Raw genomic sequence first — 144,179 nt, 5'->3', positions numbered from 1 at the left:
ATGGTTAATATGGATGCACTACCCTGACATCCTAGCGAGGGCTGAACCTATTCCACATTGGGCCTGGGAGGTGCAGGACATGATAGGCTGGAGCAACACGGATGCGCAAGCCGATAAATAGTATATACTGTAGTATATAAAATATAATATAATAACATATGATATATAAAATATAAGAAATAACAAATAATTTTATAAAAGTGTATAAATGTATAAAAATATATAAAAATATACAAGAAATACATACTCACATGTATATAAATATGTAAATATGTAAATGTATGCACACATGATAGAAGGGCCCAGTGCTCACCCCACACGTATCATATGTGCAGGGGTGCTCATAGAACATCATTATTATGGGCGTGTATATATATATGTATAAAAGGAATAGCACCTAATAGGACCAACTATTGATGGTGATTGGAACAGAGGTGGATTATAAGATAAAATATAAACACGTATAAAACCATGCATATATTCACACATGTACGTACAGACATACATGTATGGGAAAAACTCTGTACACCAATCCTCCAACCTGTTATGGTATATAGTCACAAACAAAATGAAATCCAACCAAATAGACTATGGTAGATGCCACAAACTGCATCACTCAAAAAGAACAGAGATGCTGCAGTCGGCTGATAGTCGGCTGACAGTTGGCTAAAATCTTACTGAAAGGGGCTATTTTAACTGATTCTATGAATTTCTGGGTCTTCGTTGAGCCCTCCAGGGGTGAGGCTCCCAAGGGTGAAAATCCAATAGGCCTCTGGTGTCTCCTACCCCTGTCTAGATGTCCTCCAATGTCCTCTCATGCCAGATGGATCTCCTTGGTGTGCTTCTTGAAAATGCCTGGGAACCGGATATTTAACTCTAGTTTTAATGATATCACATTTGTGTTCACCAATACGCACCAATACGCACTCTCATGGGACAAGATGTGCGTCCCACAATTGATGAATTGCTTACACAGATGAACCGTACCATCGGTGCCAACTACTGACTTCTTCTTGTGCCACATGAAAAAACACGTGCCACAGTTCTACTAGAGTTGAGCGGACACCTGGATGTTCGGGTTCGATGGGTTCGGCCGAACTTTGGAAAAAAGTCCGGGTTCGGGACCCGAACTTGACCCCGAACCCCATTGAAGTCAATGAGGACCCGAACTTTTGAGTACTAAAATGTCTCTAAAAAAGTAATGGAAAGGGCTAGAGGGCTGCTGCAAATGGCAGCAAAATGTTGGTAAGAGCATGGCACGTACTCTGCAAACAAATGTGGATAGGGAAATAACTTAAAATAACATAAAATACATAAAAAAATAAATAAAAAAATCTTGACCTAGGAGGACGAGGTCCATATGGAGTAGGAGGTTGAGGTGGCAGTGGATGTGGCGGTGTAGGTGGAAGCGGTGGTGGAGGAGGACGAGGTAGCCAACACAGGTTTTTTTGTTGTCACACGTACATATATGGAGGAAACACTGCAAACACTGGAGGAAACACTGCAAAATATATTTTTTTGCCCTAAATGGGTGTTTTTTGAATAGCACAATAGAAGAACAGTAGCTAAAGTGTTTATCTCACACATACAGATATTGGGGAAACACTGCAAACACTGGAGGAAACACTGCAAAATATAGATGTTTGCACTAAATGGGTGTTTTTTTAATAGAACAATAGAAGAACACTAGTTAAAGTGTTTATCTCACACGTACAGATATGCAGGAAACGCACCAAAAAAAAAAATGATTTGCCCAAATATTTATTTTTTGAATAGCACACTAAAAAAACAGTATCTAAAGTGTGTATCTCACACGTACAGATATGCAGGAAACACTGCAAACACTGGAGGAAAAACTGCAAAATATTTTTTTTTGCCCTAAATGGGTCTTTTTTAAAATAGCACAATAGACCCGGATTCACGTAGAGCGGTGCATCTTTAGACCGACGTAGCGCATCTCATATGCGCTATGCCGACGTAAATCAGTGAGACAAGAACAGTATTCACAAACCACTCGCTCCCAACGTTGCGCCGGCGTAACTTAAATTGGCCAGTGTAATGTCGCCTAATTCAAAGTAGGAAGGAAGTGGGCGTGATCCATTTAAATGAAGCTTGACCCCATGCAAATGATGGGCCGAATGGCGCATTCGCGCGTATGCTCGCGCATGCTCAGAATCACGTCGAATTTACTCCCTAAGATATGACGGCTCAATGCCTATGACGTGAACGTAACCTACGCCCAGCCCCATTCACATACGACTTACGTAAACAACGTAAAATACGACGGCTGTTCCGACGTCCATACCTTTGCATGGAATGCGCCTCCTTATATGTGTTGTAGTATATGTTGTAATATTGATATATAGGTGTAGATATTATATATATATATATATATATATATATATATATATATATATATATATATATATATATATATAGTGTCATATTATTGTGTTATAGGTCTAAATTGATCAGGCCGGATTTCAAACCTGTAATTCAAAGAGACAGGACAAAGTCTAGTTTACACATCAGACCCGTAATTAGATTTTACACATCAAAGGAGGTTTGTCAATTGTCAGTGTTCAGGGGTCCAGGAGGAATCTAGTTTACACATCAAACCATTACTTAGGCCACAGGTAATCTAATTACTTATTGGAGGTTATTGGTATGCAAGGATGTATTCTAGTTAGCTCCCTAATACTAATTAGTGACTCCTGCTGGGAGTGACAATTACTTGGCACTCTAGAAGACAGGACGTAGATCCTGTCCTTCAGATCAAAAATGACCAATCGGGTTGCTCAGCTATTCAGTGAACAAGCAATAAAAATCTTGGAAGTTCAGTCTTGTCACAGAGAGAATGTATTCACGGCATTCTCTCTGCATGGGTATGGAGACATAGGTCTCTGAAGAGATTTGAATTATATTCTGTTGGACTTTTGTATCATCTGTGGACTTTGGACTTTGTATGTTAGTGGAAGATCCATTAAATGCCTTCTTTGGATCTAGATTACTACATTGGTGCCGTTCAAGTGACCAGAAGCGCATTTTCAGGACTTAGTAACAGAAGTCGATGGTAACAACAATCCTGTGAGGTGGAAAAGTCTGATGGAGACCCAAGAGATGTGCTGTGACTCTAATGTCTGGTTGTGACATAAGAGAGTCTGATATACAAGACTAAACAAGTTTGGAACCCCAGAATTATTCTCTGGAGACTGGAAACTGAAGAAAGAAAAGACTGCCGTGTACTAGAAGACCAGAACTGGCAAGGTGGAGCTTCAAATGCAGTGAGTAAAACATTTCCTTTATTTTAAATTATTAGTACTATAGTCAAAATGCTTACTCAGTGTGAAGCTAGTGTCAGTTCTGATAAAGTTAACAGATGGGTATTAAAATGTATTAAGCGTCATGGAGGTCCTTATGAAATTCCAGAAAAATGTAAGCAGACGTGGACTATGATGAAGGAATTTTTAGAGGAAAGTGTTTTTGATAGCAACATTTCAGAAAGTAAAAGAAAAGGTTGTATTGTCCAGGGCTTGTTATCTTATTGTTTAAAAATGAAAAGTTCTTTGAATGATAAAGTTGAGGAAATTGCACAGTTACAGAGTGCAGTTGATAATAGCCATAAGGTTTGTCAGAGGTTACAAAACCAATCAGAAACTGAGACAGTAAATTTAAAATTGCATGCAGTTACCATTGGTGGAGCTTTGCTTGAGAAATCTAAACGTTGTGATGAATTATCAGAGGAAAATGAGAGATTAAAATTAAGAATTATGGAATTCGAGAAGAGATCTCAGGAATGCAGATGTGCATCAAACCTTGGATTAAGCAATCTGCAGCAAAATACAAGGGGCCAAATTCCCAAAAACGTAACCTAACTTAACTTTCAGCAGTTAACCACTTAAAGACCTCAGGTGTTTTTCAGATTTGGTGTTTGCAAGACTAAAACAGTTTTTTCTGCTAGAAAATTACTTAAAACCCCCAAACATTATATATTTTTTTTTCTAACACCCTAGAGAATAAAATGGCGGTCATCGCAATACTTTTTGTCACACCGTATTTGCGCAGCAGTCTTACAAGCGCACTTTTTTGGGAAAAAATTCACTTTTTTGAATTAAAAAATAAGACAACAATAAATTTGGCCCAATTTTTTTATATATTGTGAAAGATAATGTTACGCCGAGTAAAATGATACCCAACATGTCACACTTTAAAATTGCGCCCGCTCGTGGCATGGCGTCAAACTTTTACCCTTAAAAATCTAGATAGGCGACGTTTAAAAAATTCTATAAGTTGCATTTTTTGAGCTACAGAGTAGCTCTAGGGCTATAATTATTGCTCTCGCTCTAACGATCGCGGCGATACCTCACTTGTGTGATTTGAACACCGTTTTCATATGCGGGCGCTACTCGCGTATGCGTTCGCTTCTGCGCGCGAGCTCGTCAGGACGGGGCGCTTTAAAAACATTTTTTTTTTGTTTTCTTATTTAATTTTATTGATTTTATTATTTTTACACTAAAATATAAAAAAAAAAAATGATCACTTTTATTCCTATTACAAGGAATGTAAACATCCTTCCTTCTTGCCCCACCCATTCTTTTTATTCCACATTTCATTCCTGATCACACCCCCTTCTCTCTTTTTTTTATCCTACCCTTTTTACCCCCCTTTCCCCCCCCCCCACCTTTCTTTTCCCCTTTTTTTTCTCTCTTATTCCCCACTTTCTCTCCCTTTCTTTTCTTTCTGTTTCTTCGTTTTCCCTCAACCTTACCCTCCCACCACCTTTTTCTTCTTCTTGCACAACCGTCCCTCAATACATCTATTATTAGGAATAATCTATTAACCCTTTCTATCAGAGCCCGTTCTTATTATCCCCCACGTGCGCCCTAGGGGGCCACCGCCCGAGCCGATCCACGATCACTCTGGCAAATTAAGGTGAGTAGTCTTTTGACTCTCCTACAAGACGCAACACTGAGTTTATGAAATTTCTTTATTAAATTATTGTACACAATTGCTTGTTATTATTCTTTCATTTTATTATATCTTACCTATATACCCTATAGACATTCTCCTGAAGAAGCAGTTTCACACTGCGAAACCGGTCGAGACCACGACTCCACCGATTAGACAAATGGTCCTGTGATCAATCTGATTTGTGGGGTTTGTCCCCATTGTCTTGTATAATTTTTTGTACAATTTGTATTAATATAATCTGTCAAAATAAATATTTATATATATTTTTTTTATATTGTTGTATACTAGTGCCTTTAAAGTCCCAAACAACCTCCCCTCTTTTTCTCTCTCGATCTATGGTCAATCAATCAGGCCCCAAGCAGCCTTGGTTTGAGCTCACTGATCAAGACATACCTATTACGAATGTAAACATCCCTTGTAATAGAAAAAAGCATGACAGGTCCTCTTATATATGAGATCTGGGGTCAAAAAGACCTCAGATCTCATATTTAGGCTTAAATGCAAAAAAAAAAAAAAAAAGGAAAATTTGTCATTTAAAAAAATGACAGAAAAAAAATTGTCTCTTTAAGAGGCTGGGCGGGACTGACGTTTTGACGTCACTTCCGCCCAGCAGAGCTGTGAGGACGGGTGGGGGCCATCTTGCCCTCACTCAAGTCCTCACACACAAGGCGGCAGCATCGGATCTCCTCCGCCGCTACCGACGGCTCCGGTAAGCGGCGGAGGGCGCGGAAAAGCGGCGGGAGGGGGGGGGGCCCTCTCCCGCCACCGATAACGGCGATCTCGCGGTGAATCCGCCACGGAGACCGCCGTTATCGTTTACACGGCCGCCCACTGAAAACATGGATATCTCAGTTGTGGCAGCAGCTGCTGCCGTTACTGAGATATCCATGTTTAAAAAGAGGACGTATATATACAGTGGGGGGTCCGTAAGTGGTTAAGTTACACAGGCGTTAAATTTCTACCTAAGTGCCCGATCTTCAAAGCACTTACCTAGAAATTACACGCCGTGTAACTTAAGTGCCTTAAGTGCCTCCGTCGCAAGGCGGTCCTCCGCGCCGGCCGTACTGCGCATGCGTGTGACGTAATTTTCCCGACGTGCAGCGTGCGAACGTAATTTACGCCGGGCTTTGTGGATTGCGACGGGACAATAAAGTTGCGACGGGTGAAAAAAAAATACGCGCCGGGAAAAAAAATTCAAATTTAAAAAAAAAACGCGGCGATCGAAAAAAAGGTCTGGTTTTACATGGTGTACTAACTTTACACATTGTAAAACCAGCCCTAGTTTTGCGCAAGCAAATCGGAACTTACGCAGAAAACACAATGCTTAAAAGCTTTGTGGATCTGCTTAAGTCCTCATTTGCATACGCAAAGCGGCATTTCAATGAGAAATGCCCCCAGCGGCGGATGCGGTACTGCATCCTAAGATCTGACAGTGTAAGTGTCTTACAGATGTCAGATCTTCTGCCTAACTTTGGAAAAATCCTTTTGAGGATCGTTTCCAAAGTTAGGCACAGAGATACGCAGGCTGAACAGCAGTTCCGCCTCGTATCTCCTTTGAAGATTTGGCCCCTGGATACCATTTCCTCAGTTAAAACAGAAATATTACACCTAAAGATTGAGTATGATAAGATGAATATAGAATATTACACACTATTAGAACAGTTGAATGGTACAGATCTGTTTTTGAATGAAAATGACACTTCTAAAGCAGTGGGGGTGAATTAGCTTTAAAGTGTAAACATGTAAATAGTTCTTTGTTTAAGGTCCTTGCTAATGAGTTTTTGTCTGAGAGTTTTTGTCTTTCAGGTACAGTACATGGCTGGAGATATGCGTTTGCATGTGAATAGCCGAAGTAATTGCTGGCTAGTGGGGGAGAAACTCTGAAAGGACAATATCACTATTCAAGATATTATAAAGAATTCATGGACACTCTCTCAATATTCATCAAGCAATGGACTTTTTTTTTGAACATTCAAATTTTTTATGGATATGGATATTTAGGGGGAACCGCACGTCATTTTTGTTTTTAAATTGACGGCGGGGTTCCCCTGAATATCCATACCAGACCTAAAGGGTCTGGTTATTGAATTTGCGGGGACCTCCACACATTTTTTTCCCCTAAAAGTCCGTGTCCCATTGACTACAATGGGGTTCGGAGTTCGGGTTCGGGTTCGGGTTCCCAAACCCGAACTTTTTTTTTAAAGTTCGGGTTCGGACCCGAACCCGAACATCCAGGTGTCCGCTCAACTCTAGTCATGATCTAAAGTTATATTATCTAATAACTGTTTCATTGGGGATATTTTAGAGATTGGTGAAGAGAGATGTAACCAGTCTCAACTTAATATTTCATATGAGCCATTGTAAAGCATACAGTACCTCAAACCATAATGACGTTTAATGTTTGAATCATGAGTCAGCTCTAGTAGTTAGAACCGAGGAACCGGGAATTTGTTGTAGTATATGTTGTAATATTGATATATAGGTGTAGATATTTTATATATATATATATATATATATATATATATATATATATATATATATAGTGTCATATTATTGTGTTATAGGTCTAAATTGATCAGGCCGGATTTCGAACCTGTAATTCAAAGAGGCAGGACGAAGTCTAGTTTACACCTCAGACCTGTAATCAGATTATACACATCAAAGGAGGTTTGTCAATTGTCAGTGTGCAGGGGTCCAGGAGGAATCTAGTTTACACATCAAACCATTACTTAGGCCAAAGGTAATTTAATTACTTATTGGAGGTTATTGGTATGCAATGATGTATTCTAGTTAGCTTCCTAATACTGATTAGTGACTCCTGCTGGGAGTGACAATTACTTGGCACACTAGAAGACAGGACGTGATCCTGTCCTTCAGATCAAAGATGACCAATTGGGTTGCTCAGCTATTCAGTGAACAAGCAATAAAAATCTTGGAAGTTCAGTCTTGTCACAGAGAGAATATATTCACTGTATTCTCTCTGTATGGGTATGGAGACATAGGTCTCTGAAGAGATTTGAATTATATTCTGTTGGACTTTTGTATCATCTGTGGACTTTGTATGTTATTGGAAGTTAATTAAATTTGCGTTCTCTGGAGAACCTGTGTTTCTGCGAAACAACTTAATTTATGGTCATCATACTAACATCTAAGATATCAATTATCTAACCGGAGTACTGGACACTATTCATATCTAGATCACTACATTTATTGGAGGAACATATCTAGATCACTACAATATGTGGAATAACTTTACGTTGGACGTACACCTTACGTAAACGGCGTAGATTGCTGCGACGGGCGCAAGTACATTCGTGAATCAGCGTATCTAGGTCATTTACATATTCAACACGTAAATCAATGGAAGCGCCCCTTGCGGCCAACGTAAATATGCGCCCAAGATACGACGGCGTAGGAAACTTACGTCGGTCGTATGAAGCCAAAATTCAGGCATATCTTACTTGCTGAATAAGGCGCATAGATACGACGGCGCATCCGTGCACTTACGTGGCGTATCAGTAGATACGTCGGCGTAAGTCTTTCTGAATCCGGGCCAAAGTGTTTATCTCACACCTACAGTACAGATATGGAGGAAACACTGCAAACACTGGAGGAAATATTGCAAAATATATATTTTTGCCCTAAATGGGTGTTTTTTGAATAGAACAATAGAAGAACACTAGCTAAAGTGTTTATCTCACACGTACAGATATGGAGGAAACACTGGAGGAAACACTGCAAAAAAAAGTTTTTTCCCTAAATGGATGTTTTTTGAATAGCACAATAGAAGAAAAGTATCTAAAGGGTGTATCTCACAGTAACATATGCAGTAATGGTGTAATTTGATTTCTGAAGCAGGACAGTCTGACTCCTATCTAATTCTCTCCCTCAGAGCAGCAGCAGCAGCAGCCTTTCCCTATCCTATCTAAAGCAGAGTGACGAGCTGTGCCTCTAGCTTATATAGAGGCTGGGTCACATGCTGGGTCACATGCTGCATTGGCCAATCACAGCCATGCCATGAGTAGGCATGGCTGTGATGGCTTCTAGGTCACACGCAGCGCGCCATTACATTGCCGAACACCGAACCCGAACCCGAACTTACAGCAAATTGATCGGGTTCGGGTCCGGGTACCAAAAACCCAAAAGTCCGGTACGAACCCAAACTTTACAGTTCGGGTTTGCTCAACCCTATTCTTTACGCTGCATTTGTAACTACCCTTCTGGTCAAATAGAGTAGACCAAGCATTAGTAATTTTATTAATGTTTTTTTTACCCTGCTTGGAGCAATCATGCTTCTTAAATCGCGTGGCCTTCTGAAAACAACATCAGGTTTTTCTGAGAGGAACCCGTTAAGAACAGAATCCTGTTTCAGGATCCCCCAATTTTTCTTTAAAAAAAATTGTATCTCGAAAGCCTTGTTGATAGGCCGTCTCTATAAGTGTAGAGTCATAATCTTTCTCTTGGAATTTCTTAATGAGGAGCTCACTCTGTGCCAGATAGTCTTCCTTTCTAGTTCATGTACGCTTTAGCTGACAGAATTGTCCATAGGGGATGTTCCTGATCCATCTGGGATGATGGTTGCTTTTGGCGTGTAGAAAGGAATTACCCCCACTAGGTTTAAAATGGGTCCTAGAAATTATGTTCCCGTCAAGATCACACCTCAGTTCTAAATCAAGGAAGACTAGTGTATCCTTATTGATGACATGGGTGAACTCAATTCCAAAGGGATTGGATTTACAGTATTCAAGAAAGTTGGTTAACTCAAAATCTGTACCGTTCCAGATGATTTGAATATTGTCAATGTACCGGGCGAAGAGAACCAGGTTGGCCTTGAAAGGATTGTCATTCCAAATTGAGACCCTTTCCCAATATCCCATAAAAAGTTTGTGCATAGCTTGGGGAAAACCTGGCTCCCATCGCCGTGCCCCTAATCTGTAAAAAGTGCTCACCCAGAAAGGAGAAGTGGTTATGTGTAAGTGCAAATTCAAGAGAGTCTGATATAAACTTGGCCTGCAAGGGATTCAAGTCACTAGCTTCCCACAAATAGTAATTGAGTGCCCTACATGGATGTGTATAAAGAGGCCACATTAAGTTAGAGCCATCTAAAATTAGGCTGCCAGGTGTATTGTGACAGAATGTCTAGCATGTGACTAGAGTCTCTGACAAAAGATGGAAGATCAATTACTAGATCTTGCAAAAAAAATGGTCTATGTAGCATCGCAAATTGCTGGAGATGCTATCAATGCCAGAGATGATGTGCCTACCTGGAGGATTCACCATGCACTTGTGCACTTTAGGGATGTGATAGAAGTGGGGAGCAGCTGCATGTCTGTTATACAAGAAGAAATACTATTTTTTTTTTAAGTTGCATAGGCAATCTGGTTAAAAAAAGACACAAATCCATCCAGTTCAACCAACATACACAAAAAAAACAAAAAAAACATAAATAGAGAACCTTCTTATATACATTGCTATATCCACAGTTGATCAAGAGGAAGGCAAAAACACTCAATAAAGCATGATCCAATTTTCTCCAGCAGGGGAAAATAATTCCTTCCTGATCCCCCAAGGCAGTCGGATATTCCCTGGATCAACTTTAACTATAAATATTAGTATCCAGTTACAGTATTGATAAAGATACCCCCTGGCACAACTCCAGGGCATAACACATTCTGCCTCTGAGCTAAATTTCATTCTTTCTACATCCTCCACCATCCCAACAGCAAGAAAGGCGGAACCTTTATTGTCATCGTAGCTTTATAGACAGAGTAACATAGCAATCATTATTCACATGGGTACATCTGATTGATTCATCAACATATAGTCTTCTCTTGTTACATGTCCCTCTTGCCACAAGGTCTTTCACTCAGATGCCATATTTGCTTCTTCGGTGGAGGGGGTAGGAAAGAGGGTGTTGATTATGAGTATGGAGTACAAAGACATCTCTTTTCAGTTTTACTTCTCGGGCCAAGATTTAACTCTATAATGACTTTTTAACCACTTAAGACCCGGACCAAAATGCAGGTAAAAGACCAGGCCCCTTTTTGCGATTCGGCACTGCGTCGCTTTAACTGACAATTGCGTGGTCGTGCGACGTGGCTCCCAAACAAAATTGGCGTCCTTTTTTTCCCACAAATAGAGCTTTCTTTTGGTGGTATTTGATCACCTCTGTGGTTTTTATTTTTTGCGCTATAAACAAAAATAGAGCGACAATTTTGAAAAAAAATCAATATTTTTTACTTTTTGCTATAATAAATATCCCCCAAAAATATATATATACATTTTTTTTCCTCAGTTTAGGCCAATATGTATTCTTCTACCTATTTTTGGTAAAAAAAAGCACAATAAGCGTATATCGATTGGTTTGCCCAAAATGTATAGCGTTTACAAAATAGGGGATAGTTTTATTGCATTTTTATTATTTTTTTTACTACTAATGGCGGCGATCAGCGATTTTTTTCATGACTGCAACATTATGGCGGACACTTTGGACAATTTTGACACATTTTTGGGACCATTGTCATTTTCACAGCAAAAAATGCATTTAAAATGCATTGCTTATTGTGAAAATGACAGTTGCAGTTTGGGAGTTAACCACAAGAGGGCGCTGAATGGGTTATGTGTTCCCTGAAGTGTGTTTACAACTGTAGGGGTGTGTGGCTGTAGGTCTGACGTCATTAATTGTGCGTCCCTATATTAGGGAACACACAATCGATGACAGCGCCACAGTGAAGAACGGGTGAAGCCGTGTTTACACACAGCTCTCCCCGTTCTTCATCTCTGATCTCTAGCAGCGATCGGGTCCACAAGTCCCGCGGCCAAGGTCACTGAGCTTCGGACCGGGTCGCGGGAGCGCGCAGCGGGCGCGCGCCCGCGACCCACCGATGGGCTTTATACAATGACATACAGGTACGTGATTGTGCCCAGCGGTGCCATTCTGCCGACGTATATCGTCGTTAGGCGGTCCTTAAGTGGTTAAGGAAAATAATAGTGTCTTTGTCACAGAATATTGGAACACACATACACACACATATACTGTATATATATCAAGAAATAAAACAATATTATAATATTTGAGAAAAATAACATAAACACAAAATAATCATTTTATTAACTCCATCACAGTCCCCCCTTAAAATTACTATGTTATCAGTACTGTCCCTATGCTTTTTGTCCCTGTGTTTGCCTCCCTATCAGGATCTTTTTTGTATTTCGCATAGCGACCAGACAGGGCTTATCCGTAGTCCTTACCAATGAAACTTTAGGAGGAGGTCAAACACTATTCTTTCCCTCATCATTTGAGAATGTTGTATGTGTTTTTAACAGGTAAGGACTGTAATGGAGGATATGGCCCCTCTTCTTTCTCCTTCATTGGACCTCCAATATCACCCAAATTCAAAAAAGTAGGAGTTACCACTTCAGCTGCTTTTCCTAACAGCTTCTTTATGCAGGGCAGAATACAAGAAATCATTATTGTAACCAATATAAGCAGAAACAACATTGCTATACCTATCTGAGTACAAATGCGTTGTCACCCAAAATACTGTCCCCAAGTAACATTTTACATACACCCCCCTTATCAGCTAAAATCATGTCTAGGGCCATACGATTTTACAAAGTCATTTGTGAAGTGGCCTCTAGTTATTCAGCTAAACCTTAGAGTGCATCCCTGTTTATAGTTAACAAACCTCTGTTGGTTATAGTATATATAATTAATCCAATCTACATTCTTATTTAAACCCTCTTTATCCCATGACTAAATACAATTTTGTAAAAGTAACAATCTTACCAGATTACTATATTTTTTCCTTTTACTATACTTTCTATCATAACCGTTTTAATTTTCAAAAGAACATTCATTTATATTGGGATTTCCTAAATATTTTATTTCTGAAAGAAACTTATTCATGTTGAATTACACTATTTTTCAGAACCAATCATACAGTATGATTGAATGAACCACATATGCTCTTTCACACTATGACTGTTAAACAAACACATGGCAGTCTTAGTTCATCCTTCAGTGTAGACAAACATACAGAAAGTTCCACTGTGCTAATATATGGATCCATTTATAAAAGCACAATATTTCTCCCCAATAAATACATTTGTCAACTAAAAGCTTGAAAAGGTGACTTTTGAATTCACAACTGTGGTTCTATCACACTGCATCATTTATTCATAATGTATTTATATCCCACTTCAACTGACCTTTCTTTTTAACATCCAGTTGTGACAAAGTTCAGTCAAAGCTGCGTATATTGACACCTCCCATTCTCCTTGAAATAACTCCTTTAGAGTAAGATGTTCTTCAAAATAAATGGTGCAAAACCCACATTTTTAAAATACCAATCATCATCCACATACACTTGTACAATGTAAATGTATGAGAGAGAGAGATCTCTATATTAATCAAAAACATTAAATTAATAAGGGCTTTCTTCAGATCTTCAAATGATTGTATACAAGTAGGGTTGAGCGAACCCGAACTATAAAGTTCGGGTTCGTACCGGACTTTTGGATTTTTGGTACCCGGACCCGAACAATTTACTGTAAGTTCAGGTTCGGATTCGGTGTTCGGCAATGTAATGGCGTTCTGCAGGGCAGCCAATCGCCATTTGTTTTACTTGTGTGACCTAGAAGCCATCACAGCCATGCCTACTAATGGCATGGCTGTGATTGGCCAGTGTAGCATGTGACCCAGCCTCTATAAAAGCTAGAGGCACATAGCACAGCACATCACTCTGCTTTAGATAGGGTAGGGAAAGGCTGGCGCTGCTGCTGCTCTGAGGGAGAGAAATAGATAGGAGTCAGACTGTCCTGCTTCAGAAATCAAATTACTCAGCGATCTACATAGCACAGCAAGTCACTCTGCTTTAGATACTTTAGGGAAAGGTTCCTGCCTGGTTTTGCTTTTAGGGAGAGAAATATATAGGAGTCAGTCCTGCTTCAGAAATAAAATTACACCAGCACTGCATATGTTACTGTGAGATACACCCTTTAGATACTTTTCTTCTATTGTGCTATTCAAAAAACATCCATTTAGGGAAAAAACATTTTTTGCAGTGTTTCCTCCAGTGTTTGCAGTGTTTCCTCCAGTGTTTGCAGTGTTTCCTCCATATCTGTACGTGTGAGATAAACACTTTAGCTACTGTTCTTCTATATTGCTATTTAAAAAACACCAATTTAGGGCAAACAAATATATTTTGCAGTGTTTCCTCCAGTGTTTGCAGTGTTTCCTCCATATCTGTACATGTGAGATAAACACTTTAGCTACTGTTCTTCCATTTTGCTATTCAAAAAACACCCATTTAGGGCAAGAAAAAATATTTTGCAGTGTTTCTTCCATATCTGTACGTGTGAGATAAACACTTTAGCTACTGTTCTTCTATTTTGCTATTCAAAAAACACCCATTTAGGGCAAATATTTTTTTTGGTGCGTTTCCTGCATATCTGTACATGTGCGATACACCCTACTGCTGGTGGAGCTCCTGTTGCAGGGAGAGGACGTGGTCGATCTGTGCCAGCACAAGTGAAACACCTTCCTCAGGTGCAAGTAGGCGACAGAGCCTGCAGCGGTATTTGGTCGGGCCTAATCCGGCTCTACGAATGTTGAGGCCAGGAGCAGAACAGGCGATAGTAGATTAGGTTGCTGACAGTGCCTCCAGTTCCTTCACATTGTCTCCCAACCAGTCTTGTGCTGAAAGATCAGAGTTGGCACCTGCAGCCGATGAATAGGAATTAGTTAGTAGGTTTGGCGCCTGCCTAACAACTATAATGTACTCATGCTGGTGTGTATTAAATTGGAATATAAATTATATGAATGCAAATAATAAAAATAAAATAAAGTGATAAATTGCTATGCAAACATGCAGTGAATATATTGATTAAATTCAGGTGATGCGTGAAGTTATATTGAATACGTGACAAATTAATAAATAATTAATAAATAAATATAAATAGCAAATTTAAATCAGTCCATGATAATTGAAGAAAAAAGGAGAAGAAAGTGCTTCGTGCTGAATCCAGAAAATCCTGGAGATTGCTAGAAAATCTTTCACAGTGTATGCCCTGTGCTGCACTCTGGCGTTTTCTCGTTCCCTGTGTTCCACTTTCAGTGTCCAACGCTCCAGACGATGTTTTATAACGAAACCGGTCGGGCGATCACCGCTGTCACCATACACTTCCGAGATTTTGAATAACACTGCCTGTTTTAACCAGCTGTATTGTGAGTACCCATTTTTAAAACTAAATAAAGTACAAAATATAAAACGGTATCACACTATTGGGATCCCTTCTCTCCACATATATTTAATGTTGGACACAAAAAGTGGAACACAGAGAACGAGAAAACGCCAGAGTGCAGCACAGGGCATACACTGTGAAAGATTTTCTAGCAATCTCCAGGATTTTCTGGATTCAGCACGAAGCACTTTGTTCTCCTTTTTTCTTCAATTATCATGCACTGATTTAAATTTACTATTAATATGTATTTATTAATTATTTATTAATTTGTCACGTATTTAATATAACTTCACGCATCACCTGAATTTAATCAATATATTCACTGCATGTTTGCATAGCAATTTATCACTTTATTTTATTTTTATTATTTGTATTCATATAATTTATACTCCAATTTAATACACAACAGCATGAGTACATTATAGTTGTTAGGCAGGCACCAAACCTACTAACTAATTCCTATTCATTCATTAACCCATCCAGGTGGGATAATTAAAGTAGAGGCAGCCACCTAATTAACTGTTTTTCCCTTTCACTATCTGCCTTATATTTTTAATCACATTTCTAAATCGCATTTAATCACATTCAATCGCATTTTCAAATCTTATACTTTCCCCGCCACATTTTAACATATATTTTTAATTCTGTAGCGCGGGTTCATTTTTTCTTTTCTTTCACCTGCAGCCGATTTCCATCAGTCTTTCACCTCACCCCCTTGCAAATCAGCCAAGCAGTCTGAGCCCCAAATCATGCAGCAGTCTCTTCTTCTTTTTGATGACTCTGTTAGCATGGTTTTCCAGGGCCATCCACCTAGCCCTGCCCCAGAAGTGGAAGAAATTGAGTGCACCAATGCCCAACCACTTATGTTTCAAGATGAGTACATGGGGGGACCATCACAGCACGTCTCGGATGATGAAGATTGCTTTCGCAATTGTGCAAGGAGGGCAGTGGTGAAGACTGGGAGGGCAGTGGTGAAGACTGGGTGGAAGATGATGTGGAGGACGATGAGGTCCTCGACCCCACATGGAATCAACGTCATGCAGGTGACCTGTGTAATTCGGAGGAAGAGGCGGTGGTCGCACAGAGCCACCAGCACAGCAGAAGAGGGAGCAGGGTGCAAAAGCGGAGCGTCCGTCCCCTAGACAGTACGCCTGCTACTGCCCAACGCAGCAAGGGACCGAGCAAACCAAAGCCAGGTCCAAGGAGTTCCCTAGCGTGGCAGTTCTTCACACAATGTGCTGATGACAAGACATGAGTGGTTTGCATGCTGTGCAATCAGAGCCTGAAGCGAGGCATAAACGTTCTCAACCTGAGCACAACCTGCATGCCCAGGCATCTAAGTGCAAAGCATGAGCTGCAGTGGATTTGACACCTCAAAAACCAAGAAAGGTCTCTGGCTCCTCCTGCTTCCTCTTCTGCTTCAGTCTCGGCCTCTTCATCCACCTCTGTAGTGACAGTGGCACCTGCCCCCCTGCAAACAGAGGATCTGCAAGCAACACTACCACCTGGGTCACCAAACATCTCCACAATGTCCCATGGAAGCGTTCAGCTCTCTATCTCCCAAACACTGGAGCGGAAGAGGAAGTACCCCCCCTGCCCACACGCGATCCCTGGCCCTGAATGCCAGCATTTCAAAATTCCTGGCCTTTGAAATGCTGTCATTCCCTCTGGTGGAGACGCAGATTTTTAAAAGCCTGATGGCATTGGCTGTCCCACAGTACATTGTGCCCAGCCACCACTACTTTTCCAGACAAGCCATCCCTTTCCTGCACAACCAAGTGGGGGACAAAATCAGGTGTGCACTACGCAACGCCATCTGTGGCAAGGTCCACCTAACTACGGATACGTAGACCAGTAAGCATGAAGAGGATGTGGCACAGGAGGAGGAGGAATCCGGATCATTTCCAAGGCTTTCAGGGCAGTCATTCACAAGTGGCTCTGAGGGTGAGGTCCTGCACCAACAAACGCCAGGTACACAATTGTCCAGCAAGGGCACAGTTCTGGAGGATGATGAGGTGGAGGAAGAGGAGGAGGAGATGGAGGAGGAGGAACCATGTTCACAGCAGGGTGGCACCCAGACCAGCTTATGGCCATCACTGGTGCATGGCTGGGGGGATACAGAGGACACAGACGATACACCTCCCACAGAGGACAGCTTTTCGTTGCCTCTGGGCAGCCTGGCACACATGAGCGATTACATGCTGCAGTGTCTCCGCAACGACCGCTGTGTTGCCCACATTTTAACCGCTGCTGATTACTGGGTAGCCACGCTGCTGGATCCCCGTTACATGGACAATGTACCATCCGTAATTCCCTCCCTGGAGCGTGATTGCAAGATGCGCGAGTACAAGCGCACGCTGGTAGACATGCTGCTGGTGGAATTGCCACCTGACAACGGGGGCACAGTGGAAGCACAAGGCGAAGGCAGAGGAGGAGTAAGAGGTCGCCAACGCAGCCGGGGCACAGCCAGCACCTCAGAAGGCAGGGTTAACATGGCCGAAATGTGGAAAAGCTTTGTCAGCACGCCACAACAACCAGCACCACCAGCTGATATGAGTGAGTGAGACTGAATCGCCTCTGGGTGCTTAGGATATGGAACGTCTTAGCAGGAGGCAGCATTTCGACAGCATGGTGGAGCAGTATCTGTGCACACGTACTGAATGACGGGTCTGCCCCCTTAAACTTCTGGGTCTCCAAATTGGGCACATGGCCTGAGCTTGCCCATTACGCCTTGGAGGTGCTGGCCTGCCCTGCAGCCAGTGTATTATCTGAATGTGTATTTAGCATGGCAGGGGGCGTTATCACAGACAAGCGCAGCCGCCTATCCAGAGCCAATGTGGACAAGCTCACGTTCATTAAAATGAACCAGGCATGGATCCCACAGGACTTGTCCGTACCTTGTGCAGAATAGACACGTATACCGGCCTTACCCAGCCATTTTTGTATTTCTGATCTTTCTCACTCTTTTGGGCTGTACTCTAATTTAAAAAATAAATAAATTTAAAACAAAAACCTGTGTTGTCTACCTCATCCTCCTCCACCGCCGCTTCCACCTACACCGCCACATCCACCACCACCTCAACCTCCTACTCCATATGGACCTCGTCCTCCTAGGGCAAGATTTTTTTTATGTATTTTATGTTATTTTAAGTTATTTCCCTATCCACATTTGTTTGCAGAGTACTTGCCATGCTCTTACCAAAACGTTGCTGCCATTTGTAGCCCTCTAGCCCTTTCCATTACTTTTTTAGAGACATTTGAGTACTCAAAAGTTCAGGTCCCCATTGACTTCAACGGGGTTCGGGTCAAGTTGGGGTTAAGTTCGGGTCCCGAACCCGGAATTTTTTCTGAAGTTCGGCCAAAACCTTCGAACCCGAACATCCAGGTGTCCGCACAACTCTATATACAAGTTATCTTTTAATATTAAAGAAAAGATTTGCCCTATAGTAAGCCTTTATAGTTCATTAACATTTATTCAGATACTTTGTCTTCAAAAATTTCAATGAACTCCCAAGAAAAGTTATTTAGGCTCAAAAATGTTTTAAAACTATTACTTTAGTAAGCCACATCTTTTAAATATATTTTTCCTCATTTGTGAACTCCATCCCAGGTCTCTGGTTTCAACACTAATATTCTGCTCTCAGATTTACAGAAGGAAAATTGTCATAGTGTCTAGGCTGTGTAACCTGATCTGCATCTCTCTGCTGGGAACACATTCCTTTCATGTAATGATCTCCAAAGAAACAACTGTTACTGCTAGACCCAATCTTCCAACGCTTTGTATCCCATGCATTGTACAATTCGATAACAACCAAATTTATTGTTTTTCTAATTTGTAACCTTTTTTACAATTTTTTTAACATATTTGGTTTGTACATCTGCCAAAAATCGTGTACATTACATCATAATATGACGTTTCTTGATTATAGTAGTGACAAAAAATTGTTTAGAAGAAAATCTTGTGAAATTCACAGATTAGTTCCAGCCTAATGAACTGTGAATTGGCCATTTTCCCAAGAAACTCCTCCTCCAACCAAAGTCTTCACTCCCATCAGAAACATCAAATTACAAAAACTTTTAACACTTGTTTATTTGTTTTTTTTTACATTTTTTTTAGATTGAACAAGACTTTCATATTTTAATATTTTTCCTGGGTAACCTTAAGTAAATTAGAACAATCTACTACCTTTAATTTAATAACCAAATCCTATTGTAAAAAAAATGCTCAATCCTTAACTTATTATTTCCTGCAACCAAATCTGTAGGATTTTCTGTTAAACACTAAATACCATGTTGTTTTCCATTATCTGAATTTTAAAAAGTTCTTTACACAATCTTAATCAATAATTTTCTCGTAAAACTGTGTTCTGATCCTGTCCTTGCTTGTGCTTTGAATGACCACATGTAATAACACATTTTCAGTTTCAGGTTAAAATATTCATAAGCATTTACATGCAGCATTAAACTTAGTTTCCTCATTAAAGAACTTCTTTACATTCTGACATTAATTAATTAATTACCCTATGGAATATATCACAGTGATTATGGGACTCAGGGACTCAAAACCTGCTGCTACTTGGTCTCTTGCTTTAAACTTATCCGGGACCCCCCTTGGTACCCATATGGCATCTATATATACATATGGGGGTCAAAACTACCAGCTGGGGCACTTCTATGCTTTCCGTTGGATTCAGATGCTAAGTAATGACTATCCATATTTATCTTTCTTGTTCAGAGCACTCTATGGCCTATATCCCCAGTCATCAACTGTATTCCAGCCCACAGATTCCCAGAGGTCACAATCATCACCTATATCACATGTTTATATGGTTCCTGAACATATTACCCTGCCAGTCTAATGGAGGGAAGGAGACTATTGTACAGGGTGGGGCATTTATATGGATACACCTTAATAAAATGGGAATGGTTGGTGATATTAACTTCCTGTTTGTGGCACATTAGTATATGTGAGGGGGGAAACTTTTCAAGATGGGTGGTGACCATGGCGGCCATTTTGAAGTTGGCCATTTTGAATCCAACTTTTGTTTTTTTCAATAGGAAGAGGGTCATGTGACACATCAAACTTTTTGGGAATTTCACAAGAAAAACAATGGTGTGCTTGGTTTTAACGTAACTTTATTCTTTCATGAGTTATTTACAAGTTTCTCTTTGTTTACAGTCATTGACATGTCGCCGAGGTTAACACACGCGGAGCGGATATAAATTGTGTTGATGTCTGGTGAACACAGTAACTGGGTCATTGCAGCAGATTTCAATGCAAGACAGCCTACTAGACCACCCATCTCCCATGCTACAGTTAGAAAACTGCTTGCTAAGTTTCATCAAACTGGTTCAGTGTTGGATTTGCCAAAATGTGGACGCATGAAATCTGTCACTAATGAAGAAACATCAGTGGCAGTCCTAGCTTCATTCAGCTAGAGCCAACAGCGTAGCACTCGCCGCATGTCACTGGAGAGCACATTGAACACATTTTATAAGTGGTCAGATACTTGTAAATAACTCATGAAAGAATAAAGTTAGGTTAAAACCAAGCACACCATTGTTTTTCTTGTAAAATTCCCAATAAGTTTGATGTGTCACGTGACCCTCTTCCTATTGAAAAAACAAAAGTTGGATTCAAAATGGCCAACTTCAAAATGGCCACCATGGTCACCACCCATCTTGAAAAGTTTCCCCCCTCACATATACTAATGTGCCACAAACAGGAAGTTAATATCACCAACCATTCCCATTTTATTAAGGTGTATCCATATAAATGGCCCACCCTGTACAGTAATCAAATATAAGAAAAAAATATATAGTTTCATTCTGATGCGGGTGGCACGGTCCATTATATCTCATCTCCAGAGAACGTTTTCGAAAGAACTTCTTAACCATAACCCAATCACCAGGGAGTATGCAGTGAATACTTGTATCTAAATCAGGATCTGGAATGGAAGAAAATACTCGTACATGGATATTAGTTAATTATTTTTCATGAGCGGTCACATAATTTCTCAAAGTATCAGACTGTAATTGCAACTTTTGTGGGTAATTCTAATCTGTTCCAAACAAGATTTCAAAAGGGGATAACGAATGCTTCCCCCTTGGGGCCACTTTCCTACTACTCTGAGGGTGGTAAAGTGTGTGAAACGCTAATGTGGTACCTAGGACCTTGATCACTCTCTATCACCTCAGTTACCCCATATTTGAATCTGGAGAAAGGCATTCGGGTCGGGGCACACAGGACAGAGGGTAGATGAGCAGTTTCCACCTTCATGAGTTCAAAGCAATCATGTTCATCCAGGGTAGGAGCAGGTAGGTCTGCGCCATTCTCTTCTTCCTGTTTTGTCCAGAGGCATGGCATGATACCCCCTTGGACAAAACGAAGGATAGTAGCAGGGTTGGTGGGTTACAGAACACAGAATCTGGTATGGGCAATGGGCGGTGGGCAGTATAGGATTCCATCTGCATACACAGGGGGTATAGGGGGTAGTTCAATACTGGGCACATGGGGTTGGGGTGGGATGGGTCAGGCTGGAGCAAGGCCTGTTTGCAAGGGGAGGGACCTCCAGCATAGAACAGCATTCGGGCGGATCCAATGCTTCCGCAATAGCAGTGGCATTGCTCATCATACACTCAGCAGTTTAAACCTTGGCCAGATCACCACCCGGTACAACAGTCGGTGTTCAATAGGTAATACCAACAGTGAAAGCAGTAGGCTTGGCTTGATGCTGGCAATAGCCGCATTAACATCCGTGGGCACCACATCATCACAGTATAACAGGCAACAAGCCATATATTTATCATGTCGTGGGTCACATTTCACCATCAGGGTAGGTAGCTCATGTGAGGCTTTCTCAGCTGAGATGGCTGGACATAAGGGAAGTGGCATACAAAAGAAGGGCATACAAAAGGAAGGTCACCAAGTTGGGCGCAAACTCAGTGAGAACTACAGGCAGGGCTCCATAGATCACACAATCTGACTGAAAAAACGATAAAAATCAGTGTAGGGTGGTCATTCAATATCTAAATTAAGCTCAGCTTAAAAAAAATAAGCTTCAAAGATAAGCATTGTGAGTTACTAAAAAGTCCATTCTTATGCATCAATATTATCAGTTGCCGTGGTGGGGAATAGTTAAACACACACATATATATATAACAAAGAAACAGTTGCAATTCATCTGTCCTAGTTTTAAAAAACATTTCCCTTTTTTTCCCCCCTCAAAAGCCTCAAGCAGCCAGCAAACACAGGGTTAATCTGCCATCTTGGAATCTAGAGGCAGACGAAACCTGAGACTCTCCCAATCTTGTCAACAGGAACTTAAAGTCTCCTGTTCAAGAAAAAAAGGTGGGAGGGAGAGGGGGGAGAGGCCAGGCTACGCAAGCTAGGTTCTATCCCAGAACGAACAAACATGAAACAACACATACAGTGAGAATATGACACACTATTTTAGCAATCATTTTCCCCCTTTGTCTGTATGGAGGTAATTATTATATACACAAAAATGCGTAACACCATCTGTAAACCAAAATCGGCAAGGCATCTGTGTCTCTATATTACAAATTTGTATTTATAATTTGTTGTACACCATCTGTAAATCTGCTTTTTTTCCTTTTTTTTTGTTTTTTTTTTTGTATTTATTGTTTCAAACACAGAGATGGCAAGGCATCTGTGACTCTTACGGTTCACCCTCTTTAAGCCACTCTGTGCAAAAAGCCAGACAAGGCAACTGTGCCACCCCCTTCTCATACAGACATCCGCTAAAATCGCCACATTCAAGTCAACATAGAACACAACATAACATAAAATATCAGCCGGCAGAATAGGGCGACAGGTTCTCTTTAAAGCGACTTTGGACAAGAAATTACCCGTCTTTGTATGGCCTAGAAGCAGCAGACGAACCGTGAGTGAAGGGAGAGCATGTATGCGGAAGAATATGGGCAAAGAGTAAAAATAAACTTCTCTTACCGTATTCTTAAAAGGGTGATCAATCTCTTTGTCCACACAGGCGCACCCCATCCACATCTCGGTCTGCTGCGTCTGGTCAAGAAACCAAAGTCCACGTTGGGCGTCAATTGATAAAGATACCCCCTGGAACAACTCCAGGGCATAACCCATTCTGCCTCTGAGCCAAATTTCATAATAGTAAAGCACGCAGACAAGAGGGAAATTCAGTCTACATCCTCCACCGTCCCAACAGCAAGACAGGCGGAACCTTTATTGGCATCGTAGCTTTATAGACAGAGTGAAATAGCAATCATCATTCACATGGGTACATCTGATTGGTTCATCAACATATAGTCTTCTCTTTTTATATGTCCCTCTTGCCACGAGGTCTTTCACTCAAAAGCCATATTTGCTTCTTCGGTGGAGGGGGCAGGAAAGAGGGGGTTGATTATGAGTAGGGAGTACAAAGACATCTGTTTTCAGTTTTACTTCCCGGGCCGAGATTTAACTCTATAATGACTTTTTTAAGGAAAAGAATAGTGTCTTTGTCACAGAATACTGGAACACGCATACACACACACATATATATATATATATATATATATATATATATATTTATATATATATATATATATATATATATATATATATTGTAAGGGGTTAGCGCGGTAGCGGGGTGTGTGACCCCCTGGATAGGTTCACTACACACTGAATTTATACAGACAGGCAGTCAAAGACGGTTGAAAACAAAGATTTTGGTTTATTCTTCCATCTTGCTGGAAACAAGTGCAAGCATCCAAACGGCATAAACAAAATCAAACATAAAATAAACCCTGGCCACTTGGGGCGTCTACCTACACCACACAGGAACCTATCTATGGAGTCTGGCACAGCCTAGTGCTGGGCAGACACTGCTGGTCATACAGCAGAAAAACATTAGTCTCTTTTTGATTTTTGTCACACAGAAAAATCAATCATCACCTCACCTCCTCAGAAGACTTTCAGCTACTGCTCTCCTTACTCACAAAGCCTCAGGATGCAGCAAATTAGTGGTAATCCTCTGGATTACTTATAGAGGCCTTAATTGCCTCATTCTGAACAGCTGGAGTTTTCCAACGCCCTTAAACCCTTTCTGGCTACTTCTGCAACCGACGCCTAATAACAATTGGTGTATTGTCTAAACAAGGCAGAAATGTATCTCCCGTCTGTGACAACACCCACAGATTTACCTGACTTCCTGTCAATATATATATATATATATATATCAAGAAATAAAATAAATAAAACAATATAAGAAAGGAAAGCAATATTTGAGTGGCTAGGAGAAAAATAACATACACACAAAATAATCATTTTATTACCTCCATCACAGTATATTATGTGCATTTAGGGAAACATCCAGGCCTATTTTAGAACAATCTACTGAGCTGTACAGAACCATTACTTGAGGAAGTCTGTTTCACATTTTCATAGCTCTTACTATGAAGAAGCCATTCTGCCCTTGGGGATTAAATCTCTTTTCCTCCAGGCATAAAGAGTGCCCCTTGTCCTCTGTAATGACCTTAATGTGAATAATTATACACTGAGTCCATTATAGGAACCCTTATGTATTTATACATGTTGATCATATCCCCCCTTATTCTCCTCTTCTCCAGAGAGAATAAATTCAGCTCCTCTAATCTTCCCTCAAGCTCTTCTCAGCACTTTCTCCAGTTCCCCGACTTTCTTTTTGTGAACTGGTGCCCAAACCTGAACTACATATTCCATATGAGGTCTCACTAATGATTCGTACAGGGGTGACATTATCTCTCTTTCTCTCTGGAGTCTATTAGCTTGATTCAGGTAAGGCAGCGCATTTTTGCGGCGGCGTAGCGTATCGTATTTACACTACGCCGCCGTACGTTTGCAAGGCAAGTGCTGTATTCACAAAGTACTTGCCTGCTAAGTTACGGCGGCGTAGCGTAAATGGGGCCGGCGTAAGCGCGCCTAATTCAAATGAGGATGTGGGGGGGCGTGTTTTATGTATATGAAGTGTGACCTGACGTGATTGATGTTTTTTAAAAACGGCGCATGCGCCGTCCGTGTACATATCCCAGTGTGCATTGCGGCTAAGTACGGACGTATTGGTTTCGACGTGGACGTAAATTATGTCCAGCCCTATTCACGGACGACTTACGCAAACAACGTAACATTTTCAAATTTCGACGCGGGAACGACGGCCATACTTAACATTACTTGTCCAGCTATTTGATGGAATAACTGTACGCCTGAAAATGCTTTACGTAAACGGCGTATCTGTACTGCGTAGGTCGGGCGTACGTTCATGAATCGGCGTATCTAGTGATTTACATATTGTACGCCGACCGCAATGGAAGCGCCACCTAGCAGCCAGCCTAAAAATTACACTTTAAGATACGATGGTGTAAGACACTTACGCCGCTCGTATCTTAGCCTAATTTAAGCGTATCTGGTTACCAGAATACGCTTAAATTTGCGTCGGCGCAGATTCAGACTTAGGCTGGCGTATCTACTGATACGCCAGCCTAAGTCTTTCTGAATCTGCCTATATACCTCCTAATACATGAAAGGATTTTGCTCGCTTTGGAAACCACTGCTTGGCATTGCATGCTATTATTAAAGTGGTTGTAAACCTCCCTGAGCTATTTTTACATATAGGTAAGCCTATAATAAGGCTTACCTATATGTACTGATAATATCTCCTAAACGTGCGCTGTTTAGAAGATTTGTACTGCACTGCACTGCCATCGGGGTTTACTTCCTCTTTAAAGTGGATGTAAATCCGATTCATGAAATTTGAGCTGGGCACATATACAGTGGGTGACCGCGATATTGTGTCAATCTCGCTCTCCTTCTCGGCAAGATTGACCACCTGCGAGCCCCATCGTGGGAGCCAGCGCCGAGCTGGCTTGCCGCGATAGAGACAAAGCCGTCATAGAAGCGACGGGGATCCGACTTGGATTCCCGCCAATGCAAGCCGCGCACCCGTCATTGCAGCGAGAAGAGCCGGCGTGTCAACATCGGGAGAAGGCTGAAGAAGAGAAGTGAAGAAGATGACGTCACAGAAGAGCGGGCTGGCCACCTGCTAGTATAGCGGCGGCCAGCCCTGAAGGAGAAGGCACCGGACAGCGGGAGGAAGAACCGGGGTGCGCCGAGTCAAGAGCGGAGAGTGGCGAACATAGAAGAAGACCCCCCCAGAGCGGAGAAGACCCCCGGAAAGCAGAAGAAGACCCCCCAGAGCGGAGAAGACCCCCGGAAAGCAGAAGAAGACCCCCCAGAGCGGAGAAGACCCCCGGAAAGCAGGAGAAGACCCCCGGAAAGCGGAGAAGACCCCCGGAAAGCAGGAGAAGACCCCCGGAGAGCAGAAGACCCCCCGGAGAGCGGAAGAAGAAGCCTCCCCTGCTAAAAGAGCTAAAGAAGACAGGGGGGCCTCCGGAGCAGACTAATAAAATATTTTAATACCCTGTGTTGTTTATTTGTGTTTATACCACTTTGCTTGCAGGTGAATGGGTAGGGGTACGACGTACCCCATACTCATTCACTTAGGGTGGGGGGCCGGTATCTGGGGGCCCCCTTATTAAAGGGGCTCCCAGTTTCTGATAAGCCTCCCACCCGCATACCCCGACAACCAACTGCCAGGGTTGTTGGGAAGGGGCCCTGTCCTCATCAACATGGGGACAGGGTGCTTTGGGGTGGGGGGGCCCCACAGTGCGCCCCCCTGCCCCAGAGCACCTGACCCCCCCATGTTGAGGGCATGCAGCCTGGGACGGCTCAGGAGGGGGGGGGGCGCTCGCTCGTCCCCACTCCCTTCCAGGCCGGCCGGGTAGCGTGCTTTGGATACGGGTCTGGTATGGATTGTAGGGGGACCCCCTACGTCAGTTTTTCGGCGTAGGGGGGGTCTCCCTACAACTCATACCAGACCCAAGGGCCTGGTATGCTCCTGTGGGGGGGAACCCATGCCGGATTTTTATTTAAAATTTGGCGTGGAGTTCTCCCTCTCAGGAATGCATACCAAATGCCAACGCTAGAATTGGTGGGAATCCAAGTTGGATCCCCGTCGCTTCTATGACGCGCACGTTGGAATGTGCTTTGTCTATTCCAGCGAGTGCGAGATGTCGGCGAGATATCGGCACCATGTCGCCGAGAATCAGCGCGATGCTGTCGTGCTAAAAACACAATATCACAGTCACCCACTGTATCTGCAGTATTTTGTTATCTCTTTTCAATGAGCTAAGTCTTACGGCTCTCTTCTGAACTGTTCTCTGTTATCAGCCTGAGAACTCCTGACATATTTTTTTACTTCTTAGACAAAAGCAGCCTGAATCTTTTGTCAAAGGAGGTTGCTAAATTAAAGTAGCAGAGGGCAGCTCCTATTACAAAACACCTCTGAGAGTCCCTGCCTACGATGAGAGGCGGTGTGCGCCTTTCCTGCAATCAGCAATGTTAGCTATCTTGGCTGTATGCCCAGACATCACACTCTGTGTTAACCAGGAAGAGAAAATCTCCTAACAAAATCTGAACTTTCTAAACAGTATGTAGCGCCTGGTTACTTTAGGTACTCGTGATATCTAAATTTAGAGGTAGATCAGAGTATAGTTAAACTCTGATCTAAATTATGTGCACAATAGGGTCTCTGCTTCGGCTTGGCTGTGCTGTGGGCTCATTCTGTTGTGCTGGGGTGTTCTTCCCACCCCTGTGCAGATGGTGGCAGCAGTGGAGTCAAGGCTTGGGTGCTCTTCCCCAGCAGCCAATCAGGAGGTTTTTTAGCCTCACTGTGCATGCTGGTGGAGTGTATTATGGGGCAGACGCTGTTGGTTCTGGGTTCTCCTTCGTCCAGTGTGGCACCCACCTTTAGGGTGGCCACATCACGGCGCCCCGGCGTTATGGCCCACCTGGCCGGGGCGTGCGTGCCACACGGTATTCCTGGTTCTGGGGCCATGTTGGCCTGGAACATCTGAGCAGCGATGGGTACCTAGTGAGCGACTGGGTTCCCACCTTTGAGGATCCCAAGCTGTATTGCTGTTCAGTGGGGAGTCCGTCTGAGGAGCTCCATTGAGAGGCTGATGATCCAAAAGGGCCTCGACAAACCACCGGGGATCAAGGTAGCCCGGACACTGAAGGATTGATCACCTGTCAGTCGGTACCTGGGCAACATTAAGAAGGAAATCCAGGCGTAATTAATTTAAGGAGGATATCCTCCTTAACTATAATCAGAGAGGGCCTGTGGCAGAGGTGTCTCCCTGACGTTCACCAATGAGGGTCTGTGGCAGAGACTTTTCCTCAAGCTCAAGTTCACTAAGGAGGGTCTGTGGCAGGGACTTTATCCTACAAAGGTTAGAGTGATAGTCCGGCTGCCAGGTCAGTGAGAGAGGCCTGTCCCGGTACGCTAATTCCACTCAAGCAGGAGTGGCACAGAGAAGTGTTACACTTGGGAGCAGGACTGTTTCCCTATTGCTACGCTTGAATTTGCTATTCTCCTTCAACTTTACTTTCCTCACCACAAGTTTCACTGTTTTTACCTGGCTGGGTAATAAAGAGCACAGCAAAGAGCACCTGTTGCAGACATTCCTTTACTTCTACTAAATGCACTATGCACCCCTAGGAATTTGGAAGAGCCAGAGCTAAATGTGCCACCCAAAACAACGAGCAGCTCCTATGGGGGTAGTGCTACAAGTATATAAATGTGAAGACAGCAGATATACATATAAAACCTATGTAGGGAGATCTGGTTAATCTCTGTGTACCATCTGAGGCTGTTCACTTCACTGGGTGTATGGAGGGTTTACATCCACTTTAAGCTTATGCTCTACTATAACACCCACATAATTCTCCACCATTGATTCCCCCAGTTGTACTCCCTCTAGTATGTATGATACATGGATATTTTTAGCCCCCAAGTGCATAACTTTACATTTTTCATCATTAACGACGCATTTGCCACACAGTTGCACAAATAAACAGTGCATTGAGCACAACTTGTAAGTTGGAGACATCCTGTAAGGATGTTTCTGACTCCAGTCTTGGTTACCCCTTCCAGACTGTTATGCCGCGTACACATGATCATTTTTCGGCTTGTAAAAAATTACGTTTTTCAGCCTCTAGAAAAAACAAAGTTTTTTTCAAATCATTAAAACGATGTTGCCTACACACAACAGTGAAAAAAAATGCAAAGCACGGTGACGTACAACACGTACGACGGAACTATAAAGGGGAAGTTCCATTCGGATGACGCCACCCTTGGGGCTGCTTTTGCTGGTTTTGTGTTTGTAAAAGACGATTCGCGCTTTTCTGTCTGTTACAGCGTGATGAATGTGCTTACTCCATTACGAATGGTAGTTTTACCAGAACGAGCCCTCCCGTCTCATAACTTGCTTCTGAGCATGTGCAGGTTTTTCACGTTGTTAAAGCCCACACACGATCATTTTTTACAACCCGAAAAACGAAATTGTTTAAAACGTTGTTAAAAAATAGAGCATATTCAATTTTTTTTTTGTCGTTTTTCAGAACCCGAAAAATGCTGTGAAGCCCACACACGATCATTTTAAATGATCATGTGTACGCGGCATAACTTGCACTTTCTGTGTTCCCCATTTTCTATATACTGTGTACAGGTGCATCTCAAAAAATTAGATTACCATCAAAAAGGTAATTCAATTCAAAAAGGGAAACTCATATATTGTATATAGATGCATTACACACAGAGTAATATATTTCAAGCATTTCTTTCTTTTTTTTTTTTCATCTTACTTAGAAAATGTGAATATTACACAAGACCAATAAAAAATGATTTTTAATACAGAAATGTTGCCTCACTGAAAAGTAAGTCTATGTACGGTATAGTATGCACTATAATACTACCGAGGACAGGGCTCCTTTGCATTAATTACTGCATAAATGGGAGGAAGCATGGAGGTGATCAGCCTGTAGCACTGCTGAGGTATTATGGAAGCCCAGGTTATTTGGATAGTGGCTTTCAGCTCATCTACATTGTTGGGTCTGGTGTCTCTCATCTTCCACTTGACAATACCCCACAAATTGTCTATGGGGTTTAGGTCAGGCAAATTTGCTGACCAATCATGCACAGTTATACCATGATCATTAAACCAGGTATTGGTGCTTTTGGCAGTGTGGGCAAGTGCTAAGTCCTGCTGGGAAATAAAATCAGCATCTCCATAGATGGGAAGCATGAAGTGCTCTAGAATTTCCTGGTAGAGGGCTACGCTGACTTTGAACTTGATAAAACATAGTGAAGCAACACCAGCAGATGACATGGCTCTCAAAATCATCACTGACTGTGATAAGTTTTGCATTTCATTTGGAAATCAAGGTCCCAGAGTCTGGAGGAAGAGGAGAGGCACAGAATCTAAGTTGCATGAGGTTCAGTGTGAAGTTTCCACAGTCCGTAATGATTTGGGGAAGCATATCAACTGCTGGTGCTGGTCCACTGTGTTTTTTTTAAGTCCAAAGTCAGCGCAGCCCTCTACCAGGAAATTCTAGAACTCTTCATGCTTCCCTCTGCTGACTGGCTTTATGGAGGTGCTGATTTCATTTTCCAGCAGGACTTGGCACCTGCCCACATTGCCAAAAGGACCAATACCTGGTTTAATGATCATGGTATCACTGTGCTTGATTGGCCTACAAACTCACCTAACCTAAACCCCATAGAGAATCTGTGGGGTATTGTCAAGAGGAAGATGACAGACACCAGAACCAACAATGCAGACGAGCTGAAGGCAACCTTCTATAATACCTCAGCAGTGTCACAGGCTGATCGCCTCCATGCCACGCTGCATTGATTCAGTAAATCATGCAAAAGGAGCCCTGACCAAGAATTGGTATAGTGCATACCATACTGTACATAAACAGAACAAAAAGTTTCCCCTAAGCAGACTTTTAAGGCACTATTAGTATTAATATATAAGTATTCAAAAGTACAGTAGAAAAAAATATTTTTATTAATATTTAAACATCATTAAAATACTATGAAAAGTGAAATACTGATTAGTCTGAGCCAAGTCAGCAAATATCACCATGCTGAAGGGTATACTTTTGAAGTAGTACAGTTTATTCAGGTGTCTGATGGAACATTACTATATCCAGATAACTTTTTCTCAGGCTTGCGTTTCAATCAATGTTTGTTATAGAACATAACTGTGTTGGATCTGCCCCCTAGCCTTATTTCCTGTCACAATAGACAGTTTGGGTTTTTTGTTCCCTTTGTGTGAAGGTAATTTCCCCTTTGTTGATCTTCTTGACTGTGTGATCCTATCCACCAGAACAGATCTTGGCTTAACACAAAACAGACTGCACCTATTGGTGTTCTCTCACCTGATTGAATAGCCCTCACCAGTAAGAAGAGGTCAATATCGCTTTGCAGTAGTATAGTGGCACTGCTCCACTGGCTATCGGGGATATGCAATTAGCGGACCTCCAGCTGTTGCAGAACTACAAATCCCATGAGGCATAGCAAGGCTCTGACAGCCACGAGCATGACACCCAGAGGCAGAGGCATGATGGGATTTGTAGTTTTGCAACATCTGGAGGTCCGCTAATTGCATATCCCTGGCCGATACTCAAAGTCCAACCTATACTGTACCTTTGAGAAAGCCCATTGGGTGCAACCTGTGAGGTTGGCAGTAATGCGATCACGCTCAGAGGAGTCGGGCGGAGCTTGTGAATGCAGGAAGTTATCTGAGATATCCTGTTTTTTGACCTCTGAAATGTGAGTGTATTCTTCTTTGGAATAAGTTATTATATAAGCGATCTACACTATGGGTTTTTCCTCTTATGTTTAATATGATTGACATCTCACTTAGAGCTGTGGACATATTGTGGCAAATTAAAACAACAATAATTTTTTATCACAAAAAGGTAATATTTCAATTACAAAAGTATGCTTTATTGGATAATGAACATATATACAACTTTATACTATAAAGAGGATATTTTAATTTCCAATATGAACATTACAACAAAGATGAGCAAAGCAATTTCTACCTAAAAGTGGACCTTTGATGAAAATACTGTCAGCACCACCCCAACCATCTCCTTAAAGCGAGGGTTCACCAAAAAATACATTTTTAACATTACATTCAGCCGAGTTGTCCTAATGACAATCGGCTGTTTTTTTCCCCGTACATACCTTATTTCAACGCCGCTTCCGGTTATGTCTTCTCCGGGACTGGGCATTCCTATCTGATTGACAGGCTTCCGACCGTCGCATACTACGCGTCACGAGTTGCCGAAAGAAGCCGAACGTGGGTGCGGCTCTATACGGCGCCTGCGCACCGATGTTCGGCTTCTTTCGGCAACTAGTGACGCGTAGTATGCGACGGTCGGAAGCCTGTCAATCAGGTAGGAACGCCGAGTCCTGCAGAAGACATACCCCGAAAAGGCGGTGAAAATAAGGTATGTACGGAAAAAAAACAGCCAATTGTCATTAGGACAACTCGGCTGAATGTAATGTTAAAAATTTATTTTTTGGGTGAACCTCCACTTTAATGTGGGATTAGTGTATTCTCAATACGATCAATCATTTGGAAACATATGGGAAGCTGCATTCATAGACTTGTATTTGTTTTTCTGTCTTTTTCATGACACCTTGTTTTTTTCTATTTATTTTTGTGAATATATTATATTGTAAAACATTGTTTTCATATTTCATGCATATTATTCACGAGATTGACATATCTGTCTTTAGAATTTAAACACACATGCTGTGGGCAGTTTTTAGGGACCCACTTGTTTTGGTTTTCTTTACACTTTTTGTTTCATTTATTGTTCCAAAGTAATTTTGATAACTTTATAGTTTTAATAGTTACACCTATATACAATTTTTTAGTTTTTGTGACAATGAATTTACATCGCATCATATGTTTCAATTAAGAAAGGAATAGAACTCCTTTCAAGTTTTTCTGCGTTTTTGTCTGTGTCCTTACAAGGTGATTTCAACAAAAAGTGATGCAATATCCTAAATTTTAATGTGAGGTGAGGGTAAATCTTGCAATGGGGGGAACCTGTTTAAGCGAGACCTGTCTAAAATGTATTCTCTTCACTTTGTAAAGATTTTCTCCTCCATAACATCAAGTGAAATGAAATCTCCTCAATAGGACACAGGCAGCAAAGAATAAAATGTTTAAAATTAAGAAAAACATTTTGGTTATACATACATATTAAAGTGCCCATGGATATGCTACATATTACAGATAGCAAACTAATTTGCTTACTTGCTTCTATCTTGATTCCTCCAGATTGTAAATTCATAAAAGTGTAACTTTCTCTATTCCTGTTAAATCTAGTCATTGTTCCTATTATTGCACTGCGTGCATGCAGCATTTGAAGTTGAAATTAACTTTTTGAAAGTTGTACTGTATGTATTTTTCATGTTATGTATTTGATTTATTCAACCTTTTAATGCTTACTGTGCATAGCACCATTAAACATTTCCCCCAGCTACACAAATCAATAAACAAAGAGAACTTCTGCAAACATTTACCAACCCAAGGCATCTCGTGACCCAGTTACTGTTGTTATTCTCAGAATATTTATAAGCACCTTTAGCATTGACTTACATGGGTCTGGTAACATTAAAAGTAGGACAACAAAAAGTCTTAATAGCACATGACAAACCCAGTATCAGCAATACCAGAAGTTCCAGACATAACGCACTCAAGGCAACCTCAATCTGCACAGATGGCTTATGCCTCATCCTCAACACTAGGGATGAGCCGAACACACCCCGGTTTGGTTCGCACCAGAACCTGCGAACGGACCGAAAGTTCTATGGGACTCGAACGTTTGAAATCAAAAGTGCTAATTTTAATGGCTAACATGCAAGTTATTGTCCCAAAAAGGGTCTGGGGACCCGGGTCCTGCCCCAGAGGACATGTATCAATGCAAAAAAAGTTGTTTCGGGAGCAGTGATTTTAATGATGCTTAAAGTGAAAAATAAAAGTGAAATATTCCTTTAAATATCATACCTGCAGGGTGTCTATAGTATGCTTGTGAAGTGGCACGTGTTTCCAGTGTTTAGAACTGTCCCTGCACAAAATGACATTTCTATAGGAAAAAAGGTCATTTAAAACTGCTTGAGGCTTTAATGTAATGTCTGGTCCTGTGCAAAGGACACTAAATCAAAATACTGCAGGTCCCTGCCTGTATTTGTATGAGAACACCAGCAATTGTATTCAGTAAGCTTTAGGTGCATACTGTGCAAAGGACACAGTACATTAAGTGAAAATACTGCAGCTAGCACAATCACCTGCCTGCCTGTCAGTATATTATGAAGAGAATAACAGGAACGGATCTAGCTGAACTGAATACAGTGTATAAATATGTATACAACACCTGGGATGCATATATATCCTCTACACACTGTAACTGAAGCTAACTGACTTGCGCTAACTGACTCGCCTGCCTGCTCTATCTAACTCAAAATAAATCACACTGTCTCTCTCTCTCTGCCTGTCTTTAACTACCGCTGCAACACACTACACAAGGCCGCCACACAGGTGGCCTTATATAGTGTGGGGTGTGCACTAAACCCCCTGAGACATAATTGGCCAAAGCCACCCTGGCTTTGGCCAATTATGGCTCTCCGTTTTTTCTGTGCTGTGGTTGGCCAAAGAATGCGGGTCTCAGTGCATGCTTGGCCAATCATCAGTCAGCAATGCACTACGATGCCGCAGTGAATTATGGGAAGTGACGCACCCCTCGAATTTGGCGTGAACAGCCCATAATGTTCGAATATCGGCAAATGGTCGAACAGCTGAAACTCGAAGCTTATCCCTACTCAACACATCCACCCAAGTACCTGATCTGGTTTGTTCACAATAGAGTCACATACAAAACTTGAAGAATGGCTGTGCTGTGGTATTCTGAAACTCTTTTATTAGTAAAGCAGCATAAACACAAGAATGCATAAGAGATTGATCTTTCCCTTCTTTATGCTGATTTTATATTAAAAGAAGATTTTCACCATACCACACTGAGGTCATCCTTCGAGATTCATATTGAATTTACAGTGTGCTGAAAGACAAACTGACCGTGACTTCTATTGCACTGTTTCTTTGAAAGATGCATGCATTGTATGGAGTTTAATAATACAGCAACCGACTAAAAAGACATTCTGAGATCACATATCCATATAAATATATATGTCTGCTTGTATTGTAATTATGTACATCTATTATATGGTATTTTTATGCTAAATAATATTGCTGTTTGAATCTTGACACTCTTGACTGTCCATCAAACTGCCGACTATCTCAATTTCTGTGATAGGGACAGGTTGTTCATTGTGCACTGCGATACATCTCTAGAAAATAAAAAAAGACAACAAAAAAACAAACAAATGCATCAGATAAACATAAATTACATCCAGAATCATATTGTATATACAGTTGTGCTCATAAGTTTGCATACCCTGGAAGAAATTGTGAAATTTTAGCACTAATATTGAAAATATGATTGATCATGCCAAAAAACTGTCCTTTATTTAAGAATAGCAATCACATGAAGCCATTTATTATCACATAGTTTTTTGTATCCTTTTAAAATCATAATGATAATAGAAATCACCCAAATGGCCCTGATAAAAAGTTCACATACCCTGGAATGTTTGGCCTTGGTACAAACACAGAAGGTGGCATGCACAGGTTAAAATGGAAATTAAAGGATAGTTTTTCACATTTGTGGCTTTTTAAATCACAATTAATGTCTGTGTATATATAACCAATGAGTTTGTTAACTCTCACATGAATGCACTAAGCAGGCTGGACACTGAGCCATAAGGAGGAAGAAGAAAACAATCAAAAGACCTGCGTAACAAGGTAATGAAACTTAACAAAGATGGAAAAGGATATACAAAGATATCCAAAGCCTTAAATATGCCAGTCAGTACTGATTAATCACTTAATAAAGGGGTTGTAAAGGTTTGTTTTTTAATTTCTAAATAGTTTCCTTTAAGCTAGTGCATTGTTGGTTCACTTACCTTTTCCTTCGATTTCCCTTCTGAATGTTTTTTTTCTTTGTTTTCATTCTCTGAATTTCTCACTTCCTGTTCCTCCTCAGTAAGCTGTTCAGTAAGCTGTTCTGGCTGACAAACCACCGCTCGGATGATGGTGTCAAGTTTACTGAGGAGAAACAGGAAGTGAGAAATTCAGACAAAGAAAAAAAACATTTAGAAGGGAAATCGAAAGAAAAGGAAAGTGAACCAACAATGCACTAGCTTAAAAGAACCTATTTAGAAAATAAAAAACAAACTTTACAACCCCTTTAATGCAAAAATGTCAAAATTTCTGCCAGGGTATGCAAACTTTTGAGCACAACTGTATAAAAACAACATTATTCCTACATGAACAATGTTAACAATGTGATAACCTTGCATAACAACTGTTAATACATTTTACTATCTATTATATATATGTGATAGCTTGAGTAGGACATTTCTCTGTGACAGATATTCAGGTAACAATATCTGTCAGTGTCCTCTAGTCTACAAAGCAGCTGATTTATTTATTCCATTCTCTGTGTTTGCTTTGTTGAGGTATATTACAATGCCCACACATACCAATCTATATGTAGGTTACTTCATCATTGTGTTTATACCGTATGTCTTTTGTAGAAAAGCAGAAAGGTACACGGTGCGTGCATTCATCTTTTAAAATATTGCATATACAGTGCCTTGAAAAAGTATTCATACCCCCTTGACATTTTCCACATTTTGTCATGTTACAACCCCTTGGTTGTATTTTATTGGGATTTTATGTGATTTCTTTAGAGCCTCTTTCATCCTCTGGAACTCCCTGACCTGGTATGTCTGATCAGCTCCTAACCTGTCCACCTTTAGAAGATCCCTGAAAACGAATTTATTCAGGGAAGCCTATCCCCCACCTAACAACTGTCCCTGAGCCACCCCCATCAAATCCTCCCTGCAGCTTTTAACTTTTGTACCACAACCCCCTCCCTTTAGAATGTAAGTTCTACGAGCAGGGCCCTCCTATCCCTTCTGTATTAAACTGTACCGTAATTGTACTGTCCCCGCCCCTACATTGTAAAGCACTACGTAAACTGTTGGCACTACATAAATTGTGGATAATAATAATAATAATAAGTCACGTTACAGTACTAACATCTAGCGAGGGCTTGCTTTAAAGCTCTTTTGCTGCTTATTTTGAATATGCAAACCATTAATAAATATAGTATGGTACAGGTGCATTGTAAATATGATGTGTTGCACAAATGGAAATGTATGGTACAGGTGCATTGTAAATATGATGTGTTGCACAAATGGAAATGGAACAGAGCACCTATTACACCAAGAATGATTGGAAGGCTAAGCAGAGTTTAGTTTAGTCGATTCTGGAGTGTTGTATCAATGATTACAGCACGTAACATCCCAAGTTCCTCTATCTGCCATTAATGTTACGACAAATTCTCACTCTCTCTGTTGTCCTTTTTTTTGTTTGTTTTTTGTTTTAAACACTAGAACAGTGATAAAAACTGTGGCAGAGATTTTGCAGCTGTTGCTTCCAAGATGTGTAGAAGGGCTAATGCATAGTTTTTATTACTAGCATCTATTTATGTAATGTATCTAATCACCTAATAAGCAATCTTTCATTTTATTTGTTTACATCATGTTTGGAGTGTTGTCTTAATATTATAAATATTTGTGTAACTAACATAAATGTACCTGCGCATTTATATTGCTTGATGATGCCAATGAAAGTTTTAATTTTTCAGAAGGATCCGGAATTGCAACAAGAATCAGTATCTTCACATATCTGTAAATATTACCAACATTGCAATAGTAAACAAAAGATTACTACATAATAAAGTACTACTGAGAATTTAAAGTATTACTAAAAACAGGACCCAGCATTCACTATATCTGGTCTCCTACAGTACGCAGAACATGAATGTAAAAAACAATAAAAGCCTTTAATCCAGTAAAAAAACACTGCACAAACAGAGAAACAGCAAACGGTGGGATAATATAGCTGACACGTTTCACATTGTTATACAATGCTTAGTCATAGTGCTATGACTAAGCATTGTATAACAATGTGAAACGTGTCAGCTATATTATCCCACCGTTTGCTGTTTCTCTGTTTGTGCAGTGTTTTTTTTACTGGATTAAAGGCTTTTATTGTTTTTTACATTCATCGGAGTGCGGCTGTCCATACCTTTTTGCTTCCATTTATCCTAAACTGTGGAGGTTTAGGAGATATTTCCAGCACCTACAGGTAAGATTTAATAAAAGCTTACCTGTAGGTAAAAGTAGTTGTACAGGCTGTACAACCACTTTAAAAACACCCAGTTAAAAACGAATGCCACTTTCAAACTTACATAAAGGGCCGTCAAACCCGTAGAGAATGGCGGCACAACCTCTAGCCCTTCACAGTGTAGCTCTATGTGTGTTTCATGCAAATACGTGTCATCAGGAGCTGTCTGGATAAGTCTTAATAAACAAAATCTAGACCCAATCATCACTTCAGTGTACAACTTAGACATACCTTCCTTGCATATCAACCTTGTATGTAAACTTTGCTTTTTGGCCAGAATTACCTAAATTGTGGCCCTGAAATGTATCTACCTATGGCATGTGTGGAGATACCTACTATGCATGTATGTGTGACCAAATGTATAGCAATTTGATGACTGTCCTACAAACCAAACGCAGGCAAATTTGCTTCATCACTACCAATTACAGAAGCCCAGGTTTAGAGCAGCAATGCTGTCTCTGCAGTATTCTCATAGTATTGAGAGGTGTACCTTAATGATTCATAATGGAAATGCATACTAAGAAAAAATCTTTTGGCATCATTTTCATTGACACATTGATAGACAGCAGGCCACATGTTTTTACCCATAGTCCATGGTGTAGATTAACTGCAAAAGCACACAGAGACATCCAGATATTTGTTCACTTCTTAACACCACTAAGATACTAAGGCTGGCCATACATGGTTGAATTTCGAAAGAATTTTCCTTTCAAAATCAGAAATTCTGTGCGTTTTGTGATCCAATGGTTCCACCATTGATGTTGAACTTCGACCAACCAAGCCTTCAATTTCACCTCATGTTGCAACAGAAAATAGTTTTTGTGGCTCCAAATCTTCTTTTCTTTCCGGGAATTTTCCTTTCTTGCACTAATGCGCCTATTCCTATTTGATTACATTTCTCGCACGATTCTCCCATTATTAATTAGAAAATCATTTGTTTTTCAAAAAAATTTCAACATGGCCGATTACGTAAATTCAATTGCCGCACAAAAATCGGCTTTTGCTGCAGCCAACTAATGGTGCAAAATTCCAATGAAAATTCTTAGATAAGCTTTTCGAAAATTCGACCCATGTACGGCCTGCCTAAGGCTCGGTTCACACTGATGCGACATAGGATCCGACTTTTGAAACCCCAAATCGGATGACATGTAAAATTCAATATTTCCTTATGAGAGCCGTCTTAACCGATAACTTTCAAGTCCGATTTTGGTATGACTTCAAAGAGAAAAACTCTGAAAAGTCTCTTGTTATGACTTTGTGGTAGAATACACATTTAGCCAGCTATTCCCCTTTAAGCACATGTTAAAAGCTTAGGGCCAGATTCACCAAAGAGATATGACGGCGTATCTCCTGATACGTCGTCGTATCTCTGTTTCTATCTATGCGACTGATTCATAGAATCAGTTACGCATAGATATCCATAAGATCCGACAGGTGTAATTGTTTTACACTGTCGGATCTTAGGATGCAGTATCGCGACCGCCGCTGGGGGGAGTTTGCGTCGTAAACCAGCATCGGGTATGCAAATTAGGAGTTACGGCGATTCCCGATGGATTTTCGTGTTTGCTACGTCGCTGCTAGTCTAGTTTCCCGTCACAAAGTTAGTCGTCGTTTGACCTTCCCTAACTTTACTCAGCAATCGTATTGCTGTTTAAAGTATGGCCGTCGTTCCCGCGTCGAAATTTAAAAATTAATGTCGTTTGCTTAACACGTCCGGGAATACGGAAGTACGCTACGCGCGTCGCCGTTTGAAAAAATTACGTCACAGCGCGCAAAGCACAACGGGAATTGCGAAACTGAGCATGCGCGGGAGCGCGCCTAATTTAAATGGCACACGCCCATTTGAATTGGCCCGCCTTGCGCCGGAGGCTGCCAGCGTAGTTTTCATCGCAAGTGCTTTGTGAATCAGGCACTTGCGATGAAAACTTGCGGCGGTGTAACGTATCTACGATACGTTACGCCGCCGCAGTTCTATGTGAATCTGGCTTTTACTTTCTAGTGGAGTTACTATACTTTTTTACATTTTCATTTCATTTACCAAAAAGTCCATCCAATGTCCACATAGCAAATTTCCATCTAAAATCAGATATCTCACTTCCTGTTTAGGCTATGGAACAGTAAATAAAGGTAAATCTGCCCAATGGGACATAGAGGGAAAGAAAAACAAAAAATAAAACTTATTATAACTCTCCCTTACTCTATTTTACACTTACACAATATTTTACACTTACACTTTACACTTACACAATTTCAGTTACCAAAAGGTACATCCAATGTATAAAGTCCACATAGCAATATCCCATCTAAAATCAACTATCAAATGAATTTAGGAAGACAATGAGAAAATACAAACCTTCTAAACAGGTAAATCAAAAGAAAAACGATTACCACTGATGTTCCGGCAATAATTAAGATTATGATCCATGTTGGAAAGATTACTTTGTCTAAAAGGCAAGAATGTTTTTTTTTATAAAATATGTATTAATACAGAGAATATAACACAACCATCTGTCTGTATATGATATATGTATACTGTTATCTGTCCCATAATTTCATTTCAATTTGATTCTGATTTTATTTGTGAGCTAAGTTATATGGCATGCCTTAGAAAATAAAGATGCATTAATGGTGATTGCATTTGTATCTGTAATTAACTTGGTGTCCTTCAACATGCAAAGAAACCACAGAGCACTGACTTCTGATTTAAACAATTTGACTGTAAATTGATGGAAACTAAAGTAGTCACAAGAGAAGGTCATGGTGTGATTAGAGATGGGCCGGACAGCCCCCTGTTCGGTTCACGCCAGAACTCTTGAACATCACCAAAGTTCAGACCTGCACCCTATTAAAGTCTAATGAAACCAAACTTGAAAAATCTAAAGTCCCCATTCGGAAGGATTATAAGCAAGTTATTGACCATAAAAAGGGTGGGGGAGCCCGGGTTCTGCTCTGGGGGAAATGCATCAATGCAAACGATTGTTTTTACAGGAGCAGTGATTGTAATGATGAAGTGAAACAATGAAAATGAAATATAATGTCTGGGGAAGGGGGGTCCCCTTAGACTGCCTGTAAAGTGACACATTTGTACCATCTATATTACCCGCTGCAGCAAAACTGTCATTTATAAAGAAAAAAAATGCCATTGCTATTGCTAGAAACACAAACATTTTAAAAAAATTACTTTGTTTGGTTCCTCCACCAATCCTTTGGGTCTGATATGAATTTTAAGGGGAACCCTATGCCAAAATTACAAAAAAATACCAATTTAGAACTGTCAAATGACAGAGCAGGCATTCGGTGGTTAGCCTTTGTCGTGGGCAGATTGTTTTTTTTTTTCAGGTCCAGCGGTGCGATGGGCGTCGTGAATGATGATGGATCTACATCAGGGGACTTTTTTAAATAAAGGAATTGTCAAACTGCCTCCTATCTTTATGTTTTTGACACTTTTTTGGGGTGAAGGGGTAAGGGTACAATGTACCCCATACTCATGTACATGGGACAGGCTGGGATCTGGGGGCCCCCTTGTACCTAATGTTGAAGGCATATGGTCTGGCATAGTTTGGGAGAGCTCACTCTTCCCCCCTCTTCTGTCCTGCCAGGCTGCATGCTCAGATAAGGGCTGGTTATGGATTTTAGGGGGGACCCCACGCTGCTTTTTTTTTAAAAAGGCATGGAGTTCCCTTTAAAATCTATACCAGACCCAAAGGGTCTGATATGGATTGGGGGAGGACCCCACACCATTTTTTTTTCACTTTTTTCTATTGCCAGCAAAGTTTTTTTTGAGCTGTCAGCTGGGAAGCCTGTTAACAACTGATGACTCATCCTTTGTTAAGGACACATCGGCCAGCTTCCCAGCCTGCTCCTTAACAACCAGCTATTTACTGTGCACTGGTTGAGAAAAGCTTTGTCCAAGTGCATTGTGTGCAGTGCATTGTGGGAGCTTAGCGGGTGACATCCCGCCAAGCGCCCTGCAAATTTGGGTGTTCGTTGAATGGGTGAACAGGCGATGTTCAAGCCAAACATTTGCTTGGCTCAAACTGTTAAGCCAACTGTAGGTGTGATTAACAACTTGCTTCCAAAATGCTATGCCTTGCTTTAAAGAAGTCAGAGTGAATCTGCATATCTTCATGTATGTTAAACTTAGGCTGGATTCACACGGATGTAAACATTTTAATGATCTTATTATGCATGCTTTCTTCTAGCACAAAAGTCCCTGCATAATGATCAGTAAATTGTTCTGTTTTTTTTTTTTTTTTGCGCTATAACCTGCGTGTGGCATACTGTACATATATTACGTATATCCTCAGACACAGATTTTTGGATTCTGTTTTATGAATCTGAATGTAGTGCATGTTTATGCACCTGCGTGAAAAGCTCATTTTGTCTAGGGGAATCGGCTAGTTGTTTTAAAATCGAAGCTGTACTTACCGTTGTAGAGAGCGATCTTCTCCGCCGCTTACGGGTATGGGCTGCGGGACTGGGCGTTCCTATTTTGATTGACAGTCTTCCGACAGGCTTCCGACGGTCGCATCCATCGCATCACGATTTTCCGAAAGTAGCCAAATGTCGGTGCACAGGCGACGTATAGAGCCGCACCGACGTTCGGCTTCTTTCGGCTACTCGTGACGCAATGGATGCGACCATCGGAAGCCTGTCGGAAGACTGTCAATCAAGAAGGAACGCCCACTCCCGAAGACCCATACCCGAAAGCGGCGGAGAAGATCGCTCTCTACAACGGTAAGTACTGCTCGGATTTTAAAACAACTAGCCGATTCCCCTAGACAAAATGAGCATCAATCTACGGGTAAAAAAAAAATTATGGGTGAACTCCTGCTTTAATATACATACACCTAACCATACAGTATGTGATCAATGCGTACGCACTTTACAGTTGTAAAGTTGTATAGTGAAATTGGTCAAGGTAACAATACTTTTTATGTACGTTATGGCTAGAATGGATTTATACCACCCAATCCACAGACAGCGGCTGTTTTAAAATAATTTTTTTGCTACTGGTAATTTAATTTTGAAGTTAGCACTGTACTGTATTCATTTCTGAGCAAGCACAAAAAATGCAGTATCTATGCAGACAACCATAAATAATTTAGAAAGTCTTGTCTAGGAATGTCTCATGGTGCTGAGCAAATCATGTTCCTCACTAGGGATGAGCCGAACACCCCCCGGTTCGGTTTGCAGCAGAACATGCGAACAGGCAAAAAATGTGTTCGAACACGCGAACACCATTAAAGTCTATGGGACACGAACATAAAAAATCAAAAGTGCTAATTTTAAAGGTTAATATGCAAGTTATTGTCATAAAAAGTGTTTGGGGACCTGGGTCCTGCCCCACGGGACATGTATCAATGCAAAAAAACAGTTTTAAAAACTGCAGTTTTTTCGGGAGCAGTGGTTTTAATAATGCTTAAAGTGAAACAATAAAAGTAAATTCCTTTAAATTTTGTACCTGGGGGGTGTGTATAGTATGCCTGTAAAGTAGCACATGTTTCTCGTGTTTAGAACTGTCCCTGCACAAAATGTCATTTCTAAAGGGAAAAAAGTAATTTAAAACTACTCGCAGCTATTCATGAATTGTCGGGTCCCGGCAATACAGATCAAAGTCATTGAAAAAAATGTCAGGGAACCAAAAAAATGGCATGGGGTTCCCTCAAAAATCCATACCAGACCCTTATCCAAGCACGCAACCTGGCAGGCCGCAGGAAAAGAGGGTAGATGAGAGAGTGCCCCCCCTCCTGAACCATTCCAGGCCACATACCCTCAACATGGGGAGGAGGCCTGCGGGCAGGGGGCTTATCGAAATCTAGAAGCGCCCTTTAACAAAGGTACCCCTACCCTTTCACAAAGAAAGTATAAAAATAAAAAAATAAATACATAAAGACACAGCTGGACAAGTCCTTTATTAAAAAAAAATAATAATTACAGCGATGTAATCCCATCTCTCGATGTCCAACGATGATCCATTCTCCAGCGACACTGCAGTCTCCACTCATTCTCCAGCGAGGAACGAAACCCCCATGATGTGTAAGAGGGGGCGGGATCACCCGTCCAAGTCACTGGGTAATCCCTGGCTTGGGGTTCCCCTTAAAATCCATAACAGACCTGTAGGATTTAGTATAGATTTTGAGGTGGACCCCTACCCCTTTTTTTCATTTGGCACAGGGTTCCCCTTAATATCAATACCAGACCTGAAGGGCCTGGTAATGGATTTTGGTGGGGGGAACCCATTACGTTTTTTTCAATGACTTTTATCTGTTTTCTTGGGACCCGACAATTCATTATAGCCCAGAGTAGTTTTAAACTACTTTTTTCCCTTTAGAAATTTCATTTTGTGCATGGACTGTTATAAACACGGGAAACATGCGCTACTTTACAGGCATACTATATACACACCCCAGGTAAGAAATTTAAAGGAATATTTCACTTTTATTGTTTCACTTTAAGCATTATTAAAATCACTGCTCCCAAAAAAACTTCCGTTTTTAAAACTTTTTTTTTTACACTAATACTGTACATGTCCCCTGGGGCATGACCCAGGTCCCCAAACACTTTTTATGACAATAACTTGCATAATAACCTTTAAAATTAGCAGTTTAATTTCTCCCATAGACTTATAAAGGGTGTTCCGCGGCTTTCAAATTTGCCGCAAACACCCCAAATTGTTCGCTATTCGACAAACGGGCAAACAGCCAATGTTTAAGTCGAACTCATGTTCCAACTGAACATAAATCTCATCCCTATTCATCACCACTTGTCATTAAAAGTCCACTATTGTGAAAAATATTGCATTCTGGTAACTGTATGAGGTTAATACCTGTATTGATAGTGTGCAGAATATGAGTTTCTGTTACTTTTTCTTTTATTTCATATTCCTTTATCATTTTTTTTACATTTCTACATACATACTGAGTTGTCCAAAAACAGACAGTTTTAGGAGTTGGGACAAACCATACAGTACAACTGACAGGGGCAGAGGCATCCCTAGGGGGGGAAGAGGGGGCCCTGACCCCCCCCCAACATCATGCTGTGCCCCACCATGTGCCCCCCCCCCCCCCAAAACAAAAACAATTTTTTTTTTTTGCAATTTTTGTATTTTGCTCCCCGAGAGGGAGAGCATCCCCAGTCAGCTCTGCGGGGGATTGCGGGGGATTCCTCCCCCTCCCTGTGCTCGCCGACACTGCATAATGCGAGCGCTCACACAGATATTCTAGCCTGGGCCGTGTTTAAGTGTGTGCACTGCAGACTGCAGTACTCTGTAATCACTGAACTACAGTATCTCCAGCCCTTCTCTCCCCCCCCCCCATCTGTCTCCCTCCCCTCTCCTGTTCTTTCAAAACATTCACAATTTACTTTCACTTTCAGTTAGGCAGATAATATACGGTGCAAATTTCTTTCCTGCATCCACAGATTGCAGGAAATAAACTTGCATGATTCCCCCATCAACACAGACAGTGCTGACGGGAATATCCCTCCTGCCCAGCAATTATATTCTCCCGACAAACAGTGATTATCACTAGTGACTATACAGCAACCACTAGTGATAATTATAAGAGAATCTGCTCATTAACCTCCCTGGCGGTATGATTCTGTCTGAAAAAACATGCTGAAAGCGGTACAATTATTTGCAAGGAAATTTGGTGTTTTATACTGTAGGCCTGTGATTTTTAGGAATAACTCACTTAAATCTGACCAAACAAGAATCTAATAGGCATCCCGGGTATGACATTTTTTTAAAAACAAAATTTTAAATTATAATATAATAAATAATTATAAATAATTATAGCAAGTAATAATATAATTAAAATAAAAATTATTCAATAATGTAATCAAATCAAAATCACTGAAATTTTTTCAGTTGCAGAATTGTTGCTGTCATTATTTTATTTTATTTTATGACGAATTTCCCCGCAAATCGTTATCGCACAATTCTGCAAGTGATTATAATTTATTATCGCTGTTTTCAAGCTGATCTAAAACCATTTTTGACATAAAAAGACACTTTTGGTTGCTATGGACAATCTACAGTTTTCAGGCAGAAAGAAAGGTTTTTATTATATAAAATGACATGTAGGGCACTGGGCAGACCACTAGGGATAAGGGGGGAGTGTTTTTTTTACATACAGTACTGTAATCTATAAGATTACAGTATACTGTATGTATAGTGTTTGTTTACTTTTTTGAATTTGGCGCCGATCTCCGCTCCTGTGCGTCGTAACGTCGCAGGGAACGGAGATCGGCGGCACAGGAGGACGCTGTGTGAATCGAGCGAGGTCCCGCTCGCTCACACAGCGTAGTGACATCGCTGGATCCAGGAGAAGGTAAGCCAGCGCACGCTCCAGGCTCTGCATGTCTACCCCGAGCGTGACTCGGGGATACCGATCGCAGCAAGAAAAACCCACCCCGAGTCACGCTCGGGGATACCGCCAGGGAGGTTAATGGTTCAAATCTCAGACAGTTTCTGCTGAACCAGCTGAGATTTAAACTGTCTATGGCTGGTCTTTGCTCTTAGGCAGCCCATACATTGATTAGCACTGTGGAGTGTCGGCTTCCTGGCATGATCGGGCATGTGGGATTTCAAACACACCCGTTCCCATCTCTATTGGTTGTAGACAGTTGAGCTCCCTGCAGGTTGCTCAGCAGCAGTGGACCCTTCTCTGACATGCTGATCGGGATGCAATCCAGGTGATGCTCTTAGTCAAATCCTAGTCATAAATATCAGTGATTTTATTGATCAAAGCCCACACTTTACAGGCATAGAGCCCACATGGCTGCTGATCATACGGTTGATTATATATATGTGGTTGTACTCTTGATGCTAATTAGGGGTGCAACGGATCGTCACCGATCCATGATCCGAACGGGCCACCCCGTTCGGATTGGCACACCCCGCGATCCGCGGAGCGCTCCGGAGCCTAGGCCTAGGAAAGTCCCCGGCTTCGGCCTAGCCCTGGAGCGGCGGCCATCTTGCTCCACTCAGTCTGCTTGCCAGAGCCCAGCGTGACACGCCTCCCCGCCTCCCCGGGGAGGCGTGTCACGCTGTGCACTGGGCTTTGGCAAGCCGACATGGAGAGGGAATATTAGCAGAGAAGCACTGGTGTGAGAGGAGGGGGGGGGAAAGAGCACATTTCAGGGGTGGATTAAAGAGGAAGCAGGTGAGGCTGTTTGGGACTTGTTAAAAGTACAATCTTGATGTTTTTACAGAAATATATACAGGTGAGGCTGTTTGGGACTTGTTAAAAGTACAATCTTGATGTTTTTACAGAAATATATATATATATATATATATATATATATATATATATATATATTTCTGTAAAAACATCAAGATTGTACTTTTAACAAGTCCCGAACAGCCTCACCTGCTTCCTCTTTAATCCACCCCTGAAATGTATGTGTGTATATATATATATAATTTTTTTTTTTTTTTGACCAATGAAAACACCCTTTTTTTTTTTTTCGCTGATCCGAAAATGATCCGATCCGTGACTCCTGATCTGAGGATCGATCCGATCCGTGAGTTTTTTGATCCGTTGCACCCCTAATGCTAATAAATACTGTTTATTAGATCTGACTGGGAGCATCACCTGGATCACATCCCTATCAGCATGTCAACAGAGAAGGTTATACAGCATTACTGCTGCTAGGTGACCAGCTGGGGGCTCGGCTCTCTATAACCAATAGTGCCAGCCTTCCCCTGCATGCACCCATAATGTCACCAGCACTAGGTCCTAATAGACTGCCGCCGCTGCCAAGGAGACAGATGCCAGACCAGCGCTGTAAATAGCAGGGACAGGACAGCTGGGGATCCCCACTGTGGCAGAACACCAGGGCCCGGTGGCAAGACAACCTTTTCAACCCTGATAGTTCTTCCACTGCTTTGGACCCTTATATTTTCTTGGTGTGCTGGTGACATATATCTCTTGTTTTCTGCCACCCTGGGGGGCCCCAGTATAGTAGGAAGGGAGCTCACTGCAGAACATGTGAAAGGGCCCATAGTGGGATCGTAGTAAAGGGCCCCAGGATATATATATATATATATATATATATATATATATATATATATATATATAATTGCATTTTATAGTTGGCCCCCCTACTTTTGTCCCTGTCCCCCCATGTGCCCCCCCTAAATATGAAAGCTGGAGACGCCACTGGACAGGGGTGCTTACAAAGGTTGGTCTTTCTTTATATAATTTCAGACATTTTCCAAAGGGAAAAACAAAACTGTTGCTGTAAGTGGTCAGTCTGCTCTGGCCTCATCACATACAAAGGAGGACCAGCAGTCCTAACTTGTAAGTTAGGGTGCTTTCCCGGAGGAGTGGGAGGGGACATCCCCCCTCCTGCCGCCTTCCGCCGCTCTTAACGGGCCTCCTGTCCCTTTGGGAGACCTGATCCTCGATCCGCTACTTCCAGTGTCTAGAGACAGAATGGCATGAATCTGGAAACGGCTTTATTCCAGTCTTCCAGTAAACACGGAAGCAATGTCACAATGTCACTTCTGGTTTACTCGGCTGCCAATGGCACCGTTTAAAAAAAAAAATACAGTATTCAAAATCGCTTTTTTCAGCGATCTGAATACTTTGAAGTACAAAGGAGGATTTTGGGGTCTTTTACATTCCTTGTGACAGCAATAAAAGTTATAAATATTTAAAGCGCCCCCGTCCCTGCGAGCATCACCGCAAAGAAATCGCATACAGAAGTCGCTCCCGCATATGTCAGGCCCCATACACACGATAGAATTTATCCGCAGATACGGTTCAGCGGACCGTATCCGCGGATAAATCCTCTCTAAGATTTCAGAGGATTTCAATGCGATGGCGTGTACACACCATCGCATTGAAATCCGCGCTGAAATCCTCTGCCGATGACGTGTCGCGCCATCGCCGCTATTATGACGCGGCGACGGGCGCGACGCTGTCATATAAGGAATTCCACGCATGCGTCTATTCATTACGGCGCGTGCGGGGAATCCCTTTGGACGGATGGATCCGGTAAGTCTGTACAGACGAGCGGATCCATCCGTTGGAATGGATTCCAGCAGATAGATATTCTGTGCATGTCGACAAATATTTATCTGCTGGAAATCCATTCCAGGGGAGATTTATCTGCGGATAGATATCCGACGGAGTGTACACACCATAGGATCTATCCGCAGAAACCCATTTGATGGGATTTATCTGCGGATAGATTCTATGGTGTGTATGGGGCCTAAATGGTTTTCAAATCACACATGTGAGGTATCAAATATGAATAGTTTTCCAATTTCCAAAGAGAATAAAATAGAATAGAAAATAAAGGAATAGAATAGAAAAAAATATATAATAGAGAAGAAAATAATATACTGTAACAGAAAATAAAATAATAGAATAGAATACAAATAATAGAATAAAATAGAATATAAGCATCTTCTGAAATTCAAATAGAAAAGAATAGAATAGAAAACAATATCATAAAAAAATAGAATAGAATAGAAATTTGAATTTGAATCTACTTTTTTCTATTCTATTAAAATGTATTTTATTTGAAGTTTTGGAAATGGTTATATTCTATTGATTTTGAATTATATTATTTTTCTATTTCTTTATTCTATTGTATTATTTTATTTTCTATTTTATTCTATTCTATTCAAATTTATTCTATTTGAAATTTGAAATAAAAATTTTGAAAGATGGTTATATTATTTATATTCTATTTTACTCAGTTCTTTCTATATTATTCTTTTATTTTCTATTCTATTTTTTTCTATTGTATTCAAATTAAAATTGGTTCTATTTTAATTTTGGCAAATGGTTATATTATTTCTATTTTATTCTATTGTTTTTTAAATTCTATTATTTTCTATTTTATTATAGTCTATTCTATTCTAATTTTGTTTTTCTGTTCTTTTTTTCTATGTTGTTCTGTTTTACTCTATTATATTATTATATTCTTTTAATTTCTGTTATATTTTTTCTTATATTTTTTGTTATTATTATATATTTTTTTATTTTCTATTCAATTTTATTCTGTTTGGATATTGGAAAACTATTCAAATTTGATAACTATACTAAAACTGTACTTCTGTGTACACAGAGGGCTAGATTCAGGTAGCTGCGCCCCTTCTTACGGCGGCACAGCGTATCGTATTTATGCTGCGCCGCCGTAAGTTTGAGAGACAAGTGCTGTATTCACAAAGCAGTTGCATCCTAACTTACGGCGGCGTAGCATAAATGGGGCCGGCGTAAGCGCGCGTCATTCAAATGATGTTGAGGGGGGCATGTTTTATTTAAATTAGGTTGACCCCGCGTATTTTACGTTTTTTTACGAACGGCGCATGCGCCGTTCATGAAAAAATCCCAGTGCGCATGCTCAAAATTCCGACGCAAATCGTCATTGCTTTAGACGTGAACGTAAATTACGTCCAGCCCTATTCGCGAACGACTTAATAAATTCAAATTTCGAAGCGGGAACGACGTCCATACTTAACATTGGCTGCGCTACCTAATAGCAGGAGCAACGTTACGCCGAAAAAGCCTTACGCAAATGACGTAAAAAACTACCGCCGGGTGCACGTACATTCGTGAATCGATGTAACTAGGTAATTTGCATATTCTACGCCGAAAACAACGGAAGCGCCCCTAGCAGTCAACGTAATATTGCACACAATTATACGGCGCCGCATTCAAGTTATGTCGGCGGAGGAAGCCTATTTTTTAGACGTATCTGCCATTGAGAATCGGCGTAACGATACGCCGATGCAGATTTGAAATTACGGCGGCATATCTGGAGATACGCCGCCGTAATACTATGCTGAATCTAGCCCAGAATGTGTACAGAATGCCCTCCAGAAACACCAAAACCTGCTTGTGTGATTGGCTCACCAATTTTCCCAGAAGTCTGCACAAAAATTTCATTTTTGGTAAAATACTTTCAATAGAAAATCACGGCTAAAGGGATGCAGGATCTGCAGCTTTCCCCGTTAAAGCCCTGCAAGTGCACAGCTGATTGATAATTATGACAATACTCCCATTAGGCTCACTTTCCCACATAGATCCAGACAAACACAGGGATTCAATCAGAATAACAAAAAGGTAAGAAACTGCAACAAAGTTTGATAAAATCCTTATAATGTATATACATCACCCAAAGCAGAATGTTTTTTTCTCAACAAAAGTGGCGTTACACATTGTCATCCTGCATCATGGAGAGCTGTTATTGGAAAAATCCCTAGATCAAAAGCTTTAAAACAGATTTACTAAAAGCAATTTACTAAAGAAAACATAATACATTGTGGCATTTTATGATTATACAGTAAAACCTTGGATTGCAAGCATAATTTGTTCCAGAAACATGCTTGTAATCCAAAGCACTTGTATATTAATGCAAATTTCCCCATAGGAAATAAGGGAAACTCAGATGATTTGATCCACAACCATTTATTCACAAGTCCTTCCGTTTATAGTACATATAAAAAGATTATAGCAATGTGATAGGTTGTGTAACCATAAAATGTCCATCCATAAATGGAAGCCTCCACAAGGGGATTAGAAGCGAAATCCAGCAGGAGCTACAGAGTATAAAAGAGAAGAGAGGCGCCTCTAAGGCCTCGTACAGACGAGGGGTTATCCGATGGAAACGGTCCGTCGGACCGGTTCCATCGGACATTTCCCCTCCGGATTTTGATCCGATGGCTTGTACACACCATCGGATCAAAATCCGCACGGAAAACATTTGCGGTCACGTGTCGCGCCGTCGCCGTGACGATGACGCGGCGACGTGCGCGACGCTGGAAGGTAAATACTTCCACGCATGCGTCGAATCATTCCGACGCATGCGAGGGATGGGGAGCGGACGGACTTATCCGGTGAGTCTACAGTTGTGCTCACAATTATTCAACCCCCCAATGCTGTAAAGAGTTTTAGGGAATTTAGTGTACATTTGTAATTGTATTCAGAATGAAATCCTACAAGGACTTCTTAAAGAACCATATGCAACTAAAATGACATCAATTGGTTTTGTAATACAGTAGTAAATGTTTATTTTGTGAATTCTTCATTTACACAATTATTCAACCCCTTAACCTCCCTGGCGGTCTTCCCGAGACTGACTCGGGGTTAGATTTTCCTGCTACGATCGGTAACCCCGAGTCAGTCTCGGCTCGCCTCGCTGAATCCACAGGCACTTTTTACTTACCTTGTCCCTGGATCCAGCGATGCCACCGCGCTGTGTGAGCGAGCGGGACCTCACTCGATTCACATAGTGCCTCCGTGTGACGCCGATCTCCGTTCCCTGCGACGTTACGACGCACAGGGACGGAGAACGGCGCCAAATTCAAAAACGTAAACAAACACCTTACATACAGTATACTGTAATCTTATAGATTACAGTACTGTATGTAAAAAAAACACACCCCCCCTGTCCCTAGTGGTCTGTCCTGTGTCATGCATGTCATTTTATATAATAAAAACTTTTCTTTCTCCCTGCAAACTGTAGATTGTCCATAGCAACCAAAAGTGTCCCTTTATGTCAAAAATAGTTTTAGATCAGCTAAAAAACAGCGATAATAAATTATAATCACTTGCAGAATTGTGCGATAGCGATTTGTGGGGAAATTCGTCATAAAAAAAAAAAAATAATGACAGCAACAATTCTGCAACTGAGCAAATTTCAGTGATTTTAATTTGATTACATTATTGAATAATTTTTATTATAATTATATTATTATTTGTTATAATTATTTATAATTATTTATTATATTATAATTTATAATTTTGTTTTTAAAAAAATGTCATACCCGGGATGCCTATTAGAATCTTGTTTGGTCAGATTTAAGTGAGTTATTTCTAAAAATTACAGACCTACAATATAAAACGCCAAATTTCCTTGCAAATAATGGTACCGCTTTCAGCATGTTTTTTCTGAAAGAATCATACCGCCAGGGAGGTTAAAGACTACCACTCTGAAGAACAGAGGTTCATTGAAGTGTTTTCAATCAGGTATTGAAAACACCTGTGGATGTCAGGGAGCAGCAATAAAGCCTAATAAGCACCAATTAGGCAGCTTTAAAATGACTGTGATACTCAGCTCCTTCTAGACATTTACTGGTGTGGTTACAAACATGGTAAAGTCAAGAGAATGGTCCAGGAAGACAAGAGAAGAGGTGATTACTCTTCACAGGAAGGGCAATGGCTATAAGAAGATTGCAAAGATGTTAAACATACCAAGAGACACCATAGGAAGCATCATTTCGCAAATTCAAGGCAAAGGGCACTGTTGAAACGCTACCTGGTCGTGGCAGAAAGAAGATGCTGACTTTGACTGCTGTGCGCTACCTGAAGCGTAGAGTGGAGAAAAGTCCCCGTGTGACTGCTGAGGAACTGAGAAAAGATTTGTCAGATGTGGGTACTGAAGTTTCTGCTCAGACAATACGGCGCACACTGCATAATGAAGGCCTCCATGCCAGAACTCCCAGGCGCACCCCCTTGCTGTCTCCAAAGAATAAGAAGAGTCGACTGCAGTATGCCAAAAGTCATGTGGACAAACCACAGAAGTTTTGGGATTGTGTTCTGTGGACTGATGAAACAAAATTAGAACTGTTTGGGCCCATGGATCAACGCTATGTTTGGAGGAGGAAGAACAAGGCCTATGATGAAAAGAACACCTTGCCTACTGTGAAGCATGGCAGGGGGACAATCATGCTTTGGGGCTGTTTTGCTTCTGCAGGTACAGGGAAGCTTCAGCGTGTGCAAGGTACCATGAATTCTCTTCAGTACCAGGAGATATTGGATGACAATGTGATGCAGTCCGTCACAAACCTGAGGCTTGGGAGACGTTGGACCTTTCAACAGGACAATGATCCCAAGCATACCTCCAAGTCCACTAGAGCATGGTTACAGATTAAAGGCTGGAACATTTTGGAGTGGCCATCGCAGTCACCAGACTGAAATCCGATTGAGAACCTCTGGTGGGATTTAAAGAAAGCAGTTGCAGTGCGCAAGCCTAAGAATGTGACTGAACTGGAGGCTTTTGCCCATGACGAATGGGCGAAGATACCCGTAGATCGCTGCAAGACACTTGTGTCAAGCTATGCTTCAAGTTTAAAAGCTGTTATAGCTGTAAAAGGATGTTGTACTAAGTATTAAGATTGAATGTCACTTAGGGGTTGAATAAAACTGATAATGATGTGAGCACAGAAAAGACATTTGTGGTTATTTCATTATAAATGTTATGTTATATTTGTCTGACCTACAGGTGCCTCTTTGATTTAATTGTAAGCAGGATGACTGAATGATCAAAATCAATGTCAAACTGGCCAAATCAATCAATTTCAGTGGGGGTTGAATAATTTTGAATACAACTGTATACAGACGACCGGATAAGTCCAAAAGACAGGATTCCAGCGGATAGATTTTGTAGCATGCTACAAATTTTTTATCCGTTGGAAATCCGTCGGCTGGATTTTTATCCGCTGGGAAATGTCCGCTCGGGCCTACACACGACCGGATCTGTCCGCTGGAACTGATCCGCGGATAGATCCGGTCGTGTGTATGGGGCCTAAGTGTAGCAATTTGGTTACATTTAATGAAGGTATAACATTTAGCAACTCACATGGCATAGCTAAGTATGCAGGCATACGGGGTAAAGCTGTCCACATAGACCATTCTCTGCACCGCCAGCTCTCACCACTGTCAGTCTGCAATCATGTCCAGAAAGATTACTCTGCAGTAGAGCGATCTGAAAGCGAGGCTTGAAGCACTTGAGGAGCGTAGAGTGGGAGGGACAATGTCAATGGCGGTGAGGAGGATGGTCTATGTGAACAGTTTGACCCCGGATGCCTGCATACTTAGATGTGCCTATTTTAATCATCAACCATGTGAGGTGCTAAATGTTGTACCTTCATTAAATGGAACCATATTGCTACACTTAGAGGCATCTCTCTTCTCTTTTACGCCTCATGCACACTGGATGTTAGGCCTCATGCACACTGGACATTAAAATAACGTCATAAAAACGGCAGTAGCTTTGCAGCGAGGTTTTTTTCTGCTTTTTTCAACGTTTTTGCAATAGCGTTTTATAACGTTTTTTAGCTGGTGAGTGATGTTTTTGAGCGTTTATCAGCGTTTATCGATGTTTATCAGCGTTTATCAGCGTTAGGCCTCATGCGCGATGGACGTTTTTTTACAGCAGCTGTTTTTGGCAGTAGATGTTTTTTTTCTACAGTCATTAAACTCTCCATCATATTATCCTATGTGTCCATGCGCACATATGCTGTTATCAGCAGTTTTGGGCAGTGGTGTTTTTGAGCAGTAAAAAAAAAATAGAGGGTTCTGAGAGACGTTTTCAGCTGTAAAAACTCTAACGCTGATAAACGCTGATAAACGTTGATAAACGCCGATAAATGCTCAAAAACTTCGCTCACCAGCATTTTTTAAAGTTTTTGATTCATTGAAAAAGAAAAAAAATGTTTTCTTCAAAAAAAACGATAACGCAGAAAAAAACAAAAAAACGATAATAAACACTAAAAACCGCTATTGCAAACACATTAAAAAGTTGGAAAACTCACTGCAAAGCTACTGCCGTTTTTATAACGTTATTTTAACGTCCAGTGTGCATGAGGCCTTATACTGAGATATGACATGATGCTACTTTTAAACCAAGGCATTGCTTGTATATCAAGTCAAAATGTATTAAAAATGTCTTACAAAACAATCTCAAGCCAAGTTACTCTCAAACCAAGGTTTTACTGTATTCTCAGATCTCACCATTGCCCACAGAATATGATAAATGTATTACAGACTCAGCATTGCCCTATGTAGAAATGTCCCTGCTCTAAGAGAGCAATCTAAGCACAAGCAGACAGTATGATAGTGGGGGCGTGGCTTGGCGCGCGAGGTGGATGGCTGCATGCTAAGAGAGCTCCGCGTTCCAGGGAGAAAATAGCCTAATCACAACCCGGATTTTCGGCCGAAAATGTCCAACATTGCGAAGAAGGGTATCCACAACCGTTCCCTACGCTCAAAAACCACCCCAAAAGGCAAACTTACCCAGGCAAACCTGGTGAGATTCAGCTTCGGCGGCAGCGGCAAAAGCTCCAAGATGGCGCCGACACACAACCCGGACCATGCTGAAGACATGGATGATGATGAGATCTCCCTCCCAGCCTCCGAGGGCTCTTCGAGAGGTAATATACCCAACGACCACCCGCTTAATTATGCTATCATGACCGACATCGCAGCAGACATAAAAAAATCATTTGCGACGGCCATCACGGACATTAAGTCCGAATTAATGAGACTTTCTGAACAGATAGCAGTTAATGACAGGGCGGGCAAACGGAGGGATCGGGCCTTGGTCAGGCTGGACGACATTACCACTAGACATTCTACTCACCTTATAAACATGAATAGGCAATTAGAAGATTTAGACAATAGAGGACGAAGGAACAATATTAGGGTGAGGGGGATCCCAGAATCCGTATCCCCAGATCAAATCAAACCCACTCTCACTTCAATCTTCAATAGCCTTATAGATAGGCCCGAAGCATCACCCATCGAATTCGATAGGGCTCACAGGGCCCTTAGACCTAAAGCCCCGGACGATAACCCTCCAAGAGATATAATCTGTTGTCTACCAAATTATACCCTGAAGGAAGATATCCTGCAAAAAGCAAGACAAAACGACCAGATCACCTTCAATGACACCTCAATTCAGCTCTTCCAAGACCTGTCCCCCATAACACTTCAGAATAGGAGAGCTCTTCGTCCACTACTAGAAGTTCTTAGGGGAAAAGGACTTACATACAGGTGGAAGTTCCCATTCGCGCTGCAAACCTCTGTTAATGGCAGACAATACCTACTCAAAACCCCGGATGATCTCCAGAGATTCTGTGAGGCCCTACAGATTGCTCCGGTGGACCTACCCGAATGGTATGCGGATTTCCGCTTGCCGCCAGAGATCAACAACTACCCTGCCAGATCAGGGCCGTCCCCAGCTAAATCACCTTACAGGCAAGGCACCCCCAGAAGAAACGCTGGTTGGAAGGCCTACAATTCCCCAGCTGGCAAAAGCCCAATGATGTGAGGCCCTTGTAGCATGCTCCCAGTTTTCTACCAATTTATCCTTCATTTTTCTGTTTTCCCCGGGATGTCTTTTACCAGACCATACAGCGCTGCAAGTTTATTTGTTCATATGAAGCCTGCATTAGTTTATTGATCCTCTGTGCTGGATCTTTGCACACACCGCGGTGACTCCACACATATGAGCACAATACTACGTGTCTACTGCTAAACTGACCTCCCCCTTCAAGACCTACGGGATTAAGGTGTCAGCGGAGCACCCCCCCGGTAGGGAAAGCTGCTTTACCTGCAGAAACCGTGTCGCACAGAATTTTTCTTCGAATCCTTCACAGCCTAACAAAGTTTTGCCCACATACAGAGTATCGGAACTTGTGATACCAAGGAGAAATGGTTCAGACTCTCTCCACCAGAGGGCAATGGTCGATCGAAAGAGCGTCGCATACATGCTACCTATCAACATGTCACTCAACTCGGCACGGACAACATCTGAGCGCCAACTCTTATGTCGATATTACGGATCGATGCAACTACTCAGAAGTACAACCTCACCCTGCATAGCCTTAGGAGACACCCCAGAGACGACTAAGGATGTTTTGCATTGTTTCACATGGGTTCTGACCTATCCGATCCCTACTAATCCGCACTGCAAATGTTCACAGGGAACCTGATTCTACCACGTGAACCCATACGCGGTCGGCTTACACCATTTCGCCCTGAACAGCTATATGATCGCAACCTTGATAGCTCTCATTTTCATACATGTTTATTCTTTACGTTTATTATTTTGTTTTACCCGTTAGAGCTATCACTTCTCAACAGATCTTTAACATGCGGAATGCTGTCCCTCCAGGAACACTTCTACTTTTTATGAATCAGCTTTTCTTCCTCAAGACTAGTGTTGCTCACGAATATTCGCATTGCGAATATTCGACTCGAATATAGCATATTCGAGAAATCGCGCTATATTTCGAATTTCGCGGTGAATATTCGCAATTCCGAATATTCGCATTTTTTCAATTTGATTTTTAAAACAGATCACATCCTATCGACGTCTAAAAGCATTGCTGGTATGATTAGAGACCCTGGGCCGAGTAGCTAAGCTGAGGCGATCCTTTTATGTTGCCAAATTGAAAAAAAAAAAATTGCGATTTTTCGCTATTGCGAATGCGAAAATGATTGCGAATTTTCGATAACTGTGGTAGGAGAACTCTGATTGTCTCTGATGCAAAAGGGGGGGGCTTTGTGTATGTGTATGTTATGAATATTTGTATGTTTGATATTATTATTTTTTGTAAGAAGGAAAAAATTGCGCATACCTTAAAAAAGGGGAGAATACAGCAGCAACTCAAAAATGTTATACAACATAAATTAATACAAGACAGAAAATGAAGTCGCTCTACAAGAATAAAAAATATGTCTAGTGACAAGACATGTGGGCAAATTATAAAATAAGCAAGCGCAAATAACTTGTGAAATACACAGTGAAACAAATATATAAAGAAATATAGTCCCAATAATAGAAAAATAATCTTTCATAAAAATGTCTTTGATATGTGAAGTGAAAAAAAGTCCAAAGCATGCAGCATGAACGTGTTCAATCTTCAAGGTGTTTGATTGACAAACGGCTGTGACAGATGGATAGAGTAAAGAATCACCACCAATGCAAAACACTTTTTATTTTGTATTGTAAAATATCACGAATATTCTGAGCCAATCAGAGTGCTCCTTCCGCACTTGCCGAATATTCGCAATTATTTTGTATTGTAAAATATCAAGAATATTCTGAGCCAATCAGAGTGCTCCTTCCGCATTTGCCGAATATTCACAATTATTTTGTATTGTAAAATATCAAGAATATTCTGAGCCAATCAGAGTGCTCCTTCCGCATTTGCCGAATATTCGCAATTATTTTGTATTGTAAAATATCAAGAATATTCTGAGCCAATCAGAGTGCTCCTTCTGCATTTGCCGAATATTCGCAATTATTTTGTATTGTAAAATATCAAGAATATTCTGAGCCAATCAGAGTGCTCCTTCTGCATTTGCCGAATATTCGCAATTATTTTGTATTGTAAAATATCAAGAATATTCTGAGCCAATCAGAGTGCTCCTTCTGCATTTGCCGAATATTCGCAATTATTTTGTATTGTAAAATATCAAGAATATTCTGAGCCAATCAGAGTGCTCCTTCGGCATTTGCCGAATATTCGCAATTATTTTGTATTGTAAAATATCACGAATATTCTGAGCCAATCAGAGTGCTCCTACAGCATTTGTCGAAATTGCGCAATAAATATCGCATTCGCATGTTGCGATATTTCGATAAAATATCACGAATATTCTGAGCCAATCAGAGCGCTCCTCCAGCATTTCTCGAAATTGCGCAATAAATATCGCATTCGCATGTTGCGATATTTCGATAAAATATCACGAATATTCTGAGCCAATCAGAGCGCTCCTCCAGCATTTCTCGAAATTGCGCAATAAATATCGCATTCGCATGTTGCGATATTTCGATAAAATATCACGAATATTCTGAGCCAATCAGAGTGCTCCTACCGCAGTTATCAAAAAATCGCAATTATTTTCGCATTCGCAATAGCGAAAAATCGCAATCATTTAATTTCGATAAAATATCACGAATATTCGAATTTAGCGAATATATCTCGAATATTCGAATATATATTCGAGATATATCGCGAAATCGAATATGGCATATTCTGCTCAACACTACTCAAGACTACAGTTTTCGTCTCACCATTGAACATTACCTGGTATGGTACCTGTAATAACCTTTTATTTAGGTGAACGATAGTGATGTCTTTCAATACAAACTCGAAATGTGTACATAATATAACTCATTAATATACTGGATAAGAGTGTGGTTCCTCCTGTAAGATGGTCACAACATCTCATTACCCTCTTGACGTTATTAATACTTTTTCTTCCAAAGTGGGTGGAATTATACTCTGTCAAGATAGGACACACTGGGCCAGATCCACAAAAACCTGACGTAACTTAAAAAATCCAATTTAAGTTACACTGCCTTAAAGTTTCTACCTAAGTGCCTGATCCACAAAGCACTTATCTAGAAATTTCAGGCTGTGTAACTAAAATTCCGCCGGCGCAAGGCGTTCCTATTCAAATGGGGCGAGTCCCATTTAAATGAGGCGCGCTCCCGCGCCGGCCGTACTGCGCATGCGCGTCGGCCGTACTGCGCATGCGCGAAGTTACGTTACGCCGAGTTTTGAGGATCGCGATGGCTTAAAGTTGCGTCGGGGGAAAAAAAATGACAGCGGCATGCATTCCTGAGGGAGAACTCCATGCCAATTTTCAAAGAAAAAAACGGCATGGGTTCCCCCCCCAGGAGCATACCAGGCCCTTAGGTCTGGCATGGGTTGTAAGGAGACCCCCCCACGCCGAAAAATTGATGTAGGGGGTCCCCCTACAATCCATACCAGACCCGTATCCAAAGCACGCTACCCGGCCGGCCAGGAAAGGAGTGGGGACGTGCGAGCGCCCCCCCCCCCCTCCTGAGCCGTGCCAGGCCGCGTGCCCTCAACATGGGGGGGTTGGGTGCTCTGGGGCAGGGGGGCGCACTGCGGGCCCCCCCACCCCAGAGCACCCTGTCCCCATGTTGATGAGGACAGGACCTCTTCCCGACAACCCTTGCCATTGGTTGTCGGGGTCTGCGGGCGGAGGCTTATCGGAATCTGGGAGTCCCCTTTAATAAGGGGGCCCCCAGATACCGGCCCCCCACCCTAAGTGAATGGATATGGGGTACATCGTACCCCTATCCATTCACCTGGAGGCAAAAAGTAAAAGTTAATAAACACACAACACAAGGCTTTTTAATATATTTTATTATTCTGCTCCGGACGCCCCCCCCTGTCTTCGTTATTAGCTCAATTACCAGGGGGGGCTTCTTCTTCCGCTCTCCGGGGGTCTTCCGCTCTCCGGGGGTCTTCCGCTCTCCGGGGGGGCTTCTCCGGACTCCGGGGGGCTTCTTCCATCTTCTCCCCTCTTCCGCTGTTGACTCGGCGAACCCCGGTTCTTCTGCAGCTCTCCGGTGCCTTCTTCTTCAGCGCTGGCTGCCTGCTATGTTTGTGTGTTAGCTCGATTTCAAACAGGCAGCCAGCGCGGTCTTCTGTGGCGTCAGGGTCTTCTGTTCTTCTCCCCTCTTCCGATGTTGCCTCGTCGCCTGTTGTCGCTGTAATGATGGAAGCGCGCCTTGCATCACATTTATATAGGCATCACCGTCCCATCATGCTCCGGTAGGTACCCACGTGGTGGGTGCACGTGGGTAGGCACCCACCACGTGGGTACCTACCGGAGCATGATGGGACGGTGATGCCTATATAAATGTGATGCAAGGCGCGCTTCCATCATTACAGCGACAACAGGCGACGAGTCAACATCGGAAGAACAGAAGACCAGAAGACCCTGGCGTCACAGAAGACCGCGCCGGCTGCCTGTTTGAAATCGAGCTAACACACAAACATAGCAGGCAGCCAGCGCTGAAGAAGAAGGCACCGGAGAGCTGCACAAGAACCGGGGTTCGCCGAGTCAACAGCGGAAGAGGGGAGAAGATGGAAGAAGCCCCCCGGAGTCCGGAGAAGCCCCCCCGGAGAGCGGAAGACCCCCGGAGAGCGGAAGACCCCCGGAGAGCGGAAGAAGAAGCCCCCCCTGGTAAAAGAGCTAATAACGAAGACAGGGGGGGCGTCCGGAGCAGAATAATAAAATATTTTAAAAAGCCTTGTGTTGTGTGTTTATTAACTTTTACTTTTTGCCTCCAGGTGAATGGATAGGGGTACGATGTACCCCATATCCATTCACTTAGGGTGGGGGGCCGGTATCTGGGGGCCCCCTTATTAAAGGGGACTCCCAGATTCCGATAAGCCTCCGCCCGCAGACCCCGACAACCAATGGCAAGGGTTGTCGGGAAGAGGTCCTGTCCTCATCAACATGGGGACAGGGTGCTCTGGGGTGGGGGGGCCCGCAGTGCGCCCCCCTGCCCCAGAGCACCCAACCCCCCCATGTTGAGGGCACGCGGCCTGGCACAGCTCAGGAGGGGGGGGGCGCTCGCTCGTCCCCACTCCTTTCCTGGCCGGCCGGGTAGCGTGCTTTGGATACGGGTCTGGTATGGATTGTAGGGGACCCCCTACGTCAATTTTTCGGCGTGGGGGGGTCTCCTTACAACCCATGCCAGACCTAAGGGCCTGGTATGCTCCTGGGGGGGGAACCCATGCCGGTTTTGTTTTTACAAATTGACGTGGAGTTCTCCCTCGGGAAAGCATACCAAATGCCGTCGCTTGAATGGGCCTTTACAAGGTGTGACTAACTTTACACTTTGTAAAACGAGCCCTAATTTTACACTTGCAAAATAACACTTACGGCGCAAAAAGGAAGCTAGAAAGCTTTGTGGATCGCCTTAAGTGCTAATTTGCATACTAGCAACGGCATTTCGACTCGAAATGCCCCCAGCGGCGGATGCGGTACTGCATCCTAAGATTCGGCAGTGTAATTCAATTACACATGCCGGATCTTCTGTCTAACTTTGGAAAAAGCCTTTTGAGGATCGTTTCCAAAGTTACACACAGACTGAACAGCAGTTAAGTCGGAGTATCTCTTTTGAGGATAACCCCCACTGTTTCCACAAGCTAAAGATGTACAACCTAAATGACATTCCTAACACTAAAAGATTAGATCAATACTTGTCTCTTGACAGACGCCCTCTGTTATAAAAGCTGTAAGGTTCAACACTTGACACACAAGGTTTGTGGGGAATACAGAAAGTAATACTATTCCTGTCCCCACCTACACTCACCTTCTAGCAGTGGACACAAGACAGGCTTACACTTTTATTTTATCTTTTTGTCTTTTTTCTCTCTTTTTTTTTTTTTTTTTTTTTTAGCTTCTTTTTTGGTCCTCTCCCGGGGAAATGATAACTTTAATTATACTGCAAACGTTGTTCATTGATAATTGTTATACCTATTGTAAATATTTTCGGGTTGTGTTACTCATATGCCCTACTTTCATCTTTTCTCAAACTCTCCCTGGAACGGATTGTTCCATACTGATACACTCATAACCTTTAAACGATCACCACTCATCCATATCAGCTCCTCCCACTTACCCCCAGAGAGACACCAAGGTGTTTATCTAATAACACCTGATATCTCTGCGCTTATATAAGCGATAACCAGAGTATAGTCTCGCTCTTAGTGCGCTTCATCCGCTTGTTGAACGCCACTACATACTCCTCCTTTTATATTCCTTCCTATATCTACATCACCTATCCTCTCCCCTCCCCCTCCCCCCCCTACATTCCCTACCTACCCTTCTTAGCTAACCTTACTATTCAACATCCCCACCCCCAACTACCTCTCCCCTCAAGATGTCATACTCTCACTTAGGCAAATCGCCCTCGGTTATTTCTCACAACGTAAACGGTCTCAACATCCCGGAGAAACAAACAAAACTTCTGAGGGAACTTAAAAAAGTGAACCCCCAAGTTACATTCCTTCAGGAAACTCACTTTAAAGGCCCGAACACCCCTAAACTTACTAATAACTTCTTCACTAAGGCATATCATGCCACGAATACACTGGCAAAAACTAAAGGAGTTTCTATCCTACTAAGCAAACATGCCCCATTTAAACTTTCTAGCCAACTAGCTGACCCTGAGGGAAGGTTTCTTTTTCTTAAGGGCTCCTGGGGAGGAACACCAGTTACCCTAGCAAATGTATACTTCCCAAACTCCGCACACATCACGTTCTGCTCCAAAATTGTCTCTGAACTGAAATGGTTCGCAGAGGGTTGTATCATCTTAGGTGGTGATTTTAACGTCCCTCTTTCCCCCACTCTTGATACGTCCAATGGACATTCCCATATCTCTTACAGGATCCTAAAGAGGATCAAAGCCCTGTTACAATCACTCAAATTGGTGGACACTTGGAGACTTCTGCATCCTACAGATAAGGATTTCTCCTTCTTTTCTTCTACACACAAGAAATATGCCAGGCTAGACCTGATCTTTATATCCCAAAGAAACCTACCTGCACTGTCGAAAGCAGACATAGGCATCATCTCACTCTCAGACCACGCCCCAGTTGCTGTAACATTATCCCTTAACCCTAAACAGAGATCCCCATTTAACTGGAGACTAAACGCATCCCTGCTGACCGACCCAATTATACATGACGATGTCAGAGAGTCCATTGAAACGTACTTTAGACTAAACAAAGATTCGGATACTAACCCTCTCACGAACTGGGAAGCACACAGGAGTGTGATAAGGGGGGAATTGATTAAATGGGGCGCTAAGCGGAAAAGGGAAAGAGCAGAAGAAATCACACGACTCTCAAACACCATAGCTACAATGGAAACACTACATAAGAAATCACTCTCTGACAAAGTACTGGATGACCTGACTAGGCACAGAAAATCCCTTACACAACTATTGACCTTCCAGACCCAAAAAGCCCTATTTTTTAAGAAAAACATCTTCTATGAAAAAGGAGACAAGGGAGGGCAACAACTAGCCAGAGCCCTCAAAGACGCCACCTTGGCTAACCAAATATACTCCATTCGGAATAACTCAGGCAACCTAGAACACGCATCAGATAAAATTGCCTCAATCTTCCATGACTTTTACTCAAGCCTATATGACCTCCCCCCGCAACACAAACCGCATCACATACAAACCTCCAGAGAAAACATGATTCTCAAATTTCTAGCAGATAGCAAACTCCCATCACTATCATCTAAAGACATCTCCACCTTAAACGAACCCATTAACACCACTGAACTCCAATTAGTAATTAAAGAATTGAAATCAGGGAAAAGCCCAGGCCCCGACGGCTACACGTCCCAATATTATAAGACATTCTCCCTTATCCTTACTGAACCACTGCTCAAAGCCCTCAATCATTTAGCACAGGGACCACATAATTCCAACTCCTTACTCTCAGCTCACATAGCCGTAGTCCCGAAGCCAGACAAAGACCATACAGAAACTGCAAATTACAGGCCAATTTCACTACTAAATCTGGACGTAAAAATTTTAGCAAAAATTATAGCAAATAGGATTAAACCCATGTTATCACACATCATAGGACCTGAACAGGTAGGCTTTATGCCCGGTAGAGAGGCCAGGGATAACATAACCAAATCCCTGAACTTAATCCACTACGCAAATACATCCAAACTCGAGGGCCTTCTCCTGTCCACGGACGCGGAGAAGGCCTTCGACAGGATATCATGGGACTACCTATTTGCGGTATGTTCCCATATTGGCATCTCAGGAAATATCTCAAATTGGATTAAAGCTCTTTACCAAAACCCGACGGCAAGAATCAAAGTTAACACCACTCTTTCGGATCCAATAAATATCCGCAACGGCACACGACAAGGATGCCCCTTATCCCCCATACTTTTTATCCTGTCGCTGGAACCCCTAATTAGAACAATAAATTCATCCCCTGACATCAGAGGTTTTATGGTCAAAGAAAGAGAATTTAAAATAGCAGCTTACGCTGACGACCTTTTATTTTTCATCACCCACCCACATATTTCCATGCCCAACCTATCTAAAACTTTTAAAACATTCGGCTTTATATCAAACTTCAAAATCAACCCAACCAAATCTGAAGCGCTCAACCTTACCCTCCCCCCAGACAAACTCAAACTACTTAAGGAAAATTTCAAATATAGATGGGAAACAGATTCCCTGAAATACCCCTGACTTAAACTCCCTATATAAAACTAACTTTTTACCTCTGCTGGGTTCAATCCTGGGAGACCTGAAGAGATGGAACTCCAAGTCTTTCTCTTGGTTCGGAAGGGCTGCCATACTGAAAATGGTGGTACTGCCGAGACTACTCTACCTCTTCAATGCCCTCCCAATCCACATCCCAAACTCCTTCTTCTCTACACTCCTATCAGCTCAAAGGGGATTCCTATGGTCTAACAAAAAATCTAGGATCTCAATGAACACCCTCAAACTCCCCAAAAATAGAGGTGGTTTAGGCCTACCAGATTACAAGAAATACCATCTTGCCTCCCACCTTACTAGGGTAATGGATTGGCACTGCAACGGCCACAATAAAGATTGGGTACAACTGGAACTAGACCAATCCTCACAATCACTACTTTACTACCCATGGACCCTCCACTCCAAGTCCTACAAAAACGCCACCAACCCTCTTATAGCCACTACGTTAGCCACCTGGCACAAGATTGCTGCAGAGTTCGACCTAGCCACCATCCCGGGCCCCCTGACACCAATTGGGGAGAATCTTGACTTTCTCCCGGGGCAGAACCAAAAATGTCTACCTCTCCCTAACCCTTCCAAAAAACTACTAATCACCCATTGTATCTCAGGAAATACAGTTAAATCCCTCTCCTCCTTTCAGAATGATTACGGCGACTCAGCTCCAAACCCTTGGTTCTATATGCAACTTAAGGACTTCTTAATAAATAGTAAACACAAGACCTCTTTTTTTCAAATTATGACACCAATGGAAGCCATTTGTTATAAGAGGGCCCAGGTGCTCAAAACCACCTCTCTGGCATACAAATGGCTGATCACACATGATTCTAAAGGAACTCAGAAACATAAAGAAAGATGGGAAAGAGACCTAAGCAGACAATTTAGTGACCACCAATGGGAAAAGGCTTGCATATTTGCACATAAGTGGTCATTAAGCACTAAACACCAAGAGACTGCGTACAAGGTACTTACTCAATGGTATATTACACCTGTGAAGGCTCACAGATGGTCCACAAAGATCTCTGACGCCTGCTGGCGATGCAATTCAGACATAGGCACCTTTGTGCATATTTGGTGGGACTGCCCCCTGATCAAAGGCTTCTGGGAAGAAATCTCAACTTGGATCAGGCATATAACAGAAACCACTATCGTCCTAGATGCCGCTGCTTGCCTGCTCAACATAAACTCATTCCCTATACAAAGATATAAAAAGTCCTTAACAAGGCATTTAATCACCGCAGCGAAATCACTGATTCCTCTATACTGGAAAACAAACAGAGTCCCAGGCGTCAGAGATTGGTTGGAAAAAGTTACATACATACACAAAATGGAAGAACTGGTTGCAATGAAAAATGAACGAAGTTCCGCCTTCATGGATAGCTGGTCCCCCTGGGTATCTTTCACCTGCTCAAAAGAGTTTGAGTCGCTCTCTCAACATTAAGTCTCTTCCCTCGGTAAGACTACTGCTAACTATCTGTTATGGCTGCTCAAAGTAACCCTTACCTGCCCCCTTCCACACCCTACCCACCCCACCCCCCCCTCCCTCTTTCCTTCCCCCAATTCCCAACACCCCCCCCCTCCCCTCCCCAACTCTCCGTTCTTTAACTCTTTTCAAAAAATGCTTTTATTCTCCAAATAATATGTATTAATATTGTTATCTCACTTTATTATTACATGCTGTTATGCTTTTTGTACTACATTCATGTACACTGTTATACCTAATTTTATTTCTGTACGATCCTACTTTTGCTTGAATAAACATTGGATTGTGAAAAAAAAAGTATGATAGTCACTATGGGCCAAATTCTCAAAAACCCTGCCTAACTTAAATTTCAGCAGTTAAGTTACACTGACTTAAAATTTCTACCTAAGTGCCCGATCGTCAAAGCACTTAGCTAGAAATTTCAGGCCGTGTAACTTAAGTGCCGCCGTCGTAAGGCGGTCCTCCTCTCCTGGGGGCGTTTAAAATTTAAATGAGGCGCGCTCCCGCGCCGGCCGTACTGCGCATGCGTGTGACGTCATTTTCCCGACGTGCAGCGCGCGAACGTAATTAACGCCGGGCGGCTTTGAGAATTTCGACGGGACACTAAAGTTGCGACGGGTGAAAAAAAAAAGACGCGCCGGGAAAACAAATAATTATAAAAAAAAATGACAGCGTCGCTCAGCATGCATTCCTGAGAGGGAGAACTCCATGCCAATTTTCAAAGAAAAAACCGGCATGGATTCCCCCCCACAGGAGCATACCAGGCCCTTAGGTCTGGTATGGGTTGTAAGGAGACCCCCCCACACCGAAAAATCGACGTAGGGGGTCCCCCTACAATCCATACCAGACCCGTATCCAAAGCACGCTACCCGGCCGGTCAGGAAGGGAGTGGGGACGAGCGAGCGCCCCCCCCCCCTGAGCCGTGCCAGGCCGCATGACCTCAACATGGGGGGGTTGGGTGCTCTGGGGCAGGGGGGCGCACTGCGGGCCCCCCCACCCCAGAGCACCCTGTCCCCATGTTGATGAGGACAGGACCTCTTCCCGACAACCCTTGCCGTTGGTTGTCGGGGTCTGCGGGCGGGGGCTTATCGGAATCTGGGAGTCCCCTTTAATAAGGGGGCCCCCAGATACCGGCCCCCCACCCTAAGTGAATGGATATGGGGTACATCGTACCCCTATCCATTCACCTGGAGGCAAAAAGTAAAAGTTAGTAAACACACAACACAAGGCTTTTTAAAATAATTTATTATTCTGCTCCGGATGCCCCCCCTGTCTTCTTTATTAGCTCTATTTCCAGGGGGGGCTTCTTCTTCCGCTCTCCGGGGGTCTTCCACTCTCCGGGGGTCTTCTTCCACTCTCCGGGGGGGGCTACTTCTTCCGCTCTCTGGGGGGGGGCTTCTCCGCTCTCCGGGGGGCTTCTTCCATCTTCTCCCCTCTTCCGCTGTTGACTCGGCGAACCCCGGTTCTTCTCCAGCTGTCCGGTGCCTTCTTCTTCAGCGCTGGCTGCCTGCTATGTTTGTGTGTTAGCTCAATTAGTAACAGGCAGCCGGCGCGGTCTTCTGTGACGTCAGGGTCTTCTGTTCTTCTCCCCTCTTCCGATGTTGCCTCGTCGCCTCTTGTCGCTGTAATGATGGAAGCGCGCCTTGCATCCCATTTATATAGGCATCACCGTCCCATCATGCTCCGGCAGGTACCCACGTGGTGGGTGCACGTGGGTAGGCACCCACCACGTGGGTACCTACCGGAGCATGATGGGACGGTGATGCCTATATAAATGGGGTGCAAGGCGCGCTTCCATCATTACAGCGACAAGAGGCGACTAGGCAACATCGGAAGAGGGGAGAAGAACAGAAGACCCTGACGTCACAGAAGACCGCGCCGGCTGCCTGTTACTAATTGAGCTAACACACAAACATAGCAGGCAGCCAGCGCTGAAGAAGAAGGCACCGGACAGCTGGAGAAGAACCGGGGTTCGCCGAGTCAACAGCGGAAGAGGGAAGAAGATGGAAGAAGCCCCCCGGAGAGCGGAGAAGCCCCCCCCCGGAGAGCGGAAGAAGAAGCCCCCCCCGGAGAGTGGAAGAAGACCCCCGGAGAGTGGAAGACCCCCGGAGAGCGGAAGAAGAAGCCCCCCCTGGAAATAGAGCTAATAAAGAAGACAGGGGGGGCATCTGGAGCAGAATAATAAATTATTTTAAAAAGCCTTGTGTTGTGTGTTTACTAACTTTTACTTTTTGCCTCCAGGTGAATGGATAGGGGTACGATGTACCCCATATCCATTCACTTAGGGTGGGGGGCCGGTATCTGGGGGCCCCCTTATTAAAGGGGACTCCCAGATTCCGATAAGCCCCCGCCCGCAGACCCCGACAACCAACGGCAAGGGTTGTCGGGAAGAGGTCCTGTCCTCATCAACATGGGGACAGGGTGCTCTGGGGTGGGGGGGCCCGCAGTGCGCCCCCCTGCCCCAGAGCACCCAACCCCCCCATGTTGAGGGCATGCGGCCTGGCACGGCTCAGGGGGGGCGCTTGCTCGTCCCCACTCCCTTCCTGACCGGCCGGGTAGCGTGCTTTGGATACGGGTCTGGTATGGATTGTAGGGGGACCCCCTACGTCAATTTTTCGGCGTGGGGGGGTCTCCTTACAACCCATACCAGACCTAAGGGCCTGGTATGCTCCTGGGGGGGAACCCATGCCGGTTTTGAATTTTAAAATTGCCGTGGAGTTCTCCCTCGGGAATGCATACCAAATGCCGTCGCTGGAATGGGCCTTTACAATGTGTGACTAACTTTCCACATTATAAAACCAGCCCTAGTTTTGCGCAGGCAAATTCGGAACTTACGCAGAAATCACAGTGATGAAATGCTTTGAAAATCTGCTTAAGTCCTCATTTGCATACGCAAAGCTGCATTTCAATGAGAAATGCCCCCAGTGGCGGATGCGGTACTGCATCCTAAAATCTGACCGTGTAAGTGTCTTACACATGTCAGATTTTCTGCCTAACTTTGGAAAAAGCCTTTTGAGAATCGTTTCCAAAGTTAGGCACAGAGATAAGCAGGCTGAACAGCAGTTAAGTCTGCGTATCTCTTTTGAGAATCAGGCCCTGAGTAACTATGTGGTTAAATAGGAGGCGTAACTAGAACCTTCAAGGCCCCCTGTGCAAGAAACAATGAAGGGCCCTCCTAACTGCTGTCTTGGGCCCTTCCTTCCAAGCGACCTTTATGACCCTGGTAGTTCCGCCACTGCTGTTAGTAATTTTTTATCTTTGTGATTTTTTTTTTTAAGCATGTTAATTATTTTAAATTTTTTTACAATTATTTTTTATTTGATTGATGGGGCTTTGGTGAAATATCAGGACCTTTAAGACAGGCACAACCCTCTATCTCGATCTCTGTAGCCTGTACAGAATAAATGGGTAGGAATAGCTCTGTACAGAGCTTCCCCTTCATTCACAAACTGAAGCATAGTAAACACAGTATCGATCACTGACTCTGTCCATTCAGAAAAGGAAGGGCTGATATATGTATACCCGCTCCTTCCCCACTTTTCATCCTGACACATCCTCTGCAGCAGCCTGGGGGGGGGGGGGGGGGTATGTCGGTCTAATGTTTTTCAAGAATCAGTGGCCCTTTAGAAAAAGTGACTGGATATGTTACATAGTTTGCGCCAAAAGAAAATTTTGTGAAATTGAAATTGAATAATATTATGAAGCTGCACCCCAAAAATGTCAGTGATAGACTGAAATAAGTGCTGAATGAGAAAATGGGGGCCCTAAAAAAATACTAAAGATTAGTGATATGATAATGACATAGATTAATACTTGAGAGGAAGCAAAACACCAGCCTACCTATAAACAATAAAAAAATTGTGTTATACACCCCAAATAACTCCTAACGTGAGCTAGTATAATGGGATAATATGTCCCACTGTGAAACACTGAGAAACACAGACTTGTGCTATAACACAGCAATATCTTCATATAATATGAAACGATAAGTGACAGTGCATAATGAATTAATAAAACACTGCTGAAAAAAGGAATTCATCCTATAAACAAAATCCAATTGTGACAAAAAGATCCACCTTCACCGACTGTGAATTAACACCCAAAGTGCTGTTGACCCTTTTAATCAAAAAAAAAAGGTCAAATGCGCTTAGAGCTGGAGCAACAGCCGTTTTGAGATTTACTAAAGGAATGCGCTGCTAAAGCAGCAGAATTACATATTTACTATAATGCCTAGTGCGCTCAGGAGGGGGTGCATGGTGCGCCTCTATGGACCTGGCGCACGGCATTTAGAAATGTAAAATGAAGGTGTTTGTGAGAGATTTTTTTAGGGGGGATGTGGGGTGATGTGGGGAAGTGTAGTGACATGTGTTTGTTTAAGTTTTACGGGCCGAATTGAAAGTGAAAGTGATTTTTGTGAAAACAAGCGACCATGCCGGTAAGTACGTTTAAACCTCCGGGAGGTTTATTTGTGTACTGCGCATGCGCGAGCGGCAAATTCGGCCACTTACACACGCCGCTTCACTACGCCGGCAAAATATTGGTAAATATCAAGCGACATAGCTGCCTTTGTGTGGCTTGAAGAGGCGCGCGTGAATGTCCGAATCGTTTTCAGCTTACGCTGACCATGAAGGGAAACTCCGCGCCAAAAAAAAAAAAAATGGCGTGGGTTCCCCTCCAGGAGCACATCAGGCCCTTAGGTTTGGTCTGGATTATAAGGGGGAAAACCTACACAGAAAAAATGACATTGGGGGTTCCCCCATGATCCATACCAAACCCTTATCGGAGTACGCCGCCTGGCTGGACAGGAATGGGGAAGAGCGAGCACCCCCCCTCCTGAGCTGTACCAGGCCGCATGCCCTCAACATGGGAGAGTGTGTGCTTTGGGGCAGGGGGGCACTGCGCCCCCACCCCCAAAGCACTCTTGTCCTCATGTCAATAGGGACAAGGGCCTCTTTCCGACAACCCTGGCCATTGGTTGTTGGGGTATGTGGGCAGGGGCTTATTGAAATCTAGGAGCCCCCTTTAATAAGGTGGCCCCCAGATGCCGGCCCCCCACCCTATGTGAATGAGTATGGGGTACATCGTACCCCTACCCATTCACCTGGGGGGGACATTTTTCCCCCAGGTGAATAGGTAGGGTTACGATGTACCCCATACTCATGCACATAGGGTGGGGGGCCGGTATCTGGGGGCCACCTTATTAAAGGGGCTCCCAGATTCCGATAAGCCCCCCGCCCGCAGCCCCCGACAATCAACGGCCAGGATTGTTGGGAAGAGGCCCTTGTCCTCATCAACATGGGGACAAGGTGCTTTGGGTAGGGGTGCCCCTCTGCCCCAAAAGCACCCACACCCCCCCATGTTGAGGGCATGCAGTCTGGTACGGCTCCGGAAGGGGGGGGGCGCTCGCTCATCCCCACCTCTATTTCTGTCCGGCCAGGCGGCGTGCTCGGATAAGGGTTTGGTATGGATCTTGGGGGGAACCCCCACACCGTTTTTTTCGGTGTAGGTGTTCCCCCTTACAATCCATACCAAACCTAAGGGCCTGATATGCTCCTGAAGGGGAACCCACGCGTTTTTTTAAATTTTATTTGGTGCATAGTTCCCCTTCATGATCAGCGTCCCCTGCTCGCCCCTGGTCCGGACGCGGTGCCCCGGCGGGCACGATCACCGCCGGGCACCCGCGATCGCTCGTTACAAAGCGAGAACCGGGGGAGAAATGCCTGATTGTCTGTTCATACAATGTATGAACAGTGATCTGTCATTTCCCCAAGTCAGTCTCACCCCCCTTCAGTTAGAACACACACAGGGAACATAATTAACCCCTTACTCGCCCCCTAGTGTTAACCCCCTTCCCTGCCAGTGGCATTTTTATAGTAATCAATGCATTTTTATAGCACTGATCGCTATAAAAATGCCAATGGTCCCAAAAATCGCTGATCAAAGCTATTACTAGTAAAAAAAAATATTAATAAAAATGCCATAAAACTACCCCCTATTTTGTAGACGCTATAACTTTTGCGCAAACCAATCAATAAACGCTCATTGCGATATTTTAATACCAAAAATATGTAGAAGAATACGTATCGGCCTAAACTGAGGAAAAAAAAAATTTTATATATATTTTTGGGGATATTTATTATAGGAAAAAGTAAAAAATATTCATTTTTTTCTAAATTGTCGCTCTATTTTTGTTTATAGCGCAAACAATAAAAACCACAGAGGTGATCAAATACCACCAAAAGAAAGCTCTATTTTTTTTTTACAGGTTACCAGTTTAGAGTTACAGAGGAGGTCTAGTGCAAAAATGATTGCTCTCGCTCTAATACACGCGTCAATACCTCACATGTGTTGTTTGAACTGCGTTTACATATGTGGGCGGCACTTACATGCGTGTTCAGTTCTGAGTGCGAGCTACTAGGGACAGGGTTGTTTTAATTTTTTTTTCTTTTTTTTTACGTAATATTTTTTCTTTTTGCACTTTTTTTTTCTTTTTTTTTATCACTTTTATTCCTATTACAAGGAACCTAAACATCCCTTGTAATAGGAATAGTGTGTGACAGGTCCTCTTTATGGAGCGAGGTGGGGTCAATAAGACCCCACATCTGTCCTTCAGGCTGAAAAGAATGAGATTGGGGGAAAAAAAACACTGATCTCATGCTTTCAGCCGCGATTGCAGCTTTGTTTCTGTTTCTGTTTTTAAATCTCTATGCTCCTCATTCGGCGGTGGACGATTCGTTCTCCGGGCCTCCGATGGCACGGTAGAGCCCGGAGAAGCACCGGATGGCGGAGGGAGGGGGGATGTCCCCTCCTGCCGCCTGTAAGAATTATCAAGTGGCGGAACTGCCACTATGATCATTCTTATGGTGCGAACAATCGCCGCCTGTAAAAAAGGATATCTGAATGATGCCTGTAGCTGCACCTATCATTCAGATATCCCCAACTGAAGTCCAGGATGTCATATGACATCCTACGGTACGGAAGTGGTTAAAATTTGCCTTGGAGTCAGGGCCGATGCTACCACTAGGCAGCCGCCTAGGGCGCACTGGAGAGAGGCGGTGGCACTACCACCCAGGGCGCCCGGCCACCTGTGATCCTACTCCCTCTCAGCAACTAACTCAACAGGCAGCCGCTCCACTATAGAGTTCCTCCGTACAGTGTTAGAGGCGATGGCACAGCAGCGGTGGAGGAATGGAGGAAGGAAAGAAAACATCCCCTGCGCGCCCCTGATCATCACAGTGCCACTGGCATTGAGTGTGACCTGTCTGTGTACCTGCGGTCACATCGTTACCGTCCACCACCTGTCTGCCTCTTATGTACCGCTCCGCCTCCGCTACAGCCAGCCAGCCAGCTCTGTCTCTGAGCCTCTGCCTTTCTGCCGAGTGCTGCCTATGCCCATACGTTGCATGCCCCCCCCCCCCTCCATCATGGAGGCCACTCTCTCTCCTGTGTTTTTCCTATTGCAGCAGACAGCGCAAGGTTTACAGTACCCTGTCGCCGAGAACCAGAGTGATGAGATCACGCTGAAAGTACAATAACGGCGGCAGGTACTGTATGTCCCTTAGGTGGGACCTGGGCCCCCATACCCATTTTAAGGCCAATTACTAGAAGATAAGCCAGCCAAGTGGGGTCTAACAATATGAACAAGCCATTTCCCATAGACAGCAATGGTATTTATTGTATAACTTTTGCCCATGTTAGGCTCTTCGTTTGCCCACCCGGACCAGGGGGTGTTTGTCCCATCTCTAATTTTGTAGCATGCTGGATGATGTGATTCATTTTGGACAGGGCTTTGCCTCTGCATTTCTGGTGATCTGAGCATGCCCAGGGACTTAGATTTTTTGATGTTGCTTTTTGTGTGTGAACAGCACTTGGGTGTTTCTGAGCATGCTCATAGAGCGTGTTTTTTAGATTAGTAAATTAAGGACATCCTTAACAGGTGTACCCACTTTAAAGTTCAGTCTCTACATTGGGTGAACTTGTATTTTGTGTGTTTCATGGGCTGTGCATGTGTTTTCAATTGCCTCATTAGCACACAAGCCTATGTTATATAAAGTTTGCAGAGAGCATGTGTTACCTGCCCTGAAAAGAGGCCAGATTGTGTGTGGGGCCAGCTGGCAAGATTAGATTTGTGTGTCCTTATCGAATGTCTTTGCAAAACAGATATGTTTTTGATCAAGGGTTTTTTGACTGGTTTATTTATTTATTTTGGGTGGGGGCTATCTTTGCCTGAAATATTTGTGAGGTTGTCAATGTATGTTTTTAGGGTGTTCACTTTGATGTATTTGTCTGTGCTGCATTATTTTGCTAAAATGTCTGGGTCTATTTATCCTGTTATATTTCCAAAGCATAAACCATATTCTGTTTACTGTCTCAAATGAACCTATGTTTATTTTTATTTTTTATATGTATTTATTTTTGTTTGATTTTTTTTGTTTGTTTGTTTTTGCTTTCCTTGTTTTGTTGAAATTACTTTCAAATTTTGAAGTTTGTTTTTTTGTTACCTTTTCATGCTACAGATTTTGACAGCTGCAGCTGAAATAGGCTGAATGGCCTAACAAAAGAGGTGTGATTTTTGTCTCGAAGCTCCTTTCCTGGTGCCTTCATGCATGGATTGTTTGCTGCCATGTATAATCACCAGGAAAGGAAAAATACAGAGCGGTAAGTATTTTTTCCTTTTTACTGTAGTGGTTCTCAAGTACCCCCGACAGGACATGTTTTGTGGAATTATCTTATCAAGAATTGCTGTCCAGACTGTCTTTTAAAGCACATGTGCAAGATGAAGGAAAACCTGCAAACATGGCCTGTTGGGGGCGGGGGGGTATTGGCGGACAGGCTTGAAGTGCTGATTTACAGCACTGTGCTTAAATCTAGCGCAAGGCAATCCTATTCTAATTGTGGGTGTTTGAGGGAAGCCAAGTGAGTGTTAGAACCCCTGCTTGGGTTGGGCTTTGTGTCCCTTTTCTTAAAATTGGCTTCACTTCCTGTCACACAACTGAACAGGAAGTGAGGATAAAACCCTACCAATGTCTTTCTTGGGGACACACAGGTCAATCTAACTAGTGTCCCCATTAAGCAAACTGCACTCCAGCACTGCTGTGTACACCCCAAATGATTAGTTAGTTTTGGGTTTAGTAAAGGCAAAGCCACTCTGCAGTACAAGCGTAGTCGCTGAAAATCTGAGGGGAACCACTGATGATTTTAACATCCAATCATGTAGTGCTTGTCCACTTGTAGTGCAAAGTGGATTTGCCTTTAGTAAGGCTGCATTCACATCTAGACGGACGAAATCGCGGCGTTTTGTCGCCGCAAATCGTGGTAAAAATAGCGGCGTTTTGTACCGCGATTTGCGGCGACAAAACGCGGGTATTGTCCGCCTAGATGTGCCCCAAGATGACCCCCTCTATGGAGATGATTGCCATCTCCTAGCCGAACGCTCAAAGACGCCTGAAAAAAAGGTCCGGGACCTTTTTTCACGCCGCAGGCGACAGGCGTCCGGCGTTCGGCGTGGAGATGTGAACCATCTCCATAGAGGGACATGTATTTCCAGCCCTCTGGCGGCAGAGGCGTAGCGCTACAGGCGTAAAAACGCCTAGATGTGAATGGGGTCTAAATGGACCCCAAAGTCCAAGATCCCTAATATTTTTGGGTGTACACAGCAAAATGCTAGAGTGCAATTTACATAATGGGAAACTATTTAGATTGATCTGTGTGTCCCCAAGAAAAGACATTAGTAAGGTTTTACCCTCGCTTCCTGTTTGGCTATGTGACAGAAAGTGAATGAATTTGAAGTAGAAAGTGACAAAATTTGTGAGGTGTCTTCACCCTATCAGGGGTGCAGACATCCCCAAAAAAATAGCAGACATCCCCAAAATTTGTGCTTAAAGTAGAACTATAATCAACACTTTTTTTTTCATTTTGAATAGAGTGAGGGAGGGAGGGTTATAGCCCTTGTCAGTTTATTTTGTTACATCCCTGTCCAATTGGGGATATTTGCCTTCACTTCCTGCCCCATAGCCAAACAGGAAGTGAGAGAAAAACTATGCAAATTAAGGGAATCCAGTGCCCTACCCCCAGAACTAGTGTGTGTCCCCCCCCCTGAAAATTTCTGGGCGGGTCATAAAAAACAGGGTGTGGCCTTGACAGTAAGGGGTGGGTAATTTTTCTATTATGAGGTGCAGAAGTTTAGTCAGGCCTAGGGCAGCACAAAACCTCAATATACTACTGCATATTAGGGCTTATTTAGACAGGATCCGATTTACAGCATGTTTTTAGATTGTGGAAGGAAACCCACGCAGGCACACAGAGAACATGCCAACTCAGGCAGATGGTGTCACGGGCGAGATTTGAACCAGCGACCCTTTTTGCTGCTAGGTGAAAGTGCTATCCACTACACCACTGTGCTGAACGAACATGATTGCGGCTGAAAGCATGAGATCAGTGCTTTTTTTCCAATCTCATGCTTTCCAGCCTGGAGGAAAGATGTGGGGTCTTATTGACCCCGTCTCTCTCAATAAAGAGGACCTGTCACACACTAGTCCTATTACAAGGGATGTTTACATTTCTTATAATATGAATAAAAGTGATTTAAAAAAAGAAAAAAAAAGTGCAAAACTAAAAAAAATTCTGTAAAAAACAAACAAAAAAAAACGCCCCTGTCCCTAGTAGCTCGCACTCAGAAGCAAACTCCCATGTAAGTCCCGCCCACATATGTAAACGCTGTTCAAACCACACATGTGAGGTATTGACGCGTGCATTAGAGCGAGAGCAATAATTTTAGCACTAGACCTCCTCTTTAAATCTCTAAACTGGTAACCTGTAAAAAAAATTCAAGTGTCGCCTATGGAGATTTTTAAGTCCCGAAGTTTGGCGCCATTCCATGAGTGTGTGCAATGTTAAAGCGTGACAAGTTAAGTATCTAGTAACTCGGTGTAACATCGTCTTTCACATTATCCCTAAAAATTGGACTAACTTTATTGTTTTGTTATTCTTAAATTCATGATACCGTTTTTTTTTGGCAAAAAAAGGCGTTTGAAAAATTATTGCGCAAATACCGTTGAAAATAAAAAAAATTAATGATCGCCACTTTATTCCCTAGGGTGTCTGCTAAAAAAATATATATAATGTTTGGGGGTCCTGAGTAATTTTCCCAGGAACAAAATATAATTTTTACATGAAGGAGAGAAGTGCCAGAATAGGCGCGGTATGGAAGTGGTTAAAGTGAAACAATAAAAGTGAAATAAACATTTACATTTCATAGTGGGGGGCAGGGGGGGTATAGCATGCCTGTGAAGTAGCGCATGTTTCCCGTGCTTAGAACTGTCCCTGTATAAGATGTCATTTCTGAAGGGAAAAAAAGAAAGTTAAAAGTACTCATGGCTATAAAGAATACAGTCATTGCTCATAGAAAAAAAAATGTGGGGGTCCCCCCAAATTCAATTACCAGGCCCTTCAGGTCTGGTATGAATATTAAGGGGGACCCTGCCGTCAAATATAAAAAAATGATGTGGGGTTCCCCCCAAATATACATACCAGGCCCTTCAGGTCTGGTGTGGATTTTAAGGGGAACTCCACCCCAAATTAAAAAAAAAAATGGCGTGGAGTTCATCCAAAAATCCACACCAGACCCCTTATCCGAGCACGAAACCGGCTATTGTCTTTTTTTTTAATTTTTGACACTTTTTTGGTGAAATGGTAGAGGTACAATGTACCCCATTACCATTTCACACAGGGGGGCCGGGATCTGGGGGTCCCCTTTGTTAAAGAGGTCTTCCAGATTCCGATAAGCCCCCCGCCAGCAGACCCCCACAACCACTGGCCAGGGTTGTGGGGATGAGGCCCTTGTCCCCATCAACATGGGGAAAAGGTGCTTTGGGGGGATGGTGTGGATTTTTGGGGGAACTCCACGCCATTTTTATTTTTATTTGGGGTGGAGTTCCCCTTAAAATCCATACCAGACCTGAAGGGCCTGGTATGGATATTTGGGGGGAACCCCCACGTCATTTTTATTTATTTTTTTATGGCGGGGTTCCCCTTAATATCCATACCAGACCTGAAGGGCCTGGTAATGGAATTTGAGGGGACCCCACGCTTTTTTTTTTTTTTTTATGAATGAATTTGCTCTGAATTGCCGGGAGCCGACAATTCATTATAGCCACAAATGATTTTTTAAATTACTTTTTTTCCTTCAGAATGTCATTTTGAGCAGGGACAGTTCTAAGTACGGGAAACATGCGCTATTTCACATGCTTACTCTACACCCCCCCCCCCCAGGTACGAAATTTAAAGGAATATTTCACTTTTATTGTTGCACTTTAAGCATTATTAAATTCACTGCTTCCAAAAAAAACGTCTGTTTTAAAAAATAAAAAAAGCATTGATACATGTCCCCTGAGGCAGGACTCAGGTCCCCAAACACTTTTTAGGACCAAAATTTGCAAATTAACCTTTAAAATTAACAATTTTGATTTCTCCCATAGACTTCTAAAGGGAGTTTGGCGGCGGCTTTACATATTAATTGCATTGCGCCCTGTGCTGCGCTGGTTCATGCGCCTAATTAAGGATTCATCTGGCGTGCCAATTAAGCCATGAACCGACGCAGCACATTGCTTTTAGTAAATCTGCCCCTTAGTGTCTGCAAGCAACAGTGAAGCATGCTTGGATGTTTGGGACTGCATTTCTGCAAATAGAGGTGAAGATTTGATCAGGAATCAGGATTGATGGTGTCCTAATTGCTGAGAAACACAGGCAGACAATTATCCATCATGCCATACCATCAGGGAGGCGTATGATTGGCCCCAAATGTATTCTGCATAGTTTGGTCCCCGCAGAGCCCTGAACTCAACATCATTGAGTCTGTCTGGGATTATATGAAGAGACAGAAGAAGGATTTGAGGCAAAGAAGATCTGTTCCGTGTATTAACTTCATTTGGATTACTCTTCTGTTTGTTTACCTTACATTTTGTTTGATGAAATTAATTATTAACACTTCTATTTCTGAAAGGTTTTTTAAATCACAGAATTTTTTCACACCTACCTTAAATGTTTGAATAGTAGCGTTGATATTATGCGTGTCTCTCTCAAGAGGTCTAATGTACCTTATTAGCCTTTTGGACCTTTAATATACAGTATAGGTGTGTTGTATGTCTAACAGATTGGTATCTTCTTAGGCCGCGTACAAACGGTCGGACAAAACCGATGAGAATGGACCGAGGTTCAGTTTCATCGGTCCAAACCGACCGTGTGTATAGCCCATCGGTCTGTTGTCCTTCGGTCCAAAACTTTAAAACATGCTTTAAAATCGAACTGATGTTCCCCTCATCGATCGGTCCACACCGATGGTTAGTACAGAAAGCATCGGTTCAAAACCCACGCATGCTCAGAATCAAGTCGACGCATGCTTGGAAGCATTGAACTTAGTTTTATTCAGCATGTCGTGTGTTTGGCATCACCGCGTTCTGACCCGATCGGTTTTTGGAATGATGGTGTGTACGCACATCAGACCATCAGGCCACTTCAGCGGGGAACCAATGGAAATGGCCCGTCGGACCATTCTCATCGGTTTGGAACGACCGTGTGTACGCGGCCTTATACATTAGTGCAGTGTTTCTCAATTCCAGTCCTCAGGCCCCCCCAACAGGTCAGGTTTTCAGGATTTCCATGATTTTGCACAGGTGATTTGATCAGTTTCACTGCCTTAGTAATCACCACAGCCTTTTCATCTGAGGGAAATCCTGAAAACCTGACCTGTTGGGGGGGCCTGAGGACTGGAATTGAGAAACACTGCATTAGTGTAACCACTTTTTATGAGAGTAACTCCATTACAGCAGGAATTATGGATTCTGTAAAAAGTTTGGCTCTGATAGTTAAAAACACAACAGGCTCTGCTATATGTGCTTTAAGCTGGACTGTGATTTATTAAATGTTTCATCTTTTCTAACTGCTCACAACACACATGAGAATAAAATCTAGCTATATTTGTTACCAACTTGAACATTTTGGAGAAATGAGGGTGGCACTGTGTTTAGTACAAGTCCCCCATTACCCCCACTTCATTTGGGGCTCACCAGACCTCACTATTTAAAGATGTCAAACATACGGAAATATAGATTTAGGTATACATACACGTTAAAGTCCCTTTTCAGAATCATGTTAAATTTACCCATGTAATTCCTGTATAATTTGTCTGTATTGTCTTAATGTTGTTTGCATATAAAAATAAAAACATCCGATTAAAAAAAAAAAAAAATTCCGTACCGCATGCTTGTTTGGCTAAAGGTGAAATAAATAAGTACAACTATTTATCTTGTTTCTTGCTTCTGTAGAATTCCTCAGTTCAATATGACGGATAACCCAAAGCTGTTTTGTGCTGTTTCCCAGCGGTTAGCAGCTCTTTGGCATCTTCACATACAATACAAGTCCAACAGTCCTACATTTTACCCGAAGATGAAGAGGGCTCGCCCAAACCCCAGAAGTTTGTGCCTTTTCCTTCCCTAAAAAGCATTTAACTCATGCAATATTGGAGAGACCCCACTGCATGGGTAAATTTAGTAGTAGGCGCCGGTGAGACTTTAACTTTAACCCCATAATTTGTACTGTTAAACTTTTATGCCCTGTACACACGATCGGTTCATCTGATGAAAACGGACCGATGGACCGTTTTCATCAGACGAACCGATCATGTGTGGGCCCCATCGTTTTTTTCCCTCTTCGGTGAAAAAAAATAGAACCTGTTTTAAAATTTTTGTATGGTTAAAAAACGATAGAAAAAAACGATCGTCTGTGGGGAAATCCATCGGTCAAAAATCCACGCATGCTCAGAATCAAGTCGACGCATTCTCGGAAAAACATTGAACTTCATTTTCTCAGCACGTTGTAGTGTTTTACGTCACCGCGTTGGTCATGATCAGATTTTTAACCGATGGTGTGTAGGCAAGACTGATGAAAGCCATCTTCATCGGATATCTGATGAAAAAATCCATCGGTCCGTTTTCATTGGATGAACCGATCGTGTGTACAGGGCATTACTTCAGTCAAACTAAACTGTCTTCTAACAATGCTCTGATCTTTTTCATTGCAGCAACTATAAAACTAGTACCTAGATCAGTGATGGTGAACCTTGGCACCCCAGAGGTTTTGGAACTACATTTCCCATGATGCTTATGCACTCTGCAGTGTAGTTGAGCATCATGGGAAATGTAGTTCCAAAACATCTGGAGTGCCAAGGTTCGCCATCACTGACCTAGATAGTAGGTTAAGCCAGTGGGATACATGATCTCAGAATAAATAACCATAAAAAAACTAATTGCGACAAAACACTAATATAAGAATCTAAGTGGCCTAAAGAAACAACATCAGTTTTACAATACTTGTTCACACTGGTCCTGATTTGAAGCATCCAATATCTAAAACAACCTCATAGTAAACACCAAATTGACCATCATCATTTCATTTTTCTCACTTGATTCTGCAGTTCTAGTTTATATAATCATATCAAATTTGCTCTTTTCTCTCTTTTGTTGGATATTCCAAAGCTGAAACCGTACCATACGGCAACTTTGTAATATGTATTATTGTTTTTTCTGATGCCTTGCACTTCAGTTTTTGACAATAGTATGTGTAATCAATCCACTTTGATTACGAGCTGAAAATGATAAGACATTGGTATCACATATTTTTTTACATTTTCAAGGTACTAATTTATAAACAATTTCAACTATTTTAAAATTGGTAAACTAATACATCTTTGTCAGCGCTGACTTTATTTTATAAATCAATATATCATTGGTATGCAGAAGACATGAATATAACAGGTAAACTTTGCTACTGCTTACCTTTGTCTATAAAAACAGGCTGACTCCATGCACCCCAGTATTTGCTTTTGGCACAGTAGATTTTCTTTGCCCTTATTTGCATACTGTAACTTTTGTCTTTTTCCAGATCAGAAAATACATATTCATGGTTTTCAACATCAGAAATATTCTGAAATTTAACAATAACTATTAAAAATATATAGCACCATATTAAGATATATGAGTTGCTCTGCTATCAATGCTATTTATTTCTCCAAGTAAATAATACAATGGGATAGCTGTAGATGGTATAACTGATGGTAATGGGTGTGACAGACCCCAGTACTCAAGACGAGTATGTCTGCCGTATGTGCTCCCCTTGCTTGATAACACAATGATACTAGATCCCGCATCTCACCCAGTCACATGTCGAGACTCAGTGTAGGGTGGTGGAAGACATAAGATTGTTTATTGAAACACAGGCACACAGAGATATACACTCTGGGGACAATCCCCCTTCTTTGCATAATGACACAGTGCGGAGTAATCTGTACATTCATTTAACATGAGACACAGGTACAGTATATTCAACCTTTCCAACAAATAATTCAATCTGTAACTGGGCACATAGACAGTACCTAGGAAGGCAAAATATTATAACAAGGTACTACAGCGCTACTACATACAAATTACAAAGGAAAAAAACAAACAAAAAATATCAAATGATAAAGCTGCAGTCTAAACGGTGAGTAAGCTTACTGAGGATGCAACATTGATTGCGAAACGCGTACAGACTGCTAATACCCACAGAACTGCGGACTGATCGTGAGGCAGGCGCTGGGGAAACCTGAGAGGAACAACTTTTACCTTCCATCTTGGCTTGGCTTTACATACATGGTTGGAGAAGCTTGGTGCCGGCATACGGGCACATTTAAATGTGAGTGCAATATCTGTTTGTTTTTAAGTAGCCAATATTTTTTTTTACGTATTATACCATGAGAGGCACTCCTCTTTTTTATGAGCCATTGTAGGAGAGATAGAGACCCCATTGGCATATTCAAGGCATCTGGCGATTGGTGAACAGACGTGTAAAAGGAGTGGTTATCCTGGGAATGAACCAAAGGCATTTTGATTGATTGAGATCTGGTGAGTGGCCAATTCTAGCGGTGACAGGAATATCACAGCAAGTGGTGCCATTATCGTTGTATTATAAACCCATGGGAGAAGCACTTAAATGAATATTTAACCAGCACATGGGGACTTTAATGAACAGAGGATTTCTTTTGTAATCCTCCATCGAATTGTCATATATATATATATATATATATATATATATATATATATATATATATATATATATATATATATGTTGGTTTACCATATATATTGTTCTAAAATACTGTTTTATTTTATTTTTAGTTTTTTTGTATAAGACTTGTTTGCCTTGGATGGGCAGTCACCTCTAATATATTGGATAATGGTATTAAAGCACTATATGAGCACTATGTCAACCGTATAGACAGATTCACGCAAGTTGTATATAGGTTTATGTCTCTTTTGGGTGTATTTACATTCCCCATAAGAAGAATATTAGCACATTTGTTCTTTTAAATAGAGGTGTTATGCATTGTTGATTTAATCAGCACCTAGAAACAGGTGGTGATAAATAAAGGGAAAAAGAAGGGGAGCGCAATTTACTCACTACACATATTTTTAAAGGACCAGACACCAACTGGTGTTCTGACCCTTCCCTCCTTGATTGCAGCAAACCCACTATAATAACATAATATAATATATATTTTCACTTGCGCCAGCAATATCTTTACTGTCTTTATAGGTGACCAGACTATTCACCCCTACATCCCTGGATACAAAATACTGTACAATACGCATTCTTATAAGCATAAAACATAACATCTCACACTAGTTCCATAACAAGATAAAGTGGTCACAAGAGATGCTCAGGCAGACAGAAACAATAGAACAATGAGATACAGCCACTTCACAATAAACACATAAAAACCCCACCCCAAACTATCTGGTAAAAAGTCTACAACAGTCTATGAGACCAAATAATGAATAATGTCCTTTGCGCTACTAAAAAGTGAATGAAATAAATAAAGTCTTCCAAAACAAACAGTGGTGAAAATGCAGCAAAAACTGATAGTGTTTACAGTACACAGCAACAGATTAATTAAAGTGAATTCTCGCGCTTAATCTTTAAAACACACTAATAATGTGACAGACAGTGAATGAGTGATAAATAAGAGGTGATCAAAAGTGGGATAAATGCTAATAGCCAGATTCACGTAGAGATATGACGGCGTATCAGTAGATACACCGTCGTAACTCCGAATCTGCGCCGTCGTATATTTAAGTGTATTCTCAAATTGAGATACGCTTAAATGTAGCTAAGATACGACCGCCGGCGCCGTTGTATCTTAGCTGTCTGTGTACGCTGGCTGATAGGGGTGTGTACACTGATTTACGCCTAGAATGCGTAAATTAGCGAGATACGCCTATTCACGAACGTACGCTTGCCCGTCGCAGTAAAGATACGCCGTTTATGTAAGGCATTTTCAGGCGTAAAGATAAACCACCAAAAAGATGGCGTAGCCAATGTTAAGTATGGATGTCGGAACTGCGTCCAATTTCTAAGTTTTTACGTCGTTTGCGTAAGTCGTCTGTGAATGGGGCTGGGCGTAATTTATGTTCACGTCGAAACCAATGAGTCTTTGCGGCGTAATTTGGAGCATGCGCATTGGGATACGTCCACGGACGGCGCATGCGCCGTTTGTTTAAAACGTCAATCACGTCGGGTCACGATTCATTAGCATAAAACACACCCACCTCTTCACAATTTGAATTAGGCGCGCTTACGCTTGAAAATTAACGCTATGCCGCCGTAACTTAGGATGCAAGTGCTTTGTAAATACAGCACTTGCCTCTCTAACTTACGGCGGCGTAGCGTATATGAGATACGCTATGCCTGCCTAACGTTAGGCACGTCTCTCTGAATCTGGCTAATAAAGTCATATGTGATGAAGCAGTAAATACTGCCTAAGGGGAGAAGAACTCGATATCCACAAATCTTAGAGATGGATGAGTGACTTAATCAAATGTGTATCTGGTCTCATAGAACTCTCACCTCACCAATGAATAAAATCAGCAACAAGGATGATCCTAGAGAGCTTCACCTTCACAGAGAAAATCGTTCCACACTATCCACACTTCCAATGGTGCCTCTGCACCTATATTCAGGCTCATATAGATTACCACAGCCTTATCCAGTCTCCTCAATCAGTCCCTATTAAAGCTCCATTATGGGGAACAAGAGAAAGAGAGAAGAAAGAGGGCCTCCAATGGTGTAGTATTCAAGTAAAGGGGAACGTTTATTCAGGTGTAAATGCTCTTACATGAGTAAATAAAAACGAGTGCAATGTAAAAAATGAACATCGGCATCCTCTACGCCTTCTCACGTCACTCCCGGTGTACGTCTGCCCACGGCCAATCCCTAAGCGTTACGACGCGGTCACATGTCTTCATCTGGGGACAGTGTCATAGCGCGTAGGGATTGGCAGTGGGCAGACGTACACCTGGAGTGATGTGAGAAGGCGCAGAGGATGCCGCTGTTCATTTTTTACATTGCACTCGTTTTTATTTACTCATGTAAGAGCATTTACACCTGAATAAACGTTCCCCTTTACTTGAATACTTCAGTATTGGAGGCCCTCTTTCTTCTCTCCTTCTCTTATTCCCCATAATAGAGCTTTAATAGAGACTGATCAAGGAGACTGGATAAGGCTGTGGTAATCTATATGAACCTGAATATAGGTGGAGAGGCACTGGTGGAAGTGTGGATAGTGTGGAACGATTTTCTCTGTGAAGGTGAAGCTCTCTAGGATCATCCTTGTTGCTGATTGTATTCATTGGTGAGGTGAGAGTTCTGTGAGACCAGATACACGTTTGATTAAGTCACTCATCCATCTCTAAGATCTGTGGATATCGAGTTCTTCTCCCCTTTGTTAAAGGGGTCTTCCAGATTCTGATAAGCCCCCTGCCCGCAGACCCCCACAACCACCGGGCAAGGGTTGTGGGGATGAGGCCCTTGTCCCCATCAACATGGGGACATCCTCCCCATGTTGAGGGCATGTGGCCTGGTGCGGTTCAGGAGGGGGGGGCCGCACTCTGTCCCCCCCTCTTTTCTGCGGCCGGCCAGGTTAACGTGCTCGGATAAGGGTCTGGTGTGGATTTTTGGGAAACTCCATGCCATTTAAAAAAAAAAAATGGGGTGGAGTTCCCCTTAAAATCCACACCAGACCTAAAGGGTCTGGTATGGATATTTGGGGGGAACCCCACGTAATTTTTTTTTAAATTGACGGCGGGGTTCCCCTTAATATCCATATCAGACCTGAAGGGCCTGTTAATGGAATTTGGGGGGACCCCCACGCTTTTTTTTATTTTTTATGAATGAATCATCTCTGAATTGCCAGAGCCGACAATTCATTATAGCCGCAAAGCCGGTTTTAAATGCCTTTTTTTCTTTCAGAAAGGACACTTTGCAGGGACAGTTCTATGTACGGGAAACTTGCGCTTTTTCACATGCTGGCTTTACACCCCCCCTAGGTACGAAATTTAAAGTAATATTACACTTTTATTGTTTCACTTTTAGCATTATTAAATTCACTGCTCCTGAAAAAACGTCCGTTTTTCAAACTTTTTTTGCATTGATACATGTTTCCTGGGACAGGATCCAGGTCCCCATACACTTTTTAGGACAATAACTTGCATATTAGCCTTTAAAATTAACACTTTAGATTTCTCCCATAGACTTTAACAGGGTGTTCCGCTGCTTTTCGAATTTGCAGCGAACACCCCTAATTGTTTGTTGTTCGCCGAACAGGCGAACAGGCAATGTTCGAGTCGAACATGAGTTCGACTCGAACTCGAAGCTCATCCCTACTGCTGTGTATGGACTAGCTCAAGCAGCGATTTGGAAGTCTTAATTGAAGTAAAAAAAAAAAAATATGTATGATGTACTGAGTATCATAATTAAAGACAACTGAGAATTTTATTTTTTAAGTAGGAGTAATAAGGTTAGCAAAATTAAACATTTATCCACGGAGCTGCAGAAAAGGCTTCTATCCTTCTAGGACACTAACAAACAAGACAGCGGCATAATGAGTAGAGGTGGAGTTATACTGGGTTGTTTTCAACATATTTTGGGCCAGTGTCTCAACCTGCTGCAGGAAGCAGTATAACCCAATTGTTTAAGAATTCCTAAATGTCCCGCAATGAATGATAAAAAAATATGTTTACAGAATAAAGAAATAACAAAGTGTAAGTTCATCAGTTCAAACTGTTTCTTTTATAATACTTACCTTGATTATTTGTTTTGTCTGCATCTCTGTAACTCTAATATGATATTGGAAACAATCTGAGGATACAGGATTTAGACTTGGTGGAGAAAGCCATTCAAGTTTTGTGTTCTCATTAACTGAGGTTACAGAAATATTGGTTGGCGCATTTAACAATTCTGCAATTAAAACAGCATAAATGAATGTAACAATTCAATTAACTCATTCAGCTTTGTAAATAATTCTGTGCGTACATTAAAGTAATACTGCATTATTTCTCATGAATGCATGTTGCATTCAATTGTTTATTTATGTAATTTCAAATACATAGATAAAAGCCATTATCACTTACATGATGGACTGCTGCACATTAGACATGTGCATTGCAGATTTTGTTTTTCCTGGGTCAATCGTTAATAATGCAACTCGTAAATTCATAAGTTCAAAAATTTTTAAATCCAAAAATAAGAAGGAAAATCCCAAAATTTGAAAGAATAACAAACTAATAATAATGAACTATTTAACTATACTGTAGGTATTGGAATTTCCTTCCAAATTTGGCTGTTAGAGAATGTAAGGAATACAAATTTAATCGGAAGTTACGAAAATAATTAATGCCGCAATTAAACAAATGGAATGGAACAAATTATTAATAAATAATAATAATAAAATGTTTTTTTATTATTATTATCGTTAATTATTATTATAACTATTACGTTCCATTCATTTACGGCAGTCGTCATTTTGGATAATTCGTAACGGCGGATACATTTATATTTGTTACGCTCACAGCCAGATTTGAAAGGAAATTTCAATACCTATAATTTAAAGGTTAGTAATAGTTAAGTTATTATTAGTTACTTATTATTTCAGATTTTTTTATTTTTGGGTTTTCGGGTTTTTTTTAATTTCCAGATTTCCAAAATTCCAAATTTCCGAATTTTAGAATTTCTGAATTCTCTAATATTAAAATTTATGAATATTTGGAAACATTTGTTAAATAGGTTTTGGTTCATTTGGATATTTCTGAATTAACAAATTTGTTAAACGAATTTGTATTGAAACAAATTGCTCATGTCTACTGCACATAACCTTGATTTGTTGTAACTGTTTGCTTGAGACTGAAAGGGAAAAGGGATGTCTGTTTCAATGCCCCCCATTTCCTTATAGGATCTTGTGAGGAAAAGGTCAAATGACCTTTCTTATAGGTTAAGGAAAAGGTCCGGTGACCTCATAGAATGTTGTAGAATTGTGTTGTGTCCCTATATAAGGCTGAATTAAGCTCTCAGAAGTGCCAGCTGGTAGAAATACACCACCGTGTGAGCTCTGGGATCTTATGCCAGCTGTTAGGAGTACAACAGCTGTGAGCTCCCTGCCCACCTGCCTGTTTGTTGCAGCCTATATTACTGTATGAGGTGGGTCCCCTTGTTAAATAAGGGGCACGGTTGATTTTGAAGTTTCCTGTTATTTGTGTAAATGGCTCAAGTCTTAGTGACTGGCTCTGTTTTGGTTACTTTATTTATTTTTATGGAGATGTGATAAGTAAAAAAATAAATAAAAATTATTCAATTATACTTTTTATTATTTTTATTATTATTTAATATTATACTTTGCATTTGGTGTTTTTTTTTTTTTCTTTTTTCCTGCTTGCTGACTACAATCCGATGTACAATTCTAAGTATGCATCCCGTATAGTCAACTGCTGTGAAATTTCTTAGAATTAATACGATTTTTGAACATAATGGGAATAAACTACAGAAATTACAGTTAATTTAGGGGGGGGTTCGATTTGAAATGTTCAAGTCGATACATTTTGAATCGGTCAAAACCAAAATGTTATATTTTTTCCCAATTCGAATGCGGCAAAGTGAACAAATAAAAGAAACATATTCATTAATTGATTACATTGACTCTTTAAATCAACTTTGCCTTAAAAAAAACTGTTTTATTTCAAAATGGTACACTAATAACGCATAAGGCGTTATTTACTAAAGGCAAATCCACTTTGCACTACAAGTACAACCTCCAACTGCAATGTGCACTTGAAATTGCACTGAAGGTGCACTTGGAAGTGCAGTTGCTGTAAATCCGAGGGGAACATGCAAGGAAAATAAAAAACAGCATTTTAGCTTGCGCATGATTGGATGATAAAATCAGCAGAGATTCCCCATCATTTCAGATCTACCCCTCATATTTACAAGGACTGCACTTCCAAGTGCATTTTCAGTGCAATTTCAAGTGCAGTTTGCACTTGTAGTTTGCACTTGTAGTGCAAAGTGGATTTGCCTTTCGTAAATAACCCCCCATACAGTCTTTGATTTCAGAAATATGTTTACAGTTTGAAACTAAAACTTGATTCAAATTGAAATTAGAATTTCTGAAATTTGGACATATTTTTTTTTTGATATTTGAAGCATTCTGTAATCTTTGTTTATACTGTAATTTGGTTATTCGGAGATATATACGAATCTCTGAATAACGAAAAATTTGTCAGGCTATTCATTTGGAACTAAATAAATGGCAGATGTCCAATAAGGATCCCTAATACATGGAACCCCATTGAGGCAGCAAAAAGGATCTATAGGGAGTCCAGAGACTTAAAGCAGAGTTCCACCTGTATAAAAGTCAGCAGCTACAAAAAGTGTAGCTGCTGACTTTTATTAAATCGGACACTCACCTGTCCCAGGTTCCAGCGATGCAGGCGTACGAAAGCCCTGCTCGTCTCCCCCTCCTCTCGCCGGCATTGTGACTGTGGTCACCCGGCTGTGGCTTCACATCCTGGCATGCACTGCGCAAGCACGAGTCGCACTTCGCAAGCCGCGCTGTGCGCCATGATTGGCCGGGCAATCATCTGGGACCTGTGACATGTCCCAGATGATTGCTGAGAGGGAGGGGGAGAGGTGAACTCTTCCGACGCCATGGAGCCCCAGGAGGAACTAGGAGCTGGAACCCTCTAAAAAGAGTGTTTCCGCCCCCCCCCCAAAAAAATGACATGCCAAATGTGGAATGTCAGGGGGTCAATAGGGAGAGGTTCCTGATGATGAGGGAAAGCATAGGGTGGCATCTTTCTGGACACCTTTCTGATTGGGCACAAAACGGGCAGGCTAAATTCTGTCCACTCTCAACCGATGTTGTTGGTTCGGCTAGGACCTACTTCTTCACGTTATTGGAAACTGGGTAACTGTCCCACTGGGTTTGTTGTGAACTGGAACAATATGACAGATTGCTGCTCCAAGTGAGTATGATAATCCACCAAAAGGAGCGGCAGGGTGCTAGATCCGGCTCGCAACCGTGAACATGTTGACATTGAGAAACATTTGCTGCGCACTAACATCCTTCCAATAGGTTTATTGAAAAGACTCCCACCTGGACTATAACAACGGACCAAGGGGTTGTTGTGAACTGTTGCCAACTTTGTTCAATACAAATTTTATATTGCGCCTGACTGTGTGAATTATTGCCACCTCGCCATGCTGCTCCTCATCTTCGGTGCAGGATTTGAAATGGCTAAAGCCTTTATTCACAAACAATAAAAAAAAAATGTCAGTCAACACAGTGGGCTGAACGAAAAAAACTGACAAATCGCTGTACTAAGGCCAGCAATACACAGTGCTAATTCTTTCAACATACAGTGTTGATGCGGGAACCCAATCCGGGGAGTGGGTGCGGGCAGGGGAAGCCATCCCTGCCAGAAGAAGACAGTGATTACACGAGTCGTTACTGTACTTTAATATAAACCAATAGCCAGGATATGAAGATTTAATAAACATTTACTGTACATACATTTATACATTCCAAATAAAAAAATATATATGTTTCATAAAATTGAAATAAAACGGGACAAAGTTTTAAATTTAAAAATGTAATTAGACTTAAAAAATAAATAAAAATCTTTGATATTACATGTTAAAAATAACTTTTGTATGCACTATACAGAATCTACATAAACACTAGGTCATGAAAAAGGTGAATATCAAACACTTACCTATTACACCCGTTTGAAAGGTTTTTGAGAAGCGAGTTAAATTATTAAAGAACCAAATTCTAATTTTTGGGATTTCATCATTGCTTTCTTTGGGGAAGACATTTTTCATGTGGCATCCTGTATTTCTCCCATGCCTTTTCAAATACTGTTTGCAAGCCAGTGTTTTATCATATAGTCTATAAAATCAATATTTAAATTAGATAACATTATGTATGAATGATTGAAAAAAAAAAGGATCCTAAAAGAGCTGTAATGATTTTTTTTTCACCTTAATGCAATCTATGCATTAAGGTGAAAAAACATCTGATGACGCCGCCCCCCCCCCGAATCCCCGTTTTACTTACTTGACCCCTCGAAAGTCCCGCGCTTGGTCCCGAGATCCTCGTTGCCGCTCAGCCTGGCTGCTGATTGGCTGGCACTGCTGTCAATCACAGGCGGCGCGCCGAGGGGAGGGGTCGAGTGATACAGCGAGTGGCTATGGCCGCTCACTGTATCACGGGAGCGCGCCCGCAAAGACTCACCACCATGCAAGTGCTCTCGCATGACTGTGGTGAGTTCTTGCGGAGAGGACCAGAGACAGCCACCGAGGAACCCCATAAGATGTGGATCGGGGCCACTCTGCAAAAAGAACTGCACAGTGGAGGTAAGTATAACATGTTTGTTATTTTAAAGCAAACATTTTTTTTCCTATAGTAACCCTATAAAGAGGAACTGCAGTCTGCTCACATAGTTTGTAATAAAAACATTCTGAAGCTTCCCTCAAACCACTTTGCAAATTATTTTATAGATACTGTGATTCTGTACTTGCCAAATATGCTGCAAAAATCTCCCTCTACTGAGTCTGGCTGCAACCATTTTAACTGTGGGCAGCTGAAGCTGCTGTCTGTTCACTTCCTAGATTTACACAGACACACAAAGGGACACCTCCAGCTCTACAGCTCTCATTGGCCCTCTTATAACTCATCCCCCTCCCTTCCTAGCAAACGCTCATAAGAGTGAGTGTGTGTGTGTGTGTGTGTGAGAGAGAGAGAGAGAAAGAGCTGTGCAAGGTGTCATAAGCCTAGGCTTTTTACCAGACAAGAAACAGGAAGTGGGCTGTATAAGGTATTTACTGGCAGAGATTTAATAGATGGGAAGTTGAAAAAATTATTGAAGTTCCGCTTTGGTTGTAAATTCTTCAGGTTTTTTACTTTTATGCATTAAGGTAAAAAAACTCTTCTGTGCTGCGTATGCCCCCCTCACCCCCCTATACTTACCTGAGCCCGATCCCAATCTAGAGCTATGCATGTGAGAGTAACTGGCCCCTGTTCTGTCCCCTTCTCACTGCACAGATTGATAATTGCAAATGGCTCCCACTGCTGTCAAGTACTGTGACAAGGGAGCAGGGTGGGGATGACAAGGCAGCTTGGGATCGGGCCCACATGAGTGTGAAGATGATGATCCAGAAACACTGGCTGGAGATCCCAGAAGAGGAGGACCAGCTGCTCTATGCAATATCATTGCACAAAGCAGGTAAGCATAACATGTTTGTTTTTTTTAAGGAAAAAAAAAATAACCATTAATGTTACTTTAACTTGTAACGTACCTTAATGCAAATGAATATATTGCATCGGAGGGCGAATCATTTCTCCATTCCCATGTACAGTTTAGATTGGTTACATTATATATTGCACATGATACATTGCTGATGTACACTGAAAGAAAAGTGCAACCAGAAGTTATGAAAGACTGCCGGAAGATGATTTTATTATGCACACAGATTGGTCATATGACATGCTGTTCTTACAGCCAGGACTATATTTAGACATCACAAATGATTTTGCCCTTTTAAGTTTGGCTACTAACAAGAATAAAAAAACATTTAGCAAAAAAAAAGTAAAAAGTGTAAACAAATAAAGTTACACCCAAGAACTTAAAATCCCCCACCCACATACATTTTTGAATCACATGTAACGAAACGTCCCAAACTCCACTTGAGTGCTTTTGTCAAATGCAGCTTCCTATCAGTCTGCATATAGATATTAGATATTCCAACAGCTCACAAGCATAAAACGAGACAATACTTGTTTGTCTGCTGAACATGGACTGTTTATTAGAACCAGAATACAAGTCGTATATACAGTAAAAGAGCAAGCTCCTATATCCTGCTCATATTACTCTAGCAATACACAGAAACATAAATAAACATGAGCTAATTAACTAATCCCATAAAGCAGCCGTTGTGACTCCCTAACTACAATACACATTATCATACATATCAACACAGAACTCCTTCATACAATTGTAGGGTCAATTAGTATAGACAACAATGGATGAAAGACTCTTAGAAGTTATCCTAGACTCATTTACATTATAACAAACAGGTGGCTGGAGTTGACATCAGCATATTCTAACAGTATGTGTCCCAACATTATGAGGCAGTCACTATTTCTAATATGACATATACAGGGTTCCCAGAGTCTGTGTGTCTTAAGAGCATAGGGACCTGAATCCAAAATAACACAACCTCAGGGGTCCCCAGGCATACAACTCACAAAAAGCACCGTTCCCCCAAATGCCAGGGCCCATAATCGCAAGGCAAGAGGCTAGCATTCAGTCCCCTCCAAAAGCTTCTGTCCCGGGTGAGTCAGCCACACCCCCCCCCTACCGTACACATAAATGCATGTATCGGGGGCTCCTACACACAAAAATTACAATTGTTGTACACATGCTGCGTATCACCACGCGCAATGGAGTGAGAGCAATAAATCTAGCAAATCAAGATATTTTAATAGTTGAAATGTTTGGGTATCTATTTATTCAGCTCATCAACAGCTTTGCGGTGAGGAAAAGACTATTTGCTATAACTAGCTTTTTTTTCCCTCTTGATACTAAGTAGGGATGAGCCGAACACCCCCCGTTCGGTTTGCACCAGAACCTGCGAACAGACCAAAGGTTTGTGTGAACTTTAGAACCTTGTTAATGTCTATGGGACTTGAACATTTGAAATCTAAAGTGCTAATTTTAAAGGCTAATATGCAAGTTTTTGTCCTAAGTGTATGGGGAACCGGGTCCTGCCCCAGGGGACATGTAGCAATGCCAAAAAAGTTTTAAAAACTGCCGTTTTTTCGAGAGCCGCGATTTTAATAATGCTTAAAGTGAAACAATAACATTTAAATATTCCTTTAAATTTCGTACCTAGGGGGAGCACGCAACCTGGCAGGCCGCAGGAAAATAGGGGGGACGAGAGAGCGCCCCCCTCCTGAACCGTACCAGGCCACATGCCCTTAACATTGGGAGGATGCTTTGGGGGTCTGTGGCCCCCTTAAAGCACTATGTCCCCATGTTGATGGGGACAAGGGCCTCATCCCCACAACCCTTGCCCGGTGGTTGTGGAGGTCTGCGGGCGGGGGGCTTATCAGAATCTGGAAGACCCCTTTAACAAAGGGGACCCCCAGATCCCACCCCCCCTATGTGAATTGGTAATGGGGTACAGCTGTCACTGGCTGAAGCCACATCATTCCCAGGTTGTATCCGGTGGAGACAGGTGATGCGTGCGCTGGATGGACATCTCATTGATGGATCCTGGACCTGGATAAAGAGGAGATCTTCTCATCGCTGGACCCCGGAGAGGAGATCACTCATCACAGGATACCGACAGCGTTGGAGCGGAGACCGAGAGTGGATTACCACCACTGGAATTATTATTATTTTTTTAATAAAGGACTTTTCCAACAGTGTCTGTGTTTTTTTTTTTTTTACAATTGTTACACTTTCTTAGTGAAATGTATTTATTTATTTATTAAAATTCTTCATGGTACAAAAAGTACAGAAAACGCAGTCAGTTACCCGTAGGCCTCGATGCGCTTAGAACAACAATACAACCACAACCAAATGGTAGAGGTACAATATACCCCATTACCAATTCACATAGGGGGGGCTGGGATCTGGGATTTGGGGGTACCCTTTGTTAAAGGGGTCTTCCAGATTCCGATAAGTCCCCCACCTGAAGACCCCCACAGCCACCGGGCAAGGGTTAGGGGGATGAGGCCCTTGTCCCCATCAACATGGGGACATGGTGCTTTGAGGGGTCACATACCCCCAAAGCATCCTCCCAATGTTGAGGGCATGTGGCCTGGTATGGTTCAGGAGGGGGGGCGCTCTCTCGCCCCTCATTTCCTGCGACCTGCCAGGTTGCGTGCATGGATAAAGGGTTGGGTGTAGGTTTTTGGGGGGAACTCCATGCCATTTTTTTAAAATTTGGGGTGGACTTCCCTGAAGGGTCTGGAATGGGTATTTGGGGGAGACCCCGCGTCATTTAAAAAAAAAATTGACGCGGGGTTCCCCTTAATATCCATACCAGACCTGAAGGACCTGGTAATTGAATTTGGGGGGACCCCCACGCATTTTTTTTAATGAATGACTTTTCTCTGTATTGCCAGGAGCCGACAATTCATTATAGCCGCGAGTGATTTTAAATGCCTTTTTTTCCTTCAGAAATGACACTTTGTGCAGGGACAGTTCTAACCACGGGAAACAAGTGCTACTTTACAGGCATACTAGAGACACCCCCCTAGGTATGAAATTCAAAGGAATATTTCACTTTCATTGTTTCACTTTAAGCATTATTAAAGTCACTGCTCCTGAAAAAAAATGCAGTTTTTAAAACTCTTTTTTGCATTGATACATGTCCCCTGGGGCAGGACCCGGGTCCCCAAACACTTTATGACAATAACTTGCATATTAGCCTTTAAAATGAGCACTTTAGATTTCAAACATTCGAGTCCCATAGACTTTAACGGGGTTCTAAAGTTCACATGAACTTGCCATGAACACCCCAAATTGTTCGCTGTTCGGCGAATAGGCAATGTTCGAGTCGAATATGAGTTTGACTCGAACTCGAAGCTTATCCCTAGTACTAAGCATAGGCTACCAATACAGTTGTATTTTGCTAGAAAAGAGTAGCTATTATTCTAACATATTGTTTTGTTGCTTGTGGTACAAGGTTACATAGTAAATATGGTTGAAAAAAAAGTAAATCCAGTTCAACCAACAGAGAATAAAACACACACACAAATGGAAAACCTCCACTTTCTTATACCCGCAGTTGATCCAGAGGAAGGCAAAAAAAAAGGATCCAAAAAATATTCCTGATTCCCCCAAGAGGCAATTAGATATTTACTGGATCAGCTTTACTTATAAATATTAGTATCCAGTTATATTATTATATTGTTTGCTCATTGACATATTAATTGACTTTTCTCAGAATGCTGTTGTTCAAAATAAATTGTTAAAAAGCCCAAGGAGTATCGGTAAGTGCTGGGTGAGAGAGGTGTGTCATCTCCAATTACAGCAAGACATTATATCTAGCAGTTCCTATGGGGTGGCACTACAATAATAATAAACCACAAAATATATTTTTTATATATTTTTTATATATTGCAGGATAGGGTAATTAGTGTTAGACTAGCAGATATAAAAGAACTTGAATAACTAATTGAAGCTGAACACCACCTAACGCTTTATAATTATTAGCAGTTACAACAACAATTTTTTTTTCTTTTTGGGATAAAGTTGAAAGCACCACTGTCAGTGGTAAATGGTTTGTCTCAATCCTCTAACTACTACTTTTCCTGGACAGCTTTGTCTGTTAACCACTTAAGGACAGGAAGGATTTGCCCCCTTAATGACCGGGCCATTTTTTGCGATACGGCACTGCGTCGCTTTAAATGACAATTGCGCGGTCGTGCGACGCTGTGCCCAAACAAAATTGACGTTCTTTTCCCACAAATAGAGCTTTCTTTTTGGTTTTCGGAGCACAGGCTGCTACCCCCCCGGGACATATACTACTCCTTAGACGGCAAGGTCTCTAAACCCTTTGGTCTGCCCTTTATTGTGGACAGTGCAGTGTGGCTACCTAGCGACGGAATCTATTTTCCCTCCAGGTTCTTCCCACCTGTCTTCTGCCTTGCTGGTCCCGGTTGTTGCCTTTTTTTACACTAACTTTGAGAACCTACTACCATTGTGGCTCCTTATACCATCAGGAGATCTTTCTTTCCTCCTTCTACCTGGCTCACGTACTTATTTCTGGTACTACTCCAATGATTTGTGATGGATGCGGATGACCACCAACTCAATTGACACATGCAAGTAGCAATACCTCCTTGTTATAAAATCATACAACTCGTCCAGAAGAAGCCGTAAGGCGAAACGCGTCGGCGAGACGTTCTATTGCTCGAATATGTATCTATGTTCTTTTTTGATAACATTTTATTGATATGAAATTTATTTGTATATGTATAATTTTGTAATTAAACTCTTTTTTTATAACGAAAAATGTCCCTGTGATTGCCCTTTAAAGTCCGCCATGTCGCTACCTAGCGTAGTACAACCTTTCTTTTTTTGAATTACTATTTCGGATGTGGGCCAATGTGAGTGCCTTAATGTTATTCCCCTTTCCCATTTTTTTTTTTTGAACACTTTTTTGGGACCTTTGACATTTATACAGCGATCAGAGTTAAAAATAGCCACTGGTTACTGTATAAATGTCACTGGCAGGGAAGGGGTTAACACTAGGGGCGATCAAGGGGTTAACTGTGTTCCCTCAGTGTGTTTTTAACTGTGGGGGGATCGGACTGCCCGGAGGAGGAGACCGATCACTGTTCCTAATCTTTAGGAGCAGCAGATCTGTCTCTTCTCCCCTGACAGAACGTAGATCTGTCTGTTTACATTGACAGATCTCCATCTTGTCTTTGTAAGGAGCAATCACGGATGGCCGACGCGCATCGCGACCGCCGGCCACACACATCGGTTCCGGTGTCACTCCCCCTTATAGGGACCGACATACCATGACGGCGATTCTCCCAGGGGTGCCAACCTTCCACATTATAACTGCGGTGGCTGGTCCTTAAAGCGGAGCTCTGCTGAAAAAAAAATATTAAAAGCCAGCAGCTACAAATACTGCAGCTGCTGACTTTAGTAAAACGTACCTGTCCTGGAGTCCAGCGCCATCCGCAGCAGAGGATGAGCGATCGCTCGTCACTCTGCTGCCCCCCCGCCATCCTCGGTGAGGGAACCAGGAAGTGAAGCGCTCCGGCTTCACTGCCCGGTTCCCTACGGCGCATGCGCAAGTCGCGCTACGCCTGCCGATTGGCTCACGCTGTGTACTGGGAGCCGAGTGTTCCCAGAACACAACGGGAGGGGGGAGGTGACGTCATGCCCGCAGTCTGCCCAAGTCTTTAGACAGGTATCTGCACCCCCCTGCCCCTGAAAGGTGTCAAATGTGACACCGGAGGGGGGGAGGGTTCCGATCAGCGGGTGTTCCACTTTAGGGTGGAGCTCCACTTTAAGTGGTTAAAGTAAGTTAAAAAATAGAAGGCTTGCTGGCAGGATCATCTAGTGAAAATAAAGGAAAAGGACCTAATAAAGAATACCAATGCAGCCACAACATGTAAGAATTGGGCAGGTGCAATTAATTATTATTATTTTTTTTTTTACTTTCATAACGTTTTAAGCAGCCCTTATTACTCCAAATACATTAAACATTGTAAATGATCTTAATACAAGGAAATTGCAGACAGCAGAGACTGCAGATAGCAGTGTTGTGTCATCACCCTAATATCTGCTTGGGATTTAAAAAAAAATAATTGCAAAGTGATTAGAGGAATGTGTTTTTGTTTCGGTGAACAAATAAATATTGATTGATTTAATTTGAGGTTATTGCAGTTGCCTGTAGTTTCTCTTTTGCTAATTTGATGGCTAAATGTTTTAATATTGCATTAGAATGTGAAATAGAGTTATGGTGCTTCTCAGACAGATTCTCCGCTGGATTATTTGTAAATATTTTACATATAGATGGTTTTATAAATGATAAGATTTTCCCATTTTGTGCGATCAGATATATTTTTTCTGCAGTTAAAAGATAAGCAGTATGTGATGCCATACACATAGTTCCATACCAGGCCATCCCTCCAAGTTATTGTATTATTAGAAAAAATGATAGTATGGTCCTAGAAGAAAAGGCAGCCACTATGAAGCAAGTAAATGACGAGACCTAAAACTAGCTTACTGACATATCAACGTAAATCATACAATAATAATAAGTTTCAGCATTTTTTTATCTATAGCCTAATAAATATTAATGTTTCTTTACATAGCTCTTAATAATACTATAGATCATTGGGGTTATTTATGAAAGGCACATCCACTTTGCACTACAAGTACAAACTACAAGTGCAAAGTGCACTTGAAGTTGCAAGGAAAGTGCACTTGGAAGTGCAGTCGCTGTAAATCTGAGGGGTAGATCTGAAATGAGGGGAAGCTCTGCTGATTTTATTATCCAATTATGTGCAAGCTAAAATGCTGTTTTTAATTTCCCTTGCATGTCCCCCTCGGATCTACAGCGACTGCACTTCCAAGTTCACTTTCAGTGCAAATTCAAGTGCACTTTGCACTTGTAGTTTGCACTTGTGGTGCAAAGTGGATTTGCCTTTAGTAAATAACCCACAATGTGTACATATTCAGGACACTTCCAGCACATGGTAAACACATAATTGCAAATTTTAATTTCATGAGACAGAATATTTTTGTAACTGACCTGGTGGGGCATGATAAACATATTCAGTCGTATTGCCTTCAAAAACAATTGAAAAATGTTCACAACGTGCAGTTGATACTGATGCTATGAACCCAGGATGTAGATGACAATAAACAATTCTGTAGTTTTCTGTCAATATCTCCTAAGAAAAACAATAAACATGTGACACTTTTAACAGTTAAAAAAACTATATCTGTGCAAAAAAGTAACAAGAAGATACAGGTGAAACTCGAAAAATTTTAATATCGTGCAAAAGTTCATTTATTTCACTGTAATGCAACTTAAAAGGTGAAACTAATATATGAGATGGACTCAGTACATTCAAAGCAAGATAGTTCAAGCCGTGATTTGTCATAATTCAGATGATTATGGCTTACAGCTCATGAAAATCCCAAATCCACAATCTCAGAAAATGTGAATATTACATGCAATCAATAAAACAAGGATTTACATAGAACAATATCGGACCTCTGAAAAGTATAAGTATGCATATGTACTGAGCATTTGGTTTGGGCCCCTTTTGCAGAAATTACTGCCTCAATGCTGTGTGGCATGGAAGCTATCAGCCTGTGGCACTGCTGAGGTGTTATGGAAGACCAGGATGCTTCCATAGCAGCCTTCAGCTTGTCTGCATAGTTCGGTCTCATGTCTCTCATCTTTCTCTTGGCAATTCCCTATATATTCTCTATGGGGATTAGGTTAGGGCGAGTTTGCTGTCCAATCAAGCACAGTAATACCACGGTCATTGAACCAGGGTTTGGTGCTTTTGGCAGTGTGGGCAGGTACCAAGTCCTGCTGGAAAATGAAGTCAGCATCCCCATAGAACTCGTCTGCGGAAGGAAGCATGAAGTGCTCCAAAATCTCCTGGTAGACGGCTGCATTGACCCCGGACTTAATGAAACAATTAATCATCACAATTATGACAAATCGCAGCATCAAGTATCTTGATTTGCATGTAATGAGTCTATCTCATATAATAGTTTCACCTTTTAAGTTTCATTAGTGAAATAAATATATTTGCACAATATTCAAATTTTTCAAGTTTCACCTGTATGGCCTACACTGGGCTAAGAACACCCTCACCACCGCTAAACCTATGTGATCCTGCTTGGCTCTGGTAAAATGCCCTTTCAATTTAACCACTTGCCACCCAGGCCAATTCTGACACTTCTCTCATAATCATACTTTTTTGCTATAAAGTTACTCAGAACCCCCAAACATTATATATATTTTTTTTAGCAGAGAATAAAATGGTGGTCATTGCAACTTTTTATCTTGCATGGCATTTGCGCAGCTATTTTTCAAACACGTTTCATGCATTAAAAAAAAGTCATGCTACGCTGACTAAATAGATACCTAACATGTCATGGTTTAAAATTGCGCACACTTGTGGAATGGTGCCAAACTTCGGTACCTAAAAATCTCCATAGGCGAGGTTTAAACATTTTTACAGGTTACCTGTTTAGAGTTACAGAGGAGGTTGTGGACTAGAATAATTTTTCTTGCTCTAAGGTTTGTGGCGATACCTGACATGTGTGGTTTGAACTCCATTTACATATGTTGGCGCAAACTACGTATGCGTCCGCTTCTGTTATTTAACTTTTATTTTTGTACTTTGACACTTTCCTTTCACTTTTTTTATCACTTTTATTCCTATTACAAGGAATGTAAACATCCCTTGCAATATGAATGATTACAAGGAATGTTTACATTACTTGTATTATGAATAGGTCATGACAGGTCCTCTTTACAACGAGATCTGGGGTCTATAAGTCCCCAGATCTTGCCTGTAGGTTGAAAAGCCTAAAATAAAAATAAAAAATCTCGGCTTTGTAGCTGAGGCATAGGCAGTGTTTACAACTCCTAAGGTCATAGAGACTACCCGGAACCATCTGGCCCACGGTATTCTCTATGGTGAACTTCAGCTGCCGGCAGATTCCCTCTCTGGCTCGCAACGGGAGGGCAGCGGGAGGGAGGGATGTCCCCTTCTGCCACCCGTAAAAACGATCAAGCAGCTGAATTGCCGATATGATTGTTTTTACGGTGCAGGGAATCGTCAGCTGTAAAAGGAGATAAAATAAGATATCTGAATGATGCCTGTACAGTAACTGCAGGCATCCCTCAGATATCCCCACTCAAAGTCTGTGATTTCATATGACGTTGTTGGGCGGGAAGTTGTTAAGTATCTGCAAGAAGAGAGTGGGCTATCAAACAATCATCTGAATACGCAAAGCATTATTTTTTTTTTTTTAATACTCTCAATTACAATTTTTCTTACATGCAAGATACAAAAATACAATATCATTCATTTCAAATGCAATTACAATTCTCATACATCTCTTACTATTCCATTCTTATACCTTCTTCTTTTCCATTTAAGTTACACTGCCTTAAAATTTCTACCTAAGTGCCCGATCCACAAAGCACTTACCTAGAAATTTTGGGCTGTGTAACTTAAATTCCGCCTGCGCAAGGCGTTCCTCTTCAAATGGGGGCGATTCCCATTTAAATGAGGCGCGCTCCCGCGCCGGCCGTACTGCGCATGCTCGTGACGTCATTTTCCCGACGTGCATAGCGCGAAATTACGTTACGCCGAGCTTTGTGGATCGCGTCGGGTCAATAAAGTTGCGTCGGGAAAAAAAAAAGATACGGCGGGAAAAAAATAAATAAATAAATCGCGTCGCTGGACAGAAGGGTCTGCTTTTACATAGTGTACTAACTTTACACCTTGTAAAAGCAGCCCTAATTTTGCGTTTGCAAACTAAAACTTACGGAGAAAAACGAAGCTGAAAAGCCTTGTGGATCTCCGTAAGTGCTAATTTGCATACCCGAGGCGGCATTTCGACACGAAAATGCCCCCAGCGGCGGATGCGGTACTGCATCCTAAGATCCGGCAGTGTAAGTCCCTTACACATGCCGGATCTTCTGCCTAACTATGGAAAACTGATTCTGTGGATCAGTTCCATAGTTAGGAACAGGGATACGACGGCATAACAGCAGTTACGCCGTCGTATCCCTTTTGTGGATTTGGCCCTTAACTCCTATTCCCAACTCTATGTCCACACACAGTAGCTACTACCTCTTCCTATTATATATCATACTTCCCTCCCTCATTTCAAATTGTGTTCCTTTCTACCCCTCCCTTATATCCAGAGAAAATTAGGACTTATTCCACTTTCCCCATATTTTTATGGTATTTCTGCTCATTTCCTCTAGGTTCGTACATTATTGTTTCATATGGTATAATCCGATTAACTACTTTTACCCATTGGCTAACAGAGGTGTTACTGTGAACTTAAACTCCCTTCCTGCCCAGGCCAATTTTCAGCTTTCAGCACTGTCACACTTTGAATGACAATTGCGCGGCTACACTGTACCCAAATGACATTTTTATCATTTGTTTCACACAAATAGAGCTTTCTTTTGATGGTGTTTAAGCACTGTTGGGTTTTTTATTTTTATTTAAAAAAAACTGAAAATTACATAAAACAGTTTGTTAGAGAAATTACCTGTTTTCTACTTTTTATCTTTCATTGATGTGCACTGATAGGCTGCACTGATGGACACAGATAGGATGCACTGATAGGCTGCACTGATGGGTTGCACTGAGAGGCAGCACTGAATGGCACTGATGGGCACTGGTAAGCACTAGTAGGTAACACTGATAGGCAGCACTGATAGGTGGCACTGATGATGAGGCATTGATGGGCACTGGTTGGTAGCACTAATGGACACTGATATTTAGCACTGGTGTGCACTGGTAGGTGGCACTGCTAGGCACTGGTAGGCAGCACTTATATGCACCTGTAGGTGGCACTGGTGGGCACTGGCAGGTGGCACTGGAGGGCACTGCATAGCAGCAGTGCCTCTCCCTGTTCGGGACCGATGTCCCTCTGTCAGAAGATGGTGATAGGCTTTTTTTCCCCTTGCGCTGTCAACGTGAGGGGGAAAAAAAGCCAATTGCAGATCTTTTGTTTACATCACGTGAGGTGATTACTAGTCATGAGTAATTCCGGGCAAAGGGATCATTACCTTAGGGCTAGCAATGAAACGTGTTGTGGAATAGATAGTAGTCCTAATAAGGACTTTGGGTTAAGTGAAAAACTGTGAACTTTAACAAGTAATAAAAAATGCACGTTTAGGAGTGGAGCAGCTGATCATGAGACTATGGAGACGTTATGACAGCCCTTCATGGCCAGTGGAAGGGCTATCTAGGGTGAGATCAGGGAGAGATCCACCAGTCATTTCATGCCTGTTAAAAAATAAGGTTGCACATCCATAATGAATCAGATTAGGGTTCTGCTGCTATATTAAAGCGGGAGTTCACCCAATTCGTTTTTTTTTTCTATTTTCCCTTTAGCTTCATGCTCGTTTTGTCTAGGGGAATCGGCTATTTGTTTTAAAATATGATATAAGCAGGAAAAATTTCCCAATTATATGGTCACTGCGACTGGCTGTGACAGTGGTCACATGATCAGCAGCCTGTATGTTCCTGATCATAAACAAAGCGCTTGATTCATAAATGCATAAAACCATATACTGTATGACACATCGGAATTTCAACAACGTCATTGACCATATATTGTCATATCTATTTGTGGCCAATGACATCACTTGGGAGATCTGCTCTTTACATTGTGAATGAGTATGTACTCCTCACCCTCGCCTTAAATAGGGTAGATTAAATCTGGGGGCTCCCTTATTAATGATTCCAATAAGCCCCCAGCGCACAAACCCCCACAGCCATCAGGCCATTGTTAAATTGTATCTCTTGTTGCACAGATTATGTATTCCCTTTGCACCACAACCCCATTTAGTGGCCATAATGTAGTATTTTACCACTGCCTATAATAAAATAACATTAATTCAAAAGAGAAAATGGCCTAATGAACATTAGGGGCTAGATTCACGTAGCGCAGCGGATCTATAGATCCGCTCGTTCTACGTGAATTAAGATCCGCTCCCGCGAGTTTAGGAGGCAAGTGGCTAATTCACAAACAACTTACCTCCAAACTTGCGACGGCGGTTTCTAAATCCCCCGGCGGAATTCAAATTCCGCGGCTAGGGGAGTGTACTATTTAAATCAGCCGCGTTCCCGCGCCGATTTAAATGCGCAGGCGCCGTCCGCAAAATTTCCCGGCGTGCATTGCTCCCACTGACGTCGCTAGGACGTCAGTGGTTGCGACGCTTACGTAAACGACGTCCGTCCGTATTCGAGAACGACTTGCGCAAACGACGTTAAAAAATTTAAATTTGACGCGGGAACGTCGGCTATACTTAACATTGGCTGCGCCTGATAAAAGAAGGGGTAAGTATACGACGGAAAACCGCTACGGAAACGACGTAAGAACACTGCGACGGGTCCGCGTACGTTCTTACATATTATTTATCGTAAATCAGCGGGAACGCCCCCGGCGCCATTTTTAAATTGAAAAAAAGATCCGACAGTGTAACACATTGTAACACTGTCGGATCTAGCCCTATCTATGCGTATCTGATTCTATGAATCAGGCGCATAGATAGGACCAGTTTACGTCAGAGATACGATGGTGTATCTGTAGATACACCGTCGTATCTCTTTGTGAATCTGGCCCTACATTACGATTACGATTTATAACAAATGCTATAACATGGGATGTAGTTATGATTAAAGGCTGTTTTTCTTTGTTTTCAATCATTTATTGATTGGGCTAGCGTTTCTAAATGTGGTTATTTATGTTTTTGGTCACATTATGGGTTCTAGTTAAAAAACCATCCCTTGGATGAATATCACAAGCATTCCTCTGACTACATGAATTTCACCCACATTTTCTCTAATACAATGAATCCCTGTGATTGCCAGCCCTGTCTAGTGGCCAAAAATGCTGTATTTTTTAAGAAATACATCAATCAGAAAACATTCAGCCACTAGATGGAGCTGACAAAAAAAGAGGGAACATACAGTAAATCCCAAAATATAAAGGCCAAAAATTAAGTATACATATAAAATAACTGTAACAATGAAAACACTGATTACCTTCTTCCAAGTTGTTTTATCCAGAAATCGATAAGAGAAATTATAGCAGATCTCATACTCATCTATTTCAGATGTTACCTCTGTATCCCAGGTAAGATTAACAGCATTTGGGCGATAATTTAATACTCTAATGTTAGGCCTTTTAAGAAGAACTGAAAAGAGATCACCATATTTTTAAAAAATACATGACAATAACAAGAATGCTAGGAGCTTTAATATTGATATTGTTTTACTTAAATACTTACAATTTAATGTGGTATTAGTTACATGTATCTGGTAACAAACCTTGATTGATGCCAGTAGGAGGATCCATAATGGTACATGGTCTTTATGAGACATCTTTCATACTGGCCCCTTTAAAAATACAAAAAAGAATCAACTATTGCTATAAAATATCTACGTCTAGATATTAAGTACAAACTATTACATATTCCAACTCCCACATTGCTAGCATCCATTTGGGACATTATTTTCTCAAATAATACCATGCCACCCAAAGAAGCAAAAGAAGCTTCTTCTAGAGCAAGGGTCTGCAAACTAGGCCCTCTAGTTGTTCAGGAACTACAATTCCCATCATGCCTAGTCATGTCTTTAAATGTCAAAGTTTTACAATGCTGTATGGGATGTGTAGTTCCACAACAGCTGGAGGGCCGTATCTTGGAGTTCCCTGTTCTAGAGGAAGCATATTCTGTTGCATGATTGTTCTACCTATAATTTCTGAGTGCCCCTAAAAACATACATAAGTAGCCTGGGCTGTGAAGAATGACTACTGTGCCTTGTAGCCTGTCAGAGGTACTGGGGTTCCGGAGGATGTCCAATAGGGATGAGATGAACACCCCCCTGTTTGGGTTTGCACCAGAACCTTCCAACGGACCGAACATTCGCTCAAACTTTATAACCCCATTGCAGTCTATGGGACTCTGACGTTCAAAATCAAAAGTGCTAATTTTAAAGGCTAATATGCAAGTTATTGTTCTAAAATAGGTTTGGGGACTCGGGTCTTGCCCCAGGGAACATGTATCAATGCAAAAAAAGTTTTAAAAACTTACGTTTTTTCGGGAGCAGTGATTTTAATGATGCTTAAAGTGAAAAAAAAATTGGAAAAATTCCCTTAAATATCATACCTGCTGAGTGTCTATAGTATGCCTGTGAAGTGGCACATGTTTCCCGTGTTTAGAACTGTCCCTGCACAAAATTACATTGAGCCAAGAAAGAAAAATTGCTCAGGTGTGTAAATCTTCAGAATAAATGCTTCACCCAGGATCACAGGTGCAGGCAATGCATATGAGATTGCAAAACAAAAGAAAGGATTCTTCTGGACAGACGCACTCCGAACAAAAGTTGCCTTTATTGTAAAAATCCAAGATAGAAAAACAGCACATAGCTATGATTAAACACTAAATACAGTGTGAAACGCGTCAGCTCTGCCGGTATGCTGTGACATCTAGTATTGTTTTTCTATCTTGGATTTTCATAATAAAGGCAACTTAAGTTCGGAGTGCGGCTGTCCAGAAGAATCCTTTCTTTTGTTATGCAAACAAAATTACATTACTATAAGTCATTTAAAACTGCCTGCTGCTTTAATGTAATGTCTGGTCCCTGTAATATGGATGAAAATTATTGAGAAAAATAGCATGGATTCCCCCCTCCCCCCAGGTCATTACCAGCCCCTTTGGCCCTATATACTTTGAACAGCAGTATACAGGCGGTGCAAACAAGACAGGGACTGTAGGTTTGTTGTTAAGTAGAATCTGTTTGTAATTTTGAACTGGTACTTTTTTAAAGTGTATTTTGGAAAACATAGAGAAGGGTTATCACCTCTGTAACATTTGTTTGCTGTCTGTGCGCATCTGTTCAGAAGATTGCACCTCACTTTCTGTCCCAATGACAAATATTTTGTCAAAAAAGTTTTTTTAGTGAAACAAGGATTGGTGATAAAGCATTAGTGGACTGGAGACACCTCTTACAGAAGAGAATTTCCCTTCCTAGGGGTAGATTTCCTCTCTCTTACTGTTGTCTCCTTCCGTTTGCAAGTAGGAGTCGTTTGTAAGTTAGATGTTTGAAAGTAGGGGCCTGCCGTATATACTCTGCATAAATTTGGGCCCTAGGAGTTGGTGTTGCCACAACACTGTAAGCCCTCACAGTTAGTCTTGGTGGGCGCTGGAACGCTCTGCTGTGAACTATTATATCAAGAATTGTAATTACATGCCATTGTTGAACAGTGGTAGAATAATTGGGCCTTTGGTGCTGGCGCTTGTGCCACAACACTGTAAGTCCTCACAGTTACTCTTGGTGGGTGCAGGAATGGGCCCTGCTGTGAAATATTAGATCAAGAATTGTAATTACATGCCGCTGTTAAACAGAGGCAGAAAAATTGGGCCTTAGGAGCTGGTGTTGGTGCCACAAAACTGCAACCCCCTCACAGATACTCTAGTTGGAGCACAGGAATAAGCCCTGCTGCAAAGTATTGCATCAAAAATTTTAATTACCCGCCCCTGTTAAACAGGGGCAAAAAAATTGGGCCTTAGCCACTGGTGGTGTTGCCCAGAATCAAAAATGTTCTTAAAAGCTATCAGCATGATCATTGAGGAGGACAAGGATAGTCACTCAGCATGCCAGGATAGTCACTCAGCATCAGCATAGGCAGTCTTGAAGGGATCTGACATTTCAAAAAAAATTATTCAGTTACATCAGCATCAGGTTCTTGGTAGCTGGTGGTGATCCAAGCCTGATTCATTTTTATGAAGGTCAGTCAATCAACCGAGTCGGTGGAGAGGCGCACCATGTGATCGGTTACAAAGCCTCCAGCAGCACTGAATGTGTGTTCCAAAAGAACGCTGGATGCAGGACAGGCCAGTAGCTCAATTGCATACTGTGCAAGCTCTGGCAAGTGATCCATCCTCAAGACCCAGTAAGCCAGAAAATTTTCGGTGGGAAAGGTGTCCAAGTCTGATCTTGCCCCTAGGTATTCCCGCACCATGTAAAACAGATGCTGGCAATGGTTGCTGGAACCGGTCATACCTTGGGGCTGTGGACTAAAAAATTGTCTGAACGTATCGGTCAGATGGCCACCTTCTTCTCCACCGCTCCTTCTGTGACTGGCCGAAGCCTCAGCAACATGTTGTCCAGGACCAGGATTTTATAATCTCCCAGTCTCGGGGAACGCGTTTCACAGACCTTTCTGCAAGGCCTCCCAAAGATGTTTCATCTTCTGCTCCCTCTGCGCAGGCAAGATAAGGTCGGCAACCTTACCCTTGTAACGTGGATCAAGGAGGGTTGACAGCCAGTAATGATCCCTCTCCTTGATAACACGAATACGAGGATCGCAGGCTTTGCAGGATCAGGGAGGTCATACAGCGTAGGTTTGCTGAGGCATTCGGGCGGAGTCCTCTGGGTCACTGAGGCCGACAGGATCCGCAGCCACCTCGTCCCAGCCACATACGAGTCCATGGGTTTCTTGGGACTGTAATTGATCCCTTGAAGACTGCTGCTGATGCTGAGTGCTAGGCTCCACCTCCATTCTGACACAATCCTCCTCCTCCTCCTCGTCCTCTTCCTGTGTGATAGGCGGGCAAGCAGGAACACTGTCTGGATAAAGGGGGCCTTGAGAGGTAAGGAAGTCCTCCTTTTCCTCCCTCTGTTCTGCCTCAAGGGCCCTGTGCCTCAAGGGCCCGTGGGCTCCAACAGGTGGATAAGAGGGACAGTGTCACTGATGCATGCACTGTCACTGCTCACCATCCTCGTGGCCTCCTCAAATGGTGACAGGACAGAGCATGCATCCCTGATCATGGCCACTGGTGTGCAGCATGACCCTGACCCTGTCCTGCTGCTATATTGGCACAGATACTCATTGGTGGCCCTCTGCTGCATGTGCAGCCGCTGCAGCATGAGAGTTCCACCTGGTGGGCATGTCACAGATAAGGCGGTTCTTGGGCAGGTTGTATTCCTTTTGGAGGTCTGCCAGCCAAGCACTGGCATTATATGACCGTCGGAAATTCACACAGAGTTTCCTGGCCTGCTTCAGGACATCCTGTAAGCCCGAGTATTTGCCCAAGAACCGCTGCACCACCAAGTTATGGAGATCCCTTGTCTGATCACAAGGTATGGGAAGAAAGTAGTTTATGAGTGCAATCATGGGGTCTAGACTATGTGCACAGGGAGGCACCATTCTTTTATTTAGAGTAAGGTAACCGCGGTACTTTCGGCAGACCCTCCAAGGAATGGGGTCTGTGTCGGCTTCGGCTGCTTGGACCATGTGAGTACCTCAGTCCCCGTCTGGAGCCTAACGCCCCGGGGGATCAGGGTTAGGTCCTTCTCTATGGAGGACCGATTGAAGTAAGCACCCATTGCACGTTTTTGTGTCACTCTTGATGTGTGTGCACATTTTTTTTTGCACCGGGTGGAGTTTTTGGGTGTGTTTTGCACGCCATAGGCGTTTCAATTAAAAAAAAATCGTAATCGTCAGCAAACATTGCATTTCATATTCTCTAGAGTCAGCTTCAGGTTTTTGCTGAACACTTCATCCTTTCAGAAAGTGAGTCCAGAATAATGATGTTCGGTAAAAAGAAGTAACACACATGAGCATCAGAAAGTCAATTGGAGACTTGGGTAAACACTGATCCATATCTATCTTTAAAAGGTAAAAATCCAGGAAAAAAGCAATAAGATATTTTGCTTTAAACTTAAAGTATAACTAAAGGCAAAACTTGTTTTTTAGCTTTTGATAGAGTGGAGAGGAATTAGAACCACTGTCAGTTTTTATTGCTGTCTGTGCCCCATTAGGAAGATTCACCCTCTCCATTAGTCCTGTTTACCATTATTATTGAAAATGAAAGTAAAAGGTTGTCCCCAGAAAAGTAATAGAGGGGAAATCTTCCAATGGGGACATTCGTTCTGGAGACCTGTGGGTCCCCAAGGTTTTACCATAATTTACTGTGTTTTTTTTTCACTTCCTGTTTGGCTATGGGACAGGAAGTGAAGGAAAATCTTGGCAATGGGACACAGATGGTGAAAAAACATTTGACAGGGGTTATTTTCCTCCCTTACTCTATCCAAAATTAAAAGAAAGTTTTGCCTAAAATTCTACTTAAAAAACAAAAAACAAAAAAATGTGTAAATAATACTTTAACCACTTCAATACAGAGCACTTTCACCCCCTTCCTTCCCACTGTGATTTTAGTTTTGGACAGGGTGGAGAGGGATTAGAGCACCTTATTGCTTGTCTGCATTGAACATGAAAGAATATTCTAAATTTTGAGTTGTCACCAGAGCAGGAATAAAGGGCAAATCTTCCAATGAGTACACCTTTGGTGACCCTGGTGAAAGCAGGGATTTCCTGTTATTTCTTGTAGTGGCTATAGGACATGAAGTGAAGGGAAATCTACTCAATGGGACAATGATGACAAGAAAAAAATAACAGGGGTTATAACCCCATCTTACTCTATCCAAAATAAAAAATTGTTTTGGTTTCAGTTCTACTTTAAATATCCTAAAATCTTTCCAAGGTGGGCCTTAAAATAAAGAAAATGGTTTGTTAATGTGATTTTTTTGCTTTAAAGTCTTTTTAATTGGCAGTTTTTAAAAATGGTGCCTGGAATCTATTAAGTCTGTTAATACTTATGCTGTATGTCCTGTTGCCTACACTGCTAATTTTCACTGTCTATAAGAGATAATCCTGGATTGAGAATCTTCTGCATCAGACACACTAGGTTTGTCAGATGCCTGTGGTTCCATTTGCCAGCCCCTCTATTACTACAGGACACATTAGTGATATAGTAACCGGCAGATAGAACCACAGCATGCAGCAATGAACCAGGAATCTGGCAAATAAGTATATACTTTCAGATTAAGGATTCCATTTAAAGTGTTGTTATCCAAAGTGACATGTGTTATTTTAATTTGTATTCCTATAAAAAAAAGTTTTATTATAATTTATTGCATTTTTCCTTTCATTTATTTTGTTCTAATGGAAAAATGAAATGTCCCTGTCCACTAGGGATTATCCTGGGTGCCTAGGATACAGGAAGAAAAATAAATGAGTTGCCAGGTAACAAGAAGTTGACATTGATACATGCAAGGTCTTTTCTGACTTACTAGTTTTAAAAGGCATAATTTCACTCAAATAACAGATCTGCTTTAAAGAAGTGTTCTAGCAGTTAAACCACAGTACCCTTATATAATGGCATTTAAAATGTAATAATAGTTCATAAAAAAAATTAGGAAAAGTTCAGTATTATTAGTTTCTATAGAATGAAAAAGAAAATTTCAATATTGAAATATACTGCTTTTTTTAAGCTGAAAACGTTCTACCTTTCAAAGACTCAAATTAATTTATACAATTAAACTTTTGACGACAAAGCAATACGAATAAAATAGAGCACCAGTAGCAGCCAATCAGAATCTATCCTGTAATATTTTAGATGTCAGTAAAACACACCTTGAAGTTACCACATTTTTCTTTGTACTTTTAATAAATAAACCCAATGGTCACCATCATAAAATAAAAGGTATTGCAAAAGTATTGTGGTGCTGCACTGTTATATCATTGTGTGATATTTCCTGGAGATTAAGTCATTATAAATTTTCTGCACCAGTAAACAAGTTATATAAACAATGCTGGTAATTTGGAGGCTGGAAGATTTCATACAATAGAAATTGTCTTTCTGACTACTTGTTTTGTTCCCCCACATGATCCAAATCAGGGTAGTCATTTAATATTGACCAGTGAAAATCAAACATCTCTCACAATCAAAGAATCTATTAATAATTAGATTGCCCGAGTTCATCATATCAGGGCAGCCTGATCAATTCCTGAATGAGCAACCTTATGCCGCATACACACGATCGGATTTTCCATGGAATAAAATATGATGGAATTTTCCGTTGGAATTCCGATGAAGCTGACTTTCATCAGTCTTCCATACACACTATCAGACTAAATTGCGATTGTCCAAAAGGTGGTGACGTAAAACACTACGACAAGCCGAGAAAAATGAAGTTCAATGCTTCCGAGCATGCGTCGACTTGATTCTGGGCATGCGTGGATTTTTCTCCGACGGAATTCCACACAGACTATCAGAATTTCCCATCATTTTTTTTTCCATCGGAAGAATTTAAAACATGTTCTATTTTTTTACACCGATGGAAAAAAGTCAGATGGGGCCCACACACGATCGTTTTTTCCGATGAAAAAAGTCCATCTGACTTTTTTCATTGGAAAAAACGATCGCGTGTACATGGCATTAGAATTCTTAAGTTTATGATACCTTTAGAAATAAAATAATTGTAAAAAGTTCAAGACACAGACATGTGCAAATTGATAGCATTTTGAAGGGTTCCTCCACCCAAAATTAAAAATTAGGTTGAACCCATTTAACATGACATATTCTAATTGAGACATCCATTTTCCAATGTATGATATCTAAAGCCAAAATTGTATTTTTAAAAAAACATTGTAGGTACAATAAAAGGATGGTTAAAACTAGGGTTGTCCCGATACCGATACTAGTATCGGTATCGGGACCGATTCCAAGTTTTTTCGGCGGTACTCAGACGCCGATACCCTGCCCCGATACACAAATAGAATACTTAACCCCCCCCCCGCCGCCGCAACCGCCGCCGCCGCCGACACCCGCCGCCACCGGAGCCGCAAACCACCGCCGCCGTTACGCCGCATCCCCGCTACCGCCGTCTGTGTAATACGGGCGGGAACATTACAGCTTTGAATAGCTGTAATGATTGGCGCCGCGCATAGACACTCCCCCTTGCTCGGGTGAACTGTCCAATCCCGAGCGAGGGGGAGTGTCTATACACGCAGCGCGGCTCCAATCATTACAAAGCTATTCAAAGCTGTAATGTTCCTGGCCGTAGTACTGTACACAGTCGGCGGTAGCAGGTAAGTGGGTCATGGCTGCATATGGGGGGGAAACATGGCTGGATGGGGGGGAGACACATGGCTGGATGGGGGGGGGAGACACATGGCTGGATGGGGGGGAGACACATGGCTGGATGGGGGGGAGACACATGGCTGGATGGGGGGGAGACACATGGCTGGATGGGGGGAGACACATGGCTGGATAGGGGGAGACAGATGGCTGGATGGGGGGAGACACATGGCTGGATGGGGGGGAGACAGATGGCTGGATGGGGGGGAGACAGATGGCTGGATGGGGGGGAGACAGATGGCTGGATGGGGGGAGACACATGGCTGGATGGGGGGAGACACATGGCTGGATGGGGGGAGACACATGGCTGGATGGGGGGGAGACACATGGCTGGATGGGGGGAGACAGATGGCTGGATGGGGGGGAGACAGATGGCTGGATGGGGGGGAGACAGATGGCTGGATGGGGGGGAGACAGGTGGCTGGATGGGGGGGAGACAGATGGCTGGATGGGGGGGGAGACAGATGGCTGGATGGGGGGGAGACAGATGGCTGGATGGGGGGGAGACAGATGGCTGGATGGGGGGGAGACAGATGGCTGGATGGGGGGAGACAGATGGCTGGATGGGGGGGAGACAGATGGCTGGATGGGGGGAGACAGATGGCTGGATGGGGGGGAGACAGATGGCTGGATGACACATGGCTGGATGGGGGGGAGACACATGGCTGGATGGGGGGAGACAGATGGCTGGATGGGGGGGGACATGGCTGGATATGGGGGGGGACATGGCTGCATCTGTGGGGGGACATGGCTGCATTTGTGGGGAGACATGGCTGCATTTGGGGACACATTAAAAAAAAGTATCGGTATTCGGTATCGGCGACTACTTGAAAAAAGTATCGGTACTTGTACTCAGTCCTAAAAAAGTGGTATCGGGACAACCCTAGTTAAAACCACTGATATGTTTTACAATTTTACATAACAGGAAGTAGGAGGAGAACTCGCATCAATGCTCTCTAAGACAAGTGTCATGGAAAGAGGTATCCCATTGGAAGATGTCACCTCTATTCTTGTTTCAGTAAAAACTGGAAATTTTTAGTTATCTCTTATTTTCAGATCCTGTAGCAATGGTTTCCATGGAGGGAACAATACCAGTATTCTAATGGAGAAGAGAAACCATACCAGTATTCTAATATTTTTCTACTCTAAAATAATGAAAGATACCTTCATGAGTAAATGATCCTTTACTACTTCTGGAGGAAACAGAGACAGACAAGTGTGATTAATTAAGCCTTAGGGCTCGTACATACGCTTGGTTTACTCAGCAAGAACCAGCAAGAAAACTGCTGGCAGAGCTTTCTTGCCGAGTATACAGTGCGTGTGTACGAGGCTTTCAGGTTTCTCGTCAAGAAAACTGCCTAAAATCTCAACGAGAAAAATAGAGAACCTGCTCTCTATTTTCTTGTTGTGATTTTCGGCAGTGTTTTCCTGCAGAGAAACCCGAGAGTGTGTATACTTACCTGTCGCCGTGGAAACCCGCGCATGCTCAAAAAGACTTTGACGCATGCGCGGTAGCTTCCTAGGCATAGGTAGAGTGCAGCAAGATGGCGACACTGGCATCAAATGTGACGAGCGCATGCTTGTCATATGCAATGACATCACCGCGTTCTTGCCTTTCAAAAGAACCGTGGTTCTTTTGAATGGAGTGTCTGTACACTCGGGCGGCAAGAGATTCTTGCCAAGAATCTCGTCAGGAAAAACTGTGTTTTTTTTTCCTGACGAGATTCTGGCCCGTGTGTACAGGTCTTTATACTATGAATTCCCTTTTTTTTATATCCTGTGCCTTTATATTTACATGCCAACCAAGCTGTGACAGGGATACTTGAGTAGTTGTAGCAACAGTTTTCTTTTTTAAAAAAAGGTTTAATCCGATTAATTGAAAGGTTGGTATTATTAAAAACATCCCTGGCAGTTTCATAGTTTATGACTTTAGCCAGACAACTTGGCATGCTAATATATGTAAAGAACAATTTATTTAACCACTTCCTGACAGCCATACGACTATATACGGCCGCAGGGTGGTTCTAAATCTCCGGGTGGCCGTTTTTATACGGCCACCCCTTTCCTCGTTCCCTGCGCGCGCTCCCGAGCACGCATCGGGGAACTTCTGTGCTGGCCGTGTCCCTTGGACACAGCCGATCACAGATCGCGGTAAATAGCCAATCACAGCGATCGTCGTGGCCAATGAGAGATGATCTCAAATGTAAACATATGAGATCATCTCTCATTGCCGTCTCTCCCTCCTCACACAGACACCGCGTGTGAGGAGGGAGAACGTTCCGTGAGTTTTGTTATAAAGTTGCAAAGTGCCATACAGTGAAAAACATCCCAATCAGTGCCCAATCAGTGCCCAGTGCCTGGGAAACACTTGGTGCCCACCAGTGCCACATGTGCCACTAGTACCACCTGTGCCCACCTGTGATCAGTGCTCATCTGCCGCCTCAGTGCACATCTGCAATCAGTGCGTATCAGTGCCCACCTGTGCCACCTCATCAGTGCCCACCTGTGCCACCTCATCAGTGCCCACTTGTGCTGCAGTCAATCAGTTCACATCTATGCCGCCTCATCTGTGCACATCAGTACCCATCTCATCAGTACCCATCTCAGTGCCATCTGTGCCGCCTCATTAGTGCCATCTGTGCCGCCTCATCAGTGCCATCTGTGCCGCCTCATCAGTGCACATCTGTGCAATCAATCAGTACACATCTGTGCCGCCTCATCAGTGCACATATATTCCACCTTATCAGTACACATCTGTTCCACCTCATCAGTACCCATCTGTGTCACCTCAGTACCTATCTGTGCCACCTCAGTACCCATCTGTGCCACCTCAGTACAAATCTGTGCCACCTCAGTACAAATCTGTGCCACCTCAGTACAAATCTGTGCCGCCTCATTAGTGCCCATCTGTGCCGCCTTATTAGTGCCCATCTGTGCCGCCTTATTAGTGCCCATCTGTAACGCCTAATCAGTGCCCATCAGTGCCGCCTCAATGCACATCTGTGCCACCTCATTAGTGCCACCTGTGTCGCCTCATTAGTGCCACCTGTGCCGCCTCATCAGTGCACATCTGTGCAATCAGTACACATCTGTGCTGCCTCATCGGTGTACATCTGTTTCAGCACCTCAGTAACCATCTGTGCTATCTCAGTACCCATCTCTGCCACCTCAGTACCCATCTCTGCCACCTCAGTACCCACATGTGCCCATCTGTGCTGCTTTAGTGCCCATCTGTGCGACCTCATTAGGGCACATCTGTGCAATCAATCAGTGCACATCTGTGCCGCCTCAGTGCACGTCTGTGCCACACACCTGTGAAGTCGCATCACCACCGCCAGCAACCATGTCAAAATGTTGCTTTTCCGCCAAGGAGGCATATCAAATTCTTTACACGCCTGACGAGAGCAACGGGGAGCTCTCTGTTTCGGATTCCCATTCGGATTCTGAGTCGGACGTAAACTATGAGCCAGTCTACAGTAGTGGAACAGTGACAGGCTCAGAGGGGGAAGATAATCAGCCCGCCAAAAGAAGGCGCTTGGTGAGGAGGCAGTGGCATCCACCAGCACCGCAGTGCCATCCACCAGCACCGACGTGCCATCCACCAGCACCGAAGTGCCATCCACCAGCACCGAAGTGCCATCCACCAGCACCGCAGTACCTCGGCAACAAAAGCCAAGGACCCATGCCAGCCTTCCCTATGCCCTTCAGAACCCCTTGTGGCTTCCACCAAATTCAGGAGAAGCTAACATTCCCTCTTTCACTGCCCAGCCAGGAGTCCAGGTGGAAACGGACAATTTTTCCCCAATTAATTTTTTTGATTTAATTTTTAATTACTGTGGAAATGCTATCTAGAATTGTGGCCCAGTGCAACCTGTATGCCGAACAATTTATTGCAAATAACCAACATCTTATTATGCCTATCCCTTTGAGTGTAAAGACCTAACGGTGGAGGAGTTTAAGGTTTTTGTAGGCCTCACATTTCACATGGGACTCAACCCAAAAAATGAAATGTGATCCTTTTGGTCAAAACGCCCCATCTACCATATGCCAATCTTCTCTGCAACAATGCCCAGAACCATGATAATGAGGTTCCTCCACTTCAATGATAATACCCAGTGCCTTCCCTGAAATCACCCACATTTTGACAGGTTTTTCAAAATTCGCCCCTTATTAAATTATTTTCGGAATTATTCCCCCAGTTATATACCCCGAAACAACACATATGTGTGGATGAGTCCCTTGTAAAATTTTGTGGCAGACTTAAAATCAAGCAGTTTATCCCCAGCAAAAGGGCCCGCTATGGGGTGAAGGTTTGTTATTCGACCACGCTTCTGCCTAACGATTTTGTAATACCTCTGCCTGATCTGGAATTGACCCTGGACTGTTTTTTCAAAATGGAAAAAATGACCTAGGGGCAAGTCATGGACTCAAAGTCCATGACTTGCCCCTAGGTCATTTTTTCCATTTTGAATATATTTAGGACGCGGCACACGTACTATGATCATGCATCCACATGCTCACTACATGTGAGGATGCATCAAAATTTCTCTCCTTTCTGGACTGTTTTTTGACCATGTTTCTGCCTAACGATTCTGTAATACCTCTGCCTGATCTGGAACTGACCCTGGACTGGTTTTCGACCATGCTTCTGCCTAACGATTCTGTAATGCCTCTGCCTGATCTGGAACTGACCTTGGACTGTTTGACCATGCCTTTTGCCTGCCTCATGGACTGATCTTGTACCCTGCTACTGGACTAGTGGGATTCAACACAGGGGTGAGTTTTTCTGGATGAAGAAAACAATTTTTTTGTTTTCTCATCCTAGATTAGGGTCTGGAGACTCTGAGGCTTCAAAGAGATTTGGGTGGGAGAAGCCTCTACCCCTGTCCCCATTCTGTCCTGAACGAGGCCCTACTTCTGCCTGCTGCCTGTAGGACCTATGCCATTATGCCTCTGCCTGTTGCATGAACTGACCACACGACATGGACCTTCCTACTACCAGGACCAATATTTTTGGCACTGCTGACAATATGTCTGCCTGCACTAACCCTGACGGGACAGTATCACTGCATGGACATTTGTGTATGTCGTTGCTGAACAAGTCCCTGCCTGCTGCCTGGACCAGTGCTATCCTGCTGTGTAGAACTGTGCTACTATTACCACAGGTAATCTTTTGTTTACGCTTTGCTCAGCATAATGTATTTTGGGGTGTAATTCTTGGTATGTGCATGCTATGTATCTCTGGATCACCTGACGGTGTTCCTTGCATGTTGGATCTCTGTATGTGGTCAGGCTGTGTAGAAGTCTCACACATGTGGTATCGTTGTACTCAGGAGGAGTAGCAGAATGTATTTTGGGATGTCATTTTTGCTATCTAAATGCTATGTGTTGGAAATATCTTATAAACAGACAACTTTGTGTAAAAAAAATGTGTTTTAATTTTTTTCCCCACATTTTCCAAAAATGTCTGGAAAAAAATGAACCGTTCAAAAGAATCATTATGCCTCATAGATTATACATTGGGGTGTTAGCTTTCCAAAATGGGGTCATTTTGTGGGTAATTCCGTTGTCCTGGTGTTCCAGGGCCTTCAAAAGTGTAATAGGTAGTCAACTAGTTAGATGTGCAATTAGATGCTCCTAAAACCCCTGATGGCGCTCCCTGCATGTTGGGCCTCCGTATGTGGCCAGGCAGTGAAAAAGTCTCACACATGGGGTATCGTTTTACTCAAGGAGGAGTAGCAGAATGTATTTTGGGGTGTCATTTGTGGTATGCACATGCCATGTGAGAGAAATAAGCTATTACAATGACAATTTTGAGAATGTTTTTAAATAAAAAAAAATCTTAATTTTGCAAAGTATTGTGGGAAAAAATTACAACTTCAAATAACTCACCATGCCTCTTACTAAATTCATTGGAATGTCTACTTTCCAAAAAGGGGTTATTTGGGGGGCATTTGTACTTTCCTGGCTTGTTAGGGTCTCAAGAAGTGAGATAGGCCTTCAGTACATCAGGTGTGATCAGATGTGATAATTTTTTATGATTTGCACTATAGATTGTAGACTCTAAAACTTTCACACAGACCAAATAATTTCCAAAAATGTTGTGTTATTTTTATCAAAGACATATAGCAGTATAAATTGTGGCCAAAATGTATGAAGAAAAATTTATAATTTGCAAAATTATATCACAGAAACTAAGAAAAAAACATATTTTTTCAAAAATGTCGGTCTTTTTTCATTAATAGCGCAAAAAATAAAAAACCCAGAGGTGATCAAATACCACCAAAAGAAAGCTCTATTTGTATGAAAAAAATTACAAAAAAATCATTTGGGTACAGTGTTGCATGACTGAGTAATTGTCATTCAAATTGTGAGAGCGCTGAAAGCTGAAAATTGGTCTGGGCAGGAGGGGTGTTTAAGTGCCCAGTAAGCAAGTGGTTAAAGACAGGTGACAGTGTACAACCAAACAAGTTATGGTGAGAAAGGAATACAATTATCAAAAGCCCTCAATCTAATTAGTCCACAGCACATTGAGGCACGTTAAAAAAAAAATATATATATTAAATATCAAATGTGTCACTGCACAGTGAAAGAATTAAAAAACGTAATAGAACTAGCCCACACTACTATTCATATCACATAAATCACATAAAAAAGATCAATATAAAATTAAAAGTGTGCAGGACACCTTTCACTGCGGTGTTGTACAAGTAGAAGCTAAAGTCTTTGTTCTGGATTCTATCAGACCTCCTGTAATTTAAAAAGGGCCAACTAAGGAAGGTAAGAGTTTAACCCTTACATACTAGTGGAAGTGATAGTTCAGGTTGAAGGCTTTTTTTATGAAGAAGAGAGAAGGATTTATTATATTTGGATTTACTACAAAACATCACATGTTTGAGACATTTTTGTTGGAGTAATGATGATATTGACGCACATCAATTTAACTGATTTAGTTTGAGAATTAATTTAGAGATTGTTTTCTCTTTTGTTCATGGACGGACACAGCCTTAATCTTGACATAGTGGGTATTAGCCTTCCAGTTTTTTTTCTGCCTAGTTAAGAAGAAGACATGTCTCCCTTCGGGCCCATAGGCCTGGAGGCTTTTAGTTCAAATTTATTTTTGTATTTTTGTATTTTTTTTGCTTTTATCCAAGTTTTTAATCGTTCCTGTGATCTTCGATCAACTGACAACTGGGTGACAGGCTGGATCCCAGATCCTTGTAGTCCCCCCCAGTTTTCGGCCATCGAGCGTGTGCCGACCATAGCTATGCACTGGGTCATCCACGACATGCCCGTCGCTCTACGGGTGGCCAGTGAGCTATACTCTTTATCCCAAAAGAAGACATAGCAGTCGTAGTGGGAACAATAATCAACTCCAGACTCGACTATGCAACCGCCCTTTACCTCGGACTCCCAAAGTACCAAATCACTTGTCTACAAGTGGTTCAAAATACGGCGGCACGACTTGTGACGGGAAAAAAACCCTGGGAATCAATCTCTCCCTCCCTGAGATCCCTTCACTGGTTGCCAGTAAAAGATAGAATTACATTTTAAAGGCACTTTGTCTGACACATAAGTGTGTTCAAGGAAGTGCCCCCCAATATCTATGCGAAAAATTAAAATGTCACAACCCCAATCGTGTTCTCCGTTCTACCAACCAAAATCTACTCCAGATACCAAAAGCACAATACAAGTCCAAAGGAGAACGAAGATTCGCAGTCCAAGGACCTAAACGATGGAATGCACTTCCAACCAGCATCCGAATGGAAGGGAATCACCAGGCCTTCAGAAAAAAAACTCAAAACCCATCTATTCTGAAGGCAAAATACATTAGGGAATGGATGCCAAGCGCCCTGACTCAATTCAGTTCACATGTGTTGCGCTATATAAGTTTCTGACTCACTCACTCACTCATTATACGCTCCAGGGCATGCATATGACCAGTCTAGAGGGCAGAGTCACAGCAGCCAGGCCGACAGTCACCTCCATTACCATGCGGGAGATGGTCTGTCTAGGATGCTTCCAGCATAAACCCACAGGAAGGAAGACAGAGCTGGGCATCCCTGGAGAGGTGAGTAAAGGGCTCTATGCTTCCCTTCTCCCCTCCCTCCCTTGGCTCTCTGAGCTAGCTGCTGGGGCGGGGGTTCCCCTGGGGAGTTTCACCTGGGGGGAACAATGTACGTTCACTAAATCAGTGTATAAGTGCCAAGAGAGATTGCTTACCTGTGTCCTGCTCCATGCTGTCGGCAACCATTTTCCCTGTGATCCATGCTGTATAGTTTGTACTTGCACTGGCGGCCATGTTCTTGTAACCACATTGTATTGGCCTCTATTGATGCTCGGCAGACATACTTTTGGTGATTTCTGCATGTTTACTTCCTGGGGTGTTACATCTTACACTGGCAGCCATGTTCTTGTAGCTGCATTGTATTGGCCTCTATTAACGCTCAGTGGCCATACTTTTGGTGATTTCTGCATGTTTTACTTCCTGGGGTGTTACACTTGCATCGGTTTGTAGGGCCGTACTGCCGTCGCAGTATGCCCCAAGACGGCGCAATAGCAGTGGCATTGCTTGCAGCCTTTTACCTTGGTAATTAACGAGGTCAGGGCCTCTAGCTGCCGTTCGGTGGCCATTTTCTTGAAGCCTCAGTATGTATTTATGCATAACACTGGTGGCCATGCTTTTTTGGCCTCAGCGCTGTTGGCCTCTAGTGTCAGAGCGGCGGCCATATTAATTATTTAAACGTCACAGTCAGACAGAGACACGCTGCTGACTACTCAAACTAAAGAGCTGACAAAAGCAGCAGCCCTATTAAGTAGCAGCTATCGCTAAAACAGCACAGACCGACAGACTCACTCTCTGCTAGTGTTCACCGGACAAGAAGCAGCTCAGCTACTAAACAGCACCATACTACTAAGTTCCTGGGTGGTGAGTCCTCTGGGGGGAACCCCTCGTCTTTGCTGCAGCTAGGAGGGTGGGCTACTGTACCTTGCTTCGGAGTTCCTGTGTCAGGCGTGTGGGCAGCATGGCATCAGAAGAAGACGTTTTTTCCCCTGAGACACCTGAGCTGCACCCGATGTATCGGTGGACGCTATGTCAGCAATCCTAGATGCCTTTGTTGCCAAGGTGGAAGCAGTGCGTGGGAAAATGGGGGCTAGAAAGCACCCCCTCCCCCCGCCATCTTCTGGGAAAAACTCAGATGCGGAGCCGGGTCCAGCTATGGCTCAGGACCCTGGCTCTGAGGTATCTGACGATGCGGACCTAGATCGGCCAGACAGTGAAGATGACTCCAGACCCAGGTCAGCACGCGAGAGGGCTCTGGTGAGTGACCTTAACACCGCAGTGCGAGATACCCTAAAAATAGAGGGGTCTGTAGAAGCAACAGAAGTGCCGGTCCCCATTTGGGTTCCGTAAGGCGACCTGCGCTGCTAAGGTGTTACCTTGTGTGTCTTACTTAGACAATAAGAGTAGGACAAACCACAAAAGACTTTTTCAGTACCTAAAAATCTGGCGGTGCGTTACCCTCTTGAGGAGAGTTTCTTGAAGAAATGGACCTCGCCCCCGATAGTGGACCCTCCTGTGTCCAGACTAAACAAGCTAACCACCATACCGGTGGAGGGGGCTCCTGCCTTCAAAGATCCTGCGGACAAGAAGGCTGAGGCGATCACCTGCAACCTATACATGGTAGTAGGCTCGGCGGTACGCCCAACCATAGTTGGGGCCCTGGTGTCTCAGACACTCACGGAATGGGCAAAGATGCTGTTTAATGGGTTAGAAGCACGTCAGGCTTCCACAGACGAGGTAGCCCTAGCTGATCAGCTGGTACAAGGCCTAAAATTTGTTTGCGAATCAGCCTTGGACACGATTCCTCTGCTGGCCAGCGCTTCAAGCCATGTGGTGGTGTTACGCCATCTACTTTGGTTAAAGAATTGGTCTGCGGACCAATCTTCCAAGAAAGCCCTGATGGACCTGCCCTTTAAGGGCGACAGACTTTTTGGAGCTTCCCTGGATGACATTATTAAAGATGCCACAGGAGGTAAGAGCACGCTGCTCCCACAATCCAAAAAGGGGAAGGTGCCACGCCGGAGGCAAGGGCCCTTCTTCACCGCACACAAGCATTTTTTTCGCCCGCCCGGTGCGGCAGGTAAAAAGACCTCAGGCCCGATAAGGCGCCTGCTTAGGGATAGAAACATCCCTGGTTTCGCAAACCCAACAAACCTGCAAACAAAACTGCGTCCACATGAAGGTTATCCCTTACCCATTTCTCGGGTGGGGGACGTCTTTGCGAATTCGCGACCCGGTGGACATTTCAGGTCCCCGAACGGTGGGTTTGCGAAGTAGTCTCTTCAGGGTACAAGATAGAATTTCTATCTTTCCCACCAAACAGATTTTTTCCCTCCAACCTCCAGCTACAACCGACTAGTCGGGAAGCCCTTTTTGGAGCAGTTCAGGGCCTGCTGGAACGTGGGGTGGTTATTCCTGTCCCAGTACAAGAACGGTTCCAGGGGTTTTACTCCAACCTGTTCATAGTACCGAAAAAGGAGGGCGTTCGTCAAATTCTGGACCTCAGGACCCTCAATTGCTTTGTGAAGGTACAATTTGTCACATATGTAATTTTGCTTTTGTTTGGAACACACAGGAGCACAGGAGCACTGCACATTTGATATGTTATATTTGAGTAAAATAAAGGGAATATGTACACCAAATACTGTCATTACACTTTAACCTCATAGATTTATCCAAAAAATATATATTTTCAAAAGTTGTCCTCTTTAAAGGAACCTGTACTGAGATTGTATGGGGGTTGCAATTAATAAACTATCCATCTGAAATATTAGCTGTGTTGATGTCATAGAAATCCATTGCCTTATTACTTTTTGAGCCATCGACTTGGAACAAGTTGTGCAGATTAAGGGGTCGGGTTTTACTCTGACTTCATACTTTAAAGCCAGGGATGGCTTGGTATTGTTAACAAGTCATACTTCTAGTAGGTCAGGAATAGAAGTTCCCATTGGGATAATTTACTAAAAGAGTTGAGAACATTTACTCAAAAAAATGTCTTTAGTAAATCAACATACATATCTGTCTTGGAACAGGTTTGCTTTAACTTATAAATATACATTACAATTATCACTAACCTTCACTTTTTCAGCTGCCGTCCAATACATCACCAGTGCCACAGACGGATCTGTATCCAGGTGTGGAATTTCCATTCAGAACTTGTTTTTGCTCTTTATTTTTTTGAAGATCCTGTATGATATTTGATAAAAATCGACCTTTGTGATTCTTCGCTCCAGAAGTTTATGTGTAAATATATCTAGTTCCTTAATGTTGGCTTGTGCAATTTAAACTGTAATTTTACCAAAACAAGGAAGTAAGAAAGAAGGAAATGTGTCAGACTGAAAATACTTGGATGAAATACGTACGTTGAAAATATTTGTTTCCCTTCAAATGACAATAGCAGAACTCAAAAATGATTATAACTGTTACCTGTTTATAGCAATGAGCGAACTGAACATAGCAAGCATACAGCACTCAAGACCAATTGAAGTCTATGGGACCCAAATCTTATTTTTTTTCCCTAGCTTTTTTAAGGTCAGTTTGCAAGATATTTATTGATAATAAAGGGTGTGTGTAGCTGGTAGATGAACCATTGTAAAAATAAACTTAAAACATACCGTTTATTTATTTAGAAATTTTCAGCATATGTGGGTTTTTTAATAAGGTTTAAATGACAAAATAAATGTATTTTTTTTAAATAACATGTTTGGCTGATTGGCATAGCAAAAAAAACTATTGCTGCTAAATGACTGTTCCAATCCCCGGCCTGCTTCTGTTTGTAAACCAAGTGGCTGATGGATCCTGATCCTGGGTGACATCATTGAACACATATGGCCATGTGGGGCATCGCTCAGCATGAATTGATGGGCGATGTGAGACATCCTGTTTTTGGGGGCGGGGGGGGTTATTTTATTAAAATACTTTTTTAATGGTGTGTGCTTGATTTACTATTTACAATTTTGTTGCAAAACAAGAATTACTATGTACGCTATATTCATTCACAGATCTCTGTGGCAGTAATACTGCCACTAAATGGTTTACTTCCAGCTACAGTAGTGGGTGCGGCGAACTGGTGAAATCTGGCCATTTAATTTGCTTCGGCATACTGCAAACAGCTTGGGATTGAATCAGATTCATGGTCAACCTAAACCCGAAGCCCATCCCTTTACTAAAGCTAGAAAACACATCTGCTAAAAATAAGGAGCACAAAAAACCTGCAATATGTAGATTGATATGTACAGTATATTTTGTAAACACTTGTGAAGCAAATGGTTTACACTAAACAAACTTATCACTCTTGAGGTTCTTAAAAGAAATTGTTCTTTGCTTTAGTTCAGATTAATTTACATTTTTATTTTATTTTTACTAATTTGGGAAAAACATTTATTTTTAATTAAATATATGTTAATAAGTGCTTCTATGGCATTTCATTTGCAAGGCATTGCTGCCATTGTGCTATTTGCTGGGTGTCCAGTGTGTCCCTGTGCTTTTAAGAGGAGTGGGTTCCCTCCAGGCATACCTGCCCACAATCTATCCATTACTAATACTATGTGGGCTCCTACTATGGAGGCTCTCAAAATGTATAGAGTTAGGACTACAGATAATACTGGGGTGCCTTGTCAATGCCTTTTGCAGCTCACACATGTATTTGCAAATGTGTGAAAATGAAACCCCTGGTTTTACTATGAACTGCTGGACTGGAGAATTTGGTTTGTTTCAGGTTGGCTGTTAAGTCGAGCTGGGAAATTTTCTTCTTTTTTTACAGATTCAAAAAAGGCCTTTCATCTTCATATTTAACACCACCCTCTCTGCTTTTACTGCCCTCCCCTAATCCTCTGTCAACCTCAGAGCACAGTTCGATGGAATGTAGAGGGGGGCAATAACAGAAGGAGGGGTCATATGGTTGGACAGCACCCATATAATCTCTGCTACCCTGTGGATCCCTCTCCCTAGAACTCTTCCCTTCCATGTGATAATGTCACATAGGCTAAGAATAATAATAGGTAACTTTAGGGACAAGGTAAGAAAAAAGAACTCTATCACACTTTACATGGGGAGAGGAAGATTTGAGGAAATTACAACTGCTGTCAATGGACAAGCTTTAAGGCTGACAATATGTTTTAAATTGTCTTTTTTTCAAAATTGGAAACCTGTGTATTACTAGTAGGCACCTGCCCAAGAATATGCTTACCCAAAACTAAACAGGGGAAATTCAGAGGGGGTCAACGTAATACTAATCAAACTAAAACTATATAATTAAAGCTGAAATCCAGCTCTATCTTCAGTCTAGCATAGCTTTACAGGTTCCTAGCCTGTACTATGTATGAACAGAAAAAAGGAGAGAAAAGCACTGGTCACTAATGTCTAGCGGAGAGAGGAGCTCGCCTGCTGCGCTCTGGACAGATGGATCTTCTCATCGCTGGACCGGACCGCTGATCACCCGTCGCTGGAGAGATCATCCGTCGCTGGATAGAAGACAACGTTGGAGCAGGGAGCCGCATCGAGAGTGAATTATCACCGCTGGATTTTTTCTTTATTTTTTATTTTTTTTTTATTAATAAAGGATTTTTTCTAAGGTGTCTGTGTGTTTTTTTTAACTATTTACAATAGTTAGGGTTGTGGGGATGAGGCCCTTGTCCCCATCAACATGGGGACATCCTCCCCATGTTAAGGGCATGTGGCCTGGTGCGGTTCAGGAGAGGGGGGGGCGCACTCTGTCCCCCCCTCTTTTCTGCGGCCGACCAGGTTAACGTGCTCGATAGATAAAATGTGCATTTTTTATACAACTATATAGATCAGACCAAAATTAGGGACACATGAGGAGGAATGAGGGACAGAGGGACATTGCTCCAAATCAGGGAGAGTCCCTCTAAATCAGGGACAGTTGGGAGCTATGAGTATCTCACCAAAAATTAAATTTTTATTACAATGAATGCCTGAAACCTGGCTTGTATCTTAGTGCAGACTTCTGGGAAAATCAGTGAGCCAATCACACAAGCAGGAAATTATGTTTCTGGGGGGCGTTCTGTATACATTCTGTATACAGAACACCTCCAGGTAGCCATATTGCATTGCATTTCACATAAAATTACAGATTGAAAAGGAAAGGTCATTTTTAATAACATTCAATTACAATATGACCTCACAATTGTATATGCTATATTATTATTATTTTTTTCATTTGCTATTTTTTTTTCCCCAACAAACGTGGAGTTACTCTTTAAGCAATGTCAAAGGACTGCAATAATTTACTAATCTGAAGACTACAATAATGTATTTTGCATTATGTGCCCTGAGTAAAAAAAAAAAAATCTTTCTTTGGCTGAAACCTGTAGTAAAATAATGAACTAAATTACATCTGCAAAATCCCATTCTCTTTTCCCTCTCATATGATATGCTATATACAAATATTGAAAGTATTATGGGCCAGATTCACATAGAACTGCGGCGGTGTAACGTATCGTAGATACGTTACACCGCCGCAAGTTTTCATCGCAAGTGCCTGATTCACAAAGCACTTGCGATGAGAACTACGCCGGCGGCCTTCGGCGCAAGGCGGGCCAATTCAAATGGGCGTGTGCCATTTAAATTAGGCGCGCTCCCACGCAGGGCCTACTGCGCATGCTCCGTTTCCTAACTCCCGCCGTGCTTTGCGCGCAGTGATGTCATTTTTTCGAACGGCGACGTGCGTAGCGTACTTCCGTATTCCCGGACGTGTTACGCAAACGACGTTAAATTTTAAGTTTCGACGCGGGAACGACGGCCATACTTTAGACAGCAATACGATTGCTGACTAAAGTTAGGGCACCAAAAAAAACGACTAACTTTGCGACGGGAAACTAGACTAGCGGTGACGTAGCGAACGTGAAAATCCGTCGGGAATAGCCGTAACTCCTAATTTGCATACCCGACGCTGGTTTACGACGCAAACTCCCCCCAGCGGCGGCCGTGGTATTGCATCCTAAGATCCGACAGTGTAAAACAATTACACCTGTCGGATCTTAGGGATATCTATGCGTAACTGTCTCTATGAATCAGTCGCATAGATAGAAACAGAGATACGACGGCGTATCAGGAGAAACGCTGTCGTATCTCTTTGGTGAATCTGGCCCTATATTCTTTTACACTAGTCCAGATTTCATTTCAACATGAAAATATGTCATCTGTGGCTATGCTTGCCTAATGCACCCCAAGCATTTTGGAGATTTGCATTTGTACCTCTAAATTATAGATTGGGAATATGATAAGGCTTGTTTGGGCTGACTGCACAGAGATTTTCTGCAATTTGTCTATTCTTCATTATTGTTTTCTTTCTTTCTTTTTTACATTGGTGAGAGACCTCTGAGTACGAACATCGCATTTAGAGACCAAGTTATCTGAAGGTCTGACATTACCGAAGAAAAAAAGTTAAATGTTATTTTGTCCTTGATTATTTATTCTTGGAATACATTGCATACATAAATGCATATGCATTGTTCAGTAGATTAAAATCTTCTAAAAAAGTTATGTGTGCTTTTTATGCCTTTTGTTCAATCTGTAAATGGCAAGTATTATGAATCAGACATTAAAGGACATGTAACAACCTTGAGCAATGTTTGTTTTACAATGGTGCAATGTGTTACATGCTAATATCCACATTCTGAAACTAAACACATAAGCCTATGAAGAACACTGAAATGTCAAACAATATTAGAGGTCAAAGCTACAAAGGTGATGTGGAGTACCTAATAGAAATATTAGGGCAGAGCTCCTGTGCATCTCAGAACTACCAACTATCCATTTATCTTAAATGATAACCAACCAGTGGCAGATGGTGGTTGTTTCTTTTGGTTGGGCCGGTCAACAGCCACCCCCTGGCCGGTTGGCTGGCCAGCTGGCCGGCATAGGCAACCCCCCCTCCCAGAGAACAGTCAGGACATCAAAGTCCCGCACTTACCCCATCTAAGAAGCAGGCGATGGGCAGCGTGTCCGGCAGCTTTCTTCCTCCTCCTTTGACACTGTAGACCACGCTATGTTGATTGCCAGGCTTCGGGACGAGTTTCACATTACCGGCTCTGCTTCACACTGGCTTTCAGACTTTCTCACCCACAGGACTTTTCAGGTTAAAACCGGTCCTTTCCTATCTGCCATCAGCACCCTGAGTTGTGGGGGTGCCTCAGGGCTCGGCCCTGTCGCCATGGCTGTTTAATGTGTATCTTCGGCCGCTTGCAAGTCTGCTGGACACCCATGCAGTGTTTAATCGGTTGTATGCAGACGATGTCCAGTTGGTCGTCGACAGCCTATCCAACCCTGCTCCTGGTCTGCAGCTTGCTTCCTGTCTATTAGACATCAAACAGTGGATGGATCACAATTCCCTTAGTCTAAATGCTAAAAAGACAGAAATTCTCATCTCTGGACGTATTGATCCAGCTGTCTTTCTGGGAAAATGGCCCACGAGCCTTGGGCCGTGTCCTGTTCCAGTGAATCAAGTCCGCGTCCTGGGGACAATTTTTGACTGTAATCTGAATTGGATACCCCAAGTCAATCAATGTATCCGCAACGCACTGTATTATATCAGGTGTCTGAGAAAGGTCAAAAATCTGTTTTCTCAGTACCACCGGAAAGTCTTGGTTCAATCTCTCGTCAACTCCCGGATTGACTTTAACAACATTGTGTATTTGGGTATGCCTCTAAAGTGGCTGAGGAAAATCCAGCTCGTCCAGAACCAGGCCGCTAGACTAATCTCCGGACTAAATAGGCGGGAGCATATTACCCCTACCCTGCGATCACTGCACTGGCTCACTGTGGTAGATCGCATTGAGTTTAAGGCTCTTTGTCTCGCCTATCGCGCTTATCATGGGACGGGCCCGCAATATCTGAATTCCTTGATAACGCGATATACCCCTGCACGAGGACTCAGATCACTAACAGCTGGTCTTGTCACTTGCCCATCTGCCCGTTTGCTTACCTTTGGGGGCAGACGCTTTTCTGTGAGAGCAACGGCTCTATGGAATAGTCTCCCTGTTTCCATTCGGTCTCTCCCCTCTATTATGGCCTTTCGTAAAAGGCTAAAAACTTGCTTTTTTGAGGGAAAAGCAGGCTGAGTCATGTTAGTTCTCCCTGTTGTTCCTTGGTGATCTGTTTTTTTTTTTTTTTGCTCTCCTTTTTTCTTTTCCTTCTATTTCTTTCCCTCCCTGACTTGATTTATCCATTTACAGTTATGTTTTCTGCGCTTAGACACTGCCCTGACGGGTCAGTATTTGGCGCATTATAAATCCATTAAATCAATCAATCAATCAAGGGGGCACCCGTGCATGCGCACCGCCTCCCATGTCCTTTGATTGGCATGAGAATCTGGAGCTCTGGAGTGCAGCCCTGCCTCTGATCCGCCCCATGTGTCATCTGATTGACAGCAGCTCTGAGTCTCCTATTCATCGGCTCCAGGCTGAACTTACTCTGGGACAATCCAAAACGAATACAAGAAAGAGAGTCACCGCTCTAGGTGGGTCTACTATATGGTCACACGTTTAAAACAGGATTCCAAGGGTGCTGGCAGTGCACTGGGCAAGCATGAAAAGTAGATGAAAGATGGATAGCCGCACTCCAAAAAAAAACGAACAGCTGACGTTTCGCACAAGATTAGTGCTTATTCAGTGAGTAAGGATGAGCTCCGGCGTGTTCGCACAGTCTACGTTCAGAACCCACCAGGAATTCGGCACCGCTCTGCGCTAATCACAGGCAGGGAGACATTGTCCCAATGCTCGGCTGCAGAGATCAGGAAATGTCTCCCTGCCTGTGATTAGCGCAGCATGGTGCCGACTTCCTGGGGGGCTCTACACGTGGACTGTGCAAACAAACCAGAGCTCATCGTTATCAGTGAGCCAATAAAGAGAGAGAGTGGGTAGGGCCGGGCCGCTGCTCTGTGTCAGAATGAACCCACAGAGCAGTGGCTCGGCTCGGGTGCCCCCATAGCAAGCATAGGAGGAGCCAGGAGCACCAGTGATGAACATTAGAAAAGGAGGATATGGGCTGCTTTGTGGAAAACCATTACACAGAGCAAGTAAGTCTATTTGATGACCACTGTGTTTTTTTTGTGTTTTTCCACAATAAATTAAAGGCATACAATTTACAATTTAAAATAACATTTTCGACATACTGCTATAAAACATATCCAATTTTTAAAAAAAATCTACATAACTTTTGGCAAAATGTATTCTGCTACATGTATTTGTTTAAAAAAAAAGTGTAATAATTTTTTTTAGTGTGAAAGTTATAACACCAACAAACTATGGGATATATACTGGGATTTTTTTTAAATCAGTAATGACAGCAATCAGCGACTTATAGTGGGACTGTGATAGTATGGCGGACAATCTCAAGGTGGGTAGGGAGTACAGTCACTGGCACTAATGCACTGATTAGTGATAATAATATACACTGTCATTGTACTAATGACACTGGCTGGGAAGGGGTTAACATCTGGGGGCAATCAAGGGGTTTACCAACTCAAAGTTCTCTTGCGAATCACTAAGCATATCAGCGGGTCTCAGCAATCATCTATTGGTCAGGACCCACTGATCAGCTTGTGCTGTAACGAACCATAGCACAGCTCGGGCAGCGGGCGCACACACTACACAGATGCACTGATCCCGTAACGAATACGTGATCCAGAACAGAGTGGCCACCCTACAGCAGTATATCTGTGTGGGGGTGGTCGGGAAGAGGTAAACTGTACACGGCCTTCAGTCTTTATAGGGGTAGGGCAATGCTAGGTGGTGGGAAGTAGAGCCGGTAGTGGCAGAGTGATGGATCAGGGAAAACGGTCTAAGGTTTTCATTATCATAAAGGTGGGGGAAGGACAATGTGGCCTTCCTGGGCCCCTGGGGGACTTGTACCACCATGGCCAGCATGAAATAAAGTGCAAGCAATGCTGACAAAACCCTATATGAATAGGGATAAGCTTCATGTTTGGGTCGAACATGAGTTCGACATGAGTTCGACTCGAGGGTGCCTTTGGCTAATTATGGCTCAGGGGGACTAAGTCCACGCCCCACACTATATAAGGCCACCTGCACGTCGGCCCTGTGTAGTGTGTTTCTAGTGAGGACGGAGAGAGTGTCATTTAGATTGAGCAGGCAGGCAGGTTATTCACTCAGCTGCAGTGTATTTAGTATATATATACATCAAGGCTTGTAAATATAAATACATATATATATACATATACACTGTATCCAGTGTAGCTAGATCTGACTGTAGGCCATATGTGGTGTTCTTTTCTAATATACTTTAGGCAGGCAGGTGACTCAGTGAGCTGCAGTGCATTACATATATATATATATATATATATATATATATATATATATATATCCACTACATCCAGTGTAGCTAGATCTGACTGCAGGCCATTCGTGGTGTACACATTTCCCTATCCCCGTTGCTAAACCGTCAAAAGAAATTCGGTCCCAGCCATCCACATGCTCAGCGTCTGAATACTAGCTTGGCTAAATTACTAGCACTTCAACTGCTGCCTTTTCAGCTGGTAGACTTTGTCCCCTTTCGTAAATTTGTGGAATGTGCGGTACCTCAGTGGCAGGTTCCCAAACGCCATTTCTTTTCACGGAAGGCCATTCTGACTCTCTACCGGCATGTGGAAAGCAATGTCTTGGCCTTGTTGAACAGGGCGGTTAGCAGTAAGGTGCATATTACCACTGACCAGCAGGCATGGTGTCAAGAACTGATACCTGGGCTCCATGCTGTTCGGTCTACAGGGTTCCTGAGACCCACCTGCTACTCGTTTAACCTGTTTGCCTATCCGTTCCTATAACCGGCGTGTTCCTGATTGTTCCTGACTTCTGCCTGCCTTTGACCTCGGCTTGTTTGACTACGCTTCTGCTTCTCCCTCTGGCCTGACTGCTGCCCGCCTGTTGCTGAGTCACGACTCTGCCTCCACCCCCGAATCTGTACCTTATCCGTCTGCCTGTGTATGACCTGGCCTGTCTGGACTTGCTTGTGTCCTGTACTACAGAACACATTCCCCGCTGCTGCAGCTTCCAGCTTCCTGCGCCTCTGCCTCCAGCTTGTCAGCTGTTCCATTTATCACCTGTACCACTGACATCTCTCCAGAGTTTCCGGATTCCAGCTCAGCTCCAGCACCAGCGTTCCTGTCAAGCACTTGTGCGACTCTGCACTCTCAAACTCCCTGTCTGCACTACCAGGGGTTCCAGAGTCAGAGGAGTAAGAGTGGCTGCTCCCTGCATATCGGGCTCTACCATCAGGTACGTGACACATTGACAGGGACGTTGCCTTTCTTTTACGACGCACTGGGTAACGGTCACAACAGTGACTTGTGTAGTGCATAGTAGTGCCATAGTAGGACTCGGCCGAGCAGGTGGGAGGAGGAGGAGGGGGGAGTAAAACTGGGGAGGGGATATGAAGTGAGAAGAGGACTGCACTGAAGCGGCCATGGCTCTATCCACCATCATATAACTTCTACTCCACATCAGCAGTATGCTGTCCTCCTGTGCCCCTTTCACCTCTCCACAGGTCAGAGCTGTTCTGACCTGTGGAGAGGTGAAAGGGGCACATGAGGAGGACACAGCAAACTGATGATGTGGAGGAGAATTTATATGATGGTGGACAAAGGAGGAGGACACTATCATATTTACAGCCCCTGTCCCCCTCATGTGTTATGTCCGCAGCCTCTGTCCCACCCCCGTGTCATGTCCGCAGCCTCTGTCCCCCTCCTGTGTCATGTCCGCAGCCTCTGTCGTTGTCTCCCGTGTCATGTTCGCTGCCTCTGTCGTCCCCCCCTGTGTCATGTCCGCAGCCTCTGTCCCCCTCATTTGTCATGTCCGCAGCCTCTGTCCCCCTCATGTGTTATGTCCGCAGCCTCTGTCCCCCTCCTGTGTCATGTCCGCAGCCTCTGTCCCCCTCCTGTGTCATGTCCGCAGCCTCTGTCCCCCTCCTGTGTCATGTCAGCAGCCCCTGTCGCCCTCATGTGTCATGTCCGCAGCCTCTGTCCCTCTCCTGTGTCATGTCCGCAGCCTCTGTCCCCCTCATGTGTCATGTCTGCAGCCTCTGTCCCCCTCATGTGTCATGTCCGCAGCCTCTGTCCCCCTCATGTGTCATGTCTGCAGCCTCTGTCCCCCTCATGTGTCATGTCTGCAGCCTCTGTCCCCCTCATGTGTCATGTCCGCAGCCTCTGTCCCCCTCATGTGTCATGTCCGCAGCCTCTGTCCCCCTCCTGTCTCATGTCTGCAGCCTCTGTCCCCCTCATGTGTCATGTCTGCAGCCTCTGTCCCTCTCCTGTGTCATGTCTGCAGCCTCTGTCCCTCTCATGTGTCATGTCTGCAGCCTCTGTCCCCCTCCTGTGTCATGTCCGCAGCCTCTGTCCACCTCCTGTGTCATGTCCGCAGACCGCAGCCTCTGTCCAGCTCCTGTATCGTGTCCGCAGCCTCTGACCATCTCCTTTTATCATGTCTGCAGTCTCTAAGGGGATCCTAGAAATGAGTCAAGATTGGGAGCACCAGCATTGGGGTTACGGGAAGAAACAGACGTGTGGACTGGTCCTCTTTCTACTCTTACATACATGAATAGAGCTATAACAGGTCTTTTTTATACTTCTATACATGTAAACAACCATAACAGGTCCTCTTTATACTCCTATACATGGGCGTCCGCTCCATAGGGCAAGGGGGGGCAATTGACCCCCCTGGAAAATCAAGAAGGTGTTGAAGAGTCTCGCGGCCGCGGGCTGTCTGAGCGGTCCCGGGCCGGATGTCACACAGACACAGCGAGCAGAGTGAAGCTGCCTCCCCCTCCAGTGTTTATGTGTACACAGGGGGAGGGAACCTGCTGTGACCCAGCCATGCTGATGGCTGATCTGAGGTACTGAATGGGATGGGGGAGGGGAGGTCCATCTGTGCTGAAGGGGGGGTCTGTGCTGAATGGAGGGGTCTGTGCGGAATGAGGGGCTGTGCTGAAGGGGGGTCCATCTGTGCTGAATGGAGGGGGTCCGTGCAGAATGGGGGGTCTGTGCTGAATGGAGGGGTCTGTGCTGAAGGTGGGGTCTGTGCTGAAGTGGGGTCTGTACATTCTCTAGGCTATATTTATATGGGCATGGAGTGAAGCTGAATTATCTCAAAAGCTTTTTCACACTGCAGACTGGCCACGTTATCGGTAAAGCGCCGCTTTACCATCGTTTTAGCTGCGCTATTCAGCCGCTAGTGGGATGCTTTTAACCCCTGCTAGCGTTTGAAGAAAGGGTTAAATGTGTATCACCGCTGCGGAAGCGCCCCCCTCTGAACAAAAATTTAGCGGACGCCCATGCTCCTATATACATGTTTAGAGTCATGACAGGTCCACTTTAGTTATCATGATATAAAATAATGGATGTGGGGGCATTTTTTTGGGGGGGAGGGGGGGCAGCATTTAATTTTTGGTACCAGGCAGCACAATGTCTTGGGCCGGCACTGGATAGATTTATACCTAGACCTGTAAGGTCATGGAAGATGTCCAGAGTTTTAGTAAGATTGGGTAGAGACGTAAGGGGGTCATGGTTTAGCATTATTAATGACTATGTGAATGAAATTATAAAGATTTATTTGTATTATTAATTTTTATACTGGATGTAGCCACCCCCTTTAATTTTCTTTATGAATAGGATATATGATAGTCACATAATGAGGCTACTTTTTTCAGTTTTTGTGTAAGAGTGGAAATTTAGAAAGGCGCACACAGCTTATTGTATACCTCTTGATTGTTTATAACAAATTAATATAAGGTTCCTGTTTTTCTGGATTTTACACTGATCACATAATGTCATGCATGCTGCTGGACACGTAAAACATGTGCTACTTAACAAACCACTACCTTTTTGTCCACTGGAAATCATTATTGCACCACAAAAGTTTGCATAGCTGACAAGGACATGAAAGTAAATTGAAAATGTAATGATCTTTCTCCTAATCAAACATCCATTTTCTAGCCATATTTAATATCCAGCTTAGTGGTTTTTTTTGAAGAGGAAGTAACCTTTCCAATATATTTCACTTCCATATTTCTTCTCAGAATGAATTGCAAAACCACTCTTCAAATGTCTCACAACTTAGGCAAGTAAGCATCATGACTAATTTGTGCACATCCTATTGTAGTATAACAAAAAACAATAGTAGGGATATTAGTAATATTCTATCTTATACCACTATTTATAAACAGTATTAAAACTTAAAAGCAGGGGCGTCGCTAGGTGCCAAAAAGACCAGGTGCTTTAGCCCGAAGCCAAGCCGGCATCAGGGGGGGGGGGGGGGGGAGTGTGGTCGGTGGAGTGGCGCAGGGTGACCTAGCTGACATACATACCCTGACCTACGTGAGTGTGTGTCAGTACACACACACACTGACATAACCTGCATACACTAACACTGACACGACCTGTATACACTGACCTGACTACACTGACCTGACCTGACTACACTGACCTGACTACACTGACCTGCATACACTGACCTGACCTGCATACACTGACCTGTGCTGCATACACTGACCTGTCCTGCATACACTGACCTGTCCTACATACACTGACCTGTCCTACATACACTGACCTGACCTGACTACACTGACCTGACCTGCATACACTGACCTGACTACACTGACCTGATCTGCATACACTGACCTGACTACACTGACCTGACTACACTGACCACACTGATCTGACTACACTGACCTGACCTGCATACACTGACCTGACCTGACTACACTGACCTGACTACACTGACCACACTGATCTGACTACACTGACCTGACCTGCATACACTGACCTGACCTGACTACACTGACCTGACTACACTGACCTGAATACACTGACCTGACTACACTGACCTGACCTGCATACACTGACCTGACCTACATACACTGACCTGACCTGACTACACTGACTTGACTACACTGACCTGACCTGCATACACTGACCCGACCTGCATACACTGACCTGACCTACATACACAATCACTGACCTACATACACTAACACTGAGTGACCTACCTCAGCCGTGGTAGAGATGCAGCCAGAGGAATCGAGGAGGCTCAGGAGCCGAGGAGGAAAGGAGAGCCGGTGAACGGAGCAGGGAGCTGGGATGCAGGGTGCGGCGCTGGCGTGCACAATGTGCCTGACCCTGTCATTCAGATGCAGCCCTCAGGAGCTGATGAGGAGAGCCACTGAACCGAGCAGGGATATGACATCATGGCGCGCCGGGCGGCATTGTAATTCCCGCCTTCTCAGCTTGCAGCGCCTATGATAGACGTCACACGTCCCGCGGTCCCGGATTGGACCAGTGGGACGTCCATCATAGGCGCTGCATGTTCCAGAAGGCGGGACCTGCTGTGTCTTTGGGCACACTCGGCAAAAGAATGGTCCCTGCTCGGCGGCGCTTGGGGCTACTAATTAACTTCTGCATGCCCACCCCTAATGACGCCCCTGCTTAAAAGCATCCACATATGTAAATTTCTGCACTGATTTGTATTTTTTCTAAGCCACTCTTTTCAGCAGGCACCATTGCCAAGGCAGCATTGCCAGGTCATTGAATTCTCTTTTGATTACACATATGGTCCTTAAAAAATAGAACAGCAGTTTGACCTACAGCCCCCTACCTCCAAATATACATCGTTTTTGAATCCATTCAGAAATAAAGAAAAACATTTGCCATAGCTAGTTTCTGACATTTCTTGTATGCATGAGTGACATGTCTGTGCCTCATCACTGCCTCCCGGGGGAAAACTGGGTACTTGAAATCTACAAGAGGTACAACATAGCCTATTGCCAGGGTGGATTCTGGTGCAATTTTGAGCACCCAGCTCTCCCAGGAGGCACATCAGAGACCAGGCCAGGGTAAGTTGTTTATTTTTATGTTTAGTAAAATGTAATGTGCCACCTTAATCTCTACATTGAAAATGCAAACTCTTTAACTGATCAAGATGTGGCAGGATAGCTGTAACTTAAATTTTCTCAGCGTGACTCGGCGTAACCCCAATCTGGGTAAAAAGCAGATGACTCAGCTCTTTAACCATGTGATCGGCTGTGTTCAATCACAGCCAATCACATGTAAACACGAAAGTGCAATTTTTGGCTCCCATTCCTTCAGACTTGGTCAGCTTGAGGTGAGGAGAGCTGATCAGCGGCATCACCTCGTAGCAGAGTGTGTAGAAGTAATCAGGGCACTCATCATCAGTGCCCTGATTATCAATGTAACCCCAACAGCACCCATCAGTGCCACCAATCAGTGCCCAGCAGTGCCACCATTCAGTGCCCATCAGTGATGCCAGTCAGTGCTGCCTATCAGTGCCCACCAGTGCCTGTTCATCAGTGTTGCCCATCAGTTCTGTCCATTAGTGCCCATTAGTGCTGCCCATCAGTGCTGCTTATCCGTGCCGCCTATCATTGCCCATAAGTGCTGCCTATGAGTGCCCTTCAGTGTCACCTATCAGTGCCCACCAATACCACCTATTAGTGCCCATCAGTGTTATCTATCAGTGCTCATCGGTGTTGCATATCAGTGCCACTTATCAGTGCCCATCAGTGCAGCATATTAGTGCCTCCTCATCAGTGGCACCTAATCAGCGCCCTTCAGTGCCATCTCATCAGTGCCCATAAATGCCACCCCATCAGTGCCCATCAGTGAAGCCTATCAGTGCCCATCAGTGCAGCCTCAGCAGTGCACATCAGTGAAGGAAAAAAATTACTTATTTACAATATTTACTGACAGAAACAAATAAAAACACTTTTTTTCCAAATTTTCTGTCATTTTTCAGTTTTTTTGCAACAAATAAAAAACCCAGCGGTGATTAAGTGCCACCAAAAGAAAGCTCTATTTCTGGAAAGAAAATTATAACATTTTATTTTGGGTATGGTGTTGCATGACTGTGCAATTGTCATTCAAAGTGTGACTGAAAGGGCTGAAAGCTGAACATTTGTCTGGGCAGGAAGGGAGTGAAGGTGTCCAGTATTGAAGCGGTTAAAGGTTCCCTTTATTAAAATAAAATAATAAACACGTTATACTTACCTGCCCTGTGCAATGGTTTTGCACAGAGCAGCCCCGACCCTCTTCTTCTAGGGTCTTCTGGCTCCCTGGCAAGTGCCCCCATAGGAAGCCACTTCATGCGGGCTTGCATTTTAGCCATCCTGTCTGTATCTTTTGACACAGACACAGACTCATCACAGCATTTGATTGACAGCAGTAGGAACCAATGGCTGGTGGTCTGAGAGGTCTGTAATGCACACAGTGCCCTGGATGGTGGTCTGAGATGTCTGTAATTCTGGACAGTGCCCTGGATGGTGGTCTGAGAGGTCTGTAATGCACACAGTGCCCTGGATGGTGGTCTGAGATGTCTGTAATTCTGGACAGTGCCCTGGATGGTGGTCTGAGAGGTCTGTAATGCACACAGTGCCCTGGATGGTGGTCTGAGATGTCTGTAATTCTGGACAGTGCCCTGGATGGTGGTCTGAGAGGTCTGTAATGCACACAGTGCTGTGGACAGTGGTCCGAGGGGAGGCCTGTAATGTACATACTTACAGTGCTCTGGGCAGTCTGAGGAGGCCTGTAATGCACTGTCCTCTGGACGGTAGTGAGCGAGGATTCTTGAGAGGCCTGCAATGCAGAGTGCTCTGCAGGGTCATCTTCAGAGGCCTGCCCAGTGCTAAGCATGATACAGTCACTACTTGCTGCCATTAAGGGCCACACACTATCTCCAGCCACCCCCTCTATGTAAAATAGATAGATTCATGCATTGCATGAATCTATCCATTGCCACCGTGGCCATCCCCTATTCAGGTACCGGGCCCCTTTTTAGATGCCAGGCACCTGAATTCCAGCGGCGGGGTGTTTTTTTGAAGCACCTGATTAGAGCCATAGGCTCTAATAGGCCATAGGCTCTAATAGGCTTAAAAAAAGGTGCTCGCAGTTCATCCAGGTGTGTTAGCAAAGCAAATTAATATTTGCTTTGCTAACACTGAACCACCTCTCAGCACGGATCTAATACCCGTCTCCTAATTGGCTGAAGGCACAGGGGCCCTAATTGGACGCCTAATGGAACGGAATAATTGGGTGAAGGACAAAGGGGCTTGCTGCCGTCACCTGCTGCATTTCTTGGAGGCTACATATGATGGGCACAGAGGCTACATATGATGGACACACAGGCAACATATGTTGAGCACAGAGGCTACATATGATGGGCACAGAGGCTGCATATGATGGGCACAGAGGCTACATATGATGGGCACAGAGGCTGCATATTATGGGCACAAAGGCTGCATATGATGGGCACAGAGGCTGTGTATGATGAGCACAAGCTGCATATGATGGGCACAGAGGCTGCATATGATGGGCACATAGACTACATATGATGGGAACAGAGACTGCATATGATGGGCACAGAGGCTGCATATGAGGGGCACAGAGCCTGCATATTATGGGCACAGAGGCTGCAAATGATGGGCACAGGCTGCATATGATGGGCACAGAGGCTGGATATGATGGGCACAGAGGCTGCATATGATGGGCACAGAGGCTGCATATGATGGGCCCTGGTGATGCATATGATGGGCACAGTGGCTGCATGTGATGGACACAGTGGCTTCAATTGATGGCACAGTGAGGCTGCAATCAATGTGTTTTTTTTCAGTATCTTTCAGAAATGTTCAGTTTGTTTACACCCCCCAAAAAAATGTAAGCACCAGCCGCCACTGTAATGGTTACAAGGTATTTTAATGAATGTGTTTATGTGGAGATATGCTCATTATGTTATTTATTTCCAACAACCTCACTTTTTTTTTTGTTTATATAGAATAGCTTCTATTTTGCTCCTTATTAATACTATTATTCTAAAATTATTACAAGTTCACTGCTTCCCTATGTTTTTTTTTTTGCCATTTGTTTCATATATTTATTTTTTGATTGTAAACTTTTACACATTTTAATCTTTGTTTTGTATGTTATTTTGTTATTTAAAAAAAACACTGTAATTCATTTATAAAGGACTTCATAATTTTTGTATAAGAAGCATAATTTTAGTCTTATTTGAAAAGTGTTTTTTAATTTTGTTCATTTTTTTTCCTAGGCCTCTAAACAGCTTGGCTGACATTTTAGTATAACTTCTCTTCTTGGGTCCTTGTACAATAAAACACGTTTAGGAAACCACTGCCATACAGTAAGTGTGATGTTAGAAATGTACAAAAAAGGCAAAAATTTCCTCCCACCTTTGGTAAACCAAAAAGGAGAAGAACATATGCTTTGACTAAATCAAATTCTACAATTTCCCAAATAAAAATGATTAATTGACTGAACTTGTTTTTTTTTTTCTATCACCAATATTGATAAAATTATTACTGCTAGCACCTTCCTTTTAATGTCCAGTTTAGCTGAGTTCAAACTATCTCCAGGACATTTCCAGTTGACATGTGAACACTGAAATATTCAGTTTCGGAATTTCGTTTTCGCCCCGAAAAATAAATTAATTTAGTTACACCTGAAATTCGTTTTTAATTATTTTGTTTTCGTAAAAAAATGCATTTGTGAGAAAAAGCCAAATTAATTAAAGGGTCACTAAAGGAATTTTTTTTTTAGCTACCGTATTTATCGGCGTATAACACGCACAGGCGTATTACACGCACCCTAAATTTAAGAGGGAAGTT

General features: G+C 42.7%; 1 protein-coding gene across 1 annotated transcript; it reads right to left on the bottom strand.

The window, feature by feature from the left end:
• Positions 1-34,716: 34,716 nt before the first annotated feature.
• LOC120927488 (granulocyte-macrophage colony-stimulating factor receptor subunit alpha-like) lies at positions 34,717-126,822 on the bottom strand. Its single transcript, XM_040338199.1, has 11 exons — positions 126,599-126,822; positions 107,762-107,870; positions 107,517-107,668; positions 101,501-101,642; positions 94,511-94,619; positions 92,926-93,101; positions 88,965-89,119; positions 83,626-83,773; positions 40,823-40,913; positions 37,878-37,968; positions 34,717-35,501 (listed from the first exon to the last, which is right to left on the bottom strand). The coding sequence occupies exons 2-11, from the start codon at positions 107,853-107,855 to the stop codon at positions 35,391-35,393; spliced, it is 1,269 nt and encodes a 422-aa protein (XP_040194133.1). The 5' UTR covers positions 107,856-107,870; positions 126,599-126,822; the 3' UTR covers positions 34,717-35,390.
• Between the last annotated feature and the right edge of the window lie 17,357 nt (positions 126,823-144,179).

This window comes from Rana temporaria, chromosome 2 (assembly GCF_905171775.1).
Source record: "Rana temporaria chromosome 2, aRanTem1.1, whole genome shotgun sequence".
Taxonomy (NCBI): Eukaryota; Metazoa; Chordata; class Amphibia; order Anura; family Ranidae; genus Rana; species Rana temporaria.
This window is presented reverse-complemented; position numbering and strand designations above follow the sequence as displayed.

Coding starts and splice junctions, on each gene's coding strand:
- LOC120927488 (XM_040338199.1), bottom strand. CDS start 107,855: ATGTCTCATAAAGACCATGTACCATTATGGATCCTCCTACTGGCATCA. Junction 89,120..92,925: donor CTTTCAAACGGGTGTAATAG/GTAAGTGTTTGA, acceptor TTTTAATTGCAG/AATTGTTAAATGCGCCAACC. Junction 35,502..37,877: donor CAAGCAATATAAATGCGCAG/GTACATTTATGT, acceptor TTTATTTTCTAG/AGATGTATCGCAGTGCACAA.